At 38.5% G+C, this 139,783-nt stretch overlaps 5 protein-coding genes and 1 long non-coding RNA gene across 12 annotated transcripts; 3 read left to right on the top strand and 3 right to left on the bottom strand.

Moving 5' to 3' along the window:
- The first annotated feature begins 27,436 nt into the window (after positions 1–27,436).
- Positions 27,437–39,571, top strand: LOC103712343 (peroxisomal adenine nucleotide carrier 1-like). The gene is made up of 5 exons (XM_008798839.4): positions 27,437–27,747; positions 32,573–32,804; positions 32,946–33,092; positions 38,577–38,746; positions 38,962–39,571. Exons 1-5 carry the CDS (start codon positions 27,602–27,604, stop codon positions 39,239–39,241), a joined length of 975 nt encoding a protein of 324 aa, XP_008797061.2. The 5' UTR covers positions 27,437–27,601; the 3' UTR covers positions 39,242–39,571.
- A 5,971-nt stretch (positions 39,572–45,542) lies between these two features.
- Positions 45,543–48,594, bottom strand: LOC103712342. Of its 6 annotated transcripts, XR_003386653.2 has the most exons (6): positions 48,074–48,594; positions 47,942–47,979; positions 47,570–47,634; positions 47,373–47,458; positions 46,901–47,272; positions 45,543–46,517 (listed from the first exon to the last, which is right to left on the bottom strand). It is a non-coding gene; the product is annotated as an uncharacterized LOC103712342 (long non-coding RNA). The 6 variants fall into 6 exon arrangements; XR_003386652.2 differs by having other exon boundaries at positions 46,901–47,458; XR_005506943.1 differs by having other exon boundaries at positions 47,373–47,979.
- A 666-nt stretch (positions 48,595–49,260) lies between these two features.
- Positions 49,261–103,446, bottom strand: LOC103712341. The gene is made up of 14 exons (XM_008798835.4): positions 103,223–103,446; positions 98,049–98,130; positions 92,816–92,919; positions 76,557–76,683; positions 72,884–72,978; positions 71,095–71,218; positions 68,671–68,751; positions 63,504–63,602; positions 61,751–61,909; positions 61,598–61,661; positions 61,405–61,475; positions 54,860–54,904; positions 50,668–50,841; positions 49,261–49,988 (listed from the first exon to the last, which is right to left on the bottom strand). Exons 1-14 carry the CDS (start codon positions 103,258–103,260, stop codon positions 49,476–49,478), a joined length of 1,776 nt encoding a protein of 591 aa, XP_008797057.2. The 5' UTR covers positions 103,261–103,446; the 3' UTR covers positions 49,261–49,475.
- A 2,661-nt stretch (positions 103,447–106,107) lies between these two features.
- LOC103712340 lies at positions 106,108–120,499 on the bottom strand. 2 transcript variants are annotated; one of them, XM_026806666.2, is made up of 7 exons: positions 120,096–120,499; positions 119,739–119,818; positions 118,040–118,100; positions 109,696–109,753; positions 109,057–109,114; positions 108,551–108,623; positions 106,108–106,673 (listed from the first exon to the last, which is right to left on the bottom strand). In XM_026806666.2, the coding sequence occupies exons 1-7, from the start codon at positions 120,183–120,185 to the stop codon at positions 106,581–106,583; spliced, it is 513 nt and encodes a 170-aa protein (XP_026662467.1). In that variant the 5' UTR covers positions 120,186–120,499; the 3' UTR covers positions 106,108–106,580. The 2 variants fall into 2 exon arrangements, with proteins under 2 accessions (XP_026662467.1, XP_008797056.2); XM_008798834.3 differs by having other exon boundaries at positions 120,133–120,497.
- Positions 120,500–120,776: 277 nt separating this feature from the next.
- On the top strand, positions 120,777–129,421 carry LOC103712339 (UPF0603 protein OsI_019212, chloroplastic). The gene is made up of 3 exons (XM_008798833.3): positions 120,777–121,295; positions 122,678–122,870; positions 129,047–129,421. Exons 1-3 carry the CDS (start codon positions 120,876–120,878, stop codon positions 129,292–129,294), a joined length of 861 nt encoding a protein of 286 aa, XP_008797055.2. The 5' UTR covers positions 120,777–120,875; the 3' UTR covers positions 129,295–129,421.
- A 6,469-nt stretch (positions 129,422–135,890) lies between these two features.
- On the top strand, positions 135,891–139,081 carry LOC103712349. Its single transcript, XM_039115917.1, has 3 exons — positions 135,891–136,286; positions 136,424–136,799; positions 138,924–139,081. The coding sequence occupies exons 1-3, from the start codon at positions 135,891–135,893 to the stop codon at positions 139,079–139,081; spliced, it is 930 nt and encodes a 309-aa protein (XP_038971845.1).
- Positions 139,082–139,783: the final 702 nt, after the last annotated feature.

The raw sequence follows: 139,783 nt of genomic DNA, 5'->3' as shown, positions 1-139,783 counted from the left end.
CCTCAAATTCCTACCGCAAGGACAAAGGTAAGGAAAGGAAAAGTGAGGGGATCGGGTGCTATGAGTGCAAAAAGCTGGGACACATCCGAGCTGAGTGTCCCTTACTAAAGAAGAGCAGCAAGTACAAGAAGAAGAAGAAAGCCCTTGTCACCACCCTATCGGACTCCGACGCATCATCTTCATCATCGGATGAAGAACAAGAAGAGAAGGCCAATTTTTGTTTCATGGCCAACGAAAATGAGGTAACTTCCGATACGCACTATGATTTTTCATTTGATGAACTTTATGATGCGTTTAACGAACTAATGATTGAATATAAGGATGTTAATGTTAAAAACAGGGAACTAAAAGTAACTAACCAAACTTATATCCGTAAGTATGATTCTTTAATTAAGGATAAAGATGCTATTACCAAAGAAAATCTAGAACTTAAGACAAGCAACCAACTCTTAATTAAGAAAACTAATACCTTAACTAAAGATAATGAAAAACTAACTAAGGAACTTTCAGAACTCAAAAACCATAAACAAGTCTTAAACAAGGATCTAACAAAAGAACTAAATGATCTAAAAGCTGAAAATCAGACACTAACTAAAGAACTTAACAAATACAAACCCTTAGTTGAAAGATTTACCTATAGTTCTGAAAAATTAAACATGATACTAAATAGTCAACGTGCAGTGTTTAATAAAGCCGGTTTAGGATATAAACCAAGGAATAAGCAAAAACTTCTTAGTAACTTCTTTGTTAAAGCTGGGGAAACAAAAACTAAGAAAATAACCTGCTTTTGTTGTGGTACAGTAGGCCATAAAGCAAATGTATGTAATTTTAGGAAAAGTAAAACTAAAAGAAAAATTAAAAGGGTATGGGTTCCAAAAGGAACCAACTTGACTAACCATGAAGGACCCAAGAAAACTTGGGTACCTAAGATGACATGATTTGCTTGTGTAGGAGTGTCTTGCAGCCAAGGTCAACAAAAATTGCTGGTATTTGGATAGTGGCTGCTCAAGGCACATGACGGGTGATAAAGACCAATTTTTCACCCTTGAAGCTAAGAAGGGAGGTGCTGTGACGTTTGGAGACAACAACCAAGGTCACATCATTGGTATTGGTAAAGTTCAAATCACCCCTTCTACTTTTATAGATAATGTTAGATATGTTGATGGTCTTAAGCATAACTTGTTAAGCATTAGTCAATTATGTGACAAAGGATATGATGTTATGTTTAAACCATCACTATGCATTATAACAAATACTAATGATAATAGTTTAGTTTTTAAAGGGATTAGACGTGGAAATGTATATGTGGTAGACCTAGAAGACCTTGCAAAACATAACCAATGTTTAGTTGTTAATGAAACTAAAGATAATGATGCTAGTTGGTTATGGCACCGTAAGTTAGGTCATGCAAGCATGGACACAATAACTAAATTAGTTAAAAGAGATTCCGTGATAGGTTTGCCAAAGTTAAAATTTGAAAAGAACAAAATCTGTGAAGCATGTCAATTTGGCAAACAATCTAGGAATTCTTTTAAACCCATAAAATGTGTCTCTACCTCTAGGCCTCTAGAATTATTACACATGGACCTATTTGGTCCAACTAGAACAACAAGCCTAGGTGGAAATAAATATAGTCTAGTCATAGTAGATGATTACTCTAGGTACACATGGGTCATGTTTCTAGCACATAAGGACCAAGCATTTTCCATGTTTAAAAAGTTCCATAAGGAAGTAACAAATGCTAGAGGGTCTTCAGTCATAGCCATTAGAAGTGACCATGGTACCGAATTCGAAAATCAATTATTTGATGAATTTTGTAGTAAAAAGGGGATAACCCATAATTTTTCTGCACCTAGGACACCACAACAAAATGGAGTTGTGGAAAGAAAAAATAGAACACTAGAGGAAATGGCTAGAACGATGTTATGTGAAAGTAACCTCCCTAAGTACTTTTGGGGAGAAGCCATTAATACTTCTTGCCATATATTAAATAGAGTTCTATTAAGACCCATCATAAAGAAAACACCTTATGAACTGTGGAAAAACAGAAAACCAAAGGTTAACTATTTTCATATTTTTGGATGTAGGTGTTTTGTACATAATAATGGAAAAGATAATCTAGGAAAATTTGACCCTAAATCTGATGAAGGAATATTCTTAGGTTATTCTACAACTAGTAAAGCCTATAGAGTCTTTAATAAAAGAACACTAGTTATAGAAGAATCTATACATGTTGTATTTGATGACTCTAGTGACATCTCCTCTAGTAAGAAAGCCAATCTTGATGATGATATTGAAATACTTGAAGAAAAGATAGATGAGGTGGGATTACAAGATGGTAATCAAAAGTTGATTGAAGGAGAATCGTCAAACCAAGAGCCTATAGTGGATCATGGGCTAGCTAAAGCTTGGAGGTATGCTCACGGGCATCCTAAGGAACTAATTCTAGATGATCCATCACAACCGGTTAGGACTAGAGCATCCCTTAGGAATTTGAATAATCATCTAGCTTTTGTTTCACACTTTGAGCCCAAACATATAGAAGAAGCCGAAAATGATGTAAATTGGATAAATGCAATGCAAGAAGAACTAAATCAATTTACTAGAAACAAGGTTTGGGATCTAGTGGAGAGACCTTCTGAATATCCAATTATAGGTACTAAATGGATATATAAAAATAAGCTAGATGAAAATGGAATTGTTATAAGGAATAAGGCTAGACTAGTAGCAAAGGGTTATAATCAAGAAGAAGGCATAGATTTTGATGAAACCTTTGCTCCCGTAGCTAGACTTGAGGCGATTAGACTTCTATTAGCATATGCATGCTCTAAGGACTTCAAGCTATATCAAATGGATGTAAAAAGTGCTTTTCTAAATGGGTTTATTAATGAGGAGGTGTATGTAGAACAACCTCCTGATTTTGAAAATCATCAATACCCTAATCATGTGTATAAACTGAACAAAGCGCTTTATGGACTAAAACAAGCACCTAGAGCATGGTATGAGAGACTTAGTAAATTCCTATTAGAACATGAATTCTCTAGGGGAAATGTAGATACAACATTATTTCTGAAAAAGAAAAATAAGGATATGTTATTAGTACAGATTTATGTTGATGATATCATTTTCGGTGCTACTAACAATCGCCTCTGCGAGGAATTTGCTGATTTGATGCAGAGTGAGTTTGAGATGAGTATGATGGGAGAGCTGAACTATTTCCTCGGGCTTCAAATCAAACAATCTGAAGGAGGCATCTTCATCAATCAAGCAAAATATATCAAGGAGATGCTCAAGAAGTTTGATATGGAGGGAAACAAGTCAATCAGCACCCCCATGAGCTCATCATGCAAGTTAGACCAAGATGAATCAGGTAAATCTGTAGATCAAAAACTTTATAAAGGTTTGATAGGTTCTTTACTGTATCTTACTGCAAGTAGGCCTGATATTATGTTTAGTGTGTGCATGTGTGCTAGATATCAGGCTAATCCTAAAGAATCACACCTAGCTGCAGTTAAGAGAATCTTTAAATACTTAATTGGAACTAAGAACATAGGGCTGTGGTACTCTAAAGAATCTAGCCTAAACTTAATAGGGTACACAGATTCAGACTTCGCTGGATGTAAGCTTGATAGAAAAAGTACCAGCGGGTCTTGTCAATTTCTAGGAGAAAACCTAATCTCATGGTTTAGCAAGAAACAAAACTCAGTTGCATTATCCACTGCAGAAGCTGAATATGTTGCAGCCGGGAGTTGTTGTGCTCAAATCTTATGGATTAAACAACAATTAGAAGATTATGGCATTAAACAAGATAAAATTTCCATTAATTGTGATAACACAAGTGCCATAAATCTAACTAAAAATCCAATTCAACACTCAAGAACTAAACACATTGAGATAAGACATCACTTCATAAGAGATCATGTATTGAATAGTGATGTGTCACTCCAATTTGTGTGTACTGATAATCAATTAGCAGACATTTTTACAAAACCCCTAAGTGAAGAGAGGTTTAGTGCGCTTAGAAGGGGATTAGGAGTGATTGATCCATCCTAGTGGGAGTTTTTTCACTAGATTAATTGATTTTGATGATTAGAATGAGGTTAAAATAGAGTTTCTATGCAGTGATCATCAAATCAGTCCTTAATTAGGTGATTTTCCCTCATTTGGCACGATTATGGCATGGTTTTTAGGTGCGTGCCAAGGTTAGAGACGACTCGAGTAAGTTTCAGAGCCGGCTCCTAAGGGGGAGTCGACTCGCGCATTAGCGGGAGTCGACTCGCAAAGTTGGCAGCTGAGGGGGAGTCGACTCGCACACTGTCGGGAGTCGACTCGAAGTCTACATGCGCTAACAGAGAGTCGACTCGCGCATATTCTGGAGTCGACTCGAGGTCGAGTCGACTCGCGACTCAGGAGAGTCGATGTTGGGAATTGTATCCTAAATGTCAATCGTTAGCATATTGATGATTGAATATTGTAAATAAATTGACAAATTAATAAAGTATTATTTGGCATTATTCATCATTTCATCTTCAAATGAACTCTTATATGATGAAGTCCTTAGGACTTATTGTTATGATAAAGGAGGATTTATCTTTGAGTCCTTAAACTTGTTCGCGACCAAATGATATGTTGTTACTAGGACGACAACATTATCGAGATTAGGTCGTTGTGTGACATATACGTTGGTTGTCCTCTTAACCAAGGAGTGTGGAGACACTGGTATGCCATACAGGTGAAGTATAGGAGTACATTTCACTGAACGTGACCAATTCCGGAACGCTCTACTGTCGAGAGATGTTCCGAGTGGATATGGGTATAAGTTTGGCCCTCTGACCTGAGACCGCAACCTGTGACTAGCAAGCAACTCACTGTACTTTGGTACCGGACTACCTGAATTTCTAATTCAGTGACGGAAGGTCACTGGGTGCAGTCAAGTACTTGCGTAGTCAGTTGTGAGTCAAGATGGAATTGACCCCTCCTGCAAACAGGAGATAATGTCTTGTGACTAATTTAGCAAAACCTTGGCCAGGGTAATCTCAGTGAGGAGTCACGGGATATCTAAAGTTAATCACATAATGGATGTACTAATTATAGGGTTGACAGTGAGCTCTAAGTCATCCTGGCATTAAGAGTCAAAGGGATTGAATTATACAGTAACTATAGTTCAGGGTTCCAGAATATTTGCTTCGCATATATTCGGCCTATTCGGACGTCGGGTACCATTGCTAGATGGTCACATCGATTAGTGTAGGAAGTCGTTCCTATACTACCGGCTTAGGTTCGAACCTATGAGGTCACACGCATAGAAGATTCCTGATTGATCAAGAAGGCTGATGAATGATTAAGAATCATTCAGGGGTAATTTGGTCAATTCGATTGGCAAATTATCTTATAAAATAATTAAAGTAATTATCGGAGGATTAATTAGTAATTAGATTGCTAATGAACTCAATTGGATTGAGTAATTAGACTAAGGATGAGCCAAATTGAATTAGATTCAATTCTGGGCTCAATCAGGGTTTTTGACCTGATTGGATTAGGTCTGAATCAAGAGGACTTAGGTTGACCAAATTAAATTAGATTAAATTTGTGCTTAATTAGGGATTGACCTAATTGGATTAGGTTCAACCCATGGTAATTGAATCATTCTAATTGTTAGGATTTAATTAAATTAAATGGGTTTGATCTGAAACTATTCGGATCTTGAAATCCACTTGTCACATATCCATGCATGGCGCCATAAATTGATTTTTAATATGATTAAAAATTAATTTAATTTATTTAATGGTGCCATGGGACACTTGGCAACATCAGGGACCTCTTTCATCATTAGATGGGTCGAAATGGAGAGATAAATTCATGAAAAGAATTGGATAAGATCAAATTCTCTCTCTTCATGACATATGCCATCCTTATCTTTATCCCACTTCTAATTAAGGTTGAATTTCGAATTTAATCACCACAAAATCACCACGTGACCCTCTAATCTGATTAGGGGCATGGGAATTTCAAAATTGAAAGAGGGAAGTGGCAACATGATGAATGGTTTAGATTAGATCAAGCTTCATCATGTAATGGCACATGAACTTGAATTTTGAATTCAAAATTCAAAACCCCACAAAATCCTCCACAAGTATGGGATGGTTGGCATGAAGTTAGGTAGGATAGCAACATTAAAAGGACCTCCATCATCTGGTGGTCAAATTCAAGGAAAAAAGAGAGAAAAAGAAGAAGAAAAAAGGGAAAAGAAAAGAGAGGAACCCTAGTTCATGCATGGAAAAATTCTGCATTCAATCTAGCTGACCTCTTCCTCCTCTAAGTCCATCGCGCCATTAGTGTTAGGGGTCCCTGATAAGAGTCTTTAGATCAGATCTAAGTCCTCTTCAATCCCTTTAAACCTTTCCTCCAAGTTCTTCCAAGAAGGCGGATCAAAAGTTGATAGTGTTTGGAAGATCAAATTTCAGCCTCAAGAAATTCTGCGCAAGCTAGCACTTCCGCAGGATTGGATCTCTTCAGGAACTTCGCGTGGACTTCTCGTAGAGGCCATTCGTGTGCGTGGCTGCGAAGTCGAGGATCAGATTCACAAGTTTCATCCATCATAAAAGGTATTAATCCTACATTAATCTTTTATTATGGTGTCAAGATCTAGGTCTGATTCCCCGAGGTTTTACCCTCTTTTGGGGCTCCTCACGGAGATATCTCCAGAATCCATTCAATGGATATTCGGAGATTAATCGGAATAGAGTTCTTAAGTTTCAGATCTGATAGTTAATCATGCATGAAAGTTTTAGCATAATTGTTTAAACGATTCCGGCATAATCCTATGTGTTCTTAAGGTGCTGATTTCTAGATTTGATCTTGTAAGCATGCATGAATTAAATTGTTTGATTTGATTTTTCCGCTGCGTTTTAAAACTTAAAAAGAACTACGTATGGCTTGATCCCCCTTATGAAGGGGTACGTAGGCAACCCGATCAGGTTCAGCCATGGTTTTAAAAAAAAAAAAAAAATCCGCATGCTTAACACCGAAGAACCTAGGATTCACTTTCAGTGGTATCAGAGCCAGGTTCATGTTTAAACTTTTATGTTTTAATTCTTGTAATTAAATCTGAAATCATGAACATGCTTAGATTAGATCTAAAGTATTTTTTATGATTGATTTAATTGCTGATTATGCATGATTAACTAGATCTGAAATTTTGAATGCATATGATGCATGTTTGTGTTAAGATTTGTAACATAAATAAATCTGAAATCATAATATTGTTTAGATTAGATCTAAATAAAATTTATGATTCATATGATCTCTGATTTTAATGAACAAATCAGATCTGAAAATAAAAGTGAAAAAACAAATACATAAGATGTATGTTGTTTGTATTAATTCATGTTGTTATGTATATGTGATGCATGAACATTAAATATAATGACTTAAACATGAATTTAATCTGATTACATGTGATTAATTACAAAAACTCAGATCTGAAAATATGTTTTAAGAATTGAAAGATTGTAATTAATATGTAATTAAAAAGAAATATGCAATGATCAAAACTTTCATAAGTCTAAACTTAATTGAGAATTAAGTGTTATGAAATAGAATTGTAACTCAATTAATTGACATTGCATAATTCTTTGGGCATATGGGTTAGCTTGAATCAAGTTCCTAGGATTGGGTTAGACCTAAGGTTAGAATCATACATGGACAAATAGAATTAATTGATCAAATCTAATTAAGTAGTAACTAGATTAGGTCAAGAAAATTCTAGATCAATTTACAATAGTTGTAGATGGATCAAGTCCATGTCTTTGATTAGACCAAGATGGAACTTGATTTAGGCTCAGAGGTGTAGCCCGAGTCATTTGAGTAATCAAATCGAAATTGATTAACCAGTCGGTGTCTAAGGTAAGTTTGGCAGTTTTGACCGGTGGTTTTTAATTGGGAGCTACTCGCACTGATTCGTCTTTGCCGAGTTAATGGCATATCCCTTCCACCGATCTCACTTACCTGGCCGACATAGTCAATCACATTTTGATTGGATTACTTAATGATTCGAGTTAGCCCATGCCTATAAGGAAAATCAGTTTGACTGATTTAGGTGTCTCCTTAACCGGTTTGAGTCTAATCTGATTTAGTGAAGTCAGTGGGAGAAATTAGACTAACCGGATCTTCTCATCTATCCTAATTATGAAATCCTCTAAAATTATTAGGTCCTTAAAATGAAATGGTTATGGGGATAACTAGGTCATAGCCTCCCATTAAGTTGGGTGATAATGGGTCCAATGTTTTGATAATTATTGGAGGCGCGACACGCCTGGTACTTATCAAGCATTGGAATTGTCATTCAATATATGATGAGTTAAGTGTACCTTCAATAGGCGGTCAGGTGAGCCGAGCCACACTCGGGCTTGGTCGTCTATTAGTTGATTAGACTTAACCCTATCATTTAATGGTTGGACCTGACTAGGATATTCGGTGGAGGCGCCACACGCCTGCCGAAGAACCTAGGGCAAAATTATCACTAGAAGTTGCTTGGTGAAGCAACTGGTTTAGAACCTACCAATAGGTGCATATGGGTTAGCCGAGCCACACTCGGGCCTATATGCGATCTATTGGGTTCTAGTGCCCACTAAAGAATTAGGAGTAATTTTTCGAATTGGAGGTAGAGGCTACCAATTTGTATAAAATAGTGGGAGTATCTTTAGACTAAAGTCCAAGTCTACTGTGTTTAGTCAATTCATATACTAATAGCCAAATTTTCTTTTATGTAGAAATGGCCACAAGTTTGTCACTTCGCTCATTATTGGATAATGACAAGTTGACTAGTCCCAACTTCAATAATTGGTATAGAAAGCTGAAAACTCAGCATAGTCAGACCAAAAGGATTAAGGATGACCAAAGTCAGGCAGAATGCTTCTATTGTAAGAAGCAGGGGCATTGGAAGAGGAATTGTCCTCAGTACCTTACCTCACTTGACCCGAACAGGCTAAGCAAGAGAAAAGGGCAATCAGTTGCTGATCAAGGTATTTATATGATAACACCTTGTAATTTCTCTATATGTGATAATTCAACCTGGGTATTAGATACTGGAAGTCCGTTTAATATATGCAATTCATTGCAAGGACTTCAGGTCAATGAGAGATTTGAAAACAGCGAGAGTTTCCTGAATGTTGGAGATGGAAGATCTGTTCCAGTTCTAGCTTTAGAAAATCTCAAACTTGTTTTCAATTCTCATGTAGTTGTCTTGAGTGATTGTCACTATTGTCCTGCATTCTTATTGAATGTAATTTCCGTAGGCCTTTTGGCCATGAACGGTTATGAAATTTCAATAAAGAAATATTCTTGTGATATCATTATGAATGGTGTTACTGTAATGAATGGACAATTGAGCAATGGCATCTACTTGTTATCACAACCTGTTAATGTAATGTACACGTCAAGTAAGCGTCCTAGAATAGATAATGTCACGGATGTCTACCTTTGGCATCATAGGCTAGGTCATATTAACAAGAACAGGATGAACATGTTAAGTAAAGAGGGAATCCTCAATGTTAATGATTGTGAATCATTGACAACCTGTGAGTCATGTCTTCTTGGTAAGATGACCAAATCACCTTTTACCGGAAAAGGTGAACGAGCCAGTGATTTATTGACCCTTGTACATTCTGATGTATGTGGGCCAATAAGCACAGATGCTAGAGGTGGGTATTCATATTTCATTACGTTTACAGACGACCTTTCTAGGTATGGTTATGTCTATTTAATGAGACATAAATCTGAAGCATTTGAAATGTTCAAATTGTATCGTAATGAAGTAGAAAAACAAACTGGAAAGAGTATTAAAACTCTTCGATCAGATCGAGGAGGCGAATACCTTTCCAATGAGTTTTTGACATATTTAGGAGAGAATGGGATTCTCTCCCAATGGACTCCTCCTGGTACACCACAGTATAACGGTGTATCAGAAAGAAGAAATCGAACTCTGTTAGACATGGTTCGATCCATGATGGGGTTTGCAAGTCTGCCCATATCCTTTTGGGGATATGCACTTGAGTCAGCCTGCTACATTCTAAATAAGGTTCCAAGTAAGTCTGTAAATAAAACACCACATGAGATGTGGACTGGACGTAAGCCAATGCTGTCTCACCTTAGGGTTTGGGGGTGTCCAGCATATGTCAAACGTTTGAAGACAGACAAACTTGAACCCAAGTCTGACAAATGTTTCTTTGTTGGTTATCCTAAAGAAACTAAAGGATATTACTTCTACTTTGCTGAAGAACAAAAGTTATTCGTAAGCAATAGAGCTGTTTTCTTAGAGAAAGAATTCCTTAGTGAAGGAACTAAAAGCTCTAATGTTGAGCTTAGGGAAGTTCAACATGTAGAAGATCCGACACCATCTACTGAACTAGTTGAGTCAGATTTGATTAGATCAGATCCAGAACCCATCTTAGATGCACCATTAAGGCGATCAGGTAGAGTACCACGTCAGCCGGACAGATACTATGGTTTCTTGGTCCAGGACGGGGATCCTGTCGAACTTGATGAAAACAATGAGGATCCGATCACCTATATGGATGCTATGCAGAGGCATGACTCTGATGCATGGCTTGGAGCCATGCAATCCGAAATGGAATCCATGAAGGTCAATGATGTATGGACATTAGTTGACCCACCCGAAGGGATTAAACCCATAGGGTGTAAGTGGATTTTCAAAAGAAAACGGGGCGCAGACGGAAAAGTAGAGACCTATAAAGCCCGTCTGGTTGCCAAGGGATATCGTCAACGTTATGGTATTGACTATGACGAGACGTTTTCTCCTGTGGCAATGATCAAATCCATTCGGATTATGCTTGCGATAGCAGCACACTTAGATTATGAAATCTGGCAGATGGATGTTAAAACCGCTTTTCTAAATGGAGATTTAGAAGAAGAGGTGTATATGATGCAACCTGAAGGTTTTATATCTGCAGATGAGTCTAAGGTGTGCAAGCTTCAAAAATCCATTTATGGATTAAAGCAAGCTTCACGGAGTTGGAACATACGATTTGATAAGGTGATCAAATCATATGGCTTCATTAAGAATGAAGAGGAACCTTGCATTTATAAATGGGCAAATGGTTCAGTTATTATATTTCTTGTTTTGTATGTGGATGACATTCTTTTAATCGGGAATGACATTCCTGCATTACAAGGAATAAAGGTTTGGCTATCATCTCAATTTGCCATGAAGGATTTGGGAGAAGCATCTTACATCCTAGGGATGAAGATCTATAGAGATAGATCTAGAAGATTGCTTGGATTATCCCAATCCACATACATTGATACTATACTGAAAAGGTTCAGTATGATTAATTCCAAGAAAGGCTATCTTCCAATGGGCCATGGAATTAACCTCTCTAAAAGGGATTGTCCGACAACCTCTCAAGAAAGAGAGACTATGGATAGAATTCCATATGCTTCGGCAGTGGGATCTATAATGTATGCCATGACATGTACTAGACCAGACGTGGCATACTCACTAGGAGTAGTGAGTAGATACCAGTCTGATCCAGGTAGCAACCACTGGAAGGTTGTCAAAACCATCCTTAAGTATTTGAGAAATACTAAAGATCAGTGGCTTGTCTACGGTGATTCTGACTTAAAACTTGAGGGATATACCGATTCAAGTTTTCAGTCAGATCAAGATGATAGCAAGAGCGTGTCGGGATATATCTTCACTCTTAAGGGTGGGGCCATCTGCTGGAAGAGTTCCAAGCAGCATACAGTGGCAGATTCTACATGTGAAGCAGAATACATTGCAGCATCTGATGCAGCCAAGGAAGCCGTATGGTTGCGCAAGTTCATCACCGAGCTGGGAGTGGCACCTTCCATTGATGGTCCAGTTCCTATATTTTGTGATAACACTGGAGCCATAGCTCAGGCAAAGGAACCTAAAGCACATCAGCGGACCAAGCATATTCTGCGACGTTATCACCTGGTTCGAGAGATTATAGAACGAGGTGATATTGATCTTCAGAAGATTGACACAAAAGAAAATCTGGCTGACCCATTTACCAAAGTCCTCGGCATCAAAGAGTTCAACGAACACAAGTCGAAGATGGGTATTAGATACTGTGCCGATTGGCTTTAGGCTAAGTGGGAGTTGTTGGGAATTGTATCCTAAATGTCAATCGTCAGCATATTGATGATTGAATATTGTAAATAAATTGACAAATTAATAAAGTATTATTTGGCATTATTCATCATTTCATCTTCAAATGAACTCTTATATGATGAAGTCCTTAGGACTTATTGTTATGATAAAGGAGGATTTATCTTTGAGTCCTTAAACTTGTTCGCGACCAAATGATATGTTGTTACTAGGACGACAACATTATCGAGATTAGGTCGTTGTGTGACATATACGTTGGTTGTCCTCTTAACCAAGGAGTGTGGAGACACTGGTACGCCATACAGGTGAAGTGTAGGAGTACATTTCACTGAACGTGACCAATTCCGGAACGCTCTACTGTCGAGAGATGTTCCGAGTGGATATGGGTATAAGTTTGGCCCTCTGACCTGAGACCGCAACCTGTGACTAGCAAGCAACTCACTGTACTTTGGTACCGGACTACCTGAATTTCTAATTCAGTGACGGAAGGTCACTGGGTGCAGTCAAGTACTTGCGTAGTCAGTTGTGAGTCAAGATGGAATTGACCCCTCCTGCAAACAGGAGATAATGTCTTGTGACTAATTTAGCAAAACCTTGGCCAGGGTAATCTCAGTGAGGAGTCACGGGATATCTAAAGTTAATCACATAATGGATGTACTAATTATAGGGTTGACAGTGAGCTCTAAGTCATCCTGGCATTAAGAGTCAAAGGGATTGAATTATACAGTAACTATAGTTCAGGGTTCCAGAATATTTGCTTCGCATATATTCGGCCTATTCGGACGTCGGGTACCATTGCTAGATGGTCACATCGATTAGTGTAGGAAGTCGTTCCTATACTACCGGCTTAGGTTCAAACCTATGAGGTCACACGCATAGAAGATTCCTGATTGATCAAGAAGGCTGATGAATGATTAAGAATCATTCAGGGGTAATTTGGTCAATTCGATTGGCAAATTATCTTATAAAATAATTAAAATAATTATCGGAGGATTAATTAGTAATTAGATTGCTAATGAACTCAATTGGATTGAGTAATTAGATTGCTAATGAACTCAATTGTAATTAGATTGCTAATGAACTCAATTGGATTGAGTAATTAGACTAAGGATGAGCCAAATTGAATTAGATTCAATTCTGGGCTCAATCAGGGTTTTTGACCTGATTGGATTAGGTCTGAATCAAGAGGACTTAGGTTGACCAAATTAAATTAGATTAAATTTGTGCTTAATTAGGGATTGACCTAATTGGATTAGGTTCAACCCATGGTAATTGAATCATTCTAATTGTTAGGATTTAATTAAATTAAATGGGTTTGATCTGAAACTATTCGGATCTTGAAATCCACTTGTCACATATCCATGCATGGCGCCATAAATTGATTTTTAATATGATTAAAAATTAATTTAATTTATTTAATGGTGCCATGGGACACTTGGCAACATCAGGGACCTCTTTCATCATTAGATGGGTCGAAATGGAGAGATAAATTCATGAAAAGAATTGGATAAGATCAAATTCTCTCTCTTCATGACATATGCCATCCTTATCTTTATCCCACTTCTAATTAAGGTTGAATTTCGAATTTAATCACCACAAAATCACCACGTGACCCTCTAATCTGATTAGGGGCATGGGAATTTCAAAATTGAAAGAGGGAAGTGGCAACATGATGAATGGTTTAGATTAGATCAAGCTTCATCATGTAATGGCACATGAACTTGAATTTTGAATTCAAAATTCAAAACCCCACAAAATCCTCCACAAGTATGGGATGGTTGGCATGAAGTTAGGTAGGATAGCAACATTAAAAGGACCTCCATCATCTGGTGGTCGAATTCAAGGAAAAAAGAGAGAAAAAGAAGAAGAAAAAAGGGAAAAGAAAAGAGAGGAACCCTAGTTCATGCATGGAAAAATTCTGCATTCAATCTAGCTGACTTCTTCCTCCTCTAAGTCCATCGCGCCATTAGTGTTAGGGGTCCCTGATAAGAGTCTTTAGATCAGATCTAAGTCCTCTTCAATCCCTTTAAACCTTTCCTCCAAGTTCTTCCAAGAAGGCGGATCAAAAGTTGATAGTGTTTGGAAGATCAAATTTCAGCCTCAAGAAATTCTGCGCAAGCTAGCACTTCCGCAGGATTGGATCTCTTCAGGAACTTCGCGTGGACTTCTCGTAGAGGCCATTCGTGTGCGTGGCTGCGAAGTCGAGGATCAGATCCACAAGTTTCATCCATCATAAAAGGTATTAATCCTACATTAATCTTTTATTATGGTGTCAAGATCTAGGTCTGATTTCCCGAGGTTTTACCCTCTTTTGGGGCTCCTCACGGAGATATCTCCAGAATCCATTCAATGGATATTCGGAGATTAATCGGAATAGAGTTCTTAAGTTTCAGATCTGATAGTTAATCATGCATGAAAGTTTTAGCATAATTGTTTAAACGATTCCGGCATAATCCTATGTGTTCTTAAGGTGCTGATTTCTAGATTTGATCTTGTAAGCATGCATGAATTAAATTGTTTGATTCGATTTTTCCGCTGCATTTTAAAACTTAAAAAGAACTACGTATGGCTTGATCCCCCTTATGAAGGGGTACGTAGGCAACCCGATCAGGTTCAGCCATGGTTTTAAAAAAAAAAAAAAAATCCGCATGCTTAACACCGAAGAACCTAGGATTCACTTTCAGTCGACTCGCAGTCGGGATCCGACTTTTTAACCCTAGGTTTGTCGTTTCGCAAACACTTTTCCTCAAGCCGCCACTGTTCACAAAGCCCTAGAGCCGACTCCTAGGTCATCCCCGATCGTCTCCAAGCCCTTTTTCCGTCGATTCTTCGCCGGACATTGAGTTTCCGTCCGTTCCTAGGTCATTTCCGGTCCGTCCCGAGCTTCCTCTGTCGGTTCTTCACCGTCCTCTAGGTATTTTTCTTCCCGTTTGAGTCAAGATGCCTCGTAAGACCGTCGTTAGGAAGAGGTCCCGTCCCGAGGCCGGTCCCGAGCGACGCTCCAAGGCGCGGCACGATCCCGCGAGGCAACCACCTCCGGATCGTTCCCCGCCTAGGGTGGTTCTCGTTAGGCCGTTGGCCGGGAAGGCCGTCACCTCCGGGAGGTTTGTCGATTTCGACTATCTCTCCCGGGAGGGGTTCACCATAGGCGATAGGCTTAGAGCCCAGGGCCTAGAGTACTTCCTCACCTTGGACCTTCCCACCTATCCTGGCCTAGTTCAAGAGTTTTACAGTACCGTCCATCGGGGAGATGGAGGTATCGAGGGTACGGTAGTAGGTGTCCCGTTGCGTGTCACAGAGGACCTCATTGCCCATATCCTTCACCTTCCATTAGTAGGGGTGGCTCCCGCACACCCTGAGGATAGAGTTGCGGCCCTTACGGTCGTCTTAGGGCATCCACCTCAGTCCCCCCTAGATGAGGTATCTGCTAGCTCACTTCCTATTGAAGTGAGAATCCTTTTGAGCATTCTGTCCAGGTCCATCTTTCCTAAGACAGGGAGATTTGATTTTGTGAATGAGAGGGACTTAGCTATTATGTCTTATATCCTTCAGGACACCCCGATCAACTTCCCAAAGCTCATTTATAGGTATATGTGTGAGCCCCTAGATAGACCTAGGCTCTCACTCCCATACGGGATGTTATTCACTCTTCTTTTTAGGCAGTACGAGATTCCCATTCCTGAGAGGAAACCCTCTCGTGCCTTGCGATGGACTGATCGCTTGTGTACGGGGACTATGCACAGGATGGGATTTCGGAAGAGAGAAGGGATCTGGGTTAGGAAGTCTACTCTCACTGCTCAGACCACCAGACCATCACCCAGTCCTGAGCCAGATTCAGACTACCCAGACCTTCCAGACCATCCAGACCTCCCATCCACTCCTCCTGCTCCTACCACCTTTGCCGGACCTTCCTCCTCAGCTACACCATCTATGGAGGTTCGGATTGATCCAGAGCAGCTCCGGGAGCTGCGGCAGGAGATCGTCCGAGATCTGAGGGACGAGCTGCTTCGGGAGCTCCGAGGTGCGGTGCCTGCTCCCACTCCTGCACCCGTATCGTCTCAGTTGGTCCCTTCCTTGACAGCCGTGACTGACATAACGGCTCATGTACGGGAAGAGATCTACAATATCCGGAGTTTGGTCCAGGCCCAGTTCCAAAGCATGAATGAGGTCACAAGCTCCACTCGACAGATGCGAGAGGAGATAGGTCGTGACATGCACACCACCACCGAGGGGGCCGAGCGCTTGTCGAATGTACTCATCGACAAGCTGGACGCACTACAGACATCGGTGACTGGGCTTCAGGCGTCGGTGACAGAGCTCTCCACTACACATAGCAGAGCCACCATGTCTATTATCACGCAGCTCGGACATGTGACAGATGCAGTCACCCTCCTCATGGAGCAGAGCCGATTGAGAGGAGGAGCACCATCCTCGAGAGGAGGTGCCACATCCTCGAGAGGGGGAGCCTCATCCTCGAGGAGGCCATAGATGTTTTTGTGTGATGTATTGTTTTACCTTACTTATTGTATGCTCAAATGTGTTCACATTCATATCAATACAATGAGTAGACATTTTATCTTCAATTATGTGCCATTTGATGTGCCATTTGTTGATTGTGCCATTGATTGTGTGTGATTACCTCCTTTTTGGTATGATGACAAAAAGGGGGAGAAATATGTATAAAATATGGTAAAATATGTAAAAGGGGAGAAATATTGAAAAAAATCAATGGAAATAAATAAAACGATAAACTCTTAAAAACACACACAAATTTGTTCTAAATGGATTCGGTACCTCGAGGCTCATTATCTCTCTTTTGGGGCTCCTAATGGAGTAATCTCCAGAATCTATTCAAGGGATATTCGGAGATTAGCTGAATCCTACTCAAGAACAAATTGACAGATTTTCCCTCTAAAAAGATAAAATTCAGTTCAAAAAAAAAAAAAAAAACTTCAAAGCATGAAGAGGAAATTCAGAAAATCAAAATATAGTTGAATGCATATGTTGAGGGGGAGAATCTGAATTTTAATCAAGCTAAATCATTAATGACATATAAGCCAAACAATTGATTGCATAATATGAAGGCTTATATAATTCCAAATGAAAGGGGGAGCTTTAACTCCGAAATTTAATGTTTCACTCCTTTCAAACTTGGATAAATTAAATTATCAGACATTTGAATTCATTTATGGATTTTACTTCATTGTTTTATGAGCAATTCATTTTACATATACTCAAAGTTTTGTCATCATCAAAAAGGGAGAGATTGTGGAGTGATTGATTAAAACCCCATTTGATTTTGATGAGCTCAAAGCAATTGAGTATATCTTGTGATTACTAATGAATTCAATTGAGTGTTTCAGTAAAAATCCTGTCCAAGTGTTTCTAGACTTGGTTCATAGTATTTTGGATAAGTTAAGAAGTCTGCATGAACCAATGTCTGAGACTCGAGTCGACTCCCGAGTATCACGAGTCGACTCCAAGCGTATCAAGTTCACTGGCACGAGCTCGAGTCGACTCCAGATTAGTACGAGTCGACTCCGACTGAGAACAGAAAGAAGAACAGAAAGCTTCATCTCAGAACCTGTCAACGAGTCGACTCCTGAAGTGCGCGAGTCGACTCCAATGTTCACCGAGTCGACTCCAGGGAAGTAAGAGTCGACTCCAAGCAGTCACAGGCAGAAAAGTCAGAGAGCAGTTTTCGGGTCTGAGATTCGAGTCGATTCCAGTGGAACGCGAGTCGACTCCGATGGTTGGCAGGTCGACTCCAAAGAAAGCATGAGTCGACTCTCAGAGGAACACAAGGAAAAAGTCAGAGAACGATTTTCGGACTCTGAGATTCGAGTCGACTCCCGCAGTACACGAGTCGACTCCGAGACTGAGCGACCATCAACAGACAGAAGACCATGTTACTACCTCTGAGATTCGAGTCGACTCCCAGACAGCTCGGGTCGACTCCAAGACAAGCTTCACGTCAAAAGGCAGAAGACCAACTTTCGGAAACTGAGAGCCGAGTCGACTCCAAGGAGGTTCGAGTCGACTCCAAGACTGGATGAGCCAAACGACAGAGAATCGAGAGTTCGGGCTCTGAGATTCGAGTCGACTCCCAGGACAGTCGAGTCGACTCGAGTGGACAAAATTCAAATTTGGATCCACGGACTTCAGTGGATGAGCCGACTCCAAAAATTGCCAGGTCAACTCCAAAAGTTGGCGAGTCGACTCCAGGTCAAGACGAGTCGACTCCCAGTCAAGACGGCAACTTTAATTTAAATTTGGAACAGTTGCCGAGTCGACTCCGGAAAAGCGTGAGTCGACTCCTGCTACAGCCGAGTCGACTCCTGATCGCGCGAGTCGACTCCAACCCACCAACGGTCATATTGTCAGGCTGCGCAGAGTGTGCAGAACGGCCAGAAAAAGCAGAGTAACGGCTAGTTTCCGTGGGGGTTGGCTTAAATAGCCACAGAGGACTGTAGCAAGGTAGAGAACAGATATTCCACTCCAAGCATTCAAGTTTTCAAGCTCACCAAGTGCTCTTAAACGAAAAAGGGGAGATCTGCATTTACTGCTCCAACAACTTCTTCCCAACAATCAAAGCTTCCTCCTCCTGCATTCAAGTCGACCACTCTTTCAAGAGAAGACCGGAGTTCCAGAAGCCATACCTCTTCACCAGCTTAAAAGCGTTTGAGGGCTTCTAACTCCTTTACGATTATATTGTCTTAAATCTGCTTTTTGAGAAGCTATTTTCTGTTTTCTTCTATCTCTTGTATTTACTTGATTCAATCGGAGGATTGAATCAAGGGGTTTAAGGTTGGTTGGTGAGCCAAGTTAAAACCAACGTGTGTAAGGGTTTGATTGTGAGCCCGGAAAAACAATCGGGGTTGGTTCTAGTCGGTGAGCCTGGAAAAACCGACCGAGTTCGTTGTGAGCTCGTAAAACAACAAGTTTGGTTGTGAGCTTGCAAAACAACCGGCTGTAATCCAAGGGGGTTATAGTGAAATTCCCAAGTGAGACTTGGGGAGTGGACGTAGGAGCAAGGGTTAGCTCCGAACCACTATAAAACTTTGTGTTTGTAGTGCATTGTCTCTCATCTCCTTCCCCGCACATTACTCACAGCACTAGGCTTTAATTAAATAACTTGCTATAGTTTTTAATTAATCATCCACAAAGTTTTAATTAGTCAAATTATATTAAAAACCCAATTCACCCCCCCCCCCCCCTCTTGGGTTGTCTATCTGGGCAACAATTAGATATGGCTCTACTACTCTGCATAAGAAGAGGAAATGCAGATGACTCCATTTCCTCTTCTTTGTATGCTTGCTTTCTTTGTTGCTTAACTTAAGATATCAAATTTTATGCTACTACTCTTAATCTAACAGCTTTGTTGCTCTAAGATCTGACCATGATATTAGCTGAAAAAGAGTGTCTATTATTTCAATTCTATTTATGCTACGAATGAGATTATGCCTTGGGGGAAGGTACTTCCGATGATCAGATGTAGAGTTTGACATGCACATTGATTCTTATTAGGAATATTTACATCATAGATGGTATTTTATGTGGCACTTCATCTTCCTTATGGACCTTGGTTGATGTTTTGGACCTAATTCTAGAAGCATGGTCTCCTCTAACCCTCCATCTATCTCATTGAAACACACACACACACACACACACACACACACGTATATGGGTGTGAATTGTTTACCACAATTTGATTGATTCAAAGAAAAATATGGTGGGTTCAAGCTCTTCAAACAATATTGTTTGTATGGTAAGCTAACTGATACATGGAAAGAAACTCATAAATGAAGGGATTTAGCTGCCATGCTTCGCTAGTGGCCAAGTCATAGGTATATGCAAAACCTTGTATTGGATTTGTAATTACTTCTTTGCTTATGATTTAGAACTGAAAATATTGTTCTTAGTTAATTTATCAGGGATGGAGAGAGACAGAGTCCCCTCCACTGCTCTTCATCTCTACCGCCATCAAGGGATGGAGAGAGAGAAAGAGAAATAAAAAACAAATGTGTTGCTCCTATTACTAGAAGTCCGGTGTTCGAGCTCAAGAAAAGGATAGCATATGAATTATCAGCATCATTATCTTCTTCTTAGGATGATATCTAGAAAACGGTTGTCTACATCTGTGCAGGGCCCATCCCTTTGAAGGTCCAAGAGCACGGATCCTCTGTGGTTCACACATGGCACCGCAGAATATTTTGCAACCATGGATGGCCACCATTAATGAATAGACAACAATCAAACAAGGCAGCCCATGAGTGTGTGCCATATCATATGCAAAGTATGTTATTGGATGGTTGTTCATCTCCTGATGGTAGCTATCCAGAGATGCACAATACTCTCCAATGTGCAGACCATATCTAGAGAATCCTAGTTGGATGAACCCATCAATGAATATTAATGAGCTTGCAGCAGCTCGTGAGGGACTTTGTTATCGTTATTGTGCTCTAAATGTCAATAGCATGTGGCTAGAAGGCAACACTCAACAATTCTGGTTTGGATCAATGATGGCGGCTAAAGCACTCATATTGTCTGAACAACCCACTTTTTTTATGAGAACCAGCGGATGCTTTTCCTCGCTATTTTGGCCGCTAGTTTCCATTCCTCCTCTACTTCTCTTGTCCACTTAGTAATGTTTCTAGATTTTCTTATTTTAGATGTACTTATGGGTTCAATCCCTTTCAACTACAGGATTAAGGCTATATGTGTCATGCAAAAGAAGGATGCAACTTTCTTCGGTTGGTTCATCCCACAGATTTCAAACTGCACCAAGCTCCAACATTCATTCGTTTGCATGAATTTCAAAGTGATGGGTGGATGATATGGATTTGTCTGAAGGACAAGTAAAGTGTTGTGGAAAGATACAACCCTAGCTCTCAAAAGAAAAGTGTTGTTTAAATTTGGTCAACTTTTTAGACAAGTAAATATTTCTCATAAATTTTCAAATTGAGTTTTGAAAGATGATGTACCATCTAGATCTCAAGCATCGACCACAAAGAAAGATCTCAAGCATCGACCACAAAGAATGTGAGAACTTGAACTAATGTAAAACGCCACACCTAATAGCTCATTTATAACTAGCAATCCATTCGACAAAAGTGCTCATAAGATACCACTAAAAACTAAAGGAAATTGTTATAAAATCGACCAACAAAGAACAACTCCACAATTAGCAATTTTTTACAAATAATATTCCATCCACCATTGCAACTAAGTCGATGAATCACTTGAATTTTCATGTGTAATGAATATCCACAAAAGAACTAATTATGTTCTTTGATATGTGGATTCTTCATAATCATAAAAACAACATTGCAATTCCTACTTTCCTAATACCAAACCCCCTTGGGATTAATCTTGTAGAAGTTACAAGTTGATGCAATGATAGTGTTACTCCAAAATTAATATACCTTCCCCTTGTCCAAATTTCTAATAACATGGCCAGGCTACAAAATTGCAAAGATCTACGCATACAAAAAGAAGCTTAACCTAAAGAAGATCAAGACATACCATGGCTATCTAAATACTCATAACCAATGTATAATGCAATGGGAACTTTGAACCAGTCCTATATCATATATGTAATTTCACTAGGACTTGTGAATGCAGGTACTAATATGGGAATATTCATCAACCTAACTGAAGTGTCTAGCCTCGGTCTTCTCTAAAGTGTTTTACCTCGGTAATAGTTGAAGTCATGATTTCATCTAGAAGGCAATAATATGCAAGTTCGGCCTTCTTCGAGTAATCATCACCAATAATGGATGTCATTTCAACAATGGTCAGTTCAAAGAATTTTGCACCAAACTCGGCATCGATCATCGGCTCACCTTGGTCCGGCAATCTTAAGCTAATGGAGAGGCTGAAGTAACCAATCGAATGATTCGTAGGGCTTAAGACTAAGCAAAAGGGCTTTGGGCAAAGAAATTGTACAATATTCTTTAGACGTACCAAGTCTTGGACACTTTGTGAAGTGAAGCTCAAATTAGAAAAATATTATAAAAATGTCCAAATCATGCTTAAGTCTTAACAATTTAGCCTAAAGTGGTAGTGTTAAAAGGTATATTTTCATGCACCTATCACATCCCTATAGAAGAAACATCCTTCAACCTTGTCTTTGGTTCAGAAGTTATGATCCCACTTGAGATTGGCCTCCCATCGCTTCGGGTGGAATGTTTTGGTGAGCAGAGAAATTTAGATCATTTCTAAGCTAATTTAGATCTATTTGATTAAACAAGGAAGCGAACTCAGGTTTGAATGACAGCCTACCAACAAAAAGTGGCTTAGTATTACAATTTTCGAGTCAAAAAAAAAGTTATATTGACATGGTGACCTCATCCTCAGAAAGGCTGAAGTATTACAACCCATAGAATAAGGAAAACTAGCTCCTAAGTGGGAAGGATCGTATTGAATAACCGAGGTGTTCCGTCCAAAAACTTACAAACTTGAATATCTCAACTATACCTCGGTACTCCGAACATGGAACTCCAAATATTTAAGAGTCTATTATTAGTAAGGCTAATCTATTGTACTTCAAAATTATATTTAATAAAGTTCCCACAAATTGCTAGTATTTCAAGTTGACATTCTCCATAAAGTGACTAAATAGTTCAGGTCGGATGAAAATCACCAACGGAACAAGGACAACCTGAGAATATCTAGGACCTAGATTTGAAAGCCAACAAGGTGAGGGAGAGTCTGATGGAAGAACCAGTTACTCCTGCAGAGACACCCAAAAATTGATCGGGACCTCCATTATCCGATCCTATGCGGATAATAAGTCAAACCTAAAACTGAACTCTAGGTAGTCATGCAGAGACAACCCATGATTGGCTGGGACCTCCGATATTCCAACCCTTGAGTCGACAAAAAAAACCTGACAAAAAATGTTAGACTCAGATGAGAAGACATACTCAATTCAATCACACAAGCAGAAAATTACCTATGAACCCAACCAATTGAGCAAAATAAGTTAACCTACCGACTTATTTAGGTCAAGGATATCAAAATGATAACCAACGAATGGATGGCAAGATGATCGAACATTCATCTATGCTACCTTGGACCTATGCTTAGCACAATACTAATGTACAAGAGATACATCGGTTAAACCAACCTACAAGACAAGTATTATGACCGAACTCAAATACTTAACAAAATTTTCAAAGGAAAGTTAGTTCATGCAAAAGATGTTTAATATACATGTAAAGGTTTTTACATGGTAACTGAGCATAAAACATTAAAAAAATATTATAGAAACATCATAAACAGGCTTTTGAAGCCTAGCCATCAGTGGATGAACTATTCCCACCTTCATCATCGTCGCCCAATCCAACTCAAAGGTTATTGAGGTTGGCTTCTTGAAAGAGCTTCTCCACTTAGGCCATCTAGTCCTAAAAACCCTTCATAAAGGAGAGGCAGTGCACTCGATGATCTCTAGCTTAAACTCCATTGAATACACATAATTCTCGATGGCCTTGACAACTTTCTCTTCAGACTGAGCAACCTTCTCTTCTGCCTTGGTTGCTTACTGTTCAGCTGCTTATATTTTTCTCTTGTCCTCAGCGAGTTCAAGCTCTGTGGCCTTGATTGTAGAGCTCCTTAGCTCTGTTCAGCTACCACCTTAGCTCTTTTCTCTACCTTCTCCAGCTTCTCCTCGGACTACTAAAGTTCAGTTTTTAGCTTTGCGTCCATCTCAAACAATTTCAGTTTGATGGCTTTTAGCCTCTCTTCGGCTTCTGCAGCATGACGTCTAAGCTCCATCATGCCGTTGTACATGAAACTGATGTTGTAAGCCGCTATTAAAAAGAAACATAATTAAGTTTGATACAAAAAATAAACTAAGGGATGGTAGTTCATCACTTACCCGAATTACCAAAATGAAGCCATCTTCGACGAGGTTGTTTGCAGGCCATGCCCGAAGCAAATTCTTGTCAATAAGGAATTCCATGGCCCTAACTAACTCCTTAGCCATCTGAGGACTCTTTAAAGTAAAGCCAAGTCTGTGGTCTTAACGAGGCACTTCGAAAGATAGACTTCCAGCTCAAGGGTAGAGGAGATTGGGGCTGAAGAGGTTGGAACGGACGATGATGGCTTGTAGTGAAGCTGCTACCTGCAGTGAAGGCTAAGGAGAGAAGATGGGCTCCGGTGGAGCAGAGTGGATGGAAGAAATGATCTCGACTTTAGGATCAAGCTCGACTTGTGTACTTGAGGCTCTGCATTGGAGCTTGATCCTTCAGTCAAGACTGAAGAATACTTGGTCGGTGGCCTCAGGGGGACCGAGAAGGAACCCTTCTAGGCTTTTTGTGTGGGAGGGCTCACTCCTAGTGGCCTTCTTTTTACAGACAACCTTTCTGAGCAGATAGAATCAACCTTCATTGCTGCAAAATTGAAGAGAAAAGTTAGATCTTGCTACTATTTGAATAAAGCACAAGAATACAATTCGAGTAGTTACCTTGAAGACTTGTTGGGCTCAAGCCGACATTGATTAAAGTTTGCTTGGACAGCAAATCCTGCAAGGGAAGTATATTATACCCGAGCAAAGTATCGAGCCATTATTGATCATCATTAGATAACCCCTGAGTCTAGTTCAATGACCTTCAAGGCTTTACCAAAGGATGTCGAAGCACCACAACTACTTAGAAGAGAGGAAGAAAAATCTCCTCTTCCACCCATGAATAGAGCATAGGGGTTTTCGAATTAGCTAGTGATCTTTTCGAGGAGAAAAATACCACCAGTTCCTCTCCTGAGGATGTCTTTTTAAGGTGAAGCAAGCTCAGAAGAGAGAACGAAGGGGTGGATGTTATACAATAGATAAAGGACAAGAAAGTCAATAAATGACCTGCTAAAAATTAGGAACTAGTGGGTTAGGGCCAAAAAATATACACAATTAGCTGGATGATAAAAGGATGAAGTGGAAACCTCAGCCCAACCTTAAGGGTCTCTCCGTACAAGCCAAGCCAAGATGGAGGAGGATTGGTAACCCATCATCGGGACCGGCAAGCTCATGATTGAATTTGGTAGGAATAAAGTATTGAACCTGAAGCCTGTCTAGATCCTCTTGGATGAGGACAAAATTTTTATTCTCAGGTCCAAAAAAAACTTCGAACCCAACCTCTAAACTAGTAGAGGGAGAACGTCGAGTCCAAGTTGAACCCTGGTCCATCAGCCAACTTCTAGCATAAGCTTCAACCTCATTCATGATGGAAAAGAGGAAAAAGAAAGAAGAAGGAGAAGAAAGAAGAAAGAAGGGGAAGGAAGAGAGTACCTAATCTACAGAATTCGAAGAAAACAAGAAAAAGAAGTGCTTTGAGCGGCCGAGAGTGCAAGCACTACATGCAATAGGTTGCATGAGATGCTAATGACAACACCACACCCTAAAAGTGAGTGCCTCACTGGAAAAAGCTTGCTAGAAGGACCGGAGAAGATGAAGATTTCTCACAAATGAGAGCGCAACATCACCACAATCAATCTCAAACGAATGCAAATGAGAAGGGGGGAGCTAAATGCCTTTTGTCGATGTGTGAACAACTATGATCAACACGACGCTATGGCTACCCCGAGTTGATCATGCCATGTTGCATCTCGAAATATGTAGCTATCAATTTACTCGATTCGCCATTTTAGTTCTTTTAAAAAAGCCCCATCACCACCCAAAAAATTATGCCAAAATAATGACACTTCGAGGAACTCAATCGATGCATTAAATACTGCTTCTAGAACCTTCTGCATGGTTCTAAGAATGCCCAAGTATGACCTCGATCACTTTAACAGTACTATTTTCTTCACCTAAGTGGAAAACAACCTTGGGCTCGGAAGTGGGGGGTAAGTGATATGGTGAATATTTATCAAGCTAACTGAGATATCCGGCCTTAGTCTTCTTCGAAGTGTATTACCTTGGTAATAACCGAAGCGCAAGTCTAACCCAACCAAGCAATAGAGAGTGCCACGTGTCTCTTTGAAGATCGTTTAAGAGCAATTGGTGATCACGAAGAATGTGATTGTGATCCCAACGATGGTTAGACCAGCTTAGCTATTATCTCACAATAAAAGCTATTATTATTGCATGCACAATGTGGAAAGCTGTTACCATGCAGTTATTGTGCGTCGTGGAGAGCCATTACCATGAAGTTATTGCATGCCCTGTTAATCTTGGTAATGAACCCCAACCTTATCCTTTATATACGGAAAACCATAGAACCTTCGGGTATAGGTCATTCTTTCTTCTTTTTCTCTCTTTAGAAACTCTTTCTCACTCTTTCTTTTAGTGTTGCTCCAGAGTTCAGACTGACTTGAGCGTCGGAAGGCCTCCCACTGGATAAACTCTAGCAAGAGAATTTTATTTTCAAGTCGATCCGGCATTCTCGAAATTTGATCAAGCTCGTCACTAATATCTTACTAGTCAGCATCCAATGTCCTATTTATCAGCCACAACACACCTGTTTAGAGTGGAAATGACCTCACCATTTGACCACGGTTACTTACCGACCTCAATCTTCACCTCAAATTCTAGCAACAATAAGTACCATGTGATATAGATCACACCATCATGTAGTTCATGGAGTGGCTCCAGCTCTTATCATAAATGATGCAGCTTCAAGTTTGTACAATCTAAGATGTGTTTCCAGGTTCATTGAATTCGCTCTCCACAATGGATACAGCATGCAATGCACCTGCAACATAACTGTCCAATTTATAGGATTGCAAGTGGACAAAGAAAATAGCCAAGCATTTAGATGTACAAACAATGACCCATGGACCCATCGTACTTGCATTTACACGTGTCCTCACTTTCCCTTAGGATAAATAAAAGAGTTAGCACTTATATTCCACGTTCCGCAAGTTCCATTCGCGGACGCTCTTGGGTCAACGGAGGGAAACCTACCGAACGCGTCGCACACGGTTGGTGCCGACCTGGACGCACCAACTCCCGCTCGCCCAAGGTCGCAGTAAAACGCCGTTCGTTTCCTCTAACCCACGCTCCGGTCTCTCTCTCTCTCTCTCTCTCTCTTTTTTTTCTTAATAAAAACAGTAATTTATATAACTCTAATTTGGATACATCCGGCCAAATTTAAAAAAAATAAAAAATATAAAAAAATAAAAATATTAGCAGCCACAGATGCCCAAAGAAACTTCTCAAAATGTCGAGCAATGTAGACGACGATTCACGCTCCGATCCTTTGAGTGTTTGACCCGAATGCCGTCAAGACGTCGCAATCTTACGCTCCTCCTCGTCCTATAAACGATACGTATTTTTTTAATTACTACTAGAAACGGCTCGGTCGCAGAAAGCCCGTTTGAGCTCGAATTATAGTAAGTTTGGCCGTCTTATATGAGAAGACATCAGAACGCGGAGGAGAAGCGAAGGCAAAGGCTGCTGTCTAAGTACTCGAGAGAGAATAGTGAATAGGCAGCGGTGATCTAGGGGGTCGGAGGATGGCGGGCGTGGATTGGGAATCGCTGACGGAGGCGACGTCGGGGGCGGTGGGGGCGCTGGCGAGCAACATCGTGCTGTACCCCCTCGACACCTGCAAGACCAAATACCAGGCCGAAGTCCGATCTCACGGTCGGCAGAAATACAGGTTTACGGGCTTTCTCATCCTCCTCTTCTTCTTCTTTTCTTTTGATTTGATTTCACTTTCGATTCAGTTTTGTGGTCTGGAATTTGATCTTCATACTTCTGATCAAAAGATAAAAAATGATGATATTCGTGTATTGATTCTTTGATCTGTCTGTCAGTTATTCATTGATTACGATCTGTAAGTTTGTTAGATTGGTTCTCTTTTCGAGGATCTGGAGAATTCCGTTGTTTTTTCTAAATTTTAGAATTTTGGAGTGGTATCTTGGTGTTTCTTTTTCTTTTACTTTTTCTTTTTGTTGTTGTGCCTTTCTGAGATGAAATGCATTATATTTATAATTATTCTTGATTTATTGACAACTATGTGACACAAAATGGAGTGTTCGTTGGCTATATGCTGTCTAAATATATTGGTGCTTGATGTTATTGTGGGCACCATGGTCTTCGTTAAATCTTAGTAAATTTTTTGGTCTAATTTGAAGAGATAAGATCACCTTCGAAATGTCTAGTTGCGAATTTGAAATCCCAGGTACACACTACAGGACTTTGACTTCCTCCCTTCTTTGGGAGGAGAATACCAAATTTTGGGGCTAATTCTTTATAAGGGAGATTATTATTTTTTTTTTTTAAAAAGAAAATTGTTTAGTGTTGAAGGATCTTGAAAGAAGAGGGGAGGACCTGAACTTTCCATTGATGAAAGTTGCAAGGAATGATTTGGAAAAGTGTTGCAGTAATACTTGAGGCTGCCCCTGGTAGGAATGATCAGGAAATGCGGACTTATAAAGCTGACCATTTTGCTGATGCAGGGCTTGATGGTTATCGTTCTGTCGCGGTAAAAGAACTAAGCTTGCATTGTGATTGTGGATGTTCCCGTAGGGAACAATTGAGTTGTCAGATTGGCTTTGAAAATAATCATCAAGATTTTGTAAATGATAATAATTTTGTCCGGATGATTGAGATAGAAATGACTTTTTATCAGGAGGGTTCTGATAGAAATGTTTGTAAAGAATTGTACACAATGTAATATGATGCATTCACCATCTTTCATGTATTCAGGCTCTTTTGTGTGGTTTTTCTTTTTTCGTGTTTCATAGTGGATATTATAATGTCTTCCCTTATATAAAACTAACCAATGTTTTTTCCTAGAAAACTTATTGGTAAAGTGACTTGGAATACTTATCAAATTATAGGCTTCATCCCACATATATACCCTTCTCTTCTGTGTTTAGTGAACCTCCTTATTGTAATTTAGTTTTAATTTGAGAATGTTTAATGTATTATTTAATCTTCCAGTATCAGTCAATCCGTATTATCAATCATTTTAAACCTTCACAATATGTTTCTTTAGAGTAAATAAAGGTCTTACTATAAGTTATTTTAAGTACAGGTATGTCAGGAAAGGTAGATTTACTAGCAGATATTAGTACAACGAGGGACAAACAGGAACCTAATGCAGCTGATGAAGGTTGGCACATTGAAAAACTTTTCATATTGATAGTTAATTATTTGAGGTAACTGATTTAAGATGAGGATTGCTGTCAGAGTTTTTTTACCCTCAAGTCAAGTTTCTTGTGATGTCATCATGGATGGAGGATATGCAGCTAAAATAAGTTCCTGGGACTTTCTCAATAGATGGTCCTAAAGGAGGTTCAACTTAACGAACTTTCTTGAGAAGATAAGGACAGCAAGAAACCTTGAAGCTTTGCTTGTTATATTATCAGAAATTATTTCAAACCTGAGGACTGATGTGAGTGCAAGTCATGCTTGTTGGATTCAAGGCCGTGTATGTGAAGAAAAGATAGCAATCAGAAGGTAACATAGAGTGACAATGGAGCCCAGTAAGAATTCCTTCACAAGATCAATCATGTACACACAGAATTTCTTTGATGAAGTTGAACTTTTGTTTCGGTTTGGGGATTACTGGTATATGGCTCAAGGAAACTCAAACAGTGAGCCATGGTGGAGTGAAAGGAAAAAATGCAGACAGTAGACAGAATGGAGAGAGAACCAGCTTATCATGCTAGCAGACAAGCAACTACGGCAAGCTTGAAGATGACTTAATGCAAAGCAAACACATAATTTATGCATATCCAGGTTATTTCGGAGATGGTTGAAGTCTAAGTTGAGGATAATTAGCAGCAGATTCAATGCACAGATGAATTGATTTGAGATTTGTTGCTTATTTTTACTCTCTTGTATAATAAGCAGCAGGATGACTTCTGATTAGAAATCAGATACGAAGTTCAGATAAGTAACCTCTGTGGACTAGCAGCAATCTATCAACAAAAAATATTAAAAAAAATGAAAGAAGATAGAGGGATAAGTGAAAGAAGTTGTATAAGAATAAGAAATGTGTGCAAAGAGGGAAAGAAAAAAGCCTGTGGCCACTTTGTCTTACTTAATATAACCATGTCCAAAAGTCCAAAACATTCGTCCAGAATACAGATTTTAATGCTTTTTTTACAGAGCCTCGATCAACTAAATGTCCAACCTTAATTATGATTCAGTTTTATGAAAAAGAAAAAACTATCCCAGACAGCTGACTGAAGTCCTCTATTTTATTTACCAATTAGCCCTCTTCTTGATTCTTACTAAAATTCATTAGGAACCATGGCAAACTACTCAGCCAGTCAATTCTTCCCTACTCTGTGCTGGCTGTTGCAATTTGTTTCCTTAACCAAGGTCCTCCCTAAAAACTTCGAACAGCCATTCTTCTGCTTAGATTTGCATGCCCAGAACAGTCCATCCAGTCTTCTGCTTGTATTTGGATGCCTAAGCAACTGATATGGTCTCCTAATCATCTCCTACATTTTCCCCTCATGGTCAACTTGTCTTAAAATTCGGGTTTGCGATTTTGATTGGTTTAGGATTTTAATTTCTATGTGCTCCCTGATAATCCTTTCCTTTCAACCATCCAGTTAGTAGGTATTTGTTTAATTAGACATACAGCTTTCTGTAACTTAATGGGTATATTTTGTTCAAACATATAGGAAAGTCGTTAAGCTCTAAACCCTTTTTGTAGTGCAGCCAATAAAGTAGGTTTGATACTGTGTTCTTCTTTGCTCATAAAATGGCTGTTATTGCTGGATCTTCACCTGTTGCCGCAACTGGTTTGAACTATTTAATTTATTTAGAATGACCAGCTATAGAAGATTGGCTGTACATGCACTTGCATGTACATTCTTACTAGTTCAAAGAAAAAAAGGGTTTGAAGACAATATTCTGATCACACAGAGAATCACTTGTACAAATTGCAAAATGACTTTGAGGAGGTTTTCATTGCTTTCATTGTCTTTAATGCTTTTGACTGTTATTCATTTTTCATAGTTTCGGTCAAGGATGGATGACTGAAGACACTTCAACTTCTGACAGTCCATGAAGACTTTGTCAATACTTTGCTCATCTAGGCTGCCCAGTTATTATTGGTTTCCTTCAATTACAGTGCTAATTAAACCCTTCCAACAATCATTTTCCTGCTCAGATTTGGAGGCCCAAAGTAATGCATATGGGCATCCTTTATTATTCCAATAAGCACTTGCTGTAAGAAAGTAATCTTCCTTTTTTCTTCTTTTTCTCACGTGGATGTGTTTCAGAGTCCCATCCCAGTCCCAGTTTCTATTTTCTCACAAGAATGAGATGGGACAGCCAGGACACCCTGCATCCTGTCAAGATCTAAAACCATGCTGACAAGAATAAATGAGGTTTAAATGGCCACTGCAGAATACTTTAGAACTCAAATAACAAGGTTTGTGAATTTGCTTTTGCTTCCTAGGGAAAAGCATATGGAAGTAGGTCAATTGTAGACTAAAAAATGAAACAAGGAAAAAAGGAGTATCCCTCCTACCCTTTCTACGCTGGTACCCTTGTTTTGATAACATAATGTTCATGAGTCCAACTTTATGGCCTGGAATGCATCTTTATAGTTCCTGCATCTGCCAGTTCTATGAATAAGACCTGCTCTACTGATGCTCAACATGGCCCTTGGGATCAAGTAGTATGCCTGTCAAACCCTTAAGCTTTCCATCGAAGTCCTTAGAATCAACCAAACATCCAAAGTTTTTGCAATTACATTTGGGTTGCTAGCATAAGATTTGTAATGTCAGTAGTGGTTTTATTGTTAAGCATCCATTATCATGTGATAGTAGTGATAGTAAATGTTAGCCGCCCATGGTGAACCTTAGTCAGCAGAGTATTGAAAATAACACCATATAACTAGAGAGTCTGTCAGGTCAAATGATGGATGTTAGACATCCATGCTTAAAGGCATCTATTAATATAGTATAATGCTCTCTGGATAGTGTCCTAATTCCATATTGTTTTATGGGGGACCCTATGTGCTGATCAAGTCAGATACTATATTGTAAAGAATTAGCTGATTAGCCTCTACCCCATATTGATGATTTTTTTTGGTGCAAGGAATTGGTTATCAATTATATAATTCTTTTATGAATCTTAAAGCTCACTCCCTAGAATACAGCTTATGGAAGTTAGACGACCAACAGAACATACTAAAGCTCATATATTATTTAAAAAATATCTGAGAATATCATAACTACATCAACTAGTCTGGATAGAGCATTGGTTGAGGTTATTAATCATTTCTTATATGGGTTTTTAACTTGTTTCTGTTTCACAGAGTTAACATAAAATGCTTAATTCTATCAAGGCAGTGTAACTAGTCTGGATAGAGCGGAGGTTGAAGTTATTAGTGAGTGCTTATACGTGTTTCTAACTTGGTTCTCCTTCACTGGATATCTTACTGTTCCGGCAGACCATCATTTACATGGCATAATTTATTTATCTAATTTCTTTTGAACTGTATTTTCTAGGAACCTTTCAGATGTCTTGTGGGAAGCAATTTCTACGCACCAAGTTCTTTCCCTGTACCAAGGACTTGGGACCAAGAATTTGCAATCTTTCATATCACAGTTTGTTTATTTTTATGGCTATAACTATTTCAAGCGGTTGTATTTGGAAAGAAGTGGAGCCAAATCTGTTGGAATGAAAGCCAACTTGGCTGTAGCTGCTGCTGCTGGTGCTTGCACTGCCATCGTGACACAGGTAGTCAATAATTAGACATGAAATTCGATATCAGGTTTAAGTAGATTCCTGCTTTCAGGCATTGTAGCAAACTTTCTATTTAGAATTTTGAGTATAGTTTGTGTTGCTTCTCTTTTTTGTTAATTTTTTTTCTTTATTCAGCCATTGGATACAGCATCTTCCAGAATGCAAACGAGTTCTTTTGGTAAATCCAAGGGATTATTTGAAACTTTTTCAGAGGGTTCATGGAGTGATGCATTTGATGGTCTGGGAGTATCTCTTCTATTAACCTCAAATCCTGCTATTCAGGTACCGTAATGGTAACTTTTAGTACTGAGATCATATGAAATACTATGCAAAGTGAAAATATAAATTGCATATTAGTTGACACATCATGTAGCTTCTCTATTGTTTATGCAATTTATTAAACTAGTGTTAGTATTTTACCTACTAATCTAGTAAGTAGAACTTTGAATGCATGCTGTGGGCCAAAAAAATCAGATTTAGATCGGTTTTGAAGTAATTAAATGGTTCTCTATTTCTTAAGTTAGTTAGTTTATCAGAATGTTTGGTTGAAAGGTTCTGCAATGATCAGTTTCAAGGATATGGAGGTGAAATCTTAAAGTTGCTGCATAGGGCTCTGAGCATGGAATAATCTGTGTGAGGGGAAAAAATGACAATAGAATAAAAATATGCCATTCCTGGCATACTCTCTGATTTCTTCTAATTCTATTTCCTTTCCCAAGTTCTCATTGGACAAACAGATTAATTAGTTTAATGTGTAGAGTGGATGAAGAGAATAAATCTTCCAATAAATATGATATGACAGTTCTATGCAATACTGGTTACTTCATTGAATCATAAGGGATTTCTTTAAAGCAGGAAAGTAAGACATAACCTTATGTGGTTGTGGACTTATGAAACCCCAGGCTTTTAAAAATCAGTCAGTCTTGGTTTTGGTGAGTTGAGCTTGCAAGTTTGATTTCAGCTGTTCCGCTCTAGTTTCAGAACTTTCAGCCAAAATATCAATACTATAAAACAAGCGACATAAATTAGGAATCATTTTAAAATTTATTGTATTGTTTGTAATTTATGGCATTTGGTGGTGCCATGCTGAAAAGTCAAAATATTATTTATTTTTCAATGACGATGTAGAACAAAACAGCCATCGCATCTATGAGATTTAAGCCATAGGATAGCCTACAGTATGTCAACAAAAATTTTCTTCAAGTTTTTATGAAACCAATAATGCAGCTCCCAAATCTTGAAACATGCAAAATCTAAGTTCAATGTGAGAATAAGTTTCTTCAAATTTGATAAAAATAAAGATATGACAAGGCATTGAAATCATGACCCATATATATTTAGCAGATTTAGCACTATATTTGTTTCCATCTGAAACTTTATGCCTAACTGCTGTTTTAGATCAGTTACCAGTGAAAATATAATCACTTTATTAGTGGCTATTTACTGATCCCATCTTTCGTGGAATCGATTCCCCTTTTGTTTTGAATGTACAAAAATTTGTGGAGCTCAGCATGTCGGGAAGAGTGGGAGAATGGTCTTGTGCTTATATTATTACTACTTTACCAATATTCGATGCTAGGTCATTCACTGCATTACTATACCTTCCTTATTCCTTGTACATTTTATGGGTTTAGCAGTTTTAATGTTTCAGCTGAGACTTCATACCATGGTGAAATCATATGTGCGCCAAATAATCTTTATCCTTTTTGGTTGAAAATTCTCTCTAATATATTAAAGCAGGTTTTGCTGTGCTGGAATCTAAGCTCGGACCGGTTGCCCGGCGGCACGGGTCGGTATGCCCCCATACTGTTCTGTGCTGGGCCTGTACCAACATTGTAGAGGAGGCTGGGGAGAGGGAGAACGAGAGAGCAGAAAAGAGAGAGAGAAGGGGGAGAGAGGGAGGGAGAGAGAACAAGGGCAGCGGAGGCCGGCAAGCCGCATGGACGAGGCGGAGGGGCTCCATTTGCCGACTTCACTTAAACATCGCGAAATTAAAAAGGGGCCCCCCTTTGAGACCTCTATTTTGAACGAAGTAGCAGATTCGGAGGAGAAAACCCTCCTCTGCCTCCTCCGCACGGCTCACCAGTCTCCACCGGTCCTTTGCCGGCCGGCCTCCACCTTCCTCTCCCTCTCCCTCCCCCACTTGCTCTCTCTCTTTTTCTCTCTTTCTTTCTTGTTCTCCCCCACTATTGACGGATTTTCGTTTTGATTGCCGAAACTGTCCCGGTCCGCTGCTGGTGCGGCTTGGTACACCCCAAACCATCCAATTTGGGATGCTTCTGCCGCCATGCATTAAAGAATTCTAGTATTGAAAATACACACTTTCTGCTTACTGCATATTTGGCTCCTTTTCCGCAAGTGGCTTGTCAACCTTCTGACGTTTTGTGCTTTATATCCTTTTGGATCTAGGCCAGTATTCACAGTATTTGGATTTTGGACAAATAAAAATATGCACTGTTAGCTAAACAAGGTTATTTCCTTGAAACAATGGCATTGTCGATATTCTATTGTTTGTTCATCTAATTTGGTCAACATGTTAGCTGGCTCCTGAACAAGTTAGACGTTGGTTCCTGAAATAGTGGGACATTACTCTGCATATGTGGAATAGTAAAATTAGATTCCAACACATTTACTAGGGAGTTAGCAGGAGCAGAAGTTTATAAGCATTTATGTTTTATGTTTTGTACTTCAATATCTATCTCACTGAAAAATCAGTTGCCATTATTTGTAAATACAAAATACCTTAACCTCCTCAACCAACAAGTCTATTGCATTTCAATGGGGCTGAGTTTATGCATGAATTATAATCCAATAGATTTCTTTTTTTTTTTTTTTTTTTGTGGTACTTTTCAAGCTGTTGTCAACTTGTTAACAAGGATTTAGTTCTGGCCTAGAGAACTTTGGGCAAGAGATAGGCTTGCTTTGAAACTTAGAAGGTTGTTTAGTCAATATGTTAAACTACTTGTCACATACTTTAAGCTTATACAAAGCAGTGCTCCAAAGAGTCCTTTTTGGCTTGGTTAGAGCGTAGATGAAAGAGGAGATATAGCCACCAAGGTGGTAGCCTAGTGGTACTGGGCAGCAATTCTAACCATAAGGTCCCAAGTTCGAATCGCTGCGGCGACGATTAAATTGTGGACCGAAGCTCACTACTTTGGCCACTGCTTGGACTTGTGGTGTAGGACCGCTCTTGAACCGCTAGTAGCCGGGGTGGTGCCGGGTGTGACGTACTCACACGTGGGACTCGAGCCAGAGCTCAGAGGAGTAGCTGAGCCGGGCCTACGGGTGGGGAGGGTATGAGTAAAACCGGTCGGGGTGCCCAACACACGGCCATTTCTGCCCGCATCGAACATTCTCCTGGCGGGGCGGGGGCCCAGTGGGGGCTGCTACGCGGGGGTGGGCTTGTCCCTTCCTCCCCCCTACCCCTTTTTCTTTAGCAAAAAAAAAAAAAAAAAAAAAAAAAAAAAAAAAAAAGAGGAGATATGGACTAAAAAGGAATTGTAAACATTTTTGAAGCCAAGGGAACAAACTCAAAGAGAATCTCCTTATTTCAACTATCAAATCTTTGAAAAGTCTTGTAAATGTGTTATTATGAAATAATTTTTTCATTTTAATCCTATGTACAAATTTTCAGATGCTGCATTTTGAGGAACATTTGTGATTAAGTGGGTACAAAAATGAATGGTTTTAATGACATGATTTGATGTTTTACAATAATATGAGCATCAGAATCTATTGATTGAAAATCAATACATGTTTTGTGATATGCAGATCATCATGATCAACAAAGTGGACTCTCGATTTAAATGTCCTATCATGTATTTTAGCATACTAGTATAATAGGCATTTGTATTTCTGCACCCACTTGATGCATAAATTAGAGATCTTAAAATGATATAATAAAACTTCTAGGTATTTTTAAATGTGGAAACCAAAGTCGATAATAGTGATCTTTGATTTGGATGGTTCACCATTTATTTTAGAATCATTAAATTTTTTAACTACAGCTTTAACATTTCGTGTGCAATCGAATTCATATGCATATGCATATATATTGTATATGTGTATACAAGGTCCGCCATACCGGTTGGCGTACCGGTGGTGCCCAGAGCGGTACGTAGCGGTCTCATACCGATCTCGGTTGAATGGCCGGGTTTTTGGTTCCGGCCCCTTTTTTTTTCTAAAAGTTGTCTCTGTTGAATCTTATTGTGTGAAATTAAGTGAAGTTTGATGTTTTTTTATTTTATTTTTTATGATTTTTGATGTTTCTATGTTTAGGTTTAGGGTTGAAGATAGATGATGCATCTTATTACTTCCAAATGATACAAATGATAAAATGATACACAAAATATCTTCAAATTAAGATACAATCATTTACCAAAATATCTCCAAATGATGCACAAAAATTTTGAAAAACTGACGTACTGGTGCGAACCGGCCGGTTGGCACCGGTATGTCACCGGTACCAGCCGGTTCTCCAAAAAAACCAATCCGGTACTGGATCATGTTGATCTGGTACCGTTTAGGGCGGTACTGGCCCGTACCGGCCGGTACAGCAGACTCTGTGTGTATATGTATATATATTAATGGATATATATAGGAAAAGGCCTAGAATCCAGCATCCAATGTGTTGGACTCCGAATCTTTTCCCTTTCTGCCCCACCCCGACAAACATACTTGTGCTTGCATGCATATGGGCTCGAAAAAAGGGACCCAAAATTAGAAACCCTTTTTGTCATGTGTCTTTCTCTCTCTCTCCGCTTGATTTTCAACTGTGTTTCTCTCTTCTCTCTTCTTTCTTTGGCCTTGGTCTATCATTCCCCCAACTATTCACCCCTCCCCCCCCCCCCCCCCAAAAAAAAAAAGAAGAGGAAAAAAAAAACAACTCTCTTTACTATGGTTTTTGAGGTGTACCTTCTTCAACCTTATTTTCATTTTATTCTCCAAATATTGCATCTTCTTTACTTTTATAGAGTCCACGGACTCGCACTTTGCGACTAAAAATGGCCTAGAGCTGAGGTTTGTTGCCCATTAAATTTGAGACCTTATATTGCTTTATATAGGCTAAAAAAATCTGAAATTTCTGCTTGCCTGTCGTGAATTATAACTCATTAAAATTCTACTTTATATATGACTAAACACTATTGAATGATTTTTGGAAAATATGTTGATAAAACTCTATCTGGAATTATGATTTTATTATTCTTCTTATTTTATTCTGAACTAAAATTGAAAATCAGATATCATGTAATGATCTTAGAAATTGACTATAAGCCACTGTAAAAGCATCAGAAGCTTCTTTAAAAAAAAAAGATATAAGGATAATGTAGTTTGAGCATAGAGGGTTTAAATATTTTCCATCGCATGGTTTGTCAGCATCATGCTAGTGATTTGTCTGTAAGTTGTCAGTTTCAGTGAAGGAGACCTCAAATTAACATAGGACAAGGTAATTAGCATATGATGTCATTGCCCACCTTTCTGATACATCAGTTTGTGCTATGAACCTTCATATGTGCATCCTTGATGAGCTGGACCACTTGGTTATACTGCGGTGTGGAGATTACAATTATATGCCAAAACTATTTTTATTCATCATGTGTTCTTTGCTGCTGAATGATGAGAATGTTATTTGAGAATTAAAAAAACTTTTCCATTTGATCTTGTGTAATTAACAAACTCAATGGGTGGAAACACCACAATATTCCTATTATAATTAGGAATTTAAGAAAGCGAACCTAATTAACTTTTGACTTGACAACATTGCAGTACACAGTTTTTGATCAGCTGAAACAAAGACTTTTAAAGAGGCGACAAAGCACTCAGGTTTCCCCAGCTACTGCAAAATCTTCTCCAGAAGCTCTTTCAGCCTTCTCAGCTTTTGTATTAGGTGCCCTTTCAAAGAGTGTGGCAACAATCCTAACTTATCCAGCAATCAGGTAGCAAGGTCTTCCAATGATTTTCTAACTCAGTATTAACCATATTAATTCCTAGAATGAATCTGTGCTAATAAAAAGCTGCTCATCCTTTCATAATTTGCTGTTTCGTGTTTTTTGTTAATTTGCTCGGTATAATGTCATGAGGTTAATTTGCTATTTCCTGTGGCAAGCTGATAATCATTGTAGCAACTCTGAGATCAAGAACTTGTGAACAGGTGTAAAGTCATGATTCAGGCTTCTAGTTCACATGATGGCTCCGAAAAGGATGGGTCATCCAAACCACCCAAGACAATTATAGATGCTTTACATGCTATATGGAGAAAAGAAGGCATTTCTGGTTTCTATAAGGGGTTGCAGGCTCAGATTTTGAAGACTGTCCTGAGCTCTGCATTGCTGCTGATGATTAAGGAGAAAATTTCTAGGTATACTTGGATCTCAATGCTTGCTCTTCGAAGATATCTGTTGGTTTCTCAGAGGAGGATAAAGAGCACATAGATATCCATACTTATATCTATCTTAGAAATAACATGGCTGATTAATTTCCGATATGCAAAATTTTTGTTGGTCAAAGGAATAGGTGTCAGAAGTGAGGCAGCCAACTGTTGTTGAAATTTTCTCCAGAAAAAAAGACGTAAAAAATTTAGTTCAGATATTTGCTCTACTTTTATTTGCTTGCTTCTATTACTCGAACAATGGCCTCTCAGGGAGGATGTCACATGAATAATCTGCAGGAAAATTGTTGGATGTAATGAGATATTGAGTTGGGGCATCATAAGTGCTGATACTGTTTCTTGCTTTGGAATGCCATGGCTCTTCTGGGTTTAATATTTCTTGTGCTTTATTATGCAAATGATCATATGATGAGTCAAAAAGAACACTCCAAATCTGGCTCATGTTGCTTTTGTTCTTTCCTTCCGTAAATACTCGTAGAAATCCAACATTGAGTCGTCATTGTTTTCCTCATTATTGGAATATTATGGTGATTAAGGTCTTATTTGGATGCTGGAAGATCCTATCAACCCGTAAGATTTCTGGCAGGATATCACCTTTGAAATTACGATAGAAATGGCATAGACGAAGGTCGTCGGGGAGGCCAGAGGAGTAAGTAATCCTTTTTTAAGGGGTAAATAGGAAAAAGAAATGGAGACTTGTCCAACTCCACCATGCTGAATGGACTTCTTCCATGAATATCAACTTTATATGCTGTTGACTGAAATTTGTCTGTTTGCATGTATGTTTTCGCGGGATGACCTACTATCCCATGGTTTATTCGAAGGTTATTTTGCAACCAAAAGCAGTCTTAGAAATCCATGAAATGGTCCTGCTCCAGCTTCCTGGAAGAAGAAAAAGGCCAGGGTTATCAGCTTATATATAGCAAAAAATGTTTAACTCCTTAAATTTCCGATAATTATCTATACAATATTCAATGCTGGAGTTCAAATGATCGAGGTACTAAATTATTTTAAAACATTATGTGCATTATTGATATATTGAATTATAGTATTTTTGAGACTATTGGAAGCTTTCTTGAACCAGTTGATTGCTATTATTGGTACCGATAGTGAGTAAATACATTACAATCACATTATTTTAGTCCTTGTAGTATCTTGCTTAAGCCTTTTAGTGCAAATCATGGGAGAAAGCTTTTGAAAAGTTGAGTTTCATTTAACAAACTCTAGGGCATTGATTTAAATACTTGCAGCTTTTGAAAATCCGTGTACATTTTGAAAAAGAAATAGCTACCAAGTGAAAGACTTGGCTTTTAAAAAGTTAACAAGTAAACTGCACCATGTAAAACGATAAGAAACTGAGCTACCATTTTTCGGAGCTTTTAAAAAGCTGAATTTCATATAACAAGCCATTGAAAAATTTATATTACAACTATCTCCTCGTAAAGGAACTAATTGAACATGAGAAGTTCCACTTTTTAAAAGATTTTTTGCATATATAAACTTTTATAAATATCTAAAATTGCATGTATACTTTTTCAAATTTACTGTTTGCATGTATAACCTTATAAATTACTGTTTTTATTTATAAATATCTGAAACTGCATATGTAACTTTGTAAATTTTTTATTTATATGCATACCCTTACAAATTATTTCTTTTTGTATGTCTACCTTTATTAAATTAAGGACATACACACAAAAACAAGTAATTTATAAGGGTTTACATGCAAAAATAAATAATCCATAAGAATATATATGCAAGTAGTAAATTTGTAAGTATATAAAAAGAATAATTAATAAAGTATACATATAAATAGTAAATTTGATAGGGTGTTCATGCCATTTCAGATATTTATAAAGATATATACGCAAAAAAAAATCTTTTTTAAAAAGTTCTAAGCCGAGTTTTTTATTGGCTTTAGATGGATTCATGGACACTATATTTCATTCGATGCAATATGTGATCAAGGTGTTGGATTTTTCAGCTGAGAACATGTTGCAAGAATAAAAGAATAGAAAAATAATGAAAGAAAAAAAAGGAAAGTACTAAACGCGTTCTTCCACCTCTAGAAATCAACTAAAGAAGTTACTACAAACACATTTTACTCATGGTAAGTTTCCATGTCTAGAGACTTTTACGCCATCAATATTGATGTAGTACGACTCAAGCGTTACGCTTTAGGTGAGATTGAGATAATAATAGTTGCTCGCCAAATATACAAGAGAAAGTAACTACAAGCTGCTACAACATCAAAAATGTATCAATTTTCAAAGTTAACATGGAGAAAGTAAGTTGCAATTAAAATTATTGTTATCTTGATCTTAGGCAATACAATTCAATATATTTAATTAGATGGTTTTGCAAGGTTAAAAAAATATGCAGCTTATGAAGATTCACAAAAATCTCAATCCATCATAACTTTACTTCTTTTTGAAGGTTAATCTTGTATACTTATCTTTCTAAAATGTTAATTATTTCCCAACCAAATAAAGATGTTAATTTTTAGGCAGCATTTGATAGGTCAGATAAATTTTAAAGGAACGTCCCTTGTATTGTCCAATGGTAAGCTATTCTATAGGATAAATCTTGGAGGGATAAGTTTAAGAAACATATTCAACTCCACAGCATAAACACTCTCCATATGTCTTCATGTGTTCATACGATATCATCGCAATGTGAAATATCAAATGCTTCGGCTTTTGAAATTGGTCTGGTAGATGCTCCTGGCATAAAATTGAAAGATTTTTTATAAGCTTATGGATAGAGATGCTGGTGGGAGCCATACTCATTGCTACCGTAAACAAGACCACAAGAATATCCTTCCTTCTAGATGATGAAATGTTATGGAAGGTGGGGAAGCTGAAAGCATACTTAAACATTTTCAAACTCAAACTTTGGAAAAGCATACTTACACATTTTCAAACTCAAACTTTGGAAAATCTATCAATTTACCGTGCAGTACAATTATATGATAGAAAGAAAAACTAAAATATTTTGGGCAGATGGGAAGTTGACTATGGTAAATTTGGTGATGTCATTTCAAGTAATGAGAGATTTTTTTTAATTAAAATTTATTTGGGTCCATTATGAATTAGAACAATCTTGAGACTTAAGAACGAGTCTAATAAGGTTGTAAGCCATTGCCATCTTTGCTCAAAATCATCCCATGCTTTTCACATTTCTTTCATTATTCTTCAAATGATTTTAACTAGTGATGGGGAAAATATTTGGTAACTCTGACCTCTAACAAAATCTCTCCCTTTACTCGAATATAAGCCGAAAAGAGCTACCTCAGCCACAGCCAAGCAGCCGACCATCCAACGTGAACTCCTCGGCCCCAGCTAAAGAGCCAGTGAACTGAGGAATCATCGCTCGGGCAGGATAATTGGCATGAGTCGACAAGGGCTGACAGTCCCAACAACCAAAGAGAGAAAAAACCAGCATCGCATGCTTCACAAGGCCGCACTCCGACCTCCCAAGGATTGTTGCAGAGCCCCAAACCTGCTTCATTGGAGTGGCCCGCCGCGCCTGTAGATAATAAGCATTCCACCTGCTTATTCAATAGGAGCAGGCATTGATCATGGCGGTCTAGAGCCTACAGCAAGCAATGGCACGGCCAGTCCAACTAGAACCTGGCAGCATAGCCCCCATTCTCAGTCATCGGTACACCACATGCCCCAAGACAGCCCCCATTCTCAGGACTGAGATTCTGAGCAGTTGCGTCAGAGTCAGCACACCCGACGGAGCGACCCCACCCGGAATGGAAGACGGTGCACTCCAAGCCCCCATTCCGGTGGGGACTTCGTCCAGAGCCTCTCGCCTGTTCGTCCTGTAGAGTCTCCGCCTCAGCGGGGTATCAACCTCGATAGGAGGATCGAGAAAATGGACCGCCAGATTTAGGGCCTCAAAGGGCAGGCTCCGTGTTGAGCAACAACCTTAACTTCTCCTCGTAGCCTCCTTTCTTCCAATAGATTATGGAAGAACCAATCCCACATTGGTTCAAGATGCCTCAAGTGGAGCCGTACGACAGCACCTCGGATCTCTTGGATCACCTTGTGAGCTTCAAATTTCTCATGATGCTGCATAGAGCCACTAATGTCGTGCTTTACAAAGCATTCCCTACAACCCTGCGCAAAGTGGCTTGGTTTTAATTCCTAGGCTTTGACTTGAGTGTATCCACACCTTTGGGCATCTCACTTGCCTCTTCACGACGCACTTCATCTCCAACCAAAGATGACATTGTGGCTCGGACATGCCGGTCGGCATCAAGCAGCGGAAGAGGGAATCCCTCAGAGAATATGTCAGCACTTCAACACAAAGACGCTAGAGGTCCGTGACCTAGATTAGTCGGTCGCAATGTCTGCAACAAAGAGCAGTCTACGGCTATCAAGCTTTCTCTTCTCCCTGAAAATGCGCTTCCTCATTGACTTCATTGAAATGTTGGCACGAGCCGACAAGTATATTAACGCCGAGGAAGCTATGATATCCTGCTACGAATCTGCTAACGGAAGACTCCCCCAAGAAACCAAGAGGAGATGCGAGGAGCAAAGAGAGCTGAGAAGTGTCTCACTTCGGCACGAGGAGGGCTCGTGACGGCCCAAAAGCCCTCCTCGAAAGTTGGGGAGGTCCACCCCTCTTACTACTTTGTGGGCCCAGATCCTCATGAAAATTGAAGGACGAGGCTATTTATGCCTGCCGCATCTAATGAAGGCCTGATGACTAAGAGAGGCCAAAAAAATTACTGCCGCTTCCACTGAGACCATGGCCACGACACCGAGCAGTGCATTCAACTCAAGGACGAAATCGAAGTACTCATCTAGCATGGGTGGCAAGACCGATATGTACGCCCTCGGCAGAACCAAAAAGCGCATGCTTTGGCCTTTGATCCACCGCCCCCAGAATAGACAATCGCCCAACATCATCGCAGGCAAGCTTGCCGAGACCCCCAAGTGCCTCAGATAGCTGAACCTCTCAAAAAAGACGACCACAGAGTCGCCATAAATCATGCACATAGATGGGTTATCGTGCCCAGGGGGCAGCAAAGCTGGTCCTATGCTCACCGACCCTAGCAAAGTATGTTCCCTAGTTCGAATCCTTCGCCACGAGTAGCGAAGCTAAGTGCAAGGTGCTTATCACCAAACTCAAGCCTTTGAAGAATCTTGAAATCCGGCAACTAAAGATCTTCAGCGTATGGTTGGGAGACCTCGACAGCGCCCCGATCTGGTGGCCTTAGGACCGCAGTAAGCTTCTGCCTGTTATTAGTAAGGCTTATTATAGTCTAAACTTATTTTCAATAAAAATTCTCTCATTATGTTTATCTTTCAGATCGAATGCTGTGCCGATTATAATCGACTTAGGACACCCTGGAGATGCCCAGGTCCTAATAAAGGAGACAACCCGGGGATGCTTGGGGACTCATTAAACCGAGCTCTCTTGGGATCTCTCCGAAACCCTAATCTAGAAAGGAAAGGAGGCACCGACCTTTCGAAGATTGAGCCCACTCGGATTTTTTTTTGTAGCCAACTCTAGAGATGCTTCCAAGAGCATGCTCTGGAGATGAACGGAGGTGCCAACCTTCCGAAGACCGAGCCTACTCGGAATTTTTCTAGTAGCCAACTCTAGAGATGCCTCCGATAGTATACTTCGAAGACGAATGGAGGAGCCGACCTCTTGAAGATCGAGCCCATTAAGATTTCCTCTGGTAGCTTGGGTAGACACTCTAGAGATGCCATGGGAAGCACACTCTCGAGATGAGAAGACCGAACCCATTTGAATTTTCTCTAGTAGCTAACTCTAAAGATGCTTCGGAGAGTATACTGAAGATCGAGCCCACTCGAATTTTCTCTAGGTAGCCAATCCCAGAGATGCCTCGAGGAGCATACTCCTGAGATAAGAAGACCGAGCCCACTCGAATTTTCTCTAGGTAGCCAATTCCAGAGATGCCTCGAGGAGCATAATACTGAGATAAGAAGACCAAGCCCACTCGAATTTTCTCTAGGCAGCCAATTCCAGAGATGCCTCGGAGAGTATACTCTCGAGATGAGAAGATCAGTAGCTGCGTTGAAGGCTTGACGTGCCAACTGAGTAGCAGAACCAGCCTTCTCGGACTTCCTCTAGAACTCTAGCATGGGGATACTTATGGGGCAAGACTCCAAAAATCTCCAACCTAAAGGCACCGACCTCCTTCTACTGAATTCACTAAAAATTCTTCAAGAACTAAACTCCAAGAAGATCAACCGAGGAGCCCAAGGCGATCTCCACAAGCAAAAGGGTCCGGTGAGACGGCCTAAACCCAAATAAAAAAATAAACAATGACAAGCAAAGGTCGAAATTAGGTACTTTAGAAAATTTCTTTGCATCTGTTATTTTTCAGTACATAAATTAATCTCGTCCGAGATCGAGCCAAAAAAGACTACAATGAAAGGTTAAGCTCAGCACGACGACCTGGACTCAAATAAAAGGGGGCCAAAAACCGAAGCCAAGAACTCGAAAAACCCTTTGCTTTCATTAAATTTGTAACCTTTTACACTAGCCCCAAAAGAGACCAAACAAAAAAAGGTACATCAAGCTAGGATCACACGAGTAAAAAGAAAAATAAGTAAAAATAATGAGGCGAAAGACCTCATTCTTCGCCCTCATCCCTATTGGCACCTTCATTGTGGCCGGCATCCCCGCCTTCACTGCCATCAGGGTTGCCACCTTCATCAGCGTAGCCATCATCAACATCGAGGATGGAGAAGTCCATCCTCGAGAAAGGCTGCTGAGCTTGAGCTTGATATGCTTCGAAGCCCTTCCCAAAAGCGTCTGCCACTTGCTTTATTTCCAATCTTCATGAAATTTATTAAAAGATATAACCAGAATAAAGTTACAATCTTATTTCAGGTTAGAGAATTGTAGTCCAAATAACAATCAAGCACTCCATGATATTTTCAAGCACAAGAAAGGGATTTTTACTTCTTCACAGGTAGATTTCTGATCTTCTCATTATAGACCTCAAACATGCTCACAGAAAGTTCATATCTGATTAAGGAGCTTCTTTCCTTAGAACACTTGAACAGTTCTCCAAAGCTTTGTAGTTAACACTCCTGTTCTCTTCAAAGAATAGAGGTGTTAACTACAAAGCTTTGGAGGAACTGTTCAAGTGTTCCAAGGAAAGAAGCTTCTTAATCAGATATGAACTTTCTGTGAGCATATTGGTTCTCTGTTGTTCCTTCCATCGTAAATGTCTTCCCACTACCTGTCTGCCCATATGCAAAAATGCACAGATTGTACCCATCTAGTACTGATTTCACTTGGCAAGGTCTCCAAAAAGACGGCCTCTGCAAAACCAACATAACAATTATTAGATCAAAACTCTAAACTGAACTGAACATTTGAAACTAAAAAGACGACCAAGGCTTTGTTTCTGGAGAAAACATGTAATTTGAAGATTTAATTTGTTATACAAAGAATCTGCCGCATGTAATTTTTCTTTCTTCTTTGTAATCTTTTTTCATACAAATAAGGAATTGAGGAATGACTATGATAACCAATCACTTCTACCAAAAACATACATGGAAACTATCTACACGAAACAGTGCACAAACCATGAGGAATCCAATAATGAATCTCAAATTGTTCCTTTTACATCTCAGGTGTCCATAGGATTTCGTGTGATTCATATGATTACTCATTATCTTAATCATCTACAGAGAAACATTACCTTGATCATCTTTAGGTCCAAAAACATGATCAAATTTAAACTGCTTCTTGGAGGAGTCTGAACAGATGAGCTGCAATTCAGTATCCTGTGATGGGTCAAGCTCTACCACAGAAGAATAACCTTTAGAGATCTCTTCCGAGCTTAATGGCCTGCATCTGCAAAAAACCCTTATGTTGCCCTTCAGCTCGATCAGTTCATTATGTAGGAGCTTCCTTTCAGCACACTCTTCTGTGTACTTCTGCTTCAAGGTTTCGCATTTAGGCTCGCACTCCTCCAGGTACTTATTCTTTAGCATTTCACAATTAGCCCGTAGTTTTACAAGTTCGTCACTCTGTTCGCGGTGTCTCTTCATCAGACTATTGTACTTAGACCCTACACAAAAGAGAGGATTAGAATTTGCTCTGATTCGTAGGTGATCATCCGAAGCTTTACCAGTCCTTCAAAAAAACGGAAAAGAAAGTGGCCGATATACCAAGAAGCTGAAGGGTAGAAGAGAGATCAGGAACAAATTCCCTTCAGAATAGGAGATGGAATGAGGCAATCATCATCCTTAAGCATCTGGAATGAGACAAGGAATTCAAGAAAAAGGACTTGAATATATAAAAGAAAAGGAAAAATGAGAAATATCTGTTCTGCTGCTCCAGTTACTAAGGAGAGCAGATCAATCACCTGGATACGGTTGCTTGATTCTTGTTCCATCTCTTTGAAGACAATTGAGGGATTCAGCTCTCAATCTGAGAGAGAGAGCAAGAAACCCAATTCACAAGTCAAAATTATAATCAGAAACGTATCTTTTCACAAGAACAACTCTTTCTCTCGAATTTTCATTTTCTAAAATCAAGCATGTGTCTTCTAGGGTTTGAACTTTTGATGTCCAGAGAAATTTTAAATATAAGAAAGAAACGACCACAAAATCCATTAAACGGAAAAACAGGTAATTTCTAGGGTTCAACCTGGAACAGATCTCAGGCAACTCAGACCTAATTTTCTTTTTAAAAATGGTGTTTTCTCGATTTGAAAGGGATGGGAGATGCATCACACCTTGATCCGGGAATCAGAGAGCGCTTCTAAGGTTCGATCTGAAAAAGATTACAAGATTCTTAGATAAATCCAAAAAAAAAAAAAAAAGACAACGAAAGAAAGGAAGGGGATTCGGGATTGAAGGATCGAAACCTTGAACTTCTTGAAGGGGTTTGGATTTCTCTTCTACTGCTTTCGGCGCTGCTTCGATCGATCGCGGGGGAGACATCGCGGGCAAAGCTCCATCGCCCATCATTGTGGCCCTAAAAAAAATCCTCGGATCTTTCCAAGGGACAGAAGAAAACCCTCCTCGGAGCTTCTGAGCGTGCGAGCGAGTGAGAGAGAGATGGCGAGAGAGTTCTAAGCACTTCTAACGGTGGTGAGGGGGGTGTTGATACCGTTTCGATTTTTGAATTTCTGATGGGAATGGACCGTTGGATTTGCGTAACGCATCGGACGACTGGGATTTCGTGTTGGTTGATTTATTTCTGGACGACGTTTCTGCTTACATCCACGAGGAGAAAGAAACGAACCTAAGCCGCAAGATCGTGACCGTCCATATGCTCAATGTCCCAAATTCCGACTGGGGTAATAATCTGTAAGTTTACAATAAACTTGATCCTAAATTTTAACTAGAATGTGGCATGAGAATACGCATAATTTTTGTTGCAAATATATATATATATATATATATATATATATATATATATATATATATATATATATATATATATATATATATATATATATATAAAAGCAAATAGGGTGAGACGATATTTTAAAAAATTTAATAAGAGATTTATTTAAATCAAAATAATAATAAATGTTATAACATAGATTTAGAAAATTCGTGCTTATGGTTAAAAAACATATGATTAGAGTTACCAGTTTTGGAAAGATAGGAGAAGCACAACTTGAAAAGGAAAGCTCTAAAAAAAAGATAAAAATGGGATGGAGATACGCAGACGATCAGACACATGCTAAAACCTTGTAGCATAAAGACATGAATAGGACTACTACGTTGGAACAATTACATTGCACTGAACAATTGGTGCAGGTGATCTTGCAAGACATTCCGTCTAGCTGGAGGGAGAAATGGTTTAAAAAAAAAACAATTCCACATACAAAAATGAACAAAAATTTCCAATCACTTGAAACGGTACCAGTCCTAATACGTTCTTCCGTTCGTCGATAATTCATTTCACATTAGTTTTCTAGATAACTGGAGATAGATTAAAGAATGCCACCGTTGAAAGAGGCCCTTGCAAATTGAAAACCAAGCTCTAGTAGTTATAACTTTATATTCTACTTGGAGTCGAGTTGGGGTGTGGAAGTGGTGGTCTGGAGAAATCCCATGTTCATATTCACAGACGTTACAGAATCATCGATTAAAGTAGTTCACACTTAGTTTCCTTCTTCCCTTTACAAATAATAAATAAATTGTGCAAACAACGAGGGAAAAAATAACAATAATCACCTGTCAAAAAATCAAAAACTATGTAACACTACATTATACAAGCAGTGATTTGGCAACCCACAGTATCATCATCCAATCTCATCTGTTACTCCTGAAGAACTTCAGACCCCAGCGGTGTGCCAATCCATCCATGATGTGGCTTGCTGGGTTCTTCTGTACTATCAATGTGGCTCGTGTTCCGGCTGCCATGTCAGCATCCTGTATTGAGCTGCTACCATCCGCTGAAGTACAAGCAGTGCCAGACACAGTATCACTACTTGAGGAGTTCTTGGCACTTGTTGGTTCCATGGCATGCGATCCTTGACTGCTGAGTGCTGGGTCCACAGTTGAGTCCAAATTGGTACTTGACGGTGTGGAGCTTCCTACAGCCTCTGATGCCCCATTAGACCCTGCAGTGCAAGCTTTTGTGGCATCTTCATTGCTTTCCAGCATGGAGGTCCCTACTGTCTCCAATGGCGCATTAGAGTCTGCAGTCACAGGATCCATGGCATCCAATGACACAGATGTTGCAGTCCCTAAATTGGATGGAAGATCTTGAGGCTGCCTCATCTCCAGGTCCTTCAGGGATTCTATGATTGCTTCCATGAACATCTGCATCCCAAGCAAAAGAAATATGAACTTCCTTTTTCAGTTAGAAGAACAAGAATCACGAAGTCCAGGGAGCCCACTGAGTAGTTGCTTATGTCATGCAGTGGCAATGACCCTTCCCCCCTCTCCTCACCCTCTTTCAATAACAACAGGCAGATTTTAGGCTGTGTCTCAGTCTCACTGTTATGAGTTGGTTTAACACCAAAACTACCACTCCAGAACCCACAAGCATTGATTGTTGAAACAAGCAAGTTGGACTACACTTGGAGGAATATTAGGTAGAAAATACACTGATTAGCTGATTATGATTTAAATGCAATGAAAAGGCTCTGAACTCTTAAGAAAAATATGGAAGATTTAGTTTCTGGCTATGGCCCATCTGAGAATGCCCTAATAAGGCCTTCCTGGATACAGCTGAATTAGCCAAAACCCAGCAGGATAGTGGAGAATTTGGGGAAAAGCCCACACCGGCCCAGATCGGGTGTTCAGATGCCCGATCCAGAGCAGCAGCACCTAGCTGGAACTCCCTGGTCCCACAGGGCCCCAAAGAGATCTCCTATGTGCTAAAAAACACATTATTACATGGACTAGTCACCAAATAGTAGCATTAACAGTAAATTACAATGCAGCTAGAAATTTGGTACTCAGAGCTTAAACATTGGATCTTAGCTAACCAACTTACCCTTTTTTCATCTTCCATGCTGCATGGTATGTCTGATAAGCTGTCAAATGAATAATCAATGAATTCTTCATCATTTGCGGATGGAATGAGCTGACCACGTTGGTAGCCATTTGAAAGGTTAGAACTATAAATTCTAGAAGAAGATGGACCAAGGTCAAATCCACTTCCATTTTCCTGCAGCCACAAACAAAAGCACATGCGGAATGAAGTTGTGTATGGATTGACCAAACAACACTTTTAGGGTGTTCTCTACCATCATTGTGACAGTTATTGGTAAAATAAGCTTCCAGCGAATAAAAAGTCATCAACATCACAAGTTGGGCATGAAGAGATTCTGTGTTAGGTGAATAATCCTTATGGAGGTAGCTTCGTTTTTTCAAACTAAATGATCTTAGTTTTGCCCTACTATGTACACACTCCGGTAGGGCAAGAACCTTCATGGTCACTACATATTTGATCACTACAGGTAATGAAGAAAACTGGTTCCCTTGAGATTTATTGTATTTTTTTGCATCTTTTGTAAAGGCAATCATATTGCGGGTTTTAGAGTAACATTTCGGATATGAATGGTGTCTAGTGGTCCTATTTTAGGTATTTATTGGATTGGGGTCTGAAAGTCATCAAATATTGAAGATTTGACTTTCATAGTTAAGGTGTGTTTTATATGGGGTTCCTTGGGAATCCAAATCTTAGCATTACAGGAAAGGTTTCTGGGTGTCCAAACTTAGGTTACTTGCTTATTAGGTGCCCTGCATGACATGTAAAACAAGTCATGGAAAGACTGGGTCTCTATAGGCTGGCCGCTAGAAAGGGAGTCTAGGCTGGTTTTTCATGTAAAAGAAATTGACAATTTGAGGCCAAGTTTGTCTCTAATTCTCTCTTACCCCCTTCTTCTTTCACTTACTTTATGAATTATATTACCCCTTCGCAGCTCAGCAGTTTTCTTGCAGTTATGCCATGATATTCTTAGATCAATTTCCTGCAATGTCTGTGTTAACTTTCTTCATAGCACGCATCTTTTTTTAATTATCCGAAATTTTGTATGTATCTTTGTCAATCACCGGATCAACCCTAGATTCATTTAGATAGGACTCATTTTTCTCTTAAAAACCACAAAAGGAAAAGTCCTGACACTTATGATTTATACACTTGATAAAAACAATGTTCATTGTTCCATTTTTGTAACAGGACAGTAAGGTGACTTCCTGACACAAACCCCAGTTTAAAACCTTTAAGTTCACCATCATTTTGAAGCAAACCCCAAACGGTTTCGGATCACTTTTTACACTAATAAGAATAAAAGAAGAATAAAAAGCTGACTAGTCAAACCAAATAAGATGCATAACTTGTTTATTTTTGTTCTCTTCATTCCTTTATTACATTTGATTCTTTGGTCATGCTAGACATTACTCCTCCATCTTCCCTTTGGTCACTCCTTTACCTCTTTCTCCTCCTCTTTTATTTCCCCCCATAGGCAAGCCAAGGGCCTAGACTGGTAGTAGTTATATTGGATGACAATAGCAAGGAATCATATCATAATTTGTATTTTGTAACCCATCTGCGCCAATGATTTTCTCCTATAACTGTGGAATTTCTGTTGTGAAGATGTATCCACATACTACTCCATGTCTCCATGAAATAACAAGAGAAATCTTGTTTGAACAACAGATGACACAGGCTTACATTAGGCTCTCTACTTGATAAATTGGACTGTTGGGACCTTGAAAAGGCCTTACCTCAATAAGACAGAAGAGGAAGATAGATACGGACTTGAAGCATTCCGGTCCTCAGAAAACATTTGTGAGAGAGAAGAGAGAGAGAGAGAGAGAGAGAGAGATTCTTATTTTAATTTGTACTTTCACATTATAATTACAAGGTTCTATTTTTCCCTTTACCATTGTTTTTCCTTGTATTCTTGTTTTTTTATTCTCTTTTAAAAAAATTGATTTCTTAACCTATTTTGTAGACACTTATATTATTATGCCTTGCTTTTTTCTGCTTAAATTGAATGGCCTGAAATAATTAATTCAAATATTTTACCTGTTAAATGTTTTCAGCCACTGTTCTTTATGCTTATTTTATTCTGGATAACACTGATCCTACAAATTATTATATTTATAATATAATTCCATGAACTGATTTTTTATTCCTTGAAGTAGCTTATAACTTGATAAACCTTTTAGCTTCAGGCATAATTCTACAATGTATAACCATATGTCAAGATTTTTTTTTTCTTATTATAGTGAGATTTTAAATAGGAACAAGTGACTGAATGTTAAAAACTAACAAAAGAGATCTAATCTGAATATACAATTATTTATACGAACCTATGAATATCTTTACATGAATAGTTTGAAAAAGAAAACAAAGCTGGATGGTCCCAGCATCCAAATGGAAGGCAGAAGAGTGCAAACGTCTACTTGAAATACTGTCTGAGTATCAAACCAAGAGCTAGAATATTACATAAACTGGGAGGACAAAGAGTCAAAAAAAAAAAAAATTGTGCCTTGTTGTCTGACTTCAATGACCAAGAAAATATGGTTGTAATTGATGAAGATGATGCATTTTAGCAAGTTGTAATTGTGAAAAGAAAAGGCAAATTTATAATAACAGATGTAGGAATTTTTTAGTAGGAAGACACTCACAAAATAGGCCAAATTCAATAATTAAGAAAGGTGAAACAAAACTACCAAAGCTAAACAAATGTAGAAACCGTAAGATTATGTAATAGTAGAAGACAGTATAGAAGGAGACATGCATGAGCAAGGTTCGCTGTACCGGTCGGTACCGAGCGTACCGTACCCGTACCGATGAGTACCGGTATCGGTACACCAATGTCGGTACCGAGCGTACGGTACCGTACCGACACTCGGTACACCTATACTAATGCGGCACCGGTACGGGGTTCGGTACCGGTATGGCGAACCTTGTGCATGAGTGAGTGAGTGAGTGAGTGAGTGAGAGAGAGAGAGAGCGAGAGAGATTAGATTGAGAGCTTTAAACAAAGATAGAGGAGAACAAAAGAAGAATGTGGTTAGCTTTCTTTTGTTTTCCTTTGTCAAAAATACAGCTTGAACGTTTCTTTTTCAGCTCTACAAAGTCCTCTGTTTATTAATTCAGTCAGTTTCCCATGTTTCCTAACTTGAATCTTGCCAGAGCATAATTACTAATTATTCTCCTACATTACTTCTTGAAATATTTTTCAAAATACAAATTTGGATTACCAATGAAACCTGAAAGAGAGAGGCATATAAAGCTTTCCAAACTAAATCTTAATGTCTTTAGGACTTCTATTAACCAAAATATAGAATTACGATAACTAGATACTAATCCTGCTCAAAGTAGAATGCTAAACAAAATTAAGCCTTATTGTCTTTAAGACTTCTATAAACCAAAATATAACTGAATTACATTATTCAAGTAGCAGTCCTACTCAAAATAGGATGCTAACTAACACTAAAATTACATAAAAAGGATCTGTAAATACAAAAAGTTTTAAAGATGAACTAGTTTTTTCTCCCAATTATCAGAGAAGTTTGATCAATATCATAAGATCATTATTGGATTTTCCAGAGAAAAGACAAAAGAATGTTGCATAATTAAAGCAATGAAGTGATTACGCATCCAAATTATTAATCAATAGCATCATCAATCAGTTTGTTTGTGCACCTGGAAAGCCACTCCAATATGCTGTGGTTCATATCCTAAAATATCTAGCAAGAGCTTCAAGCAGATGTTATGTATAGGTGGAATATTTAGCAAGAGATTCGGTTTGGTACAGTATGGAACACCTCTATGCCAAATAGCTTTCTAACCATTTTTCTCAATTTTTATCTCGGTACGCCTCAGTATAGACCAGTACGCATCTCTACAAACGATACCGACTTGAAGGTGTGTTTTATACTGATTTTCTCCCAGTATGGTACGGTACGTCCTGTATTGGATGGTATGGAGCAGTACGGCAGACCTTGTTCCCAAATAATCATGAGATAAAACAAATTTAAAGTCATATGTTGCAATTGAATGGCATGCAGAATGAAATGGACAGCAATTATTTACTATCCACATAGAGCAAAATTGAGAAATCTTAAGCACTATATTGGAAGAAACAGAGCGCCATTCAAAGAAGAAATGAAAGATATTAAACACAATATACGGATAATCAAGCACACATAAAATAACTAGAAGATACCTCAGCTCTGAAAAGTTTATCTTGGGAGGATATATCAGTTGGGACCTGCAGAGTAGTCCAGAGATGCACAATATTAACGTGAGTTCAAAAGTACTCGCTCAAACACACATTATAAAGTTTTGGTTGGTGTTCTATATTTTTACATCAAAAAGAACTTGGAGGAGAATAAAAGGGAGTTCTTCAAAAGAGTATGGCCAAAGTTCAAAGTACCCAATCAAGATTAACACCTTAACATGCAGAACATCATAACCATCCATGCATAGAAGTAACAGCTTTCAATGGGTAAAGTAATAACTTTCAATGTGTAAATATACTATAGGCATTCCGTAACTCCAAACATGTAGCACATGTAAGTAGAGCCATGAGTAATCAGAAATATATGCACAAACCACTGGAATAGAATATGTTGAACTCAAAAAGGATTCTGCACCGTCAGTTCAGTATGATATCCAGCAAGCCTTAAAAATTTGGGATGACTCCTTGATTCACCATTCTTTCTTATTTAAAGGCTATACTTGCTACTGAGTTTCTTGACACTATAAACCTTGAAACACCTGACTTATTCTAATGCTGATAATTGAAACAGTTCATATGGAATTATGGATGGTCATAAGGATCTTATGAAACATAAGTTTTCATCAGCCAACAGTTGGAAAATAAAAACATCACATAAAACTGAAATAGTCGTGTAACTTACATAGTGACGGACTTAAGGATACAATAAACCAAGAAAATTTTCATCATTTTAAGAATTGGCAATGGAAAGCAGCATCAGACTTCCAACTTGCCATGTGAGATAAATCAACCAACAGGAGTTTTCTACGACTCAAAATGTAAATTAACCAGGTGGGTTTGAAAGTTTGTTTAACCAGAGAAAGACCCATCTAGCAAAGGAGTATTTATATGTATTACTAAGCAAACCAGACTTTACTCCTTTTTCCCCAAAAAGTAAGAAAATAGTTTTTTTTTTGGATCAAGTTCCTTGGTACTTTTTTACTGGATTTTTAAAATTAGTTTCTTAGTGGCTCTAGCTAAAGTTGTTAAGAGTTCTGTCTTCCTGTTTTTTTCTTATGCAAGAGGCAAAAATATGGCAACACTCATTTGGTGGTCCCAAGCATAACTGCACAGGAGGATAAGCTACTTGATTTTCTGTTTAAGCCAAATATCTGGAAATGGATTTTATCCAAGTTTTAAAATTTTTTGGTCAGAATCGAAATAAAGAGATAATTCCTCTCAGCGACATATGTAGTTGAGTCTAAATAACAGCTTTCAATGCTCATTGAAGAAATGGGCGAGAAGGCATATTTAGGTTGACTTTTGTTCAAGATTAGGATAAGCCTGGTAGATTCACAAGTTTAACCCATGCAAAGAAGATTACTTGTTGTCATCTTCCTTTAGGGGTTATCTCTGGAATGATGGGATAAGCAACTGTTAGGCCTGGTAAAGTAGAAACCCCATCTTTGACACGGAAGCTTGGGCCAATATTACCATTTTGGTAGTTGTTTTCCTAAGAGTGTTATCTTAGATTGAGCACAGAGGTCGTTGCCCCAAAGATGCATAAAGGCCATTATTGTTTCTCATATGGAATGCAAATCAGGTATGACTACTTGGATCTATAATAAGGTTTGTCATCTGAAAAAGATTCCTAATTCATGGGCATTGAACTATCTACGTCATTTGTTAACCTCTAAAGCATAGACCAAACTATCTAGTATTGGCTTTTATTATTTAACCCGTATTCATATTGGTTCTAATTAGCCAGATATTGTTCCGAAATTAAAAATTTGTCAGTTCAAAGCAAAAACACCAGCCATGAAAATACTGTCAATTGTCAATGTTGAGAACTGGAATTAAATATAGAAGTAAACCTAGGATATGACAAAGATGTCAAAGGCTCAAGGCGCACAAAGGCGCCAATGTCTATGGGAGTCTAGGCGCAAGGCACAAAGCAAGGTGCTTACCTTACAAAGCAAGGTGCAAAGATACCAATATATTTATAAAAATATCAATATCAAAGTCTCTTGAAGTACAAAGTTGCAAAAGACTCTAGATGCATAAAGGTGCCAAGATCTCTTGGAGCCTACGCGCCTTGACGAAGCAAGGCACAAATATAGCAATATACATACAAAAAATATCAATATCAAGGTCCCTTGAAGCCTAGGCACAAAAAGCAATGCAAGGTATGCACCTTGATGAAGCGAGAAAGAAGAAAGGCAGGGGAAAAAGGAAGAGCAACAATAGCAACAGCTATTTCTGCTTCTGTTCTAGATGGAGGCCTGCAACTGCAGTTGCAGCAATAGCTGACACAGGAGGAGGAGGAAGAGGGACAGCAGAGCAACAGTAGCAACAGCTCTGGCTGCAGGAAAGGGACGAAGAATAAAAAGAAGGAGAAGGAGAAGGAGGAGGAGGAGGAACAGCAGCACTGGCAGTAGTAGAAGAAGCTCCAGCAGCAGGGTAAGGGAGGAGAAGGAAGAACAAGAAGAGGAGGAAGACCGGCAGTAGGGCGGCAGTGGCAGCAACTCCAGCAGTAGGAAGGGGAAGGAGACGGAATAGCAGCACTAGCAGCAGGGCAGCAATAGCAACAACTCCAACAGCAAGGAGAGAGAGGAGGGGGAGGAAGAAAAAGGAGGACAAGGAGAAAGAGGAGAAGAAGAATTAGCATAAAGAGAGAGAGATCTGTTGGAAGAGAAGTCAGAAACCTGGATCCGTTGAAGGATAAGTCGGAGTCCTCCCAATCATTGGCTGGTTCCTCTTAATCATGACTTCAGATCCCTAAACCAATTCCTTTTCCCCATTTGGCTGATCATCATCATCAAATGTGGATGAAATTCCATGGCTAACACTGGAAGACGATGCCTCTCAAACGCACCATATCCATATCTCTATTTGCATGGATCATAGGCTGCCTGCGATTGTAGGTAATAGAATCCAATATGCGACTCAAAACCTGATACATCTATGCATCCTGCTCCACATGCAAGGTTATCTGTAGCTGCATCGTATCCTCCTAAATGACCTCGAGGAACCCGTCTCCTACATGCAGTCATATCCTTGTAGAATCTACCAAATCATGTACTATGATCGCTATCCTGTGTAACATGTGTAAACTACGACTCACCGGTAAATCGAAGACCACTCTGCAATTGCGGCTGTCTCATAAACGGTGGTCTCATGTCTTCTACTCGCTCTCCGACCAGCAAATCCATGGCCACCAGAACTGTCATTTATATATTTTTAATAATTTTTAATTAAAATATATATTTAAATACCATAAATTCAAAAGAAATATGTTTTACTTCTGAAAGTACTTCTGAAATGTATTACGTACTGCTAATTTTTCATAATTTTTAGAATTAATTATATATTTTTAATTATTTTTTAAATTTAAAAATAATTTTTAAATATAAATATTTTAAAAAATTAATTTGAGCTTAGATCCATATAGAACCTGATTATGGATGCTACATATATTTTTCTAAGCTCATACGCATGCATCAAAGGCTACTTATTCCTCAATTTTTTTCAAATTTAGGCCTAAGCCAATATGCGCATGACTGCATCAAAACTTAAATAAATGGATACCAAATTTAGCTAGAGAGTAGCTTGCATGCTCCTAAATATGCTTTTAATTTTATATTTTTAAATTTTTTTAGTACTATTTTTAATCTAAAAAAATATTTTAAAAATTTTTATGTCATCATGTAAATCATCCATAGATCTACAACATGTCATAAAATAAAGCCAAAATCAAAAAAATTTAGTATAATCTCTCCTTATTTTGCAAATTTCAAGATATTTTTTAACGTCGAAAACAAAGAAATGAGATGGAGAGAGGAAGCATACCTTATTTAGGATTGGATTCTCCTTCAATTCACTATGAGGAAGGAAACGTATTCGGATAGGTTGGGAAGGCTTGAAAAACTTCTCAGGCACTCCCGACCAGTCTTTAAAACAAAAGAGAGGGGGTGGAGGGCGGTGCGGAACTGGTTCGACTCGGTGTGAACCGGACGGTTCACACCAGTACAGCATGGAACCGGCCGGTTCGGACTAAGTCCAGACAGTTTGCAACCGGTTCCAGCCCGCTGTGACTGGTTCCTACCGGTTCGAGACCGGTTCCTATGCGTTCGAGACCGGTTCCTATGCGTTCAGGACCGATTTCGGCCGGTTCGAAATTGGATCCAAAAAAAAAAAGATGAACCAATCCAATCCCCCACTGGATCGCCTCAATACGGGCCGAACTGCTTGACCTTGTCTCCGACTAATCTTGTATCTTTGGGTGCAGAATTGTTCAAGCACTTTGACTTTGCTTTACCATTAAAATTCTCTATAAATAAAAATAACTTTCTTTACAGATTATTGCTTAGGAAATTGTGAAGAGGTCTTCAATGTTTGGTCAACATTCAATCATTCTTTCAGTGTTTTACAATATCTAAAAGCTAAAATGGATAATTAGAACCTTGTGAGTCAGATGGTTTGCATGTCCTAAACATCCATCATCCCTTGAATATTGCTACCACTGAACTATCCATCACCTTTTAGCTATCACCTATTCAATGACCCAACATGCAATATTGCCCAGAAATTCACCATTCTCATTTTCTCAATTCAGCTGGCACGCTTCCTCACCATTTCTCTGACTTTCCTTCCTTTACTATTCTTTCACATATTTCTTCCTTTTTCCATTTCACATGTACCTATATTTTCATTTACTCTTTTTTGAAGTCACAATACTTGTGAAAATTAAAAGACTTTAGAGTTTAGACTAGGGATTGGCAAATCGTGCCAAACCAACCGGTTCAAAGCGTACCTAACCAAACCAGTCGATAAACAAATTGATTCATGGGCTCGAAACTGTTTATATTATAAAGCCAAGAGATCGACCCAAGAGTCCCTTCACTTTGAAACCATCGGCGCCGAAGGATCTGTTCGCATAGAAAGGTTCGAAGCTAAAGCCCCTTTCGAAACCCTCCAGCCCCCATCCACCTTTAAGACCCTCCCTCTCTCTCCCCCTCGCTCTCGGTCTTTGTCGCCGGCCTCCATCCCCCTTTGAAGCTCTCAGGAGGCCTTGGCCCCTCTTCTCTCTCTTTCCCTCCCCCCCTCTCTCTCCTTCATCCTCTCCCCCATGCTGGAAGCTCTCTTCGAAAAGCGGGAGGCCCTATTTGAAGCTCCAAAGAAAAGTTCGAAGATGAAAGCCCCCTTCGAAACCCTCCAGCCTCCGTCCCCCTTCGAAACCCTCCAAGTCTATCTCGCTCCCTCTCCCTCTCTCTCTCAGTGTTTGTCGTCAGCCTCCATCCCCCTTCAAAGCACCCCAGAGCAAGGTCCGCCGTACCGGTACTGGTCGGCGTACCGGTGGCGGCCCGGACCGATACGAAGCCGGTTCCGTACCGGTGGCGTACCGGTCCGAACCGATGGCGTACCGGTCCGAACCGGTCTCGTACCGGTCCGAACAGGTCCGTACCGGTCCGAACCGGTCCCGTACCGGCTCTTCAACAATAAACTACCGGTACCGGATTCCACGCTGATCCGATATCGGTCCCAGGCCGGACCGGTACGGCAGACCATGCCCCAGAGGCCTTGGCCTCTCTCTCTTTTTTCCTCTCCCACCTTTCCCTCTCCCTCCCACACTCTCTTCCTCCCTCTCCCCCTCCCCCTCCCTCTCCCTATTCCAGCCAAGGGTGGCAATGCCTAACCGTTTAAGCTATTTAACTTGATTCAAGCCGTTGTAGCTCCGCTTGGATTACTTGTTTAATAAAATGAACACATTTGGGTTTAGATTTTTGACTCATTTAATAAACAGGTCGGATTCAAGTTGACAAGTTTTTGACCTACCTTGGATCCGATCTGACCCTTGTTATCCCTAGTTTCAGCATGCTTTGAAATGGCACGATACAAATCCGTACTGTACCGAACCAGTCGCTGAACGATAATAGCCTTAGTATTAGTTCGACGAACATTGGTTTCTACCTTTACGGATTGAAAATTAAGGATGCATCAAAGATCAAATCTATATCCATTCATGACCTTAAAGTTAATTTCCAAGTTTAGCGGTCAAGGTACACATCATAAAAGATTTTTAGATGTTTAGAAGCACGTGCTCGAAATCTAATGATGGAGTTCTGAGTGAAGGGATATATGCTGCCTTAGCAATCAAAAGAAGTTGCACAAATTCTTTAGTTGAAACAACCAGATGAAGTTGCTTTGAATCATTGATAAGTACTAGACTAAGGTAAATTGTATATATATCATTGATATGTGCTATCCCAGGTCCAATCATCTAATATATCTACTTCATGACTTCTTTTGGATGAGTCCTAAAAAATAAGTATCTGCAGAAACCCGGAATTTTTTATTTAAAATTTCAGTCAATTGCTAGGTAAAATGCCCACAAACAATTGCTATGAAACTAATACTGCAACTTATAATGTTCATATGCATTTATGCCAAATAAAGAGATGAAAAAGCCATATAACTGTCACTGGTCTCTTGGAGATCATCATCAAACTGCAACAACAAAGATGGATATTAATTATGATAATATTTCAGACCTCTGTTCGACTCATAGGCCTCCTAGATCGAAGTTGGGTAATAGCATCTTCTGTACTGCCAGTTGCGAGTTCTGCAGCCACAGACAGAGAGTGAAACGGGTATAATGAAACAAATTCAAATAAAATCCTCATAGCAATCATTGTTGGAAAAACAGCTTCATCATGATCGAGGCACAGTGTTCACAAGTCTTGCCTGGAAGTGGTACAGCAAAATTGTGGTTTCGATATTCTGCTTCATGTATGTTATGCCAATTATCCTGTAGTTGAATTCCATGTAGAAATTAGAACAAATTTATAAAGCATATATCCAACAAACAAAAACATCTAGAGTCTAAATTTTCTTTACCTGGTCAAAATAATCATGCATTGTGCGAAAATATTGTTCATCCGAAGCATCCTCTGGAGGATTTAATACATTATGGAAGAAAATGGTTATTGAATCAAAGTAGAACTGCGGGCGTGGAGAATTGTGATCCCCATCAAATTTAATAATGTTTTTGTCTCCCTGCAAGTTTGTAAGTTTAGTGACATATGAAGATTAACAAGTGGATATTATTTTAAATTGATCATATCCACTAATAATCCATTAATAATCCAAAACAAAAGTAAAACTAGTGCATCCTATATTTTAATGCAAATTTTCAAGCACAAGTAAAGCACTCTGATTTTTTAAGAAAGATTAAGATGACAATGCTCATTTTGTGTTACATATGGTGCTTTTTGTTCTTTCTAATGATTTATGAAATATAATCATGTCAAACAAAATATGCAAGCCATGTCATTACCTCACCTCTAATGTCAATGCAGCACAACAAAGTCTCAACTGACTTCAATTTTACAAGATTGTCAGTAATGTCAAGATGATGATTGCAGACAGTGACATATAGGTTGTATTTGCCCTTCAAATTCAGTTGTTTCAGTTCACTAATTGCTGCTCTCAACTCTAAATGATATGAGATAATATCTAGACTCAAAATCTATAGTATTTGACATAAATCTTAGTCTCTTGGAAGGCCAAAATTTTGATTACAAAAAATCTTGATTAGGGTTTATTCCAATGGCCGTACCTCTTTGCCATAGCAACTAGAGATTCTGGGTTCCAATCTTAGGTAGTGCTTGGGCTCCACCATGGTACGATGTACCAGCCCATACCGGACGGTACGGAGTGTACCGTACCATACTGGTTCAATACCGGTATCCAGTACGGGTGACATACTGATGCTCGATACACCAAAAAACCCCTGTACCGACACTATGTTAGTGTGGCACTGGTACAGGGTCCGCTACCGAGACGGCGAACCTTGGGCTCCACTGAACCTGTAGGTGTTAACGATAATGACGAAGTCATTGTCAGTGTTAGTTGCCTATCTACGTCCATGGCCCAACATAAGTAGACAGCTAAAAGTCAATTAAACGTCTCAACATCTTACAGTGAATCAAATTTTGCCCATCCACCTAAACTCAGCAATGAGACTATAGTTGACTTGTTGTGACCCATTATGCAGTTGTAGCTCCTCTTGCTGTCTCTCTTTAAGTATCCTTAATTCCATTGATAGTCAAATAAGATTAAGATCACTAGCGAAAACTTCATGTTGAAATTATTAGGTAATTTGTCTTGAATAAAAGCCAATTGCAAAAGGACACATAGTCACATACATTTAGCTCCAATTACATTTACAAATAATCGTTCTTTTCTTTATGTTTGACTAAATTGATGGTGGATCCACTCACATTTTTAGTGCAGTAGTAAATATGTTAACAAGAAATTTCTACTTTAAACTTTTAAGATCAGATATTTGATTAGAACAATAAAACTATCTATAACCTTTTAAAGGATAAGAAACTGAATTGATAAAATGGAATTATGACAAATATGTAAACATTAAGTAGAGAGGAAAACATAATAGAAGACAAAAAAGAGGTTTTCAAGAAAATGATAGATTAATGAACAATAGAAAGCAATATAACGGATGTCCCCTATACTACACCCCCGGTACAATATAAGGGGTGTCCCCCATACTGCACCCCCAGCAACACGTAAGACATGTAAAATGCACAAAAAAGAAGCAATATAGAAAAGAGAATAGATGGCGACTTACAACATATGCATCATATATGCGTTCTGAATGATGAGGATGTATAAAATCATCATCAATGGCATGCCCTAGCAAAACTGGGACAAAACAACACTTCGCCACCTAAAAGTTATCCAAAAGTTATTGCTTTGGCATTGAGCATAAAGCAATATAATAAGATTAAGGCAAGTTTCCATGCACAAAGCTCGAAAATATATGTTTATATTACAAAATTGATATGTCAAACATGAAAACAAAATAACAATTCAATAGTATACCGAAAAACAAATAAAAAGTAAATGCTTTTATTCACTTGCAAATTACATCACCTCAAGATCCTTATATATTGTATGCAAGCCATAAATATGGTGAATGCTTGCTACTTGCAAGGAATATGAAGATGTGAACAAATAGGAGCATAACATACTGAAAATGCATAGGATACGTAATAAATAGTAACCCGCTAGAATTTCAGCACAGCATGCTGAATTGTATCCTGAAGATGCAGAAAGCATGAATATGCTGATAATTCCCATCTCCTAGTAAAAACAGAAAAAACATATACTGGTACTCCATATTTGGATCATGCTTGTCTCTCTCATTCACCATTCCTATTCCATTCCTTTTTTATCTTTATTCTCTTTGGAAAAGGACAAATAAAAACCTCTTCACTGCTCAAAACCTGAACCTTTTCTTCCTCAATTCTCTAAATTGCTCCTTCAACACTATTTTCATTTGGGTCTTGTTCCAAAATAAATTTTAGATAACAAAAGAAAAAATGGCAAGTTCAGATTTTTTTCTCAAAGGATTTCAGTTTAGAAAAGAGATGGGTTTGGTGGAAAGTAAAATAAAAGGTGGAAAAGTCATCTTCTCTTTTCCTTCCCATCAATAGGCCAGCAGTAGCCCTAATCAAGATGGTTCCAGGTTGACTGATATAAAACAAGGTCAGTTTCAGATTCATTACAGCATTCAAAATTGATAAAGGTTAATATTACCCTAGCTACTCCTAGACAGAAATCCAACTCAAGCCTGACCTTTTGTCACTCTTAGATACAACTTCTTTCAAACCATACATCACATGCAGTAGTTTATAAGATATTCCACTACAAAGATCACTGATCACTGTAAGATATCATAAAAACCTTCTTTTCATCCATAATGATAATCATAAGTAATAAGCCTTCCCTAATCATTTTACAGCTAGCTTATGAATTCTAAAATACAATTTGTTAAACATAGAGCAACTTCATCTGCAATTAACCTGAACTATGTCCATAAATGATTTATTACATCAAGTTTCTCATTTTCTATGGTTCAAGAGTTTACTCAAAGCACTTAAGTATCAAAGATGCTATCAGATGCTGCACGAAAAGAAAATAAATAAATCAAGAGAACATAACAACTACGTTTCTTTTCATCCCTAACCTAAAGGTTTTCTGTCTGTGAACCTTACTTCTATCTTGGATAACTCACCTTTACCTTTAAGATCTAACCCTTCCACGTAGGTAAATCATGTTTATTCATGAATAAGCATTTATAGTCAAAGGCAAAAGTAGATGCTATCATTGGGAGGGAAAGAAAGAGTAAAATGAATAATAGAAATAATCAAAAAGTTTAATGACTGTTAGGATCTATATCTATTCAAAAAGATCAAAGGGAAGGAAAAGATAACTAGAGAAGGAAGAGATCATAAGAGCAATGTCCCATTAATCTTCACAACTATAACAAACTGGCATCCTACCAACAATAGACATATTCCTTAACAACTCCACCGATGATCTCGAGAGAAAATAATAGCCAATGTGCAGGATGGTTCCAATGAGAAGAAAATAAAAGAGATGGAGATAAGGTTTTTCTACTGTATAAATTGCAGATAAACATATAGTCTTCCATGCATCAAGCCTCTGACGTGAACATTAGAGATGCAAATAGGCAGGGCTAGGGTTGAGCTGAGATCAACTCAACCTAACTATATATACAGGCTCTACATGGCCATGTAAACCCTCGATCGACTTGATCACATATTAGGCTAGGTAAGTGCGGAAGGAAGAGAGGAAAAGGTAGAGTACGAGCGAGTGGAGTGGGTTAGGAAGAGAGCAAGAGACAGGAGAGAGAAGACAGTTCAATAATATTCCTACTGCATACTTGGTGCATGGCACAATCTCTCACCATTAGCCACTACTATCACTACCTTTTACAGTGCCTTCTGCACTCACAAAAAGAGGAATGAGGAAATAGGACAGGAAGGGGAAAGGAGAGAAGTATCACAAAATGGAATATGTATGTTTTAAACATGACATCAGCCATAAGATGTTTGATTTGACTATGACTGACTCAGGCCAACCCAAGACTTGGGCCTAGAATATGACCTGACATGATTCAATTTCCATGTGATCAGACCCAATGTGACCATCTATCGAGTGAGCCAAAAGACCTGACAGACCAAGCTAGCCTGTTTGCATCCCGAGTGAACATGCAATAGCCCCATCATCCTTTGTTTTGTAAAACGCTCTTCAATACAACATAGTTTTTGAGAACTACCCATCATCACAGTGCACATGGCTTGCCTTTAGCATTGCCTAATTAGCAGAAGCACCTAGCAATGGTCTAAATAAATTACAGATACTTCAGCCACTCTCCACCTTAGACTTGAGATTACATTCTTCGATAATATCATTCATCATCAAGCCAATAAAATTTGCTATATAGGAGGTCCAGACTTGCACTTTTTCCTCTTAAATTTAACTACAAGAATCGCCTTAATACTAAAACACAATGTCAGCAGAACCAGTACCGGGTACCTAGTGGGATGAGTCGGGCCCATATCGACACAGTTAAAAAGACGGGGGAGAGGAAGAACGAGAGAGGAAAAACGCAATGGGTTTGTCGACCTCAACATAAAAAAACGCAAAAATAAAAGGGGCCCTCTCCAGGCCCCTGTTTCGAACAAAACAGGGGACCGGAAGCGGAGCTCTGCCTCCGCGTCTCCCTGACCTCCGCCTCCTCCGCGCGGAGGCTCCCAGGCTTCCGCCGGCCAGCCCTGGCCGATCTCTCTCGTCCTTCCTCTCACTCTCCCTCCCTCCCTCCCCCGCTTTCTCTCTCTCTGTGTCTCTTCTTTTTTCTTCTCTTTCTCCCCCTCCGGCGGCGATGTCTCGGTTTCAATGCCGGAACCGTCCCGGTCCGCCGCCGATACGGCTCAGGACACCCCGAACCGTGTGATTCGAGACGGTTTTGCAGATCTTGCTAAAACATGTTCCACATACTTTCTCGTACATATCCTAAAATTTATAAGCTATTTTGGAAGTTCAGATCCATTATCATAACTTTCTTGAAGATCTTAATCGTTTCTTACATTTATCTGACCCAAAGACAAAATTTTGGCTGAAACCAACCTATTTTGACTAAAAAAAATTGCTTTTGATGTTAAATGCTCCGAAACTGATCAAAATTTTTGATTTTAGTCGGTTCCAATCGCTTTAACAGTTTCGGCAAAACCGACCAATACTGCCAAAACTCTCTCAAACTGAGCTTTTAATGTTATTTGGGGACCAATAACAAAATTTTTCTTCTTTTGCAGAGTCTTGGGGACAATGAATGACAGCTGATGTCAAATTGTCAACTAAATGCACCCTACTTGTTTCTTTTGAAAGTTGACTGGTGGGAGCTGGAATGGACATTGTTGATCCATTTTCCAACCTGAAAGCAAGTTGTTCAACACCCTTCTCTTGCAATTCTTTTCCGTCTTGACAATTCAAAGGAGGAATCGACTAAAATTCTGATCGACCAACATAAATCAATGTTGGACAAAATTGAAATATCAAAATGTAAAGAAATCTATTATCCTTGCATGACCCACCTCACAACAGTACGTGGCACTAAATAGGTACATGTATTTTACACTTGATAACTCAGCTTGTTTAGCCCATAACTAGTTGATGTTTCGTAAAGAACCTTAATGCACTTAATACGGTTCATTTTCAGCCTAAAGCTGCCAAAACTACAAAATTGCTAATCCTACATGACTCACAATAAAATAAATTATGTGCAATAACTTGCTTTTATGCTTTTTCTAGTTTTTTGTTTTTATTCTGAATTTCGGATCTTTTAGCTGATGCTCCAAAACTCTTGAGCGAAATTGCTAAAACTACTAGTTGCTAAACTCGAAACTCTACACAAGGAGAATGAGTCCAAAACCAAAAGCAATTTTTGAGACCTTGATCTGGCCTAGCATCCAATGTAGACTCATACTGCGCTTCTTGTAATATAACCTAAGTTTTCTTGTCCATAGTGAACTCATTGGAATGTAATACATAGTTAACGCCAAGAAACTTCTTTCCATGTCTTGGCATCATGAAGACAGTTCAACTTCTTTAACTACAACTAAACAAAAGAAAGAAAGAAAAGGTCGCCTAAAATTACTTTTTAAAAATTTCCATTTTGATCTGCTTTATTCTCAAGGGAAATATAGAAAAGGAATATGTTTGAGAAAAGAGAACACTGGCATTTAAAACTTAATCATCATTGAGTAGAGGGTTTTTAGTAATCTTCCAGCTAAATAGATTAACATTCAGCATTTGAATGCTCAAAGATGATCTAGGAACAATTAATGGATCAGTCCATCAGGATTTTTAAGGTGTTATAAGTTTCAAATGTAACCAAGAAATTTAAGGAATGTTGATTTTTATGAAGATTGGGAATACCAAAAATTGTCAATGAATCCGATAAATCCTTATTTTTACGATGAAAGATGTGTCGCTTTATTAAAAATCCTAGAGAGGTTCAATACCAAATATCATTCGCCATTAAGGCATGGGCTTGATAAACCATATTTTAAATGTTGCAGATTATACCTTTCTAACATACCATGAATATATCATCACCATTGGAGAAAATGAATGTGCAAAATGTCAAAAACTTGTTCATGCAAGTATTTTGGAGCAATAAAAGGAGAAGATTAAACAAAAAAGTTCTAGGATAATTGATAAGATAGCATACACCCAAGTAATAAACCAAGATTTGTAGAGAGCACACAGTCATATGATTTCAGCAATACAATATGCAAATATAGCAAGACTATTCGGATACAAAACATTTAGTTCCATGACCAAATTAAGATTTTGGACTAAAAGATATCAGAATAGAAGAATATTTGCCCAGAGCTCCATGGTAATTTAATTAAATGGAATTGAACCTGAACTGTGTCTAGATCCATGATGTCAAAGTTTGCTTTCTTCTTGATAATCCTCCGCATATGTTGTATTGCAAGCTTTACCTAAAATGAGACATTGAGAAAGAGGTTAAATTTATACACCCAAAGGTGGACATAGAACATAATGGCACACAATGGTAAAATAAGGAATGACTGAAGCTAATGCATAGTTTCCAACTCCAATATAATTAAAGAACTCAGACAGCCATATAAATTCCATAAAGTGATGGATATAGGGGGAAAAAACTTCACCAATTATGATATCAAAATAGCAAGAAAAGATTATAAAATAAAAGGATATAATGATGAGAGAGAATAAGAGAAGAAGAGAGAAGAGAAGTTAGGGGAAAGAAAGTGTGAGGAAAGGAGACAGAAGAGATTTGAGAAAGATGCTGTACGATCTTAACTGATCCATGCAATATCCATTCTTAAAAAGGGGCCTAGCCACTCAATAGGGTAAAACAGCATAGAAATACCCATAACAAGTAACAGGTCAAGTATAATATGGGTTTGGGATCATATGGGCTCCAATATAGGCCCAATAATAAGTAAATAAGATAGAAAAATGGCCCAATAAATATAAGTACAGCAGATTAACTATATACGATTAACAAGTCAAATTTGAAGCATCATTGAAAATTTGATTCAGAATACAATCCTTTAAAAGGGACAAGAATAGTGTAATAACAAGGGAGAGTTGAAGAAATAAATAAGAAAAGATGAAAGGAAAAGAGAGAAATTGAGAAGAGAGGCAAAAAATTTACAGAAAAAGGGAGCAACAACTGGGTCATATAGCATGTGCCTCCCTATTCGAACAATTTAACAAGATTCATACAGGGTGCCCATACCTTCCCCCTCTTTTACTTTTTCTGCTCTCTTCTACTATTTAGCATTTATCCTAATGTATACTGTTTTCTTTATTACATTTATTCAAAATATCAGAGATTGTTTGGAAACTCTATATGGTTTTTGATGTTTACACTTTACAAATGGATATATGCCTGTTTCATGCAACAGCATTTACAAGCACAGTTAATGTGATGTGCAGAGCTTAAATTTTTGTAGATTGGTCAATATTCTTGTTTAGATGCCCAAAGGATTTATTTATTAACCATAGATAATCTAGAGTAATTTATTATCAACAGTGCACGTCATAATATCTTCTACCATGCCTACTCAGAAGCAAGGGCATGATATGAAACGCAGCTCTAAAGGATGCTTGTGATAGGGGAACGACAAAGGGGATGCCCAAAAATTAAAACAATAACAAAGGGCAATTTAAGATCAAAATTATTTCTAATATTACGAAAAAATCTAAAAATTAAAATACTGCTACAAGTGAAAAATTATAATATTTTGTAAGACTGCAAGGTGAATTGTAACCAGCATAAATTAGGTATTGATCATTGAGAACTTCTAGGTATTAGGATTAAAAGAATAAAAATCAAATTAAGCTACAATTTATCCCAAAGACAAAGTCTTGTTCATACAATTGACTTCTGCATTCGGATATCTATTGGCAATAACACTCTTTGGAAAGTGTAAAAACTGAATATTTGAAAGGGATACAAGAAACTTTATAAAGGACAAAAGAAGAGATTCAAGAATCGGTAGGTATGGCCTGTACTCACCAGTACATGCCACTTATACTAGCCCAAATTGACACAGGGTACTGATTATGGTGGGCCAATACCCCTAGTCGGTACCGGGCTGCACTGTAGTATGTACTATACCAGGCCACTAGCCATGATTGGCACGAGCCCATACCTTGATTTTTCAGATCCTGGGATGCAAGAGATTAAGGGTGAAATTTCAGGGGCAAAAATGGTGTGAAGAAACATTGCTTGCTAAAGGGGAGAGCAGAAAACAGGACTCAGATGCTTGCGTGGAAGCAAAAAGATGATATGTTTCACCACCTTCATTTGTCAGTTTTCCTTGTGTTAAAAAAGACTTGACTTACAAAAGTGGGTATTGACTGATTAATAAAATAAAGAAAGAGGAAACTACTGAATTTACTAGTACAGTTTACTGCCGATGAAGCCAGTGAGCTAAAAAATATTACAAGATGCTCACGGCCCATGTATAACAAGGGGAGTAGGAACACATACTAAATGATAACCAGAAAATATATAAAGAAACAACAAAGTTTACAAACTTTGCAACAATGTTATTAACAGAATCTAACTAATAAACTTAATTACTAAGTGAGATAAATTTTTTTAAAAAAATAAATAATAATAGCAACAAAAAGCCAGTGGCCCAGCATACTAATGCAAAGGAGGAAACTATGCCGTTATCTGTGCCTGATAATATTTACAATGCAACAGAAGAACGTAACAATTTCTTGGCAGAGAAGAACAAGAAAATATCTGCAACTCATGCCGTTGATTTGTCGGTAATGCTTACAGTGAATTTTGGAAAGGGATATTTGTATGTATCTACAAGTTCCATCATCAAGTCCACCAAATTAGAGAATGGTCTATCAAGTACCATTCCTGCGATAGAAGGATCTTCAGCTCCATACATCAAGCTGTGAAAAAGAAGTACAAAGTTCATGCTACATAGAAATAGATATAAACCCACACACAGAAAATAATTACTGAAACATCATAAATAAAGATATATTTTCATTCATGCATGCTCTTTTAAAAATCATATGTTTTATACTTCTCTTAAAAGCAATACTATATTAAGGAAATACTAAAAAGATCATAAACACAGTACAATATTTATCTTTTATTATATCCTCATTTTATAATGCATAGAACGTTCAGTTTTGCAGCAAAATAATTAATTTATAACCAAGGTACGCTGAATCGGTACCGGTCGGCGTACCGATGGCGACCCGGACCGAGTCGGTACCGGTTCGGGCAGTCCGAAACTGGTACCGACCCAGTCCGCCGCACAGGAGCGCGCTCGCGCGGTTCCCAGCGCGTGCTGCCCCGCGCACGCGGGGCGTGTTTCTCCCGCATTTCCCCCGTGTTTCTCCCGCATTTCCCCATGATTCCACGTGCAAGGCCGCACGCAGGACGCGTTTCCCCCTGCGGGACACGCTTGGTTGCATCTTTTTCTTTTTCTTTTCTTCTTCTTTTTTTTTGCCTTCTCTTCTTCCTTCTTCCCAATTCTTCTCCTTCCTTCTCCTTCCTTCTCCTCTCTCCTCCTCTCTTCTCCTCTCTTTCCCCTCTTCTCCCATAAGGGCGAGTACCCTGATGAGGATCACCCCGATGAGGCCCGGTACCAGTAAGTCTTCTTCTCTTCTTCTTCTTCTCCTCTTTCTCTTCTTCTTCCTCTTCTTTCCTCTTCTTCTTCTACTACTTTCTTCCTCTTTCTTCCTTTTCTTTCTTCTTCTTCTTCCCCATGCGCGCGAGCGCGCTACCCCGCGCGTACTGGTGCAAACCGGACCGGTTCGCACCAGTACGCAGCCGGAACCATTTTCCACAGTTGAACCATACCGGTTGGCCCCAGCACCGATACGGTACGTGCTAAACCGGCTAGTACGAGCCGATCCAACATACCATGTTTATAACAACCTTATCCATAGGCCCTAACAAAGACATGGTCAAAGAATCTATTTTTAAATCTATTAGTTTCATATTGTTGGTTTAATATTACATCATCATCAGAGTCCACCGAATGGAGATGCTTGAGCAATCTAGGTTGATCTCAGTGTAGGATGATTCAGAATGTAGATCTCATCACATAAGCAACATTTTTGCATACAAAAGATTCCCATAAATTGCTGACAGGTCTACGCAGTATGTATATAAATCTAAAGCTTCAAGATGGAACAACAAGATCATGGGTATTTGGAAGATGCATCAAGAGGATCCAGAGTACAATCGTCAAGTAAAAAAGAAAATAAAAATCTGGAGATCACAAATAGTATCAATTTGATAGGTGAAAGTGAAACAGACAAATGTGAAGTAAAATACTTTCCTTATCCTAATTCATAAGGTATAATATCATAGCATGACAACTGGACTTCAAAAGTTCCTCTATATGTCTATCAACATGATAACAGATTTCAGCATGCTAATGCTTGTTACGCTGTAAGCAAGAATAAGTAAAGCAGTAAGTAATTGTAATGATCATTTTTAGAGCACCGTGAAGACATCACTACTATCGAGTATAAAAGTATGTTAAAGACCCAAAGCCCTAGATACAGCAATTAAGGGTATAAATCCATGACTAAGACCTGGTAACAGCGCCCATTGAGCGCCCCCACAATCCAATGCAAGAAACATTTCCATCCGTGCGCAGACAATTGACCACAGCCCGAAGATCATCTTTCTGGAGATAACAATTATTATAATCAGAAGAGATTCTTAATAACAGTAACGTGCCATACAGTATGACCAAAGACAGAAGTAAGAGATCCACTTTGAAATCTGAGAATTTGACAACTAAACATTTTAAATTCTTGGCACCATTACAATCACCAGCTTATTATTTCACAGCTACTTAAATCATGGGATATAAAGAGCGCAAAAGGAAGGCAGATGAAAGATTGCTCCAAAGGCCTTATAGAAGAACTTGCAAGACTACATTACCACCCAAAAGAAGTATTAGATTAGTGCTAATAGAACACCACCAACAAAAAAGTCAAGTGACACCAAAACAATGACCAGCAAAAAAAAAAAGGTCCTCGAATGCCCAAAAATAACTTCCAAGAACCTGTTTTTAAGGTTTTGACAGTTCGTGGAACCGTTATGATATAACAAGAGAGTTGGATGCTAGTAATTCACATTAGGAAGAGTCAAACCCCTTATAAGCCCTCCCGACTTGAATTTTCCCTTCCACAACCTGTTCTCCAACCTTGGAACGGGGTCTAAAATATAATTATGGACATGAGGCAGGCTATATTAATTTTATTCTAAGGAATTATGCGGTAGACAGGTTTGCATAGAGGAGTGGCATTAATGTGGAAACAAGGATTTGGCTTACTCTAAAGGTTGGGGATGCCATTAAATGACTTGGCCAATGAACAGTGCTAATGATAAGGTAGTCAAGCAACCCTTACATGAGTGCACCAAATAAAGGTCTCTTGCAACACTTTGTGGAACTTAGTCACTGCATGATACGACTTCACCACCTTCATAGTTAAAGAACTTTATGTTCCCTTAACATGAAGGTTCACTGAGTAAGATAGAATCTAGTCTTAGCATCATCATGTGCTGCTACCTTTGTTAAAGGAGGTACGTCTGATAATAAGGATGGCCATTTAGGGGACTTCAGCAGCACCCAAAAAAAAATGATGGGAACAAGCTAATGTGTCCTTAAGCTTTCTGCATGCATGTTGTCATGCTACGAACACCCTGGCTTCATCCCCATTCTCCCAAGAAGTATCTACTTTTACTCTTTCCTCTAGCCTCAGTATTTCTATTCTAACTCATCCAGATTTGTGATGTAAAGCATCAGGAACTAAATATAGAACAGCTAGAAAGTTGTGGTCCCCATGTTTAAGAAGCTTGTATGTAGGGTTCTCAGTTAATGATATTTGGAAGATCAATTGGTTACAAGATGTAGGATGGCATGCATCCAAAGCAACTAGGGTAGGAATATTGAAGGTCGAGAATTTTATTGTTTAAGAGTCGAGACTCAAAAAAACAAAAAACTTAAGGCCCCATTTGGGATCATTTTTACTTTCTTTTTTAAAAAAAATGGGAAACAGGAAATCTGTTTCCATTTTTCATGGTCTCCGAAAATAGAAACCTTGTTTCATATCACTATTTTTTTAACATCGGTTGCCCCCATATTTGCGTCCTTCTCCACCCCCATCTTCGCCCCCCTCCTTGTCCTCCACCCCCTGCCTACTCCGCCCCCACCTCCACTCCTTCTTTGCCTCCTGCCTCTCCACCTCCTCCTCTGCTGCCCCCATCTCCGCCCCCGTCTCCTCCAACCCCTGCCGACTCCCCTCCCTCCCCCCCCCCCCCTCCTTCTCCACCCCCCTCCTTATATGCCTCCTGACTCTCTACCATCTCCGCCTTCTTTGCCCAATTATGGCTTGCACTTATATATTATTTTATGACAAGAAAGTAACATGATATATTTATTACTTAATGAAAAACTCAAACTTTAGTAAACCAATTCTGACGAAGTTTCTAGATCTTATGTCTGACTGAATATTCCCTTGCTTCTTGCGTGTTATCCTGATAAATTATATTGGATTATGAACTGTTGTTTAATTAATTCACTTAGCATGGTCCATGTATCCCAAAATTGATTTCCCACTACGATATATATTTAACATAGTTAAGTGTTCCACTGAGTTTATTCAAGTGTCAAAGCTTTTAATATGGTGGAGTAGATGTGTTTTGTTCAAACTTATTAGCATCAATATACATGCTAATCTGATAGTAAATGTTTGATTTGCTTAGAAGATTAAAGCATGTCACATATTATAGATTCATTGTAGAGATATGAACTCCAGTCTAATTCAAAGGAAAACAAATCTCGAGAGTCTAAGTGTAATACCCATGCTCCGTTACTTGTTACTTCGTAAGGCATAATTTGTATGCCTTGGTGCTTTAGATGATTTAGAGGTTCTCTTTAAACTTTAGAGCACAAATGCACATGCTCATGTGTGCCTATTTGTCATTCTGTATTTTCAACTAGGTGTACAAGTATGTCCAGCAAAGAATAAAACATTCAATCCCAACCTAACATGACCCCAACAACGACCTAAATTCTAGACCCATGAATTAAACATCAAATCCAACCAAGACACAAATCTCCAACTAAACCAAGTGAAAAACTGGATGTGCGTTCATAGACCAAATAAAAAATAAAAAAAAAAAGTCTTGTCTACCTCATAAAAATCAAATCCAAATCAGATTCACTCAATTGGATATGAGCCCAATCAGACCAATTAAAAACCAACTGTATATAGAATCAAATCCAAGAAGTGATGTTAATTTGATAAGGATATGTCAAGCTGAACCCAGTCCAACTTTGCCCACTGGAACTCCTGGGGCCTTATCTTATAAATTATCATGTCAAACAGTTAATTAATACTATCATGTTTCTTCCGTTTTAGTAGTTGTTGCATCCAAGGATTTCAATCTAAATGCCTGACCCCATACTGGTTTTATGGTACACCGCTGTACTGAGACATGGTATCTCCCTGGAGAGGAGATAGCAGTTGTATCCTATGTCAATATAGTACTATATCGAGGTCCCATACAGTACTAGTGCCTTAGCAAGTTTGTGCGGTACATCCAGTACTGGCTAGTCCAGGTTGATATTGAAAACATTGGTTCCATCATATTTTAGATTCCCTATCCTAAATAAGAAATAATGTTCGCACAGTAATTTTCTCCAGCTTTTGTAGTGCGATGATTTTCAAATACAAGATTAGGTGGACCTAATGAAATCCAAGGTTCGCCGTAACGGTACCGGACCCCGTACCGATGCCACACTAATATAGCATCGGTACGGTACGGTACAGAATTTTTAGCGTACTGAGAGTCAGTATGCCGTCCATACCAATACCAGTACCAAACCGGTATAGCACGTCCGGTACCATCTGGTACGGTACTGTATGGCATACCATGATGAAATCATATAGAGATTTGCAAATAATAAAAGAAGATGCTTGTACATATGTTTAAAGGATAATCAAATGATATAGTTTGTTGAAGGTGATGACAAAAGCTACTCAACTGGTGCATATAACTAAAAAATTATTCCTTTTGTTGTTCCTGTTTACAAAAATAAAAAGAAAACATTGGCTGCATGCAGAAGTGCTATGTTACTGTGATAATCAAATATATGCAACAGCACAAAATTTGAAAGATTTAGTAAAACCTAGCTATTTGCATCTCTTTTGCATTTGACCAATAAAACTCTTTAATCAAGTATGCACTTACTTCATTGCATCCAAGAGTGACATGTTCTCCTTCAGAGAGTCCAGAACCTGAAAAATCAAGTGTGAACACTGTAATGTTCGAAGGCAGCAAAATAATGGCAGCTTCACTAGCATCAGCCCGGCACCCACTGTCACATGAGAAATACAGCATGTTAATGAAACACTTTTAACTGTTAAATTCCATTCTATCTAAATCTTTAAATGTGGCGAACAGAATTATTAATTATAAAGTCCTCTGTGTGGTCAAAATACAAAGTTCGATTCTTTCTCCACCATTAGACATATGCATGTCAGCCAAAGATAGCATTGATTGGATCAGTGGAGAGAGTATTCTGACTGTAAGTGCGAAATCAATAATCATTGTTAGGCTAGTCAAGTTTATTGACTTTAACATCTGCACTACAACTAGAGATTTAGTTACTTGACCTACAGATTCAGATGACCTGAAGTTACCGACAATTAGTAACACTTGAATTTAGGAAGCTTATGATGCAAATAACATGCAAATGTGACCCAAGCATATAAGTATAGCTTTACTTGTAGGCAATCATCATTCTTATATCTTTCCCTTTTATTTTTTGTGTAAGTTGTACAGGCATGTAAGGCCTATTTTATTTTTAATGTGCAAAATTGCTGCATTAATATGTAAAAAAAAAAAGTAATTAAAGCTATCAAAGGCCGGTGAGCCATGCGGAGGACGCTCCTCCAGGCTCCACGGTCGGGTTCCCTGTTTCGTTCGAAACAAGAGTCCAGCCGCTTGTTTTAATTTCACGATTTTTAAGTGAAGTCAACAAACCGGGCCCCTTTTTAGTTTTGCGATTTTAAAGTAAAGTCGGCAAGTGATTTGCCGACTTCACTTAAAAATCGCAAAATTAAAAAAGCAAGCAGACCCTATTTCAAACAACATAGGGGACCTGGCTGCGAATCCTTCCTCCACCTCCTGCCCGAGTCGCCGGCCTCCAACGGCCCTACTTCTCTCTCCCTCCCCCTCTCTCTTTTTCTCTCTTGTCTGCCCTCTCTCCCACCTCCTCTACTATGTCGGTACAGGCCCGACACAACATGGCGCGGGCCCGTAACGACCCATGCCACTGGGCAACCGATCCAGAGTTCGGTACAGGCACAGCAGACCATGATTAAGTGTATATTTTATTTTATAAGCCATTAAATCTTAACAAAGATTTGTTTATGGCATTATTAGGGACAGTGTAATGTGATGTTGTAAAGTTCTAAAAGAATTGCCTTTGCAAAGGTAAATGGATACAAGAAATTATATCACATTAATTTTTTTAATTCCGTATCAAAACTTCATACATCTCAACTATATTTCTCTAATCATAAGAATAAAGGAAAGAATCAAAAGTTCATTCTACACAGAAATGGAGCACAGGACAAATCTCCAAATTCAGGAATAGTTAGAGTTTGTTTTCAGTATTGCATGTCATAAGGTCAATAAGAAAAAACTTGATTATTGATTATTGAAAAAACTTAAATAAAAGGAGTATAAAACTAGATTTGAGATGATTCATATGAAATATTTTTATTTAAGTTAGAGGCATATTGTTAAATCCTTGAATTATGTTTCTTAGAATATAGTTTGGTAGAACTGATACCACTCTAGGATTGTCTGTTCACCTGCAATCGGACAGGTTGCAATTACAAATGCTGCATATTGCAAGTGTCCAACATAACTGTTTGGATGCCTGCAATTACAACTACTACTACATTTAAATAGCGAAAAGGGCCCAATCTTGTAATTGCAACTAGAGGCAAAAATAGATGAAGTTCCAATTACAGGATTTCTTGCTGTTGGATGCAACCCTCAAAGGACTCCCTTCACCACCCTCCAACTATTGAATTTTAATATTATATAATTTTAACATACAAAATATACTAATTATTTTAATAAACACATTATGAGACATAAATTATTATTACACTAACATACATATTACTATATCAATAAATTTTTATAATATTATATTACTATAACACTTATTGTTTCAATGTTAACAGTTTCACTATTATTATTATGATCATTATATGCTAATTAAATTATTGTTATTCTATCATAATAATTATTATTATGGTTTATATAAAACGTAATAATAATCATAATTACATTGTAACCTCTACTACATAATAACTATTAATTATCATAATAATACACATTAAAAATAAATCTATGATTATAATAGCATATCTAGTGCTCATAATATTAAGTTATTTATAGTGATATGATCAGCATAGCGATTAATGTTATAATAACCAAATAATAATTTAATAATATATTTATTTTCTATTAAAATTATAAAAATGACATTATAATTTTTATACATAATGAAAAAGTATATTAATAATATAAATTATAGTCATCATATTATATTCAACTCAACTCATCATATTATATTACAATAATTATTATCCTCATATTATAATAATAATTTAATAATATAAATATTATTACCATGACTATAATATACATAATTATTATTGCATCATAATGATCCTTATTATAATCCAGATATAATATTACAATGATCATTATTATTTTTTTAATTATTATAGTATAATAAAAAATATATTATTATAATAATATTGTTATAATGTTATAATAATCATCTTATAATGTAAATATTATTACTATGATCATAATCTACTTATCTAATTATTATTATAATCTATAAAATTAAAAAATAACAACGATCTCATAATATTTATTAGTTCTTATCATAATGCATATTATAAATTTATAAATATGATTGTAATAATATTCTAATTATTGTAATATCAAATTATCCTAGAGTGATATAATTATGATAGCAATTAAAGATGATATTATTTTCTGTTATAACAATCCAATAGTAATTTAATAATAAGATTACTTTCTGTTATAATTATAAACAAATAATATAATTATTACATTATAGAAGAAAAACAGTTTACTATTTTCAAGGAGGTAAGCCTATCAAATCATTCGCAGGGTTACCATCTCCTTTTAACATTATACAACAAAACAGTTGCAATTGCATTTGCAGTTTTAACAACAAACAACCAAACAGAATCAGCTTTTGCAATTGCAATTCCAATTGCAGCATTTCCAATTAAAGCTTCTAGTCAAATTGCAGGAAATGATTTGCAAGCAAACAAACGGCCCTTTAGTGAATGTATGGTTGTACATATTGCTCCATTTAGACACATAAAAATTCTCATTTTATTTAAACAACATAAATTTTACATGAAAATGCACTTTTAATTCTAAAAAGGAAAAAGAAAATGATTTCAAAGTTAGAAAATGAACTTGAGTCCAACATCTATGACATGCACATAATTGTGACTCAAGTAATAGTCCTTGATGAACATCACATTCCTTTCAAATTAATCATATTTTAGTATTATATGAATCCTTTTTCTTATCATAACAAGAAATATACAATAGCCAGAAATTTGTGAAGATATGATCTGCAAATTCCTCCCCCTCCACCCCCCCACCACACTGCCCCCCCCCAACCCTCGTCATTCTTTATACAGTGCAATGGCATATAATTAAATGGAAAAAGAAATTATTCCGGTGTCCACCAGCTTTAAGTAATTCAAAAAGCCTGAACTGCACAATGACAGCTCAAGACAACCAAAATTGGTTCATTTTAAAGCTGGTCTCTTCTAAAAAGCGACATCTGTGCTGGTCCTCTTACAGCTATTATGACTTATGAGCCTAGTTTTGTTGACCCCCTAATGGATTTTGATGAATACAAAACACTAGAGTATAATTCCCTTTATATTAACAATTTACTTGAGCATTTCAGGTGTTTAACTAAGAATATTGTTAAGAATTGTCAAGGCATGTTCCCATATTTTTCGGAGGATTTATTGAAGATTTTTGAGATGAAGAAAACGGATCAGGGGCAGCCGAGACGTCTCCGGTTTGTTCCAGAGACGTCTCTGGCACGTAGAGAAGAAACTGGGACGTCTGGAGACGTCCCCGGCACCTGCCGAGGCATCTCGCAGGGTCGGAGTCGACTCCCAGCTTTCCGGAGTCGACTCTCTCAGAGACGGCAGAAAGGCCGATTTCAAGGGATGCGCGCGAGTCGTCTCCGAAGGACACGGAGTCGACTCTCTCAGGGATTCCAGAGGACCTGCTTTTTCGTTGAGAAAAGGTCGGAGCCGTCCCCGACGTCGCGGAGTCGTCCCCACGCATAAAGCACAAATATCCCGAGACGTCTCCCGAGGCACGCGAGCCGACTCTCTCAGAAAAACAGAAAAACAAGAAATCGAGCTGTTCTTCTTCGGAGTCGTCCCCAGAAAGCGCCGAGTCGACTCCAACATCGTCAAAAGATTTTTTATACAGCCGAGACATCTCTCGTTCAAGCGGAGACGTCTCCGGAACGCCTGGGACGCGACTGACACATTTTTGCAGGTTTGTTTGAAATTCTAACGGCTATATTTTTGTGTCTAACGGATCTATTGCTTGTAGGAGTATAAAAAGGAGCTCTTAAGTGCCTTTAAACAACTTCTCACCAACCAAACATAAGATCATTCAAGAGAGAAGAAAGAGAAAGAGTTTCAAGGGAGTTGGAGCTTTCAAGAGGAGAAATCAAGAGCATTCAAGTCTTCTTCATCTGATTTCGTGCTCATCTACTCACTCCCACTCGGCAATCAAAGCTCGCATTCAAGCCAACGTGATCCACATCGGAAGAACCACCATCATCCACGCTTTTCAACGGCAAAGAGGGTTCTTCCGGTTTTGTTGTTCTTCATCGTTTTATTTGCTTTCATAGAAGCTTTTAAATTCTTGTAATACACTTGAATATTGTGCTTGTTCCAGTCAAGGTACTTGGAACAAGGGTTAGGCGTCCCAAGCCTAGGTTAAATTGGGGGATTGTAGGGTTCGTTGTTAGCCCGGGGTAAAACAACGAGTTGGGTAGTTCACTCGAAAAACTACCGGACTGTAATCGCTGATTATAGTGGAAAATTCCTAAAGGTGTTTGGGGAGTGGATGTAGGAGCAGTGGAAGCTCCGAACCACTATAAACCTTTGCGTTTGCGATTGACTGTGCTTACAACTTTAATTTTACTTTTGCACATACACTTGTGTGTTTTGTTTAATTAGACAAAAAGTTTTAAAACACCCAATTCACCCCCCCTCTTGGGTGACCATCTCTGGGCAACAAGTGGTATCAGAGCAGGTGCTCTGTATATTCTTGAAGACCTAACCGTCTTTGCCAAAGATCAAGATGGCAACACCCTTCAACAATGTTCCTGCTGAGGGGCAGGCTACCAATAGACCTCCACTCTTCAATGGGACAAATTATTCCTATTGGAAAACTAGAATGAAAATTTTTATTCAAGCACAAGATTATGCCTTGTGGAGGGTTATAATCAAAGGACCACACGAACCATCTCTCACAGTTAATGGCGTTCAGGTTCCCAAACCTGAGGAGGATTGGGATGAGAATGATAATAAGATGGTTCAACTCAATGCTAGAGCCATGAATTCATTGTTTTGTGCTCTAGATGTAAATGAGTTTAATAGAGTCTCCACCTGTAGTTCCGCCAAGGAAATATGGGATAGGCTTGAAGTTACCCACGAGGGTACTAATCAAGTCAAGGAGTCTAAAATGAACATTCTAGTTCACAAATATGAATTATTTAAGATGGAACCCAACGAAACTATTTCATGCATGTTCACACGCTTCACTGATATAATAAATGGTCTAAAGAATTTGGGTAAATCTTACACTAACTCAGAACTTGTGAGGAAAATTCTTAGGTCCTTGCCAAAAGTTTGGGAAGCGAAGGTCACGGCGATCGTAGAAGCCAAAGACCTCAACACCTTGGCACTTGAAGAACTATTGGGCTCATTGATGACGCATGAGCTCACAATGAAGCAACATGAAGAAGAAGTGCCAAAGAAGAAGACAATCGCCCTCAAGGCTACTTCAAGTGTTTGTGAAGAAGAAAGCAGTGAAAGTGAAGAAGAAAGTGAAGATGAAGACTTGGGCTTAATAGTAAGGAAGTTCAAAAAATTCATAAGAAGAAAGAAGGCCTTCCCAAGAAAGAAGTTTGGAGGGAGAAATGATTGGAAAAAGGAAAAAGAAAAAGAAAGAGACCCAATCATATGTTATGATTGCAAGAGACCGGGACACATCCGCTCCGAATGCCCTCAACAGAAGAGGCACTATGGAAAGAAGAAGAAGAAGGCGTTGAAAGCGACTTGGGATGATAGTGACACATCCTCCTCCGAGGAAGAGAAGGAAGAGACCGCCAACTTGTGTTTCATGGCATTCGACGACGATGAGGTATGTCAAAGCTCAACTACAGATTTTACTTTAGAAGAATTATATGAAGCTTTCCAAGAACTCATGAATGATTGTAGTATGTTAGGAGTAAAAAATAAAGAACTAAAGGCCTCCAATCAAAAACTAAAGGATGACATTAAAAACCTATTGATTGAAAAGGAGAGCTATGAAAATGATAGCATCATTGACCTAAAGGATAAAAATTCAAAACTTAGCATTGAAAATGAAATGGCAAAAACACTCATTAAGGAATTAAATCTAAGAGTCAAATTCCTACTCAATAGTAATACTTCACTTGCACAAAATGTTGAATCCCTTAAAAATGATAAGGAAGAATTAGCTAAAGAAAATTTGGACCTTAAAGATGAGCTACACAAGTATAAACCAATTGTGCAGAAATTTACACAGCTCGGAAAAATTAAATCTTATTCTATCCAATCAAAGAGCTGTTTTTAATAAAGCCGGATTAGGATACAAAACTAGCAAACAACAAAAATATCTAAAGAACTTTTTTGTAAAAGCAAAAGATGTCAAAACTGAAAAACCTACATGCTTTTATTGTGGGAAAAGTGGACATAAAGCTTATTCTTGCATTCAAAGAAAGATTCAAACTAATAAGAACACACTTGTAAAGGGTAAAAACACAACCAAAATGTGGGTGCCTAAGGAAACCAACTACACTAACCAAGAAGGACCCAAGAAAACTTGGATACCTAAGAGCTTCACATGATTATTTTGCAGGTATGCCTTGCAGCCGGGAGCAAAAAGAGAATGTGGTATCTTGATAGCGGTTGCTCAAGGCATATGACCGGTGACAAGAGCCTTTTCGTCACCTTGAAATCAAAAGAAGGAGTAGTCACATTTGGAGACAATGCTAAAGGTCAAATCATTGGCGTTGGTAAAATTTCCATATCACCCTCCTCATTTATTGACAATGTATTGTTAGTTAATGGATTAAAACATAATTTATTAAGTATAAGTCAATTTTGTGACAAGGGCTTTAAAGTGTCATTTGAATCTTCCCTATGCATAATTAGTAGCCCAATTGACAATGAGATCATACTTATGGGACATAGGCGTGGACATGTTTACATGGTAGATCTTGATGATCTCACCATGAAGGATGGCCAATGTCTTGTAGCCATGGATGCCAAGGTCAATGAGACAAGCTGGTTATGGCATCGTAGGTTAGGGCATGCTAGCATGGATTTAATTTCTAAATTGATTACAAAAGATCTAGTCAAAGGACTACCAAAAATAGACTTTGAAAAGAACAAAATTTGTGCTGCATGTCAACTAGGAAAACAAACAAGAAGCTCCTTCAAATCTAAGAACATAGTCTCAACATCAAAACCCTTAGAACTAATTCACATGGATTTATTTGGACCCACTAGAACTGCTAGTCTAGGGGGTAAGAAGTTTGGTCTTGTAATTGTTGATGACTTTTCACGTTTTACATGGGTTTCATTTCTTGCCCACAAAGATGAGTCCTTTTCCGCTTTTATCAAGTTTCATAATAGGATTTCGAATGAACTTAATCTTAAACTAAAAGCAATTAGGAGTGATCATGGTACCGAGTTTGAAAATCAGCATTTTGAAAAATTTTGTGAAGAAAACGGTATCAATCACAATTTTTCGGCCCCTAGGACACCCCAACAAAATGGAGTGGTAGAAAGGAAGAATCGCACACTAGCAGATATGGCTCGTACCATGTTGTGCGAATCGGATCTACCAAAGTATTTTTGGACTGAAGCAATCAATACTGCCTGCCATATTTTAAACCGTGCTTTAGTTAGATCTATCTTAAAGAAAACACCTTATGAGTTGTTGAAAAATAAGAAGCCCAATATAAGTTATTTTTATGTTTTCGGTTGTCGCTGCTTTATTTTAAATAATGGAAAGGACAATCTAAGTAAGTTTAGTGCTAAATCAGATGAGGGGATCTTTTTAGGTTATTCCTCATCTAGTAGAGCATACAGGGTCTTCAACAAGAGAACTCTCGTTGTTGAAGAATCCATTCATGTTGTTTTTGATGAAGCTAATGGAGATTCTTCTAGAAAAGAAGAAGATGGTGATGCAGGTATACTTGAAGACAGAATGAAGGAATTCTCCATACAAGACAAACAACATGAGGATGAAATCAAAGAAGTTACAATTCAGCAAGATGAAGAAGATCAACCCCCAGCGAGAAATCAAGATCTTCCTAGGGAATGGAGGTATGCACATGGTCATCCAAGGGATCTAATCCTTGGTGACCCTTCACAAGGGGTAAGGACAAGATCCTCTTTAAAAAACACTAGTAATTATCTTGCATTCGTTTCACAGATAGAGCCTAAATCACTAGAAGAAGCCGAAAAAGATGAAAATTGGATAAATGCTATGCAAGAGGAATTAAACCAATTTGAAAGAAATCAAGTTTGGACTCTAATGAAAAGACCCCCTAATGTTTCAATTATAGGCACCAAGTGGGTATATAGAAATAAACTAGATGAAGATGGAATAGTAATAAGAAACAAAGCTAGGCTAGTAGCCAAAGGCTACAATCAGGAGGAAGGCATAGATTTTGATGAAACTTTTGCTCCTGTTGCCAGGTTAGAGGCTATTAGACTACTTTTGGCATATGCATGCTTCATGGATTTCAAACTCTATCAAATGGATGTAAAAAGTGCTTTTTTAAATGGTTATATAATGGAGGAAGTTTATGTAGAACAACCTCCAGGTTTTGAAAACCACTTACATCCAGATTATGTTTTTAAATTGCATAAAGCATTGTATGGATTTAAGCAAGCCCCTAGGGCGTGGTATGAAAGATTAAGTAATTTCCTAATTGAAAATAAGTTTAAAAGAGGAAATGTAGACAAAACACTCTTCATTAAAAGAAAAAGGAATGACTTATTGCTTGTGCAAATTTATGTGGATGATATAATTTTTGGTGCTACTAATGATAGTCTTTGTCAAGAGTTTGCTAAGCTTATGCAGGGAGAATTTGAAATGAGCATGATGGGTGAGCTCAACTTCTTCCTTGGGCTACAAATAAAACAATCAGAAGAAGGCATATTCATCAGTCAGTCCAAATACATCAAGAAAATGTTGGAGAAGTTCAAGATGAAGGATGCAAAGGAAATCAGCACACCCATGGGCTCAAGTTGCAAGCTTGACAAAGATGAAAAAGGTAAAAGTGTAGACTGCAAATTGTACAGAGGTATGATAGGGTCTTTACTTTACCTTACTGCTAGTAGACCAGACATATTATTCAGTGTTTGCATGTGTGCTAGATACCAAGCATGTCCTAAGGAATCACACTTGCAAGCTGTTAAAAGAATATTCAAATACCTAGTAGGGACATCTAATGCAGGCTTATGGTATTCTAAACAATCTGATTTAAATTTAATTGCTTATTCCGATGCTGATTTTGCCGGGTGCAAACTCGACAGAAAAAGCACAAGTGGCACCTGTCAATTCTTGGGTGCTAACTTGGTTTCTTGGTTTAGCAAGAAACAGAATTCAGTTGCCTTGTCCACAGCTGAGGCCGAGTACATTGCAGCCGAAAGCTGTTGTGCCCAAGTTCTTTGGATTAAGCAACAACTTGAAGATTTTGGTATCAAAATGGACAACATTCCAATTAGATGTGATAATACAAGTGCAATTAATTTAACAAAAAATCCTGTCCAACACTCTAAATCAAAACACATAGAGATTAGGCATCACTTTATAAGGGATCATGTGCTGAAAAATGATGTATTGATTGAGTATGTATGCACTGAAAATCAATTGGCCAATATCTTTACAAAGCCCCTTTGTAAAGATAGGTTCAACTTTTTAAGGAATGCCTTGTGCTTGTATGATCCTAGCAAGTAGATTGAATTTGTAATGCAAGCATGACTCGATTTCAACACTATAGCTTAAATGATTTAACTCTTCAAACATATGCAATGCTTTGAATGCTCTAGAGATAAACATGAATGCTACTCAAACTAATAATACACTTCAAGGTCACATATAGGAAACCAAGTGCCTAATGAGTGAAAATATGAATTTATCAAATTAGATGACGAATTGTTTGACTTTCCGGAGGATGGTCATCCCCCCTTGGACTCTTCATAGAGATATTTTCAGAGCCTATTCCATAAGCATTCGAAATTTGGTCAAACATTCCTCATTTCAATATTGATAATTCAAAAATCATTGTCAAGCTTTTATAGGATGTATTATTAAAAGGAAGGATCACAAGCAAGGTCACTTTATATTCGCCAAAAGAAATCAAATTGATCATTAAGGTTGAATAAAACGAATTGGGAAAAGATTGGGAACCTTCTGAAATTTTTCAGTGCCGGAGACGTCTCTGGCAAATCACAGAGACGTCCCCCCGACGAGACGTCTCGCATTAGTCGCGGAGACGTCTCGGGGACAGAATGAATGTTTTTTTAAATAGGCCGAAACAGCTCGAGCCGTCCCGAGCTGCTTTCTATCGTCCCCAACGAAACCCTAAACCCTAGCATTCATCTTCTCTCCACCACAAATCGAACCAAAATCACTGCCCATTTCCCTAGATTTCCGATCAATGGCACCTAAGAAAGCTAGGCGTAGTGGTGGGAGGCGTCCTAGGGTGGCAAACGACGAGGAACGGAGGGAAGAGTCCTCCACGCCGTCTCCTCCGGTTGCTCCGCCAACCGTGACTCCCTCCTGTGCGAATCGCACAGTGACAACAGGTAGGCACATAGATTTTCATTTCTTAGCGAGTGAGGGGTTCTCTATTGGAGAGAAACTCCGTGCCCAAGGTTGGGAACACCTATGTTCCCTAAACATGTCTACCTATCCCGGCCTAATGAGAGAAATCTTTAGTAGTTTGGCCTTAGGGAGCTCGGGGTACACCGGGTATGTCCGAGGCACAATGGTAGAAATCAATGAGGACATTTTATCCAGTTTATTGCAAATACCCAAGTACGGTGAGGCTCCGACCTCACATCCCCAAAGGGAGATTGCCTTAAACCTAATCCTAGGTAGAGAAAACTGCGGTCCTCTTGACATAGTTAAGTCCCAAGACCTCAATGCTGAAATGAGATTGCTTTTGAGCATAATTAACAGGGTCTTGTTCCCAAAAACCGGTCGCTTCGCCTTCGTTTCGGAGCGAGATCTAGCCATTATGCACCACATCTTGCTAGGGATTCCCCTAAACCTTCCTAGGCTCATGTTGAACTACATCTCAATATGTCATAGGTACTCCAGATTCAGCATACCGTATGGGATGGTCTTCACCCTACTTTTCAAGCACTTTAAGGTTCCTATCCCTGAAAATGAGCCAGAGAAACCCTTGAGAAACATTGACTTCTATAACGAGAGCACACTACATAGGATGGAGTTTCACAAGAAAGACGGATCTTGGGTTAAGGTCTGTAAAAGAAAATCCCAAACTGTAGAGCCTGAGATCCATCATCAAGAGCCTGTCCATCTCTCTCCTCCACATAGCCCTATACCCTTTACTGATCATATGGAGAGCTTTCCTGATGTACCTTCCAGCTCGGCTGGACCATCCACTTCCATGCCTCCTCCTCCAGCTTGTGGATCGACGCTCTTGTCAGATGAGCAGATGCACACCCTAGCATCCATGGTGTGCCAGCAAATGAGGGAAGAAATGAGATCAGTAATTTCTGCTGAGATAGCTCCCATCCGCACCTCACATGAAGCACTCTTAGAAGAGTTGAAAGAAATCAAAATTCAAATGGAAGCTATAGGGTCAGAATTGGTTTGTGTGGCATCAAACCAAACTAGAAGATCATGTGAGATACAGGCTGAATTGAAGATCATATCGGATGGTCTTCAAGAGCTGACGAGCCCTGAAGGCAATGTGAGCAGTGTGGCTGCCCAGCTTAGAGGGAGGATTGACAGGGCAACCGATGAATTTGAAGCCTTAGTGACAGCCCTCAATCAATCTCAGGGAGATAACTTTAGAAGTCTAATGGATGCAATAAATAGGTTTGTGGAGGCTGCTGCTGGGGCTATTGAGCGTGGTCGCCGGTGAGGCACATTTTGTGGACACCTAGGGTTCATCTTTTTGTAAAACCCTAGGCTTATATGAAACTCTTTCTTTTGTATTAGCAATCAATCCTTGTAATAGCTTCAAATGATTGTAAAACTATATGAATGTCATAACCCTTCTTTTTGAATCTTGGAGTATGTTTCTAATACTGTGATGTGCCATGGATTGCTAACTTGACAATGCATATGAAACAAGGGGAGCACAACTTGTAATAATTGCATTTAAAAGGTCTGAAATGAATTCCGAAACAAAGGGGGAGTAAATTTCACCTTCCCAAATCATTGAATGTTTCATGGTAATATGAATGCTGAATTCTAATAGGCATCGCGTTTTTAGGTACCTAAGGAAAATTTGTCCCCTTCATTGTTGATGACAAAAAGGGGGAGTAGAACCACCAATATGGAAATGGAATGCAAAATGCAAAATTTACACTCATACTTGAAAGTTTAATTAGAATCAACAAAATGAAAAGATAAAATCGAAAAATATTGGCTTTAAGACAATTGTCCTTCTGGAAAAGAAAGGGGGAGTCAAAAGTATTTGACTTTTGATTGTCTTTAGCATCAATATTTCATTAATTTACACTTTAACTTGATTCAAATCTAAAAGTGATAGATGATATGCCTAAATTGCTCAAAGAGCTACTAAGATCAATACTTATGCATAAGGATAGAACTGACAGTTGACTATATTGAATTATGCATACTGTATCTAGCTCTAACCAAAACACAATACTTGTACATCTGATCAAATACTGTGTATATGTTTAATTTTAAATTTTGCATATACTCAGTGTTTTGTCATCATCAAAAAGGGGGAGATTGTTGACCCCCTAATGGATTTTGATGAATACAAAACACTAGAGTATAATTCCCTTTATATTAACAATTTACTTGAGCATTTCAGGTGTTTAACTAAGAATATTGTTAAGAATTGTCAAGGCATGTTCCCATATTTTTCGGAGGATTTATTGAAGATTTTTGAGATGAAGAAAACGGATCAGGGGCAGCCGAGACGTCTCCGGTTTGTTCCAGAGACGTCTCTGGCACGTAGAGAAGAAACTGGGACGTCTGGAGACGTCCCCGGCACCTGCCGAGGCGTCTCGCAGGGTCGGAGTCGACTCCCGGCTTTCCGGAGTCGACTCTCTCAGAGACGGCAGAAAGGCCGATTTCAAAGGATGCGCGCGAGTCGTCTCCGAAGGACGCGGAGTCGACTCTCTCAGGGATTCCAGAGGACCTGCTTTTTCGTTGAGAAAAGGTCGGAGCCGTCCCCGACGTCGCGGAGTCGTCCCCACGCATAAAGCACAAATATCCCGAGACGTCTCCCGAGGCACGCGAGCCGACTCTCTCAGAAAAACAGAAAAACAAGAAATCGAGCTGTTCTTCTTCGGAGTCGTCTCCAGAAAGCGCCGAGTCGACTCCAACATCGTCAAAAGATTTTTTATACAGCCGAGACGTCTCTCGTTCAAGCGGAGACGTCTCCAGAACGCCTGGGACGCGACTGACACATTTTTGCAGGTTTGTTTGAAATTCTAACGGCTATATTTTTGTGTCTAACGGATCTATTGCTTGTAGGAGTATAAAAAGGAGCTCTTAAGTGCCTTTAAACAACTTCTCACCAACCAAACATAAGATCATTCAAGAGAGAAGAAAGAGAAAGAGTTTCAAGGGAGTTGGAGCTTTCAAGAGGAGAAATCAAGAGCATTCAAGTCTTCTTCATCTGATTTCGTGCTCATCTACTCACTCCCACTCGGCAATCAAAGCTCGCATTCAAGCCAACGTGATCCACATCGGAAGAACCACCATCATCCACGCTTTTCAACGGCAAAGAGGGTTCTTCCGGTTTTGTTGTTCTTCATCGTTTTATTTGCTTTCATAGAAGCTTTTAAATTCTTGTAATACACTTGAATATTGTGCTTGTTCCAGTCAAGGGACTTGGAACAAGGGTTAGGCGTCCCAAGCCTAGGTTAAATTGGGGGATTGTAGGGTTCGTTGTTAGCCCGGGGTAAAACAACGAGTTTGGTAGTTCACTCGAAAAACTACCGGACTGTAATCGCTGATTATAGTGGAAAATTCCCAAAGGTGTTTGGGGAGTGGATGTAGGAGCAGTGGAAGCTCCGAACCACTATAAACCTTTGCGTTTGCGATTGACTGTGCTTACAACTTTAATTTTACTTTTGCACATACACTTGTGTGTTTTGTTTAATTAGACAAAAAGTTTTAAAACACCCAATTCACCCCCCCTCTTGGGTGACCATCTTTGGGCAACAAGTTTTAAATCCCAGTGGGACATCCCATGAGATGCTGGGATAGGATCCCTTCCTAAGTGTTGGGGCAGGACCGTCCTGCCATCATCGCAGTATCCCGATCAGCATGTCCTAGGATATTTCCTATCCAAAGTGTCAAGATGGGGCGAGTTGGTGGCACATCCCGTTCCACAGAAAAACCAAGACAGCCCTATCCCAGAGGACTTAGAACCTTGCTTATGAGTACAAAAAAGTTCTATTGTCCTAGTATCAACTAATAACTTCTCCATGATTAAGCCTCGAATGAACTCAACTAGGGAAAGTTCTATAATACCAACTTAAACCAAACTTCTTGATCCTCCTTAGATAATTTTAGAATATGAAATAAAAAAACACTATCAGGCCAGATTCGCCGAACCGATATCAAGATGCGTACCGGTCGGCATCCTACGGGTCGATACCAGTTCGAACCGAGCCGAACCGGATGGAACCGTCCAATTCTGGCCGGTTCCAGCCAGAGGCAATCAAGTTCCGGCCTCGCTTTCTACTGCCGAACCAACCGAGCAGGTCGGCTCGGTTTGGGCGGAACTGGCCGGTTCGGCCGGTTCAGCCCACACTGCTATCATGCAGTATAAATGAAATCTTTACATACTGCAAGCTCAATTAGCAATAGACAGTAATGACTACAAATGTATGATAAGTGGAGTTCTTAACGATTACAAAACTATTGACATATTTTCCATTTTTCTTATTTTGTTTTATTCTTCTATCGAATCTGCGTCCTCAGTGCTAATGAAACAGAAACAAGAAATTTAACCTTTCAGGGGAATGAATGTCAAAGAAGGATCCAAAAGACTACAACTATAGCTGAATGAAGCTGACATCATGCTTTTATTTGGTTATCAGTTATCTTTCAATTTGTTGTTTTTACTGTAATTAAAAATCTTGAATCAGGTACATACATACATACAGCTAAAAGTGGGATAGCATTTTTAGATAGCAAAACAATTTCTCACATTTAACTTCCTATGAGAATGTATACCCTAGAATGCAAGGACACTTCAAATCACTTGCCGTTTTTTCGAATTGGATACATTTCAGATATTCATACTTGTCGGAAAATTCTCGAATACATGTCCGATACCTGAAAAATATCCTATTTTTCATCATCAAAACGACACTCGGATACTTCCTAGATACACTTGAGATACTTGTATGCTACCTCCAAAAATAAGGATAGCATTTTCTTTCTTTTCTTGATGTTGACCTTTTAATGATGAATGGTCAATATTGTAGCCTATGATGTTTATATTTAAACATGAAGTATGGATAGGAGTCAGGATTTGAATGATAACCAAATGATGAGTTTGTAAAAGTTGATACTATCATGTAAAGGACAGACTATGTTATTTTCATAGCCTACCATGCTTTAAGGATGTTTCTTAACACGTGTGTATGCATGACTGTATTATATTCATTGACATACCCTAGCTATATCATATCCTAAATTTTCAAGGTTTGCCTATTGGTGTATTTGTATGATGTCGTATCTATTTCCCTTATCCCTATCCATGCTTCTTAAGCTATAAGAAATGTAAATGGAATGCGGACATCCAATCCTGGTAGGAAGATATCTCTAACTATAATGAAAAATGAAAACTCAATCTGCTACTTCTTTATTACCTGTTCCCATGACAGTATATGACACAGGGAAGGGTCTTTCCTTCTGTCATCGCAAGTGGCACATAATGACTGCACTGAAGCTTTTTTCCTTGACCATTTATAACCTGCAGCAGTAGCTATACATTTAGTAAAATCAACCAAATAAAACAATAATGCAATTTAAAGCACATAGCTGCAATAGCTAGCTTCCATCTGTCCCATGGAAGCATAAGATAAAAACCAATGAAACCAATACTTGTCAGGCAATTAAGTCATTCTTACATAACCCAATAATGCAACCAAACCGTGTCTTGAATAGTCATAAATTTAGCACCATGAACTATTCCACTAGAAAATAACCTGGCAATCAGGGTGTATACATGTCAACAGAAGCAATGAACTAAGTCTATCAACTGAGTAAGATTGACTGAACTTTTAGGTAGGACAAGATTCAAATCATCTATCAAAGCAATAAGTAGAAAGAAAAGAATCTGGTTCTTTCGACATGATGATTTCTGATTATATCCAATGGTCAAATTTGATCCAATAACTTGAAACTTAATGATCAACTGTTAGACATCCTTCCTTGCTATGTGTCCACTAAATGAAAACCAGAATCCAAGGTTCGCCATACCGGATCCGGTAGGCGTACCGGTAGCCTACCGGACCAGTACGGTTCTGGTTCGTACCGGAATAGGCCGGTACGAACCAGCCAGCTCTTCCCCGCAGGAGCCGAGGAAGAAGAAGAGAACGAGAGAGGGAGGAGACCTATGGCCGCCATCGGACAACCGCGGAGGGGCGGCGGAGGCCGGGGCGGCAGCGGAACCCGCAGGGGCGCGGCAGAGGCCGAGACCGCGGCCGCATCCCCTGTTTCTTTTGAAATAGGGGATGCGGCTACAGCTTTTTAATTTGGGGATTTTAAGTGAAATCGGCAAATCGGATGCCGACTTCACTTAAAAATCTCCGAATTAAAAAATTTAAAAAAATTTTAGTGAAGTCGGCAACGGATTTGCCGACTTCACTTAAAATCCCCAAATTAAAAAAGTCGCGGCCACGTCCCCTGTTTCTTTCAAAACAGGAGACGCGGCCCCGGCCTCAGCCTCCGCATCCGCCGCGCCCCCGCGGGCTCCGCCGTCCCTCCGCGGCTCTCCGATGGCAGCCACAGATCTCCTCCCTCCCTCTCTTCCGCGTGCTCTCTCTCCTTCTCTTCGTCTTCTTCGTCTCCGACACAGAACCGGCCTGTACCAGTTTTCACTGCTCCGGTGTACCGGTTACAGGCCGGACCAGTCTGAACCGGCCGGTACGGGCCGGTTCGTTAGACCTTGCTAGAATCTCTGACTCTACCTTCATTCAACCATCACTCTTTTGATAACTCATGAGTTCGGACATATAATTTAAGGGATATAGCAAAAGTAAAAAAAAAGGAGATCTGACTCTGAAACTCATCTTGCATGGCATGATGGTAACCTTTTCTCTCCCCACACACAACTCTACTACCATATGAATCATATCATGACATGACACGTATGGAGACAGGATGTCTTCTTTGAATGAGTCAAAACTTATGCTTAGCAATTTAGATATACATAGGATCTATCAGCGGAGAAGGATCTAGGTCCCTGTGAAATGGGATGGCACCATTGGTACCTTACTGTTCCTGACAACCAGCACCCAGGACACCAGCAAGAACCACTCCATTAATAGGCCAGGAAGTCCCAAGCATCCTGGTAGTGTCCTAACACTTGGGATCATTGGGACGGTCAGTATGGACCAGGACACGACATTTTTCAGTTTCCATTTGCCCTATCCATGCTGTATTTTCCCAGTTCCATACTATACCAGAAGCAAACCGAGATAGGGCACAGTAACATGATTCAAACTGTTGATGTAGCATTAAGAAGCTACCTGAAATAGCTGGGTTTTAGATTAAATCAAATTCGCTAGTATACCTTCGGTTTAATATTCTATGGGTAATATGTCCGAACTTTCCATGTTAATCAGAGGAAATACTTGACAAAATATGATAATATAATGAGAACAAGTACAAGCATGATATGCACATTGAACCTTGAAGAGACCATAGCCTTTGATCAGAAAGAAGAGAAGGAGAATTTTGAAACACAGCCCCTGATAGGAACAAGGGTTATTGTTTGCCGTAAAAGTAAATTCAAACAATATCACTGGACAAATATTACAAGAAAATAAATTACCATTAACTTCCCGCTCACTTGCTTGGCTTCATATTAAACAACATGAAGTCAAAAATGGGAACCCCTAGTGTGCACTTCACCAATTTAGTAATGCATTATCCAATTTGTTTCAGGTTTACTAGTGAAGAGAGATGTGATGCAGGAGACAACACCCAAAACACTTCAGTGGTCATTGCAGTGCACATACATGGTGCAACGATAGTACTCCCAAATTCAGGATTCTCATTACAATTTTTCAGATACATGTCAGAAATTTCCAGTGGTAAAGGATATTCATCATAATTAGTCTACTGAAAGTCAAACCTTTAGTGAGAAGATTTTTGCGGGATCATGCTGCCACCTCAGGCTTTGTAGTATTCACATATACATTAGAAACATCCTTGCACAACTTTATAGAACAAAACAGCAAAATTGTCGTATGTGATAAATCTTGTGTCAAATAAAACTAGGAAAAAAAATGAGATGACAATTCAAAAGCATAAGCAGAATAAATGATATCTAATTCATGATGTCTGATTTGTCTGGTTTTAAACACTCAAAGTTGGTATGCTGCAACACTAAATAATGCACATGCAAGATACAGATCTTGTAGCCTATATCTGATGCAACAACAGATACGAAGAGCTCCCATATCATCAAATGATCTAACTGATATTAAAGATTGGTGTGGTTACTAGTTAGGTATGTTATGCTCAGTATGATACGGTTCTTACTGTTTATCATGGTAGTGCCCAAAACCGGGCGATATGGGACGACGATATGGTACATACTCCAGTTTCGGGTGGTACCAAATGGTACAAGCGGTTCTGCTCAATTTGGACCAGTATGGAACGGCTCAACTCATATACCAAACCAAACCTTAGTACTATATATATACCTTAAGTCCTTAACCATACGATATTGTACAGTCAATACAGGTCGGTACACTAAACTTTAGATTGGTGTGCTTTGACATACAAGACTAAGCAAGCTGTCAAAGTATATGGCAGCTCAACCTTAATAATCATTGGAAAGGAAATTCAGATCAAAAATTATGTTCTAGCTTGTAGGGAAACCAATAGGATGCCTCATAATTTGTTTATACTTTACATGTTTGTATAAGTTACAGTAGAGATGTATTCATCAACCTATCTACTAATATATGACAGGAAAGCTTCTAAGGCTAGCCTCACGCCTCAGAGACTGAAGTTGCATATCCTCTTTAAAAAATTAGTTAAACTTTCAAAAACCCTCCCTACCCCTGATTGCCCAGGCCCTTCAAACATGGCATGCAACTCTTTCCAAAGGGAGGAAAAAGAGGGGGAAGGGAAAAAAAAAAGGAAATAGTATCTTCTAGATTCCATACGCAACCCCCCGCACCCAACCATCTCTCACTCCTCGAGGTACAATCAGGCACCAAAAGCAATCTACTCATGCTACAACATATTTTAAATTCGTAAGCACTTATCTTATTCATGGGTTTTCACCTTGAGTTACATAGTTCCCTAGAGTCCAAAAGTCAATACCCATGTCGCATGTAAGTTGCTCTTATCATAATTCATGCTTCATCAAACTAAAGGTTCGAGATATTATACAATATGATATATCATCCTCCAAAGTGGCAGATTTTCAATGCTATGTCAACTTAGAAAAATCACACAAAAAAGTCACTCAGTTGTCTTGCACTATTGTCGTAGCTTCATTATATGGCACAATTCATGATGCCAATTCCAAGGGAGCAATGAAAATACAAGACCAGCTGAGCAACTTTTTGAGTAATATTTGTTGAGTTACTAAAGCATTTTTGTTTTAGAAAGCATGAAAATTTTAAGTACTTTCGGATATGCGTGCGCGCGCGTACAAGACTTAACTTTTCTACATTTTTTTCCTCTGTTTTTTCTTCCAAAAACTAGTGATTGTAATATATGAGCTATTTGTGGGTTGAAATAGATGCTCAAAAGACATACTAACAGCCACCAAGGTGGTAGCCTAGTGGTACTGGGCAACAATTCTAACCACAGGGTCCCAAGTTCGAATCGCTGTGGCGACGATTAAATTGTGGACCGGAGCTCACTACTTTGGCCACTGCTTGGACTTGTGGTGTAGGACCGCTCTTGAACCGCTAGTAGCCGGGGTGGTGCCGGGTGTGACGTACTCACACATGGGACTCGAGCCAGAGCTCAGAGGAGTAGCTGAGCCGGGCCTACGGATGGGGAGGGTATGAGTAAAACTGGTCGGGGTGTCCAACACACGGCCATTTCTGCCCGCATCGAACATTCTCCTGGCGGGGCGGGGGCCCAATGGGGCTGCTACGCGGGGGTGGGCTTGTCCCTTCCTCCCCCCTACCCCTTTTTTTTCAGCAAAAAAAAAAAAAAAAAAGACATACTAACTAGCTGGCAACAGTTATGGCCAACTATACTTTTCTCATTAACCAACTAATAAATCCACGCTCAAGGTACGTGGTACCGACTGTACCGACGTACCGGTGGGCATCGGTACCGGTACGGTACCGAACCAAACCGAGCCGAACCGATACGTACCGATGGGGCTAAAAGCCAAAAAAAAAAAAGGAACCGGTACGGACTGGTCGGTTCGGGCCGGTACCGAGTTGGTATGGGTCGGTACCGGTCGGTACGGGCCGGTACGCATCAGGACCGATCAGTATGGGCCAATACGGTTTGGTATCGAAATATGTAGCTGTACCGTACCGGTAGGGTTCGGTACTGGTATGTACCGGCCGGTACCGGCCCGTACCGACCGGTACGGTAGACCATGTCCACGCTACAATGCTGCTACACTAAGGATATGAAAGCAATCATCTCCGCTAAAATAGACCACACGTACTTATGAAAGAATTGCATATCACACAAAAATAAACCATGAGAATAATAGGATAGTCCTTTTGTTGCATTTAGCATCAATGGTTACAAAAGAAACTACAAGAAGTGATATAAATTTATATCCATCAGCTGCAAACATAATAAGTTTAACTACAAAAGTTGTTATTATACACAGGCAGATAACTGCAAGTTTACAGCCTAATAAGGTTAACAAACTAACATTACCTCCAAGTCCTTCCTTTGGTACCAACGTCCCTTTAGCATAAACTCCTGATCCAACAAATCATTTTTTGGGCTGTAATCAGCTCTGAAATGCAAAATATACAAGTTATTGTAACCTCTGAAATTGAAGGGGCAATGGGAGGAATCACAAATCAATCACTAAGCACAAATCAATCACAAAGCACAGTTACTATAAAATTAAATGTTCATGCAAGCATTAGCTTATAATTGTAAGATACAATTTGCAGTGTGTGTACCTGATGAAATCATTTACTTTGTGCACTAGTCCAAGAAGCCAAGGAACCAAGTTCACTCTCAAGCGTCGTAAACCTCAATTGGTAGAACAAACTAAGATAATCAAACAATAACCATGATAATCAAGCCTTATCTCATATTCATAGGTTCCTTTCACGAACCTATTTTTGCCATTAATTTGAATCAGTGGTTAAATCCTTCGGGCAAGTTTCCTTATCTTTCTTGAAATTTTCATTGAAATCTCCTAAGGTCTGCCTCTCTTTTGACTTTGAACCCTTGAAAACAAATGTAACTGCTTATGAGGGCTATAATGGTCTTCATCACATGACAATAAAGCAATTTGCAGTTTATTGAAGAAATTGTAATCTTTCATTGGATTGATTACAAGTTCATTATTTGTTTCACACAAAGTAAACACCAAGAATCTCGCCTCAGCAATGCTTATCTCATGTATAGGCTAATGCAATAATCCAGCAGTAGATTCTGCTTTTCTTTTTATTTTCCAGGTGCAGATTTGAGAGGCCTCATGAGGTGCACATTCCCTTTTTGGTAACATGATCATAGGAATAGATTAATGATGCTGATTTTTCTTACAAAAGAAAATAAAATACAAATTAGACAGCCTTTTATTGCTTTAAATTTGTCCTAACAAGTTTAGAAAACTTACTTTATTCATAGAGGAAGAACATGTTCAAATCTCAAGGAGGAAGATTTGAGTGCAAGGGGAATAATATATGAGTCTTATTTTTTTTATGTTTAATAGGGCCATCCAGCTGATTTAATAATTTTAGGATGAGAGTGTTTATTTTAGGGGCCATTGCTTGGTGCAATGGTGAAGGCTTGCGCTGACAAGTGCAATGGCACGGGTTCAAGTCCTAAAAAAGCCATTTTGTATCATAAAATGCCAAAGATTAGATCTGTCCCTACTTACCCCTCCCAGTGCACTAAAATTCAGCAATGTAAAATAGCCATCTTTTTAGAGGGTTTATTTCGCTATTAATAAGTTTTAGATGATCAAAAGCAAATAATCAGGTTATGATAGTCTAGATTTCTAGTTGACATGAAGTTACAATAGTGGGTTCAACAAATCAACATATAGAGACCATTGTAAACCAGTTGTATTAGGTGCCATTACCACCTTTAAGGCATTAGCTCAGCAAGAAGAGGTGGCATCTTCCTAGGCATGCTAAAATAGAGATATCTCTTGCTAGCTACATATTTTGTTCTCCTTTCATAAGGTTTGAGCTGCAAACCAACTGAACCATTTGGGAACAACTCAAACTAGACTCTAATGAGCTTATTTCCAGCTCATTTTGTTGTCATCAATTAATTGCCAAAGATGGTGCGCCTCATCCATCTCCTGAATGCATCTAACATCAACATGGTATGCCATACCGTACCGAACCGAGCGCTATAGGACATACCATACCATACTGGGCGTACCAACACGCGACAGGGTGGCGCTGGTACAAGGCCCAGTACCGATATAGCATACCTTGGCGTATTGCAAAATGATCTTCTTCAATAAGGTGATCAGACTATATCAAAACATGAAAACAATCATTTTCAACCAAAACGTAAAGCTCAGGAGATACAATGGACCAAGATGGCAAGCTGGAAACTTTACTCCTCCAGCACCTTTCATCCTTAGACCGATGGCCATATTGAGGGTGTAAATTAGAGTTTGGTAGCCAACCATCAAGGAGAATAAAACTTGATCATTCTCCAAGCTGCGTTTTTTTGTATCAACTCGATTAACTACACCAACTAGTCATTCTCTATGCTGGTTGTTGCTAGGGATTCGCCATTATTATGCATCTTATTCTTGTTTTTGCCTATCTAAAGTAAGACTAGCAAGGATAGGGAGTCCCTTATCTACAATGTCAGGAGCCTTCATGTGGCTGTGCAGAAAAGAATTATCATACAGGAAGAAACTTACCAGCAATGTGCCTACAAAAGGTTAAAAATGCATGTCCAATGTAATATAGATGATAGGTCATCATTCATATCAGACCCGACCAATTCACACCTAGAACTTCCTCAATCATCAATCAAGAAAGGATCATCCAAAAACACTTTGGTGACTTGGCAACAATGCCTACTTGCTCAAGCTTCTTGACAATGAAGAGATTAGTCTTATCTTTAGCATCGAAAATTTGAAATATTCAGTTTGGTGGCAACAGAGCACCATCAACAAGATTGCAATCTTTAGATTCCTTCCATGGAAAGCAACATCAACTTGCTCAAGCTTCTTGAGAATGTAAAGATTAATCTCTAGTATCACAAATTTGAAATATTTAGTTTGGTGGCAACAAGGCATCATGAACAAGATTTGCAATCTTTAGATTCCTTCCTATCAACTTAAAGTGGAAGAAGCCCTTGACAACTAGATCATGGCAACTCATAATCATGCCTACCAAAATTTCTAAGTCATATAACATGGACAGCTTTAACTGAAAAGGACCATGATCAAGAAGGAAAATCTGAAATGGCTTAACTTAAAACTACACGAGCAGTACGAAATATTCCAAACTGAGGGGAATTAAAGAAGGCCCCAAAGCATACAAAAGACAAACTGGATTTTTGAAGAATGCAGCTAAATCTAGCAATCAAAGGAAACTTCATTAGGATTTGTCAGCATGGATTTAGAGGACTAAACAGCTTTCATTGCATTTGAGTTTGAAAGAGCTGCCAAAACATAAAGAGTCACATAAATTGGAGCCCAAATAAGGGAGATATGTTGAATATGTCACAAATTGTCAAAGCTTAAGTCCAGAACACCTAATTTCATGTGTACATCATATTGAATGTTATTTACAATAATTTTGCATCAGATTTTAATTAGGCATGTCAATTCTGGTAGCCGGTGAGTTGAACACAAAGTCATTATCACTCCTAGACAAGAATCGCCCTTACATGCAAACATTACTAGTTCTTCTCATCCTTTAAGCTTGGTTTGTGATATACATGCCCTAACGACCATGACAAGTCATAGAGGAAGTGAGGCCCAAAAACCCATAGATATCCCTTGCGATCCTACGTTTAAAAATGAATAAGACACTTCTATTTTAAAAGGTTATAGTGTCTCTTCTATTACATGGTGAGATACCTTGCAACTTTTCGCAATATGGCACAAAAAAGTTCGTTCAGAGGCCCTGGCAAGACTCGTCACACTGGCAATCAAAGCCTCAAGGAAGATAATATCTTGACACCAAAGGTTCACTGAGCATAGAAGGTGTGTCCTTCTAGTTATCCCCTCTTATGCCACACTCTCTTCCCTCTATTTTGATCCTTAGATCCTCTCTTCCTTATGCTTCTATAACTTCTCTGTAGTCCAGACTCCAGATGTTCTCCTTCGCAATTATCCTTGCTTTCACATGTGCATACAGCCTAATATAAAACCCCAGCAAGGCAGGTAAACCCAACATCCATATTTAACCAGGCTGCAGTCAAGAAGTAATTGAAAAGTGGTAGATCGTCAATGTCACTGTACCCAATGTAGTGCATAAAGGAAAACATTGTAAATTGGTTCTAGCACCTTTTAACAAAGCATTGGACTCAGAAAGTGGTGTAGATCTTCTAAATTTAGGCTAGTATTTTAACTGCAGGATCAGGTTTACCATTTCCAAGTAGCAAGATGTAAGCCTCTTTGACTCAAACTTCGTACAATATTTGGATTCTGATGCTCCCAAAGAGAAAGGAGATACAGGTGATGCAATCCAAAATAATTTGGAAGCAAATGACCTAAATGACACCCAAGTACCTCGTCCTTAAAATGTAACCCCAATTGGCTAGGGTAGTCAGGTCCAAATCTCGAACATCACAAGCCAAGGTGACATCAGCATACCATGGGGCTTCCTAAGCAACAACAGAGTGGACATTACCCAGGGCTCATTGAAATCCATAACTAGTCAGGCATCCTTGACACCTTCAATCCATAAGTTAAAGATTTTGGATCATGATAGTTCCACCAATTCCCATATAATGAGTACTTGGTAAAAATCATTTGCTCCAAAGTCCATAATAGAATGGAACCAATATAAGCCACCAAACCTGGGCAGCCAACAGAGAAAGTTTTTTATGATATAGCAAGAAGATAAATTCCTAAGCGGCTACAGTCACTTCCCTTCTAGTATTTAAGAGTTAAACTATTCCCATTCCCTTTAAAATAATTTTAGCCCTCAGCATAATTTATTTGAAGGGTTTAAAGTTGCAAACTTCTTATTCAAATGCAGTTCTAAAAATGAACTTATGAACTATGCAGGCTTAATATTTCCCACCAATAGTGTATGTTAGTAACATGAGGTAGATTGGCATCTTCTAGACATCTCTAAACACCACTACATCATATTACCAGATCTATATGGAACCTCCAAGGAATAGAATGATGGGCTTATCTTTCAGTTGTGCATGGTGGTGTTGATCTGACCAACCCTAACCAAGCCCAACCCGTCCATAATTCAATCTGCAAATCCATCATACCCTACCTAAAAAATATCTTAAGCCAATTCATAAAACCACTACTGGAGATTCAGTTGTCACGAGTCACCGACTAAGCTGCCTCTGATCATGACTGATGACTCAATTGCACATTTTTCTGAATTTCATTATGGTAACACACACCCGCTATCTTATCAAATTGGCATAATTAGAAATTATTGAGCAAAAAATCACGAAAGAACAAAAAAAAAAAAAAAAACCTAATAATCACTATCTTTTTCACCCAAATTCACCATGATATTGTTCGACAAACCAAACAAGAATTCAACCAAATCAAACCAAATCTTCGCAGCAGAAAATAAAATCATAATCCAACAATACATGACGAAACCCTCGTTCTATCTTAAATCAATTAAAGAACGAGAGAATCGGAAGAAAACCCAAAGAATCGAACATGAAACAGGTCTAAATCATCCTCATACCTCGGTGGGCGAATGATGAAATTGACGAGCTGCTCCATACCAATTAAAACAACAAATTCGAGTGGAGGAAGTCAAGAGATTTTCCTTCGAATTTTGAATAAGGGAGAAGAAGAGAAGAAAGAGAAGGGGGACAGAAGACCTTTCCCTTTCTTGTTATTCTCCGCTTATTATTTCTTCCTAAGCCCAAGGGGGTAGAGAGGGGGTTGGGGTAGGGCGGGGTTGCATGGGAGCCGAGGTAAAGCTAAGGCGATTCAGCTCGTGCCGGTGTCACGTGCGTCCAAGGTCGCCCCCAGGTGGTGGGGCCCGGTTCCCTATCATTGCATCGCCTGCCCGGAGTTAGTAGATTCTTCGCGAAGGTGGGGACGGCTGGTGGCTGCGAGCTGTCCACGCGGCGAAATGACCTGGCAGCTCCTGAAGGCAATGTGAGGCGCAGCTGCTAGGGTCCGCCGTGCTTTATTTGATGGGGTGCATGTAAGTACAAATGACCTACAGCCACAATTAACGAAGGGCCCGGATCCTCTACCGGGACCAAACTTAACAGTCCAATTTTGCAATCATAACCATGAATATGCATCATTACGGCTGTGAGGATTTCATGCCACCATAGCTTTAATCCCATTTTATTATCCATTAGAAAATTCTTGAATATTTATGTAGGAGCAAAAATTCTATAAAATTTGATTATAGGTAACTTTTTTGAACGAGGTCTTGTACAAATTATGGTATAGTGAATCACCGATCATATGAACTAAGGGGCAGTACAATAAGAATTCTGATGTTTGTGATTGGATTTGATAGAATTGGGATGCTAAAGCTTAAATAAAGAAAGCATGTGAGAAACCTATAAGGATGTTGAGTCTTTTTAAATGAGATTCTAGATCGTTATAGTAACAGCGCCTATGCTATACATGGGATAACAACCTATGATGTAATATAGATCATAGTCAATGCACAAATGACTATGGTGTAAAAGTAGACTTTAAGCCGTTGGGAGATCTTGAATATTTATATGGAATTCGAGCTCCATCTTACTTTCTAGCTAACTTTTCTGAATGAGATCATGGGTTCTTGTAGTAATGAGGCTTGCATTACATATGAGATGGAAACCCGTGCTATAAATCTTAATAATGAAATTTGATTAGATTTAAATTCTTGGCAAGAATACTAAAACTTAAATAGTAGGGAGTACATGAAAAATCCATGCAAAGAGATCTTGGGTGTTTACAAAAGTCCAAAAAATCTAACCAATATTTTCTGGCTAGCCTTTTTAGATGACGTCCTAGATTGTTATAGTAGCGGTGCCGTGTGATATACATGAATAGCCATCTATGTTACACCACACATTATCATGCAATGCATAGACAACCATGAATGCAATACTAGATGGACAAGTTTCATCTAGTTGTTGTTAAATGGTGCAAATAAGACCATTTAAGAACCAATCAATTTAGTATGTTTTCCTCAACCCTACTAGTGAAACCAATCACATATTCCACCATCTATATTGTCTATATATGAAAATAATAGCTTTGATTTTAAAAATATTTCATTTTTGGTTCCTTCTGTTTTTCTATTCAAAAATATCCTTCCATGTCTATTACAAGACATATACAACTACCTCTTATTTAAATAATCCAACTACTTTCAAAATAATAATCAAAATTCCAATTTTAAAAAAAGAAAAAAGAAAAATAATTAGATTCTAGACACTCATTTTAACGGTTATAATGCAAGAGAAAATATGAAAGATTTCCATTATTTTTTTATTATTAATCTATAGTAATATATTTCTTAAATACGTATTACACATTCAATTGCTTATGGGATTCAAATTCCGGAGAGGTTCTTCTGAAGCTTAGATTTCATGTTTTCATCCTTCTTCTTCTACTCGATTATCAGAATTTTCAGAGTTTTGTGCATTGTATAAATCCAGAGACAAGATGTAGCCACGTAATAATATATAAGCCCATGACGCCACATTTCAAGAACTACCAAAATTTCGTGCTCAAATACAATTTAAAATTTAAACGAGGAAAAACTATCTAAAATCTTTTTTTATCTAATTTTTTTTTGACATTATTTGATTTAGTTGTGTATGTTGGTGGCGGTGGTTAATTTTAATGATGGAAGGTGATGGGGACTGCTTTTGATAACGAGAAATAAGTGACGGAGGTCCATTAATATAAATCTGAAAACTAACTTTTGACAAGCGTCAACAGCATGAAAAGAGTTGCAAAACGTTTTTTGAAGCTATTATTCGATGGGATTTGAAAAGTGAGTGTACGCTTATAGTTAGCAACTTATATTCTGTAAACTATTTTGCTTGAACTCGTAGTGTTCAATATGATCCGAAAGGTGAGGATATATGTAAGGTCAAAAACTTGTATACTATGGATTAGCTTGCTTGAACCCCAATATTATGAGAGATAATTAAGTCCCTAAGAAAGTATTACCAGATGGAAAGCCTGAAACTTTTTCTCCAAGTTTTAGAAAAATAAAATAAAAGGACAGTTCTGAGAGCTAATAAATTTGGTGTTTCAAAACATCATTGCATATCTATATTTTGGATTTAATTTTAAATTTCACATATGCTCATTTGCATGTAGTTCCATAGGGTGGGAGGGAGAAGGGGAGGGGAGAGGGAGAGGAGAGAGAGATGGGTGAGAGATAATATTACTCTTTTGCTGATAAATATCTTGAATTTATCTTTTTATGTCATACAAGCTCAATTCCAAGCAATTCCATAAGCTCTATGGACAGAGATAATATGACTTTTACCGACAAAAACCTTAAATTTATGTTTTAATTTCACCAACGCTCATTTACATGTAGTTCCATAGAGTGTGTAAAGAAAAACATTGCACCTATCCAAAAACACACGCTCATTTACATGCGGCTCAAGCAATACGTGGATTACAAATGAAAGCATTAGAAAACAATTCAGAATTCCTCTTCTTCAAAGTCTACATAATATTAAGAAGTGGGAGTAGCTCAAATGAAGCCTCAAAGTCCTATAATGCTAATATATTGAAAAACTGAGTTAAAATTAAAGACAGATTCATTTCTCAAAGAAAAGAAGAAAGAAACAAACAACGATAGGTTCCATTTCAAAATTCCTATATGTAAAAATAATTTGGACATAGAACTCCGGTGCACCCCATCTTGAAGAGCCATACGGTGGTTCATAATCTTTCCAGTTTGCTGCTTTATGCTTTGGGACGTTATCATGTCGAATTCAAGATATCATAAATGAATCATTCAAGCAATTCTCTTAAAGGAATGTATTGCTCACTTCTTTTGTTTTTCTTTTTCTTCCACCATCTTTATCCAAATCCTTGTAACTTCTGTATTCGTAGGTCTATATAATCGATAAAGATATAGCAGCAGATCTTAGCTTGATGCCATCATCTTCCCATTTTGTCTGTGGAGCAGCAGCACCAGCTATGTATGCCTACGATGCATAAAACAAAATGACTGTTAGAAACAAAGGCAAAAACAAGGGACTAACCTGGATAGAATAAATGTTCCTATTAGCTAGGTGATTTTGAGAAAACGCTCCATTCTATTTTCCTATTTGCAGTTTAGAGGTGCTTCTTATCTACAAAAAACATCTAATTTTAAAATCTTTGGACACCTTTGCCGCTACTTCCACAGCATGCACTCATTGCATATCTGGAAGCAAAGTTGAGTGCACATATACCGAATACCAAATGCACATATTTGCTGAGCATACAGTGCGCATTCACGGGCTGCGGTATATCAATAGGATCATAAGCAAAAGTGTGCATAAGCTCCAAAACTAGGCCAGTCTTGCACAAAAAAAAAGGTTGTTTGATGATGCATAAAGGAAAATAAAACTGTCCATTTCTTTAAAATTCCTTGTTAGCTATATATGATGGTAAGAAAAAGGAATATATGTGATAGCCTGGTTTTGCATATTGTACAAAGCCTTTAAAAAAACTAGAGAAATTAATGCTTATATTTAAAAACGGCAGAATAAACATGAACCTTAAAATTTGTGATATAATATGATCTCACAGTTTATATGATCTTTATGCCCTTTCTTTCTCATATATTTCTCCTCATTCTGTAACTATTTACAACAAGTGATTGTTACTACCACCAGGTGCTCCTTGATATCTCTGCCTTCATGTCATTGTCTCATTTCACTTCCGCTACTTTTACCACCTTGTTTTGCAATTTTTCATTGTCCACACTTCTCATATCCACATTCATTAAAACATGTTATTGCTACGTCTACAATGCCATCTCAACTTCCATTGCAATTGTTGCCATTTCACATATCTATCACTCTCAACTTCCGCTGAACTAAACACACACTTGCATGGTTCACAGTCATGAATTCTTCAAACAGAAAAAGGTTCCTTGGATATGCACTAGCATATCAATACTCATCTCTGAAGAGCAAAACCCCATAACACGAAACCAATATCATTTAGAAAGGAAATCTGTCAAAAAAAAAATCAAAAAATTTAGATTGAGCAGATAATTGTAGTTTCAATTCATTGTGTATAGCCACTTATCATTGGGAACTAACTTAAATGCTACAGAGTACAAATACCAGGCTAATGTATAACCCCTTAAAATATGGATGGTATCATGTGTATAAACCTAGACATCCATGTGGAAGTGGAACCATAGGACTTGCTTCTGATGCCGGACAGCAGGGAAAGAAAGAAATAGAGAAGAAGGAGAGAGGAGAAATAGGGAAGAAGGAGAGAGGAGGGACGAAGAGGAAGAAGAACTAGGTTTCGCACCTAGCCCTGCTCAGGGTTTCACACGCCAGAACTATAGAAAGGAATTCAGAAATTTTTTTATTCACAGCATTACCCTAAACGATGTACAGTCCAACATATTTATAAGACCCAAAAAAATGCAAAAGACCCAGAAACTAGTCTCACAAAAGACCCTCAAAATAACGAAAAACCAAAATAAGCCCTAAAAGCTGTCAAATAACAAAATACCCTAATAAGCCCAAATAAAATAAAATCACTCCAAAACTGGCTGAACCATTCCCCTGCGGCGGCTATAGACCCGAGTGACGGGCGGTCTGCACCAGCACCTATTTCCTAAGAAATTTTATTACATGACAACTACAGTTGCTAATATAGCCACTACCTTGCCATTCCCATCTCATCTTGTTGCCAATAGTATGGTTTCACCACTGAAAATCTTGTCCATGATGTCACAGTTCTACCATTCTCAAAAATTGTGTATACGGTAAATGTAAAAGGAAAAGAAACATAGGTGGAAATATTCTAGACAGAAAACTTGTAAAGGTAAAATACATGCATGAAGAATGAATACCTTGCCACTGTTAACAGCAGCCACTAAAGCAACATGCTGTGCATCAACACCAAACTCATAGAAGTAGTAAGTCCTGAAAACATCCAGAGCTTTAGTGAGGAACAAAAAGAAGTCCTACAAGAAATTTATGTGGTAAAACTTTCTGAGTGGCGGGGAATGAGGAGATGTGTATATAATATTGGATTAATATTTCATTTTGCTTGATTTGGCTCTCAACAGGTAGGATACGTTTAGGGTAAAAGGTGGGGATTGGCTCCTCCTATTCTTATAAAATGAAACATTATGTGACTTAAATTTGTTAGTAAGAGTGTCATAGCAATACAGTTTAAACAAATCAAACAGAAAGTATAAACTGGTTCAAAAGTTGCAGAAGGAAATGAAGGCTCCAGAAAGCCTCCACTTTTCTGCTGAGGCTTTCTGGCTATTGCAGTCCTTTATAATATCTCAGATAATAACTCAGATTTATTTGTCAATATTTATAACTTGTCACATGAATAAAAGGCTACCTTAGACTTTCATCTTCCTTGACTTTTATCGTGCGGGCAGTGTACAAATTTGCACCACCTGTGAAGAATCAAGCTACTTAAGTTAATAGAAATGGCAAATGGGCGAAAGAAGAATTCATGATTACTGAAAGAATTAGCCCAATATGATTAAAAAAAAAAACCTTGTTCCTCTTTGTTAGTGTACAATCATAACAAGCATCAATCCATTCTAGGGTTTGTTACTTCAATTCAAGGTCCCCCAGTCTACCCCCTCCCCAAAACCCACACCCAGAAGACCCTGCCCCCAAACCCAGGGTCATCTGCCACATGACCATAACCATAAAGCCCATCCAAGACACAGTATACCATTGTAGCATAACCATGTTGTTAATGTTTTAGATCAAGGTTATCTAAAAAGAGTCAGGAGAAACTCCTGCACTTAAGCCACCAGCAAACTTCTAGAAGAAAAATGGCACCTAAAAAAGATCATCTAAACTGAAACATAATTGTTTTAAATAGTTGCCTGATGATAGATAGGGCAATCCATATGTTCAGTCATACTGTAACTTTAATTCAATAGGTTTAAAGGTGATAAATTGAAATATATTGAAAAAAGTCAATGAAAATGCTACCAAAACACTTTTGAGTTCCCAGACTCACCAGGAACAAATATCTTTGCTGCCTCCTTGAGAGTGCCTAAATCTGTAATATCTTTGGCCTGTCCAAGTCATGAAACAGAATGAGAATCACATGGAGCAACCAAAATTTTACATTCTTCATAAGCACTAAACTCTCATTATTAATACTAAAATAGTATATTTGTATATTCTCCATCCTCTTAAACAAGATAAAGTGTTTTCTGCTGTCTTTACTGATTCAGCATTATTAAGTCATCTTGGAGCAAGTTTTTTCTGTTTTCTGACATTTAGGTAATTCTCAAATACAGATTCAGTCCATCCCTTAAAGAGACCACATGCTGATGCTGAGATTCCTTTAGGTAGGCTAACCAATCCAAGTGAAATGCGAACAGTGTAAAAGATGATAACAACACTTGAAACTCATTAGACTTTCAAGAAGACAGATTGTCCTCATGCAAACAACAGTCAATGCTAACTGGATACAACCATCATTTTTATGACTTAAAATGCAGCACTTACTGATAATGTTTCTATTGTGTCTTCTATTTAGAGGACTAGGAACATGGCCACTCGGAGGGCCATGAGCCCATGGCTGAGCACCACATAGTGAGCCAAAGGGTTAATTTTGCCGCCGCAAATAGCAAGATTGAAGGTTTTAAAACCAAGGATAAATAAGGAACCACAACGAAGAGACGACTACTAATGTAGTTTGACACTATGCCTATCACTGCACATACGAGTCCTTTAAGTACTACACAATGGATCAAGTACTTGTGGGATCAAGTACTACACCACCATGGATTTAACACTACTTTAGACATAGATGGGCAAAAGTTCTGTCGGTAAATTCTTAGAGGCAATTTGGTTTCACTGGCTCTCTTTTATGTTGCACAAGACCCTAATCAAAACTGGTCATACGGTAGGGCCCAAGGTCCGCAGGACCGACCATACTAACGTACCGGTGGGCACCGGCAGTACCGTTGGAACCGGTACCGAATCGGAGGCGCTCTCAACCCAGAGTGGCATTAAATGGCCCATATGGGCGCGCTGCCCCACACGGGGAACCGAGCGCGGGCGCGATTTCCGGCCAGAAAATGCAGTTTCCTGCGTGGCGAATCGTGCGCGGGCGTGCGATTCTCCACTCACGCGTTTGCGCGCGATTCCCACAAAAAAAAACTACGCATCCACGGACGTGCGCGCACGCATTAAATGCCACAAAGTGGCATTAAATGGCCCATGCGGGCTGCCAGCCCGCGTGGGTGCTCTTCCCCGTGCGCAGGCGCACAGGGAAAATAAGTTTGGGCTGGTGAGAACTGGCCCGATTCGCACCGGTACATGGTTGTACCGGTGCATACCGGCACCGGTACCGGCTTGTACCGGTGCGTACCGAGCACCAGTTTGGGTCGGAACCGAATTTATATGCTGTACCGTATCGGTGCCTGTCGGCACCAGTTCGGTACGGGCTGAACGGACTGGTTCCGGTCGGTTCACCATACCATGGTAGGGCCAAATGATCATCTTGAGCACCTGCATGTTCCATCTACATGAGTTATGTCTTTAGGTTTTGTCCTTATCTTTAAATTACTGACCCATGGTTCTTGTTCATAAATAGACCTGCTCATGGGCCGAGCAAGCCGGGCTAGGGCCAGGCTTTGCCCAAACATCAACAAAATTTACTTAGGCTTGGGCTCGGTACGTCTAGACTCGGCCTAGCTCGGGCCTCAAGCTGCCTAATCCTTTCTCCTTTTTATAAAAAATGTTAAAAATATTTAAAAATACTTAAAAAATACAAAATATGAATAATTAAATATTGTCAACAATCTACATACGTCTATTATCAAATTAAGTCCACATATCAATAACAATTGTCAAATTAAGTATACAAGTACAACAAACATAAACAAAGAACACAAGAAAAATAAAAAAATTCAGGCTAAGCATTGATCCCCAAGCCCAAGCCAAGGCACAGGCTGTCAAGCCAAAATTTTCGTCCCAGCCCACCCAAAAGGCTTAGGGCTTGAGTGGGCTAAGCCTGCCCATGCACAGGTCGAGTTATATTTCAGCCCTAAATTATTTCTAGGTCTAAATAACTATCCTAAGGATAATCTTAAAGATTCACCCTCGGACTTCGTTGAACTATTAACTACAAATTTTGTTATTCCTATGCTCTTTGCTCGTGCCCATTTGTGATCTAGGCACCTGATTTTTAAGCTTTAGCTTTGGATGTTGTATTTACTTCTGCATTGGTGATTAAGGCAACATTTTTTAGTTTATACATACAAATTGATTTGGCCTTGGAAATAAGATTCAGCAACCTACTAATTTTCTCCATCTGTACATATGGATTGCTATGGCCAAGCTGTACAACCATTACTTTTTATCAAGTGAAGCCATATTGTCAAAATCATTTGATTCCATCAAAATTATGCTTAAGGACCTTTTCTTGTGCACTTGTATTATATTAGCATCTAGTTTTAGCTTGAGCTCCAGTTCAGCTATTCGAATATTCTTGTATGGCCGTATTTACAACTATATTTTATCTAATGAGGAGAAGGAATGAGATTCCTTCAACCCATTCAACTCAATTCTATCTAAAAAAATAGAAAGTATGAAAATTGGTAAAACTAGTGTCTAGGTTCCTTTTTGTTTCAATAATGAATTCCAAAATTGAGTTATAGAATCTCCATTTGTATTAGTGAGGTCCGTCCTTGCACAATTTGTATCGAAATCCTCTTCTAGTTAAAAGAGGAAATACCTTTCCCAAGATAGAGGATTAGTGGAAATGGTCATGAAAAGCTAGAATTTTATAAGAGGTAGATCTCAACTTTTAAATTGACTTTGGTTTCAATTGTTTCACCTAATTCCTCCTAGATTGGGAGATACGCCTAGTCAATGTCCTTCACCAAAGAGGTTTTTTTTTTTCTTTAATCGACCCGTTTCGAGGCCCAAAACATGGAATTTTTGGTCCTGATCACCTGTGCGCCACACCTTTAAAGAGTGGTATCACATCATAAAGCTCGAAAAGTTATCTGATTTCAAAAAAAAGAGCAACTCAATAAAATGTCATACAAGCAAGTAAGGCTAGAAATTTCGCATGTGGAGTGGCTAGAGTGGTCCTCATTGAGTTTGGTGATCCGCCTAGATCAATATATTTTTCAGTTTGAACCATTGAGAACATGTTAGTGCTTCACTGTGTCTAGTTGTGGATACTAATTACACTATTATTGTGAGGGCCCAGTCCATTGACCAGCCCGCACATGAATTGGGCCGCAAGCCCGTGTGAGCAAGGGCTCACGGCCCGTGCATGTGGAGAGGAAGAATCGAACTCCGAATAGAAGTCCTCCTCTTCCTCAGATTCCGTCGGAAGGAGGGGACTGCTGGTGACCGAATCCTACCTTGTTTGAGTCGATTTTCATCTATATAAGAACCTCTCGCCCTCTCCTTTGGCATCAACTATGGGAGTTCATCCATTAGAGGCATAAAACTCTAGGTTTTTCGTGGGAGGAACTCAGGGATTCTCGCTATCGATCTAGTCGAAGGAGATTGCCGGAGGCAAGGTACACCTTCTCTCTCTGTTCTTTGGTCTTTGGGTCCATCGTTCCACCTTGAATCCGGCCGGCAAGTCACCGGATTGGTGATAAATAGGATCTCCCTGTTTCGTTTTCTTCCTCCCATTTCTGTTAGCCGTCGCTGGGCGTGGAACGTTGCCGGCACTACCATGGGCCGGCGACCAACCCAGTTTTGTTTTCTTCCTCCTATTTCGGCCGGCTGTTGCCGGGCGTGGCACGCTACCGACACCATCATGGGCCGTCAGCCACTGGGGGTCGCCGGCCACGAGCGGCTGCTGCCCCCGAGCACCCTCTCTCATTTAGAAAGGAGAAGAGAGAGAGCCTCATAGTTCTCTCTTCTCTTACTTTCTCTCTCCTCTCTCTAGTTTTTCTCTCTTCTTGTTTGTTTCTCTCTCTAAACAGCCCTATGGATCCCAGTATAGGATTCCATCGACTTGATCTATGAACTCGAGTTTATCTTTGAAAAGAAGCCCTAAACCGCCCTAATGCTCGGGGCGTCTGCTGGACCGATCATCGCGGCTCTGTCAAGTGTCCATAGAACCCACTGATGATGAACTCTGTTGAACGACCTTGGCCCTAATCGAGTCCATGCCCTATGATTTATTGATCGAGTCGCTTAGGCTTAACCCACTCGGATCCGTTGAATGCCATCATCCGGCTAATCGTCCATATTTCTTATTATTTTAATTCCATTCAAGTCATTGAATGGTGATTAATTTTACATTTAATATTTTTAAATAAGTTTAGCATATTTACCTAGAGATGTTTGACGGTCTAAGGCGAAAGAAATAAGTAGATCTTACACTTTTTATTATTTTTCAAACTATCATGTTTTTCTTGCATAAGATTTGCTTGTGGAAATATTATATTTTTTCTTAAAATTATAGATCAGCATATGTCTTATGAAATCATGCTTTATTATGAAAAATAGTTCCATGAATATTTAATGAAAATAGCTTTGTTATGAATCATGTCATTTAGTATTTTTCATCTATTTATGTGTATACTTTAAGAAAAAAGATATAAATTTTTTAAAAGCTCTCAGATACCTATGACCGCCTCTAAAAATGGAAGCCAATCGACACCATAGAACTAGCATCCAACGAAAACGACCCTCTACCAATGGATTAAAGTTGGTAATGAATACGGACTATGATATCTTGTTGATTACAAAGATGACCCTGTCATGTGTTATAGTGACTATAGCATGAATATCTGTAAGCAATATTTTGATCCATGATAGGATTAACTGACATAAAGAATGATTCACGAATTTATTTGCAATATAAACTTAGAACTATGTTTATGAAATATGGATGATTTGTTCATGCATGATTTGCTTTATGACTTGTTTTGATATATTGTATTATAAAATACTTTATTTTTGCAATAACTGTTATTTTTCTTAAACCATGCATTGACATGAAAAAAAACTTATACTTGATCCGGTAAGATAGTATAAGGTTTACTTACTGAGCTTGTATTATTTAATATTTTTTACTTTACTACTTAATTTGAAGATATTTTATATTGCATCTTGTAGCATGCAACATCTCACTCAAGATTAGCGAAACTGTCCCGAACCGGATGGTTCGGACCGACTCGAGCCGTACCGGTGGCTCATCGGTATGGTTCCGGCAACGAAAACGAGACTCGTTGCCAGAGCCAGAGAAGAAGAAAGAAAGAGAGCGAGCAGGGGAAGGAGGGAGAGGGAGAGGTGGCGGACGTCGGCAGAGGGCCGTGGGGGGTGCGGTTCTCCTTTTTTCGAACGAAACAGGGGTCCAGCTGCAGCCTCACCTACTGCAGCCTCTGCCGCCCCCCCGGCCTCCACCGGCGTCCGCCTCCCTCCCTCTCTCCCCCTTCTCTCTCTCTTTTTCTCTCTTCCATAGTACTGTGCCCTCGCTCGTCAATACAAGCTCGACACGAGCCGTACCGCCGGAGAACCGGTTCAATGCCCGGTACTGGTTCTTCAAATCTTGATCTCACTAATCATTTTCTGTTTTGTATTATTTTAAAACAACAAGATGCATAATTTAGGTTAAACCAGAATTATAAAAACATAAAAAATAAAAAAAATCAAATTAGACTTAAAATCATTGAAAAAGTTAAAAAGGATTGATTGTCAATTAATTGAACTTGAAAAACTCAAAAAAAAAAAAAAATAGCGTGCCGAGCGTACCGTGTGTTGGTACGGTACCGAACTAGTACCGTACCGATCTGTCCGCCGACCGGTACGGGTTCTGGTACCGGTTCGGCGGACTTTAACAGAAATTATCATCATTCCCTCAACCTATTGCTAAAAAGTAAAACAGAAATATAGGAACGTAGAATGAATATCTCTATCATTGATTTCCTAAATAATACAACTAACCACTTCTATAATCTTCATTGCAAACCAACTTTAGCTGGTAAATACATAAAAACAGCTTTTTTTATCATGCCCTACCATTTTTAATGCGTGAATTTATTTCTTTCACATAGATCTCTTTCCTCAATAATTGATTGATAAGCAAAATTCAGATATTTTGAGAATTTCAGTTATATACTCGACCAGATTAAAATTGTCCAGATGATTTCCTCACAGTTGTCAATAATTTTTTCTCCTAAGTGTCAGGTCCAGGCAGCAGTCAACTGTGCCCTGCTTTGCCTTGATCTACTTTTGAAAGTTCTGCATGATTTAGTCATTTTTCCTCCAATCTCAAAATGATTCTATCATCTTTCCTCCCACTCACTTTTTTCTTTCAAGATCTTAAGGAAAAAGGGATTAGTGGATAGCCTAAGGATAGAAATCTGGACTATGTTGACCATCATGCTGCTATGCATTCATTCAAGATCTCCCATTCAAGGGTTTTATTATCTTGGTTCTCTCCTCTTGGAAACTCGAAATGTCTTCCACCTTGTCTGATATGTATTGTTGTGGTGTCAGTTAAACAAACTTTATAGATCAACTCTTCTGCACAGAGAAGATACTCAAAACCAGGCTACATATGTCTTAGTTTAATGCGACATCCTGGGACTCTGGAGTGCCAAATATTAGTGAACTCTGATGCATTTTGATTGATAATTAATCTAGGATGACCAGTTGTTACCTTATGAAGAGCAGATCTCAATGTTTGATATCTCCAGCTTGTTTAGTTTTAGTACTAAATCCAAATATGGTGATTGGCAAAACCATGCTGCCATGCACTTGGAAATGTCATAGAATACTTTTTTCAGATCCATCTCTATCTTGTTCTCCTTTACAGAAAATGTAGTTTGTGAATCTAAACATCATCCTCTAATTCAAATTGCCAACCTTTTGAACCTTAGCATAAATGTCCCAAGATCTTTTTAATGTGAAGCTGTTTTTACTTCATGCCCCATAATGAATAAAATGCCTTTATATATATATGGATTTACATACTTTAGATCATGCTTCAAATTCAGCATTTTTTCTCTTGGCACCATTTTTATTCAACTGCCATTTATTTTATGCACATTTGAGCAGAGAAAGAGAAGATGCAGTTAAGTGCATATTTCTGGTAACTCATGTTCTCGAAAATGTACATGTAAGAGTTAAAATCCCTGACTTTTTCAAATACTTTGTCAGCATTAATGCTAAATTTCTTTTCTTTTGGAGTCTGTTCCCAATGGCCTTACAGGTGAACAATTTCAATATCAAACAAGCCATATTGAAGCTGCAAAGGAGAAAATCAATTCTATGCCTATTGCACCACTAGTGCTTCCTTGATCTCAACAATATAATTTACGGAATATGCATAACATGGTTGAATCTTTTAAAAAGAATTATGTTTAACTGTGCACCAAGTAGGGACTTCAGGAATACTCTCCTGAATTCGTCCTACCATAATTATCTAGGCCTGCTAATTCTACAAAGTCTCTAGTATAACTTGAGACCATTGACCCTGAATTCTTGATGCTCATATTGCTCGTGAAAAAACAAATTTAATAAACTTGCCAGCCTATATCCATATTGTCTTCCTTTCATGCTTGATCCTTTCTTTATCATTGGTTCCTTAAGTGTGTTGTCCACTGTTTTTGTTGTGTAAGGCTAAGTCTTGAAATGCCTGCTTACAGTTATGAAGGAAAAGAACAAACTTTTCCTTCATCATAACATTTTAGGGGTCGATTCCTCTATTAAAATAACATGTTTTAGGGTTTATATGGATTCATATTATCAAATATCAACTTGATGATGTAAGACTGGAAGCAAAGCATAAAGGGGTATTCATAAACATCCGGAGTAAATTATTTGATATGTTTTCTCCTATGTTAAAGCTTAACTCCACTTATGTGATAATCTCAAGTGTCCTGCAAACAACTTAAATGTTAATAATGCATTCCCACATGGTGGTTTATTAAAAATTTATATGGATCAACCTCTAGAATTTACTGTTTAGGGAGAGGAATATGAAGTTTGTTGATTGAATAAGTTGACTTATGAGTTGGAAGTTGGAACAAATGCCTAAGGCATGGTTCATGGTGATACAATATCCTGATTTATATTTTTGACAACCAAAATTTAAAAAATCTTTTTATTATCAAATAAGAATCAATGAATCCTCTAAAAAGAAAACTGCAACCAATGTGATATCCTAGGATAGCTCCTTCAATAAGGTTACAAATTTCCCACACAACCCATAAGACTATTCCTGTTATGCATTTTCTCCTTGAGATCTAGCAAATATATGCTTTTTTTTTCTTGAACAAGTGTTTTCTTTTAATAAAGAGACGTTTTGTCAGGTCAATAGTAATGGATAAACAACATCAGGCAAAAAAAGAAATTATTCCACAAACCTCTAAGAAATTGATCTTTAGCTGATTGGATGGCCGGATCACCACACTTAGAACTTCTGATCTACATCATGAGTAAGGATATAACAAAACATGAAAATAAATGCACTGAACTAGTAAATTTCATCATATGTTTGATCAATAAATGAATTTGTAATTCTTTACTTATTGCTAACACCACATGCCTTCTCAAGAATAAGGTGCAGTTCTCTGAAAAAAGAATAAAGTACATGGAATGACAGGTTTTACTTTTTTAAGAATAAATAAACAAGTAACTATGAAAAGAGGAAAAAAATTATAATATTTTAATGCACTAAAATATAGTTTGGTATATCTTGGAAGAGTAGGAAGCATCCTACACTCTTGTTCGTAGAAGACATCAATTCCATGATTTTGTCTTGTTTGCATATGTATATTTTTCATTCTTGGCACAAATTTGTGCATAAAATGTATACTTTGTTCTTCTAACTATTTTTATTTATCAACTTGAATCAATTAAGTCATAAGACACCTCAGTATTGGTAGTAGTGAATTATCATACTAAAATTGTTTTAAAAACTTTAGCAAACCCATAGTTCAGAATTGATTTTCCTCTCAAGGGAAAAGGATTTCTTTCAGTTGCTAGTTGTTTTACAAACTCATCCATATAGTTTGTTAGGCAGCAAAAAGCTCATTTTATTGGTCAAATAGTCTCACAAGCATGGCATTGACAATAAAGAGTTCTTCATGTGCTGAAGGTAAACAATATTAGTTTGATTGTTGTTAGTTGTTACAGTTATTATCAACAGTCAACACTCTTAATCTAATGAATAGTGAAATGTTTTCTCATTTTTCCTAAAATGTCATCCTCTTCATGCCATTAAAGGGATAAGAGGGACTTGTCATGTCCAATTTAAATACTCTACTGCAAGGATTCATGTACTGTTGGTATGTCCTGTACTGACTGGTATGTACCACTAGTACCAACCCATATAGATACAGGGTACTGGCCGTGCTGGCTGAATCATGTATTGATACAGGCACTGCATCGACCAGCCAGTGACCAGTGCGGGCCCACACTAGAGTTTTTAAAACCTTGATCTACTGCAGGTTTTGAAGTTAAGCTCCCGAAGAGCAATCACTGTTACATTCCATAGATCTGTTTTCCACTTCTGCTGGTTCTATCTTTATGAAGAAGTCCAGGAATAATGCTTCCAGTAATGCCTCTCTGCAGTTATCTCCATATTGTTAGCTCAACATCAAGGATCTAATTCCCCTAAAATTTTCAATTTCATAGGATCACAAGCTTGACCTTTTGAAGGAAGGAAAATATTCCTTAAGAGCGAGATACATGATATATCAATGATTGTCTAATATTATTTGATATAAATAACACCTCCCATTTTGCTTTGGTTTTTTAATGACCAGAGCTTTTCAGGCACCCTAAATTCAAATCAGTGTTTTTAATCCAAAAGCAATCTAACTGTTAAAAATAGTCCAATCATGCTGAGAATCCATAATAAGTGGATGAGGCATAATTCCTATTTGAATAAGGCAGAGGAAGCACTCTCTAATATATAAATAACGAATCAGGAAATTTATGTTTCTTATCGAAAAAAAAAAGAATTGGGAACTTTAAGTTATCCAGGAAGATACATGTCTCGTATCACTCCATTCTCGACCAGGGGGAAAAAAAAGATATCTAAAGCACAGGCTTACAAACCTGTCTGGAGATGCAAAACGAGCCGCAAATGCCTTCGGTTTTGCTTTATCACCATAATATGACAATCCAGCTTTGTAGTCCTAAAAGCACAAAAGTGAACAGAACATGCTAAAAGTTCAGGAATTTATGAATTCCAGACATCAGAAAGGATTTCTATAGACGACTCATGAGAACAAAGATCAGCTGAAAAATCCCACACAAGTCACAAAAGCATATTCTTGACATATTATCTCATGACCTTACAACATGTTAGTTCACTTTACTTTACGGAGCATTTCATCAAATGCCATACGACCAGAATAAAACCAACTGAAATAGTAATATAATTGCATTGGCATAGAGACTAGAAAGACATACATGGTTACAAGAGCTTTTAATTTCTTTATGTTTATACCTCCGGCTCCATAATATCGTCGAAAAGAGGTGGAACACGAATGGAAAAGCCATCCCCGAAGAACTGATTCCAAGACTTGGTGTTTGAAATCCCAGATAGTGATGGCTTTCGAGGAGGAGTGGCGGTCTCCAGAGAGGCCGATAGCGCAATTGGAACAGAAACCCATGAAGTTAAAGATACGATAGACATGGTTAAGGCTTGAATGCTGACTTCCCTCCTAGATATTGACCTTGGAAAAGATTTAGGGCCAAATTTAGGGTTAGGGTTAGAGTTAGGGTTTTGAGGAGGTGGTTTTGGAGGGGAAGTGAGGAGGAGATGAACGGCCATGGAGAGCAGATAACGATGGCCTCTTCCATGGTGAGGAAAAGTTTGGGAGCGGACGCCGATAGACGTTAAAAAGACGGACGAGGGTACTATCGTTATTTTATTGATGTCTGAGGGCATTTCCGTCTTCCAGTTGAGCTGAACGGGCGATGGTATGAAACTAATGACGGAGCGATACCATGCAATTAAAACTTAAAAGACGAATATACCCTTAGTCTGTTCCCATCACCACGAAGGCTGGAAAGGAGCCGTTTGAAGACCGTTACGCCTTATCCGAATTTGAAACCAGCCACCCAATCAAAATCCAAATCTAATCCAACAGAAAGTGAGAAACAGGGGAAATCCAAAAAAGCGTAAAAATGGCTCTCTGATTTTATCCGCCTTTCCCTCCATTTCCTCATCCTTTCTCCTTCTTCTTAATGGAAACCATCTTCTCTCCCTCCTCCACTCCACTTCTCAATCCCAAACCCCTTCTCTTCAAGTCCCCCTCTCAACAGCTCCAAGCTTCTTTAACACCCACCAAGTCCATCACTTCAGGCCTTAGAAAGACATCTTCTCCACCTCCCACCCAAAAGAGCTGGATCTCCCACCTCCACCATGGACTGGCCGCCGCTGCCCTCTCGCTGGCCATCAACTTCTGCCCAGTTCCATCCCTTGACTCCCCGGCGATTGCGTCAGAGTTTGACGTGCTCAATGACGGCCCACCGACAGAATCATATGTTGTTGATGATGCGGGTGTACTAAGCCGAGTCACCAAATCTGATCTGAAGCAGCTCCTATCCGATTTGGAGTCGAGGAAGAATCTACAAATCAATTTCATCACACTTCGCAAGCTTACAGTATGTATCCATTCTAATCATCACTAATGGCAGTCTTCATTTTACATATGTGAAGTACTGCAGCGAAATCCCTTCATTCTTACTCTTGATATTTTACAACTTGCAACAACAGAACTTGTTAAGTTTGTTTTGTCTACTCTCACATAGATTTTTTTTTCCCATTTTAAAAGGAACCCTTGATATTGTGTAAACTGGCTATAATTATCAGGTGCTACTGTTTGATGATCTGCACATTCGAGAGCAATAAAAATTTCTTGTTGGAAGGTATTTGGACAGTTGACATGAACTAATTTTTGCACCAATTTCTTATCAACTTGGTGTCCAACATTGCCATGATGTCTGATTTCTGCTGACCTAAGCATTCTCGATTTGAAGCTTTTGTGAATGTTTTTTCAATTTTTTTACCTTCTCTGGTAGACTCTGAAATTGGTTGTATACTTGCTGGTAGCTCAGCTAGTCGGCGCCCATCTCGGCGAGAGATCTCTGGTTCAAACATGAGTGGTGGTGACTTATCTGAAATTAGGTGTGTAGCTAGCTGCTTCCCATATTCAAGTCCTTAATGAATGTGACGTTAGTAGAAATTGATGAGTGGTAGGGGCGAAGGGAAGAGGCCTATAGAACTAATTAGCTTAGGTGGAAGCCCAGTTTTGCTGTGAGAAGGAACTCTAAATGTGGCTTGCCCTTCCAGCTTAAGGTGGCAAAACAGATGGGTAGGGGTGAGTGTTAGACCATCATGTACCTCAGCTAGCCCTAGTTACTCCTGAATGTCTTTTACAGTACTGTAGAATATATTGTACCTGCTGTTTAGGTTATTCTATCTAGTCCTTATGATCTCTTTCTGGCTCTTTCAAAATATTAATCCCTGGACACATCAATTCTTGAGCAGCAGATCAGAGTGCTGATAATTTTATGAAATATATTTAACAGAAATTCTATATCTCTGAATAGCTTCTTCATCACCAATGTCTTGAAGTAATGCTATTTTGTTGATTATGAAGTTATGATGAGGAAAAGAAGAAATGTGCTGCAAGACTAGCTCAACTCTTCAATGCCAGAATCCCAAGTTGTTGTCAGGGATCTCCACTGCATTCCAAGTACAGCATCACATTACAATCAGGCCATGACTCCCGATTTTTTATGGCAGTTCTTATATATCTTAATGACACTGAAATTTAACTGAAAAACCAAAGACATATAATGAAAATAATACTAGCTTTATAAACTTCCATTTAATTATTTATTGGTGAGCTTTAAAAGGGTTTCCATTTTCTGAAATTTTGTGGTTGTCAACCCATCAAACTTCTAGCCATTTTTCTTTATCAAAAGGAGAGTGAGATTTTTAGTTTTATAAATTTGATAAGAATTGGTAAATTTGATTGCAGAGCAAAGCAGATGCTTTTGAGTATGCTGATCAGGTGTTGGAGAAATGGTACCCCACAATTGAAGAAGGTAATAACAAGGGAATAGTTATCCTGGTTACCAGTCAAAAAGAAGGAGCAATCACAGGTGGACCTGCATTCATCCAAGCTGTTGGAGATACTATTCTTGATGCTACTGTATCTGAAAACCTTCCAGGTAAGGCACTTGTTTTATTGTTATACTTTTTCGATAACAATAAACAAATGATTTTAACCTACCAGATTATAAATCAGATGCTGATTTTTTGAGGGAGTGGCACTTTGTGCAGGAAGTTGCTCATAACCTGAACCCAAAATCACATGCAACCAGCTGTTAAATTTGATACCTAGACCTTAACGTGTCAACTTGTGAAACCTTGATGGCTATTGATTGAATTAACAGTGATTTCTAAGCTCTTAAACTTGCAAAGCTCAACCCTTTGCACTTACAAAACTGAGTTCCCACATTACACTATACCACCTAAATCCGCCATCTACTGTACAGTTCTGAATTGAAACCAAGACAAACTTAAGTTGAACTCAGAGCCTAAAGCATATACACTTTATAGATTCAAAATCAATATGCACAGTGACTGCATAGTCCATAGTTGATTTTTGTACTAGATTTTAAACTTTTTCTGATAGGTACACTCATTATTTGTTTTCATGTTTCATCCCAATGTCTCTCCCTACAAATCATCTCAGCATCATCACTCATCAGGATTCTCATTCCACAAAGAGCTTGGAATGTTGTGCAAAGAAAGGTCAAAGTCAAAAAATTAAGACTAGAGAAGCATCTTTTGCCCCATTGAGGAGGTTGTAGTTGCTAATCAAGTATGAAATTTGAAGCATTTGGTGCTATGGATACTTCCAATATTTGCTTGCAAACATCATTATAGACTGCTCTGATTCAGGCTATGCTTTTAAAAACTAGATGATAAAAAAAATATGGATGAAAAGTAGTGCTCAGGCATGGAATAGGTTGGTTTTTTGACTTAAGAGGACTCACATGTGCATTAATGCTTAGAGCTTTAAGAGTTCAGGGATCAAAGCTACAACCAACTATGACTCAACAAAAACCGATTTTGGATTTATTGGAAACATTGCAGCTCATAATTAAGAAGTTTGAAGTTACAAGCATCTAGTGATTAAGGGTCAATTCTATAACATTTACACTAACAGAAGACTAATGCAACATGTGATACTTAAGCCTAAGATTACTTTGAAATAACAAAAGCAGAAACCAGATTGCGATGCAAGTTTGCTTTAGAATAGGCCTCAAACCAGCCTGAACCAATCGAATTGAAGAGAACCACCGGGTAATGCTTGGTTCTACTTGGTTCAAGGTGTTAGGGCGGTTTGTTATCTTTGTAACACGCCCTCCTCTCACGACTTGGCCTTGGGTTGCCTTGCCTTTTGATCACTCTTTACCTCCCACTTGCATCCGGCTAGGGTTAGGTTTTGTCACCGCCTTCAACAATGAACACAAGTATGCACTTCACCCTCTCTCAGGGCCGGCCCGAGCCTTAGGCGACTGAGGCGGTCGCCTAAGGCTCCGGGCCAATGGAAGGCCCCGGGAGGCTGACCAAAAGGAAGCAAAGGCCCGATATAAACGGGATCAGGAGCTGGCTAAGAATCTTCCCCCCTCCATCGGTGGAGAGTTTCCTGGCCTGCAGAGGGGCAATTTGGAAGTTGGGGACAGTAGTTTTGTTTTGGGTTTTGGGGGGGGGGGGGGGGGGGGGCGAGAGAGAGAGAGAGGAGGGATTTGGTTGGCTTGATAGACGCCTGAAGCCACTCTTACCTTTCATCCCTTCTCTTTTTTGGTTTTGGTCTTGGTTTTCCTTCCCTCACATTACTCCTCATCCAGCTGGGCCATCCGGAAGAAATATAGGGGGATTGGAGATGGACGTCTTGGAGGGTGGAGATTCTTTTAGTTTTCTCCTCTCGGTTTCTTCTCCCCTCTTGGGTGGTAGAGAGAGAAAAGGAGGGAGGGGGTTGAATGGCTGCTGTGCCGTGATGTTGCAGTTGCTGCTTGGGTACTCACTTGAAGGGGAGATGGTGGGATGGGACTTTTATTAATTTGATGGAGTGAATTTTCCATAATGACCCTACTTTCTCTTATTGAGAGGTTTCTTTATGGACAAATTCTTTTCTTACCTTGTCCATGAAGTGCCATGGGATGACCTTTTCCTATCCGGCTCTTGCTTGACATGGTAAACAGTATTGCCAAGTATTATCTCAGTTATTTAATCAGTTTCATGGCCCTTCATTTAGAATAATTACTAAATTATTATTAAAAAAAAAAGGCCTCATTCATTGGATTCGCCTTAGGCCCCATGTATTGAGCCGCCCCTGCCCTCTCTCTTTCCTTTCTCTCTCACCCTCTCTCTCTCTTTCCTGAAGATGATGACCATGTTGACTTCATCCTCTCTCTCTCTCTTAGACTCTCTCTCTCCCAAAGATGATGATGATCTTGGTGGCTTTCGCCCCTCTCTCTCTTTCTCCTCTCTATCTTTCTCTCCTGTCACTAGCTGGTACGATTGCTGGTATTGGTTCAGTGAACTTTGACGGAAAGCATTATGTACATTAACAATACACTTCTTGGATGAATTGCAGGATTTTCTTGTCAATAGGAGCTTAAATCATGACGGCGAGGAATACTAGCACTACAATTATCAAGACTTCATGAAAAGCAATTTTCTTTTATTTAAAAGTTTGAAATAGTTGAGCAGTTTGTACTTGAAAGCATTCTATGTTTAATGGACGCAAGTCTAAATATTTCTCTTAAGGTACGATAATTTATTACAAATAAAAGACGCTCAAATGTTATAATCTGAACATAAACTTGTGTTCTCATGTCAACTACATTTTGAAGTGTGCTATAATATAGGAAAAATTGTTAGTTTGATGGGACTCATCCTACATTGTTTAGTACACTAAACATAGTTGGGAAATGGATGGATTATTTGGTTGCATATAGAATGGTAACTAAAGGGATCTAGGTGATGACACAGATACCAAATGTGAAACAAAGAAGAGGGGTTTATAAGAAAATGGCTTAATGGAGACTTTCTCACGAAGTCAAGCGGCTAGGGCAAACTAAGAATTAGAGAATTAAGAAAGTAATTTGAGAATTGGGGTGCAAAATGAATCCTAATGAGATTGAAGAAATAATTGTTACTAAAATTAGGGATAAGGAATTGAAGAAATTAATTTCACAAATTCCTTTAAGAAATAGGAAGATATCCTATGGAGATTGAGAAATAAAATCCTTGATGGTTTCTTAACTTTGATAGATATAGTGAGATTGGCGAAGTATGACCTTGTTGGTTTCTTAACTATGATGATATCGCATGGTGTGCCAGTATCATATGTAGTTATTAATCTAATGGGGGAGTGAGAGCTTTAGACTCCCTACACCTCCTTTTTCTTTAAATAGGGAGTGAAATTTTTACCAAAAAACAGGAGGGAGGCAAGATCCAACTACTTTGTTGAGAATTTAGGATAATGAGAAGAACAAAATGAACTGTGGGTAGAGCACCTATCAACAATGCTACAACAAGATAATTACAAAACCAGATGCATGCTTTTGCTTTACCATCAATTCCATAGAGTGAAGAATCTAATGGCAGCTCTCATATAGTCACCAACCTTCCTATATTTGCTACTAAACATTGGAGTGTTCCTCTCAATTTAGCAGATCCAAGAGAGGCTAGGACAACCTGGTCCCACATTGATTACTAATTTGCTAGTTCATGCTGAGATCTCCAAAAGCACCAAAGAGATTTAAAAGTAGGCAACAATCTTCTAACTCCTAACTTCCTCGAGAATTATCTTCAAATAGTCCTGATGAAAGGGCGTTATAAGAAAATATGGCCGATTTTAGTGGTGGCATGATAGGGAGAGAATATAGCCCCTTGTCCATCCTTTTTAATGTAAGACCTATTCAAATCAGTTGAGATTTGTATGTGGTAAACTTAAGTGTCATATGTGTTTTATAGAGGTGGTTTTTATGTAGAATGCATATTGGCACTTTGTTATAGTTTTAGTGAAAGGGGCATTGTGGGGTAGTGATCCATCATCTATTGGAGTCCATTAGAAGGCCATGGACATTTACTGGATTAGACCCCTCTCTAAAGCTTTTTCTGCTTTCTTTCTATCCTCTGGAGCTCTTATTTTAGATGTTCTCTAAAGCTAGTTGGGGGCTCTTTCTTTATATCACTGAAAAGTGAGTGGAAACTATATCTGAGGTGGCAATCTTTCATTCAGAGCAGTGGAAACAAGGTCTTGTGCTCCACATTCGCCCATGAAATGTATTAGCAAACTTAATTCTTCTCTTGCATCTTTATCTTGAAAGTTTTTACCTTCATGCATCTGCAATTTGAAATTTCTTGGCCACGGGCCCACAACCCATTCATTGAACCTGGTATACTTCCATGCATTTGTATTCTCTTAGATGCAATTGTTTCTTCACTTTCCATCGTACTCTATAATTACATACTAGAAGCCATGAACTAAATACTTCAACATTATTTAAAACTCATTACTCAATGTTAAGAGAAGTAATATGAAGGATTGCTCACAGTGCACAACATCTTCAAAAAAAAAAAATCATCATGCCCTAATAAAAACTTTATCATTTGATCTAGTATTGCAAGGGCTGTAAATAATAGGTTTTACTTGGGTACATTCTTGCAAGCTGTTCAACCACGAAAATAGTTGCTAATTTAGAGTACCAGACCATAATATCAGTCATTTAAAATTAATGCACTTTATGTTTGATAAGCTTCATTTACTTAGATGAATGATATGAATAGCATCTCCCTCTATCAGCATACCCTCCATGCTTGAAAGCAATTAATTGGTGCCACCATAGCGTTATCTATGCTATATCCCACCACAGCATGTCCAACACCCCAATGCAAACCTAGACGCTTATTTGTCTTAACGTGTTAAGCAAAATTCTGATATAACTATAAATCCTGGATGTCAAATGGTAAATGCATGACATCTATTCTATGGCATTACCATACAATTCTTCTTAAGCATATTGTCTGAATTCCTCTGTTTTCTCCTTATATATTTTCTTTATTGTTACTTTTGTTTCTTGCTGTTTTGTTTCCTATATTTGCGCTTTCATATGCTTAATGAAAGTGATTAGGCCTTTCCTAATCTCTCACTCTCTCAAAAAAAAATAGTCCTAGACACACTTAAATATAATGATAGGAAAGCAATATTAGTATTGTTGACAATTCAAAAATAATATTAACATTTTCAGTTTTTGTCCGATAACCCAAATCATAATGATTTTTTCTGCTCTCTCTCTTTTTTTTTGGTACAATGCTTCTTAGTTCTTATTGCACTACTTTTCATCAAGGGTCGTTGCATTTCACTCTCTACATGAGAATATTGTTCGATATCTTCCTAGTATATTTAGCTTGCATGAGCTTTTGATACTTTAGAATTTATTTGCTTGAGGCAATACCTGGTGCACCTAACAAAGATGCTACACTATCCAGAAAGATCTGATGCATATAGAGATAGACATTATTTGTTTGTGCATAAATTTTAGACAGAGAATATTCTTATGTGCATGGTTCTAAATCGTTACCCTTATTTTCAGAAGTTGCACATATCATGTCTTCAATTGCTGTGTTCTCTATTTATATTACTCCACATTAATAGAGAATGTAAAACATAACAACCAACGCTAATTAATAGGATGTAGAACATGATTTCTAAACTATGACTCCATTCTCTATCAATAATAGCGATTAGTCATAGACGTGGAGTATGTTGTCAATGTTCATAATAGCTTTTATTATTTTTCTATAGAAGGAAATCTATTTTGATGTTGCATGGTTTAAACAGAAAATAATTAGTGAAAACAAGTTGACAGAAAAAGTAACACAATGAACATGAACACATCTTATCTTATTTTAAATTTTTTTATTGTTCATGATTTTAAAGTACGAAGTATTCATATGGCATTTTTCTAAATCAATACTCCTATTCTGAGATGTTTTGAATATCAAACTTCTAAACTGTTACCAGCCAACGCTGTTATTTATGTAAAACACTCGCTTGTAAGCTAGAGTTTGTGAAATGTGATTTGAATTAAATTCATGCCATATCTATGATAGCTATTAGTCATGTTCATCGAGCAAATTGTTTTGCATGTAATAACTCCATTGCATATATCTTGATAGAAAATCCATCATTCAGTTGTTCGATGCTTTAAAACTGAAAATAGACAGTAGAACAACTTGATGAAAAAGTACAATGAGTTACTAGCTGACATGTCTCTTCTCACCATTGAAGTTATAGTTAAGTTTTTCACTTTTGTTCTTGCAGTGCTGGCTACAGAGGAGAAGTACAATGAAGCTATGCTTAGTACTGCCAAACGCCTAGTTGCTGCTGTTGATGGGTTGCCAGATCCTGGAGGACCGAAGTTCCAAGAAAACAAGCGTGAATCCAACTTCAAGACCAGGGAAGAGACTGAAGAGAAACGGGGACAATTTAGCCTTGTAGTTGGAGGCTTACTAGTGATTGCTTTTGTGGTTCCCATGGCACAATACTATGCCTATGTCTCGAAGAAGTAGGTTGTATGTGTACAGCAATCAGTGTTGAAATTCTAATTTGAAGATATTATCCATTAGAATATATGTAATCACACAGAATCCTGAATCATATTTATATGTGCTCTATTCCTTTTAGGGTTTGCATGCATGCAAGAAGCATCATGTGATTATATGAACTGAGTGGTGGCAATATTTGAGCCAACCCACCAAGGTTTGTTGTACCAGGTGTACCACACCATATCGGTACTAAACTAGTATGTAGTTTTGTACCATATCAACACTCGGTATACCTTACCATCTCGTACAATACCACGTACAGACGCTATAATAGGATGGTACCGATACGTGGTTTGGTACTGAGACGACAAGCCTTGCAACTCACAAATCCAATAGGAATCAGGTGCAAAATTAGCAGGTTTAGACTGGACAGGATCTATTTGTGGTCATAAAATGGTCAAGGTCATGTAATCCCTCAAACATGAACAACTGCCTATCTCCATCTGGTGACACTACAATGGAAGATTTCCTTCCCCTTTCCCTTCCCGACCATTCTCTCTCTCTCTCTCTCTCTATCATGCTAGTATCAAAGTGGCACCTAATGATGAGGATGCCAGGACAAAGATCGTGTTAATGCTATAAAATTACTCCTGGAAGAACAACTCTTTGTGAGAAAATTCTGTATAATATAACAATGAACAATTGTCAAAAACCATTTCAAAAATATATGATCATCCTTACTTCCTTCGTAACACTTGAATCTTGCTCTTAGGTTGACACTACTATTGCCCTTCCCCTTTTGTTCCAACCAAGCCAGGAAACTCGGTTGGTCGAGACAGAAGGCATGTCGTCAATCTTGCCTGGGTGAGATCTGGATACATGCACGGACGTGCTTCCGGCATTGGGCTAGTTGGAAAGATATGGGTCGAAAGAAGGATAGAGAGTAGCATAGGTTCAGATAACTTGAGCTTCAAGAACTTTCTTCACTGTCACAATACAATTCGAAAGAGATGGAACTGGATATGGAACTAGATAGAGGTATAGAGCCAGGCTACTGAAGAAGTGTGTAGCATTGGGCTATGGTAGGGGTGTAACATTGGGATATGGTAAAAGTATAATGCTGGACGATAGTAGATGATCTAAGTTATACCTACTCCTAAGGTAAAAGACTGAGGTAAAGATAAGGATAAATTATTTGGATCGATTGTCAAAGGATCCTCTATAGCATGGTCTGTCGAACCAGGCCCAACCGCTCGGTTCGGACAGTACCGAGCCAACCCAGTGCAAAACCAAATCGGTTCGCATTTATTTTTTTGGTTCCGACCCTAAACTAGCCGAAACTGGTGCGAACCAACCTAGAATTGGCTGGAATCATCTAGAACCGGCCGGTTCTGTTCAAACTAAGTAAGAACTGGTCGGTTCATACTGAATCGACTCAGTTCTGAACCAGGCCCCCTCTTTTGATTTGTCCTCAGACATTATTTGTTGTTGGGAAGGCCTTTTCCTTTCCAACAATAATTGAAAGCGACGGAGAGGTTTTCGCCGCTCTTCCTTCTCGATAACTCAAAAATCACATCAATTTAGTAGTTTAGAAGGAAGATCCAAGCCTAAATAAGGTGTGCTTAATTTTTGCTATCTCATTCTCTCTCTTTTTTTGAAACTTGAAAAAATAGCTTACCACCAAGGTGGTAGCCTAGTGGTACTGGGCAGCAATTCTAACCATAAGGTTCCAAGTTCGAATCGCTGCGGCGACGATTAAATTGTGGACCGAAGCTCATTACTTTGGCCACTACTTGGACTTGTGGTGTAGGACCGCTCTTGAACCGCTAGTAGCCGGGGTGGTGCCGGGTGTGACGTACTCATACGTGGGACTCGAGCCAGAGCTCAGAGGAGTAGCTGAGCCGGGCCTACGGGTGGGGAGGGTATGAGTAAAACCGGTCGGGGTGCCCAACACACGGCCATTTCTGCCCGCATCGAACATTCTCCCGGCGGGGCGGGGGCCCAGTGGGGGCTGCTACGCGGGGGTGGGCTTGTCCCTTCCTCCCCCCTACCCCTTTTTCATTAGCAAAAAAAAAAAAAAAAGCTTAAAAATTATAAAATAAAAAAATATGATAAAATTTTGATTTGGATTTGATTTTATTATATATTATAGATCTATAACGATCTACATAATGACATAAAATCTTTTTACTTTTGAATTATATATACTTTTTTAAATTAAAAATATATTTTTGAATTAAAAATAAAAGAATTTTTTAAAATAAATAAAAATAATAAAATTAGAAAATTAGAAATATATTTAGGAGAATGCTAGATAATCTTTAAAAAAATTTGGTGTCCATTCATTCAAGTTTTGATGCAATCTTGTGCATAGTAGCCTAGGCTTAAGTTTAAAAAAATTAAAAAATTAATAGCCATTAATGCATGCCCAAGTGCTTAAAAAAAGGAGGAGCCATAACTATCAAAAACTTTAGCATCAGTGGAATTGATGAGTTCAGTATAGCTGTGGATAGAATAATTATAGTGTTAGTCTATTTTATTGGCACGCTGTAATTTTAGTATAGCAGTGGACAGAATCATATATTTTTCCACCGAACTTGAAATGGTGAGAATTCTGATTTGAAGATCACCCTTCCATTTTTTACAATTGAAGAAATAACTTATTTACTTCGATGCTAATATTAAAATAGAAAATAGGTTATGTAGTCTAGCTAGAAGAGTAATGTAACTAGAATTGCTTATTTTGAGAAATCAGCGTGCATAATGCACAAAGAAGTCAACCATTTACTTATCTATTTGTGATCTAATATGGAGGATACATGTACTCATTCAAAATAATTGCACTTCTCTTGTAAATCATTTTGTAAAATTACTTGACAAACATTGAATCTAAGTGGTGTAAGTCTAGTTTGAAACACCAACAATACGTTCGGGATATAGGCAATAACATGGTCCTCTATTTTGGAAAAGAATGCACCTGTGTCATTTTGGCCTATATCAAACATCAAAGGTCCTTGACTGAAAGAAATCGATCTTAGGAATATATCTCTTGAATTTGTTGCCTGTAAGAAAGCAAAAAATTTGCATCTTATATTACAAGATCAGTTACAATAAATGTATGTTGTGAACCTAAGTATCAGTATTAAGTACATCTATATGTACATGCTGGTTTAATGAATGTTTTATTCTTATATCAGTGTGCAGATGAGTATTATTTCCACAAGGCTCCTGATGAGAGTTTGGAGCTTTCAGGTTCTAGGCATTCTTCAGTGGTTCAAGATGAAAGGTCCCACCATCTTTGATCAAGATATATCTTCAAATGGCAAAACCTGACTTGCATGTAGATGGTTCAAGCATTGATATTTTACAACAAAAAGTCCAGACCAAAGATGAGCATCACGGTCACAATATTGGCCAACCCACCAAGGTCAACTAGTGAAGGATATAGGTGGGTAACACCCACGGCTTAGGTTCATTCATGGATCGACGGCAAGCAATCTAGTGATAGTATATGCTCTTTAGTTTTTTTCAAAGTTATATTTCATTGAGAAATCTTACACTTCCATCTTAGGCAGGTGGAAGGGGCCTCCCCAATCTTGGAAAAGAAAAAAAAAGGTCCCCACTCTAGTTAAAATCAATTTGATTCTGACTTGAAATTAAAAATTAGCTAAGAAAATCTTGTGTCATACCCCGACCTTGTTGCACGAGCCTGGCACTTTGTAGATTGCAACACATCTACGGGGTTTTATCCCTATAGGACATGCAAGGCTTACCTTTTCACATACATTTAAGTGTAATTTACTTTTAAACATAGAAAGATTTTTATAATTTACTCTAATTCCAATAGTCTTAATAGCTTATAAAATAAGGAAAACCTTTGAACTATCTTATCAATTCGTTTATTCAAGTATGATATATAGAAAATTAACTAAATCCTAATTTTCTCTCTACTCAGCACTTGGATCCCATCTTAGCTACTCACCAGCATCTAAAAAGATATATCAAAAAAAGATGAGTGAGCTAAATCCCAATAAGCCACCTTTTACTTCCAATTATGGTATAAAACTTTCAACTATGAATAAAACTCCTTATCAACATAGAATAATTTTTTTTATAAAAGTATGCATATCAATGTAACTATTAAAATACTTAATGCATCTAATCAAGAAATAGATGTCTAATTAAAAAAGATAAAATCCATCCACTCTTGCTTGGTCTTTGTGACTAAAAGAGACTATTCTGAACATAAAACATGCTCTCAATCTACACGTACTAGCAATCAACCCTGACTTGCCATGCCCGAAAGGAGACTAGATCTAAGTCGCACAGAAAATATACCCATCATAGTACATACCAACGATCGGCCCCACCTTGCTAGGCCCTAAAACAAACAAGCTCTCGAATCATGTGTGGCTAACAATCAGCCTCATAGGCTAGGCTCAAATTATGATCAAACTAGAGAGCAATCCATACAATACCCATAATTCCATAGCATAGACAATCCAAAAGTCATGGTGTTTGCAAATAATCGATCAACCATTTTATAGAGTATAGTCACGTCAAAACAGACCAACACGTAACTCGATGTAGGAGCACTTAGTGTCATGCTCAAGTAAGGCATTTTATACTTGAACTGTAATTTAAAAATATTTCCATGGAAGAAGGAACAATAATTACTATAAACATAATAAGTATAGTTATCCATAAATAATTTTTCATAATTTTCATTTCAAATAAATTAAATTGTCTATCAACAATATGTGTGAAGACAACATTAACTTTCATAATTTTTCTAAAAATATAAGCAATCATTTTCCTAAGTTATTTTCATACAAATCATATTTTTACACGAATCATTACGAAAATGTTAAAATTAGAAGTGCTTATAACTTAACTTAGAAATACAAAAATTTTGAAGCAGGCTGCGTGCAACCTAGACAATACCCAATCAATAGTTTGTCAATCCCACTCAGGACTCCACAATGTAAGAGCCATCAAGGTCAAGGGTTGTGTGACCCAAATCTGCCAACTAGAAGCCAAGATCCTGGTGTGTGCTCCTTACCTAGCCTAGTCCCTAGGGTGCCATCTATCCTTTGACCCAAAAATATTTTAAGGCTTATGGCTACCTTAGGTGTAAGTCCATACCTTGAGTAAGGTGTGCCTGTAGTCTCCCCTAGGTCCACAAGAGAGAAACCTGATTGGAGAGAGAGAATGATAGAGAGATGAAGAGAAAGGAAGAGAGATATATAGAGATAAGGGGAAAGGAGGAGAGAGAGAGAGGAGGGAAGAGAGTAGGGGTTCATGGGAGATGGAGAGATGGAAAAGAGAAGCCATGCTTGACTTGCCACTGGTAGCTGGCTTAGGGTTGTCTTCTATGGTCTGGTGTCCTGAGACATAGAGACGACAAAGAAGAGGAAGTAGCAGGGTATTGATTTTTAACGTAATAAATAGTGTATCCCCGTACCCTTAATAAATAGATGTATGTTGACTCACCAATCAATTTAGCATGAATTTTAAGATAATTTTTTTAAAAAAATTATTTTTGTTAATAATATTTTTCATATTACTTAGCCATGCCTAGGCACTAAGTAGCAAAATCTAAGGGTTCGGTATAAATTTCTCTCTTTGTTTTTGGGTGTCAAAATTCTCAACACCCTAAGCCCATCCCAAATGTCCGTTAGAATGGATAACGTACGCGCGCATGAGCAAAGGCACTACCCACACGCACACACACTAATCCAAACCCAGTTTATCCTGTCACTAAAAGATAACCATCTTTCTAGTCCGATCTCTAAATCTATTTATCGCTGATAGTTACAGATGTAGCAGATCAGACGGCTTAGATTAAAGCTCCTATTTTCCTATTTCATCTAGGACTCGGAAACGCGGAGTTGTGTACAAGATATATAAACTTCCCAATTGCCGTCCTCCGCCCCACCAAGAAAGTTGGAAGAAACAAAAAGGTTGATAAAAGGAGGAGAAAATATCACTCTATTCTTCCCCTGTGATCAATCTCCCTTTGGTTGCAATATCAAGAGGTTAGTGAATTTTTTTTCTTACGCATTATGATTGAGTTGCCGTTCTGTTCAATCCCATGTGTTCTTGTTCAATCTTGGAATCCCATCCATGAGTTTGATGATAGCATTGGTTATTCATGGCTGTTGTTTTTTTTGATTATATCCAGAGATTTTTTATCTCCTTCTGGCTAACGCCATCGTAGAATTTTATGTGATTACAAGCCTGGCAAAGCATCTTATCATGTTTTCCTTTTTTTACAGAGTTTTATCTTCCAGTCTTGATTAGATGTAAAACTTGAAACTCTTATACCTATTTTTTGGTATCAAACATTTCATTGGATCAATTTCTATAGTCATCCGTTCACTCGATTATCAAAACTCTGTCAGACCTCTACTTCTTTTTAGTAGTTGCTCGATATAAATTCTTATTTTTAAGGTTTTCTTGACTTCTTGAAATTCTTGCTCTCAAGCTTTTCCTGAATTCATATTCTAGCTTAGTTTTACACCTGCTGCGATCTTTTTAATCAACTTCCCATGCTCCCGAGTGACTAAACTTTCATCTCTTCTAAATCAGGGTCTGAGGCTTTGGTTCTTGATATCGACATGGCGATCCTGAGACTGAAGAAAGGGCTTAAGGAGGAGGTATTGAGCAAGAGTGAATCATGGCGGCTAGCTGAGATCATCTCCGGGAATGGGCGCACATATATTGTCAAGTATGATGGTCATCAACCGGGCATGGCTGAGGTCACTGAAAGGGTGCCGAGAAAGGTCATCAGGCCATTGCCTCCATCAATGGATGGAGTGATGTATTGGTCTCCTGGTGACACCGTAGAAGCACTAGAGGATCACTCATGGAAGCTGGCACAGGTCTCGAATCGGGCTACAAGGGACTATTATTTTGTTACAATTCTCGGATCCTCTAAGCATATCATAGCCCATAAATCTGAACTTAGGGTGCGGCAAGCTTGGAAAGACAACCATTGGGTTATAATTCAGAAGGTAACGGCTATATCTCCTCTTACTTAGTAGCTTTTAATCGATTTATATTCATTATTTTCATCTGCAGCGCTATCTAAAAAGCTTTTTTCGTTAGTTGGTCTTTTGTTATTACTGATGTTCTCATTGCCTGATGGTAGGATGCTGCTAGATTTGAGGATGGGAACTTGGTCAAAATTGTAGTAGAAGAAGAGTTCAACACTCATGTACCTCATCCTTCTCGAAAGGGGAAAAACCATGAAGTAGAAAGGCAGGCTCCACATAATGATTACTGTGGTTTTGTGGATGGTCAAAGGAAAAGGCGATGCATCTACTTGTCTGAACATAAGCATGATTCCTCGAGTCATGCAGAAAATGGGTTTGCTAATGCACCAAGAGAACTTAATGATGCCCAGAGTGTTTCATCCTCCATTGGTAACTGCAGTCCTTGCAGAAGTCCTTATACTTCATGCTGCAATCCTGCAACTTGTCGAACTCGAGATATGGATAACCTTTTGGATGATGCTAATGCATGCGGTCATTCGATGAGAGAAGTGTATTTTCCTAAGAAAGATGAGCAGACAGGGAAATTTCATCACGTAAGAGTTATGCCTAAGTTATTGTAGCGGATTCCTTTTACTCTTCAGCTTATTTTATATTTTCTTTCTTTAAAGTTGTTCCATACCTTAGTAAGGTGGCGTATCATGTTGTGGGACATGTAAATCTGAAGTGCAAGATCATGAATTACTATGGCGGGAGCTTTTGTATCAAAACTATTACTTGAGCAATAAGATATAGTATTTGAGGTCTCCATATTGGTATTGGTTATTTTAAACAGATTCTCTTTAGGGATCAAAGAAATTGTTATTTTTTGCAGAATTCACTATAGTGATAAAAGAAAGTGTTGTCACAAACAACATAATTTTGAAGCACTTCAAAATATTAATTAGTCTATTTTATAAGCAGAATGTAATTTTAGTATAGCTGTGGATAGAATCGTATATTTTTCCACCTAACTTGAAATGGTGAGAATTTAGATTTGAAGATCACCCATCATTTATTTAGGAGTGAAGAAGAAATAGCTCATTTATGTCTATGCGGATATTAAAAAAAAAATAGGATATGATGTCTAGCTATGTTATGTAACTAGAATTGCTTATTTTGAGAAATAAAAATAGTCTACCATTTAGTTATTAATTTTTGATCTTATGTGTCAGCAGAAGGTTGCATTATGGAGGATATATATACCCTATCAAAATACTTGCATCTCTCATTAATCATTTTGTAAAATTACTTAACAAACATTGAATTAATTTAAGTGGAACTCCTTGAAACCTTAAGTCCAATTTGAAACTCCAACAGTATATTCAGGATAGAAGCAATAACTTGGTCCTCTGTTTTGGAAAAGAGCGCAGCAAGGCTATTTTGGCCTATATCAAACGTGTAAAGTCCTTGACTGAAGAAATCGACTAGAGGAATATATCTCTCAAATTTGTTGCCTGCAAGAAAGCAAAAAAATCTGCATGTTATATTATAAGATCAATTACAATAAATGTATGCCATGAACCAAAGTATCTGCATTAAGTACATCTATACATACAAGTTGGTTTAATGATAGTTTTATTCTTATATCTCTATGGGGGATAATCTTGCCAACAACATAGAGTAAGATGTGATCTGGCCTTGGGTCGCCTTGCCTGTTGATCACTCTCTACCTCTCTCTTGCATTCGGCTAGGGTTAGATTTTGCCACTACCTTCGACGAAGAACACAAGTATGCACTCACCCTCTCTCTTTTGTTTCTCTCTCACCCTTTCTTTCTTTCCTGAAGATGATGACCTTGTTGGCTTTGCCCTCTCTCTCTCTTTATTTCTTCTCTCTCTCTTAGACTCTCTCTCCCAAAGATGATGATGGCCTTGGCGGCTTTGGACCCTCTCTCTCTTTCTCCTCTCTATTTTCCTCCCTCTCCATCTTCCTCCTTTTCCTCCCTTTGGTTCTAATATGCCTCAGGTTTTTTTTTCTTTTTTGGTACCATGCTTCTTAGTTCTTATTGCACTACTTTTCATCAAGGGTCGGTGGATTCCCATCTCTGGTCGTGGAGCATGTTGTCAATGTTCGTAATAGCTTTTATTGTTTTTCTATAGATGGAAATCTTTTTTGCTGTTGCATGGTTTAAACAGAAAATAATTAGTGGAAACAAGTTGACAGAAGAAGTAACACAATGAACATGAACACATCTTATCTTATTTTAAATTGTTTTACTGTTCATGATTTTAAAGAACGAACCATTCATATGGCATGTTTCTAAACCAATACTCCTATTCTGAGATGTTTTGAATATCGAACTTCTAAATTGTTACCGGCCAATGCTGCCATTTATGTAAAACACTTGCTTGTAAGCTAGAGTTTGTGAAATGTGATTTGAATTAAGTTCATGCCATATCTATGATAGCTATTAGTCATGTTCATCGAGCAAATTGTATGGCATGTAATAGCTCCATTGCATATATCTTGATAGAAAATCCATCATTCAATTTTCCATGCTTTAAAACTGAAAATAGATAGTAGAACAACTTGATGGAAAAGTACAATGAGTTACTAGCTGACATGTCTCTTCTCACTATTGAAGTTATAGTTAAGTTTTTCACCTTTGTTCTTGCAGTGCTAGCTGCAGAGGAGAAGTACAATGAAGCTATGCTTAGTACTGCCAAACGCCTAGTTGCTGCCGTTGAAGGGCTGCCAGATCCTGGAGGACCGAAGTTCCAAGAAAACAAGCGTGAATCCAACTTCAAGACTAGGGAAGAGACTGAAGAGAAATAGGGACGATTTAGCCTTGTAATTGGAGGCTTACTGGTGTTTGCTTTTGTGGTTCCCATGGCACAATACTATGCCTATGTCTTGAAGAAGTAGGTTGTATGTGTAGAGCAATCAATCTTGAAAGTCTAATTTGAAGATATTATCCATTAGAATATATGTAATCACACAGAATTCTGAATCGTATTTATATGTGCTCTGTTCCTTTTGGGGTTTGTATGCATGCAAGAAGCATCATGTGATTGCATGAACTGAGTGGTGGCAATATTTGAGTCAACCCACCAAGGTTTGTTATACCAGGCATACTATACCATACCGGTACTAAATTGGTACGTAGTCTCATACTATATCGACACTCAGTATGCCTTATTATTTTGTATAGTACCGCATACAGACATTATAATAAGATGGTACCGATACGAGATCTGGTATTGAGACGGCGAGCCTTGCAACTCACGAATTCAGTAGGAATCAGGTGCAAAATTAGCGGGTTTAGACTGGACATGATCTATTTGCGGTCGTAAAATAGTCAAGGTTATGTAATCCCTCTAATATGAATAGCTGTCTATCTCCATCTGGTGACACTACAATGGAAATTTCCTTCCCCTTTCCCTTCCTGACCGTTCACTCACTCACTCTCACTCTCTCTCTCTATCATGCTAGTATCAAAATGGAACCTGATGAAGAGGATACCAGGACCAAGAGTAT

Source organism: Phoenix dactylifera, unplaced genomic scaffold (assembly GCF_009389715.1).
Source record: "Phoenix dactylifera cultivar Barhee BC4 unplaced genomic scaffold, palm_55x_up_171113_PBpolish2nd_filt_p 000026F, whole genome shotgun sequence".
Lineage (NCBI taxonomy): Eukaryota > Viridiplantae > Streptophyta > Magnoliopsida > Arecales > Arecaceae > Phoenix > Phoenix dactylifera.
The sequence above is the reverse complement of the archived record's forward strand: the minus strand, read 5'-3'. Positions and strand labels throughout refer to the sequence as shown.

Bases quoted from the DNA above. Each gene is read 5' to 3' on its own strand.
- LOC103712343 (XM_008798839.4), top strand. From the start codon at position 27,602: ATGGCGGGCGTGGATTGGGAATCGCTGACGGAGGCGACGTCGGGGGCG. The intron at 32,805-32,945 runs GTAGTCAATAAT...TTCTTTATTCAG, and splicing joins GCACTGCCATCGTGACACAG to CCATTGGATACAGCATCTTC. The intron at 38,747-38,961 runs GTAGCAAGGTCT...ACTTGTGAACAG, and splicing joins CTAACTTATCCAGCAATCAG to GTGTAAAGTCATGATTCAGG.
- LOC103712341 (XM_008798835.4), bottom strand. From the start codon at position 103,260: ATGGAGCAGCTCGTCAATTTCATCATTCGCCCACCGAG. The intron at 72,979-76,556 runs GTAAGTGCATAC...TGTTATCTCCAG, and splicing joins TCACTCTTGGATGCAATGAA to AAAGATGATCTTCGGGCTGT. The intron at 50,842-54,859 runs GTATCTTCTAGT...TTGTGGCTGCAG, and splicing joins ATAAACTTTTCAGAGCTGAG to GAAAATGGAAGTGGATTTGA.
- LOC103712340 (XM_008798834.3), bottom strand. From the start codon at position 120,459: ATGGCCGTTCATCTCCTCCTCACTTCCCCTCCAAAACCACCTCCTCAA. The intron at 118,101-119,738 runs GTTTGTAAGCCT...CTCATGATGTAG, and splicing joins CGTTTTGCATCTCCAGACAG to ATCAGAAGTTCTAAGTGTGG. The intron at 108,624-109,056 runs GTAGCCTTTTAT...GGATGTTTTCAG, and splicing joins AAGGAAGATGAAAGTCTAAG to GACTTACTACTTCTATGAGT.
- LOC103712339 (XM_008798833.3), top strand. From the start codon at position 120,876: ATGGAAACCATCTTCTCTCCCTCCTCCACTCCACTTCTCAATCCCAAA. The intron at 121,296-122,677 runs GTATGTATCCAT...ATTTGATTGCAG, and splicing joins TCACACTTCGCAAGCTTACA to AGCAAAGCAGATGCTTTTGA. The intron at 122,871-129,046 runs GTAAGGCACTTG...TTGTTCTTGCAG, and splicing joins TGTATCTGAAAACCTTCCAG to TGCTGGCTACAGAGGAGAAG.
- LOC103712349 (XM_039115917.1), top strand. From the start codon at position 135,891: ATGGCGATCCTGAGACTGAAGAAAGGGCTTAAGGAGGAGGTATTGAGC. The intron at 136,287-136,423 runs GTAACGGCTATA...GCCTGATGGTAG, and splicing joins ATTGGGTTATAATTCAGAAG to GATGCTGCTAGATTTGAGGA. The intron at 136,800-138,923 runs GTCATTCGATGA...TTGTTCTTGCAG, and splicing joins GGATGATGCTAATGCATGCG to TGCTAGCTGCAGAGGAGAAG.